Below are 134,508 nucleotides of genomic sequence, written 5' to 3' on the forward strand. Positions count from 1 at the left end.
CTGATTTTAAGCATCGCACCAACCAGTCCCCGTGTCCCAACGATCGCTAGCAGGGTCACTCGTCGCTGGGTTTTTCCATATCCTGGGGCAAGCAATGGGGATCAGCGGCTCCAGCTCTGGCTCCTGGCCCCGTGGGAGGGACTCGGAGCGAGCGTCTCCTGCTCAGGGACACAGCGGGGTGGGAAGCGGCACCCAGGGGCTCAGCAGAGCCGGAGCGGCGTGCGAGAACCTTGTCCCGGCCGCCCGTGAGCGCCCGATGTGTTAATGAGTAACGAGGGAGCAGCCATCCCTCCCGCTGCCCCGGCGAGGGGAAGGAAATGGGGGCAGAGGACGGGCCGAGCACACCCCGACGCAAAAGGCAGGATCTTTGGCGGATGCCGCAGCCGGTGGCCGATGCGTTTTGGCACCCTTAGGCGCCGTTTGGGATCTCGCCTCGCAGCGATCAGGCACGGGGGGGTCTTAGGCACATGGCAGCCCCCCGTCTCTCTGTCTCCCCTCCCGGGTGCCTCTGCCTTGGCCTCGCAGGAGCCGAGCTCCAGCCGGCTGCTCTCCCGGCGAGGCGCCCGGCATCCTTGTGACCATCTTGGCTGAGCAAGCGGAAAACGAGTTACCCAGCTGGGTACCCCGGCACGCTGCCGGCACCGGAGCTCTCTGGGGAAGGGGTAAAGCTTTCTGGGGCTCTGCATGAAGGACTGGTGCTTTAGGGAGCTCCTGGACTTCCCTTTTCCACCAGGACCGGGACTGTAACAGGGGGAAAGCTGAGGATGACCTTCCTCTTTGCCTTCCTCCTCTACTTTACTTGCCCATCTGATGAGAGCTCTCCCCGGAGGGTAACGGATACTCTCCCTCTCGCTGTGATTATTTGGACAATGCTCCATAACTGTGTGCAAATATATTTCTCAAACTGGTTCCGCTTCCATCCGAGGAGGGGCAAGATGTGAAAACCAGGATCTGTTTTTGGAGGCTAATGACTCGGAAGTTAGAGCCGGCGGCGGAAAGTAACACAAACACCCTAATTGGGGATTAGCTTTTCCCCAGCGCAGTTCACCTCGACGTGGGTCACCAAAGCCTCGGAGGGCAGCGGCGTGCTCAGCCCTCACCCTGGGAAGGAGCCGTTCCCCCAGGACCATGGAGGGGCAAGGGGGTGCCAAAAAATCGCTCCCCAGTGGTTGCAGAGCTCATTTAGGTCTCGAGTCTGGGTTCAGGGGGGTAAAGGGGGGGGAATGAGAGGCAGAGACACAAAAGCACAGCGAGCCCCAGCCCTTCTGCAGGCATCACCCAGGATTCAGCGTCACGTCCCCGTCCCTGGTCACTGGTACCACTGAAGAGCAGCAGGATGCTCAGATTTGCACAGCCCACAAGACATGCAGTGCCGGCCCCCAAATCCCACAGGAGCTGGGAACATGCCGGGAAGCCCACAGAAAGGACAGTCTTCTTGTTTTATAAATTCTTCTAGTCATTTCCAGCAGTTGGCAAACTCTTCCGGGCACGCAGCCAGGCACTTGCGAGCCTCCGGGAAGGATGCGGCTTAAATGCAACGCTGCAGCTTTTCACATCAAGAAACTCATCCGCACAGGGACCCAAACTCGACTGAGCCGAGAGCGTGGAAATGTGGCAGAAACCACCTGTTTTCTTACCGGGCTCATGCCCCTGGCTTTGCCATCTATCCTGCCACCGACCCGCTCGCCGCTGGGATGTGTCGCCGCTCCGGCCCAGGCTCTTGTGCATCCTGTTGTCCCCTCGCAGCCGGATCCGCGTGGTCATGCTCCTGAGCAACGTAGGCTTGTAGCAAGCAATGAAACCTTTTATGAGAGCCGCTGCCATTCCCGGGCAAGCTCCCAGGCGCGCTCTTGGCTGCAGGCAGAGGCTGGTAGGGCCACGTCAAGCGGCTGACCCCCCCCCATCCCCATCCCCATCCCCGTGTCATTTCATTTTCAGGAGCTGATTTATTATTAGCAACAAGAAGCAGCGTGGCACAGGGCGTTTCACGGGAGCGTGTCGGTGGCCTCAGGTACACCCAGGTCGGTCGCTGTTTGGGAGCACTGTGTCCCCCCCCGGGACGCTGCCATCGGCGGTGACATGGCAAGCGTCACCCTCGGGCCTGTCAGGTGAGGAACCGGTGGTGATTGCGGGGAGAGGGCAAGGACAGGACACGGCCACCGACCCCGGCTGCTGTCCTGGGGACAGGGACAGCCACCCCTGGGGACCCTCGGGACACCGCTCCGGGGGATGACGGTGCTGTAATTCCTTACCCCGCTCCCGCACAGCCTGTTGTGCTCCGGTTCGCTCCCGCTGATGCTCAGCACCACGGGAACGGGATGGAGATGGAGGGGGGGAAGAGATGGAGGGTCCCAAGGGACCACAGCAGCCCCCAGCTGGCCCCGCACCCCCCGGACAAAAACCGGGAGCCACCGGGGGGGGGGACACACACAGCTCGGAGACCCCCAGCAGCTCCGGGGGGGGACGACTCGCCTTTGCTCCGGACCCCCCCCCCGGTGCCATCCACGGGAGGGTCGGACCCCCACCCGCCCGCAGGTGGCCCCGGTGCCCCGGGGGGGGGGGAAGGCGGGGGCCGGTGCGGGCGGAGCCTCCCCCGCCGCCCGGCCCCGCCCCGCAGAAACTTTCCGTCGGCTCCGGGCGTTCGGCGGGAGCCCCGGGGCCGGAGCCGGGGCTTTAGGTGGCTAAAAAACCGGGCGGGCCCGGTCCTATGGGCAGAGGTTACCGAGGGTGCGGGGCGGTGCGGGACGCTGCCCGGCCCCGCGGCCATGTCCGCCGGGGCTGCACCTGCGGTGGGCGGCGAGAGGGAACCGGAGAGGAACGGCGGCGGTGGCGGTGGCTCCGGTTCGGCGGCGGTCGCCGCTCCCCCTTCCCGGAGGAAAAAGGCCCGAGCGGGCTCGTTGCGCCGGGCCCTGAGCTGGCTCCGCGGCCGGCGGCGGCGGCGGAAGAGCGGCAGCCCCTCGGCCGGGGCGGAGGGACGAGGTGAGGGGGCGAGGGGACGGGGGGGGGGGTGGTGGTGGAGGGGGGGAAGGAGGGGGCGAGGTGGGGGGCGAGGAGGTGGGTGAGGAGGGGTCGGGGGGGTGGCTGCGGAGGGCTCGGGGGGGTGGCAGAGGAGGGGTCACGGCGGCGGGCAAGGAGGAGTGGGAGTGGTGGTCGTGGAGGTGGCTAAGGAGAGCTAAAGGTGGTGGCCGTGGGGGTGGGCGAGGAGGGGTCACCGTGGAAGCCAAGGAGGATTGGGGTGGTGGCCGTGGAGGTGGCTAAAGAGGGGTCTTGGTGGTGGCCAAGGAGTCGGAGTGGTGGCTGTGAAGGTGGCTAAGGAGAGCTAAAGGTGGTGGCCGTGGAGGTGGGCGAGGAGGGGTCACCGTGGAAGCCAAGGAGGATTGGGGTGGTGGCTGTGGAGGTGGCTGAAGAGGGGTCTTGGTGGTGGCCAAGGAGGAGTTGGAGTGGTGGTCGTGGAGGTGGCTAAAGAGGGGTCTTGGTGGTGGCTGGTGAGGGGTGGAGGTGGTGGCCGTGGAGGTGGCCAAGGAGGGGTCACGGTGGTGGCTGAAAAGGAGTCGAGGTGGTAGCCATGGAGGTGGCCAAGGAGGGGTCATGGTGGTGGCCAAAAAGGAGGCAAGGTGGTGGCTGTGAAGGTGGCCAAGGAGGGGTCACGGTGGTGGCCAAAAAGGAGGCGAGGTGGTGGCTGTGGAGGTGGCCAAGGCGGGGTCACGGTGGTGGCCAAGGAGGGGCGGAGGTGCTGGCCGTGGTGGTGGCCAGGAGGGGTGGAGGCGCTGGCCATGGTGGCAGCAGAAGTGGCTGAAGGGGGGTGAAGGTGGTGGTGGCCGCGGTGGTGGTGGCCGTGGGGGCTGCACTGGCCACGGCGGCCGCTGCGGCCGCGGCAGCAGGCCGGATCCGGCAGTCCCTGGCGCAATCTCGCCCCTGCCCCGAGGGCTGGTGCCGGTTCACTGGGTAGGTTCTCTCTCCGCTGAGTCAGAAGGTCACTGGGGCTGAGGGAAACCTGGAGGACCGCCAGCCGCTGCCGCCGCCTTCTCCTCCTCCTCCTCCTCCTGGGCAGGGTGTTTGCGTGCTCCAGGTGTGGCCCTTCCTGTCCTAGATATGGCCCTCGCCCCGGCCGGTTTGCGGGGTGCTGCCTCCGTAGCCCAGCCACGTCCTTGCCACCTTGACCGGGACAATCCTGCAAGCAGAAGGTGCTGTGGGTGCCCTCTCTTTGCTGCCCTGGAGCTGTATTATGGGGACCCGTGGGCTCCGCCTGGCCTCCCGTGGGCTGGTACCTTCAGCAGAGTGATGGGTGGTGGCGTGCCTGGTCATGCTCATCTCCTTGGCACGCTTATTTTGAAGTAGTAGGTGTCCCGGCGAGGCAGCAGTCTCTGGAGGTATCGCCCCGCGCAGCAGAGAAGTGCTCAGCCTCTCCCACCCCGTGCTAGCAGGGACACCGTCTGCGTCATGCCAGTGCCCTCCTGCAGGGCACCTCCGGCGAGGACGTCACCACGCTTTTGCCAAGGGAAAGGCCGCTTCTGCGGCACCCAAATGCAGCAGGATGCCGTCGCCTGGGACTTGTTTCCTCCATTTGCCCCAGGGAGTGAATTTCCAGGCATCCAGGACTGCATGCAGGCACGTTTACTGCTTGGAGAAGCACAGGGAGATCTGTGATAGGAGAGGAGCGGCCGTAGAAAGGCAAAAAGGGGCTTGGGAAGAGGCTGAGCTCTCTGCTTAGCTGGTCCATCGGATGCTGCCGGTGCCTCCCTCCCGGCCTGCCGTGCGTGGACACCGCTGCCACGGCCCAACGCTGAAACCTGAGCAGAAAAAATGAGATGTGCCGGAGCATGTGATGTTCCTCTTTGCAGTGCAGAAACGCCCCCAGCAGCTCTGCCAGCCCTTTTCTTTTTTTTTTTTTTTTTTTCCTTCCCCTAAAGTTGTAACGTTCACCAGCTAATCCTCAAAATGCGAAGTCACTGCCCGTCAGGGTCACAGTTTGGGGACCTCCAGCCCGCTTGCCGCACCATCCCTCGCAAGCATGCCCTGCCAAAGCAGCCTGCCACTCGTGTCAGCCGGGGCTCCGTCACCGCGCTGCCACCACGCCGTTCCATTAGATATCCCTGTGTCCGGGAGAGCTGCCCCGAGTGCCCGCCTGCCCGCGGTCCATGCTGGTGATGGAGGGGCTGTGCGGTGCCACAGCCAGCCCCGAGGCTGCAGGACCTTTTCCCTTCTGGGCTGTGCTTTCGGTTGTGCCGGTAGCTCACGGCATCCCGTTTGGCGCGCGTGGGGGCCGGGAGGTGCCGCGTTCCACCGCGTCGCCGCTTGCTCGGTGGCGTGCAGTGGGGAAGCAGTGCGGATGTGCGATGGTTGCAGCTTGCGTGCATGATTGAATCACCCTCCCCGCTCGCTTCCAGCGTGCGGAGCGTGCCGGGAGCCCCACCCTGCTTAACCACCTCCGGCCCGGCTGCAGCCACGAGCATCCTCAGGACACTGCCGGCACACGCCAGGGTTACCAGCGTCCTTCCCCACGAGATGGGGGATAACGCTTCCCTGTATGACGAGGGTCAGGTTGCCTCGAGCGGCAGTTTGGGCTGAGCTGTGGAAATGGAAGGAGCGTTGGCTCTGGCAGCGCCGAGTGCCGCCTGCTTTCCGTGGGCGGCTGCGGCTGCAGAACTGCGTGCTGGAGCCGCCGGCATCGGCCGCCGCCGCTCGCGGCTCTGACCTGCCCAGAGGCTGCATCGGCCTCGCTGCCAACACCACGAGCCCTCGTGCAGCAGGAGCCGGCCAGGCCCTGCCCCAGCTGGGAATTTTTCCAAACATCAGCTGGGAGCTGTGGGAGGGGGAGAGGGGAGAGCTTCAGTGGGTCCTTGTAGGCTCTGGGTGCCTTCGGCTTTCTCCCTGTGTCTGCGCGGTGCTGGGGGGTGGTCTGGATCAGGACCGTGAGCCGGCAGCTCCCCATCACCCTGCCGTTCCCGCAGTTGGCTTTGGTCATGGAGGGGGGACAGGGCACATCCGATCATCCCCGGTGCATCCCGGCTGTGGGGGAGTGGGGATGGGCCGTGCAGGGTCTTGGGATGGCGCGGGGGCGAGGGAGGGAGGGAAGCCATCCCTGGAGAGACGCGGGTCAGGACTAGTTCCTCAGCCTGGGCATCTGCCCGTTCACGACCTGGGTGTCGGTGAGGTCGGAATTGCTCAGCACTGAAATCATGGGAGCAGGAGGATGAAAGCATTTCCACTTTGGATCAAACCCGTGGGTCCGTCTAATCAGAGATCCCATCTCTGGCTGCTCAAACAGCTGAGCTGTGTAGAGGAAAGACGCAGTAATCCTGCTCATGGGCGAGTTTCAGGCCACCTCTCCGGGTGGGAACACCAGCGGCTTTATGCTGAGTGGGGGGATGGCTCCATCCCAGCTGGAAGCCGAGTCCTCTCCCATTTCCCGACTGGACGCTCTGCCCTGTTTGGGTGAACGGGCCCCGCTGACTGCAGTGTCCCCTTTTTATACTAGTGCAACTCTTTGCCACAAGTTAGTTCCTGCTGCGAGCTGTAACGCCACATCCCAGGGTATGCAGCATCCCAGGATATGCAGCAGCTGCCAGGGTGCTGCCAGCCCCAGGCTGTTTTACCTGTACACAGCCTGACTGCTCTGAGCACCTCCGTGGCCTCATCCCTGTGGTATCTGCGCACCTCGATTCCTAACAAACTGTTTATTTCCACAATAACCTTTGGAGGCAGAGGAGTGATTAACACCTGAGATGGGAACTGAGGCTGGGAGAGCGGCTGGGCTGTACCGAGGGTCTAATACGGAGCAAGGAATTGGGGTGCTCGGCCAGCTCTGGTTTGCTGCCTGTGGCTGCTTTTTCCTGGTGGAAGCCGGGAGCAAGAAAGCTGAAAGCTTTTCCTTCTCCTCTGTGAGCGCTGCCTGCAGCCCCCCGGATGAAAGCAGCCTGTTAACCCTCAGTGGCACGGCAGCAGCGAGCCTGCTCCCGCTCCTCGGGCTCGCCGAGCGCGCGGCGGTGGAGTACTGCTGCCTGCGAGTGGTTTTAGTCCAGTTTTTGGCTACAGCTTTATCCAGGTTTCGCAATATTCTTCTTAATTCCCTGATGAAGTAAAGGAATTGATGTTCCAGAAATATTAAATTAGTTGGTTTTTTTTTTTTTTCCTTTTTGATGCCACTTTAGTCCGGCAGCAACAGATTTCCTGACTGGGGAGGGGGAGGCTGTGATGTTAAAAATAAAGCCTTCAATGCACACAGCTGCTTTGTAACATCAGCAAGTGCTTGTTGAAAAGCCTGCGGGGTGGTTTCGCTGTGTGCGTGGTGAGCCGGCAGCAGCGCGGTGAGCAGCGAGCGGCAGGGGCTGGGCTGCGGTGGGCACCGTGCCGGCGGCATCGGGCTCGACGCTGCGGGGTGGCGGAGGTGCACGTGAATCCTTGAGGCAATTTGGAGCTGGGTTGTTCCTGTGTGTGGCTCGGATAATAACCGAGATGTGAAATCTCCCCGGACACTTGATTTCCTCCGTCCTCTGCTGCCGTGTGGCACGTGGTTTTGTGTAAACACAGGCTTTGTGTTTTAGTCCTGAGCTCCTCAACTCAAAGGAGGGAGGAGAGGTGTAGGCACTGCTGCCCCCGCACCTCCCGCTCCCCGGGATTGTTCCCGTGCGTGTGTGGGAATGAACTTGTTAATCTGCAAAAGGCAAAGAGTGACACTTCAGAAAATGTGAGCAGCAGGAATCCCCTGGCTGGCCTGAACTGGCAACGGTGAGCGGCTCTGCGAACAAAGAGAGGTGTGTCTGCAACCACAGCTATTCCACCTGGAGACAACTGGAAGAATTACTCCTGCGAATAACGTTCCATAAGATCCGATAAAACTATTTCACCGGAGTCATATTTCTCTTTAGAAGGGAGGTCTTATTTCATAAGACAATATCATCATTGACTTTGACTCCAGCAGCGATGGGAACATAAGCCGTTGGAAGGTGAAGAGCTGGGCAGCGATGAAGCGAAAAACCATTTCCCTGCCAAGCAGGAGCTGGAGCCCTGGGCTGGTCCCTGTGGCTCCTGCCGTGCATGGATTAAAAAAATACCTTACCCAGAGCAGGGAGCTGAGTTCCCTGTGCCTCTGCGGGCTGGAGCTGGAGCTGTCATCGGCAGAGCCGGCCTGGACTCCAGCTTGAGCAGGAAATCATTTGAAACCCTCCTGGTTATGTATTTCTGTTAATGATTGGGGATCTCAAGTGGGTTTTTGTGTTACCTTTGCCTCGCTGAGCTTTACTTCCCCGTGAAGGGAACAAGGGCTGAATTCCTTTCTCATTCAGGCAGCTCGGCCTCTGGTCCGTGTTTGCTCAGCAACGGGATCGGGTTTAGAAAACATCAGGAGGGACGGATAAAACACCAGGAGGGACGAATCCTTCCCCCGTGCCAGCGCAGAGAGGTCCCCGCCACCCCGTGCTTGGGCTGGCCTGTCTGACCGAGGGAGCGCGTGACTTTGGGACGATCAGATGTGCTTGAAGCAGTCACGCTGTGATGACAAGATCTGTATCTCATGAGCAGCTTCCCCCTGCCTCCTAGCTCCTTGCTTTTATCAGAGTCCTCTCAATGAATAAAACCAGGGGTTTCGGGGCTGGAGAGTACTGAAGTCAGCATCTCTGGCCCCAGTTCCCCATTCTCGCTGGCTGCTCCACAACTGGGTTTCGTAGCGTGCCTGCTGGGCTGGGAATGGCATGCCAGGGAAGCTGCAAATGCTTCCCCTCCTCTGCCGCGCTTCCCAAGCAGATTTCTGGGTGCAGCAATTTAAACCCACGTCTGGGATGAAGGACGAGAGCAGCCGGCTGGCGGCGCAGCCTGTCCGTGGGTTTCAGAGGGGTTTGTGCCCCCAGGCAGCGATGGGGCAGCGGTGCGGGTTGAAGTGGGGTCTGCGGGGATGCTGGAACTCCCCGCGCTGCTCTCAGCCCCCCAGCTACGGCAAGGACTGCGAACGCGGGATCCAGGAGGAGCCGGAGCTGGGTTGCCACGTGGCTGTGAGTTACCCCATTAGCCCCTTGATATTTATGGCACACGTGGGCTTTGCTGGGTTTCTTGGGGCTCGGCTGTCTCTCGAAGCCCCCTCGGCACCTCCGAGGCTGTGGCTTGCTGCGGCTGGGGGCGGTGAAGCTTCGGTGCCGGCGGTGGCTGCGTTCGCTAGGCAGGTGCTGGCACGGAGGGCATCTGTTTTAGGAGAGGAGGGGGAAGTGTCTTGCCGTTTCTAGGGCAGCGTTGCAGGCTCCAGCCTCTCCTTTTCTTGCAGGGAGAGATATAAAAGTGCTTCACTGGGAAAGCTGTTCTGTGTGGCTGCGGAGGAGCCCCCTGTGTCCCTGGGAGGGGGACTGAGGGGTACGGGGGGGTCCATGCACCTCGTTTTGGAGCGGCTGCGAGGGGATATACATCCCAGGGAGGCCTGGGAGGTGCTGGGCAGTGGGAGGAAGCCCTGTCCTGGGATGGAGATGCCCCCGGCCGACCCAACTCCTGCAGCCCGGGGGAAAAATCATCTCCTCCAGTCACTGGGCAGAGACCTCCGATCTATTGCACTTGTGACCACAACCTTGTTTAATCCCAGCGGCCCCAAGACAGAAAGGTTGTGCCTGGGTACAGCTGGTGATGGGAAACAGGGAATAGTTTCCCCACTGGATCCCCCATTTCCTTAACAGCTCCCACAGCAGATGGGGCAGCAGACACACAGGGATGCTGGTACAGGTGCCCTGATGCCAGGCATAGTCCGTGGCACAAGACAGTCTCTGCCCTGCTGAGTATGCCTTTTCGGCTGCAAACCAAGCCGGTGAGAAACTGAACCATCGATATTTCCATTGTGGAGAAGGAGACTGAAGTCCAAAGATGTATTTATTGCCAATCACCTTGGGAGGTCAGGACAAAGCTGCTGGCTGATTTTTTTTTTTTTTTTTACATCACCTCCCCAGTCTTGTGCCTTTCCCACAAAGTCCTCCTTCCTATTTATTCCAGCCTTTGATGAATCACCTAAGGAACATAAACATTGCCAGCAGGAATTGCCCACTGCCTGGCCGGCTGACCCCTTCCTGCCCTCGCAGCATTTAATTTTCTAATTAAAAATCAGGAGGGAAAGCTGGGCTTCGGAGCAGGCAGGCTGGCGTACGTGTTTCAGAACGGGCAGCGGCAGGGCTTGTCCGTACAGCGTGGGCGAAACCCCATGCAGCTGGAGCAGGGTCTGGAGCGGGGAGAAGCCGGGGTGCACCCGAGGAGGGCATGGGAAAGAGGTGCCGGTGGCATGAACCGACGTGAATCCATATGTCCCCGTGGCTCGCCTGGCTGTGACTTGCCCCAGACACGGGAGTGACCGTAGAGAGGGTGGCAGGGGGTTAAACATCCACCCACGGGCATGTGGGTGCTCGCCCTGAGGTTGGGCAACAGCTGGACCCAGCCCGCGTCCTCGGGCGCTGTGCTCCGACCTTGGAAGTCCTGTTGTAGCCTTGGCCGGTGGTGCCGGGCTCGGCTGGGGTGTCCCCACGGGGCTGGGACCCCCAAGACCCTGGGGGGGTCGTAGCCTCGGTTGTCGGAGCCGTGCTGGGTCAGGGGCAGGCAGAAATGGTGGCGGCTCGGCGGAGCGTGGCAAACTCCAGGGGAGGCGGGAGCGGGGTCAGAGGCGAGCGCTGCGCTCGGCTGTCCCGATCTTTCGGGGACGTTTGGGAACCGGGGGTCTCCCTTTGCCCGCTGAGCCTGGCCGTGGCACCCACGCGTCCCCGCCGGAGGGATGGAGCTGGGAGGGTGCCGTGGGATCCAACGGACGATTCCGGCAGGCCCCTCCTCTCTGCCTGTACCATTGGCTCCGGCACAGCCGCCTGCGAGAGCTGAGCTCTGCCGGAGCCGGAGGGATGGGAGCCGGCGGCTGAGAGCCGTCGTCTCCCACGGCCGCCCGGGCCACGCCGGAGCCCGTTCGGCTCCGCCATGTAGCGTCCCGGCCTCCTCCACCCGGTTGTGGTGGAGGGCGAGAGCGGCCTCATGGGCAACGTGCACCGCAAGAGGAGCCCGGCGGGCGTCAAGGCTGGCTCCTCCTGGCCCTTCGGCCGTGCCGGGAAACCGGGGGCAGGTAGGAGAGATGGGGCTGCCTGGGGAGGGGCCGGGGGTCCCGGCTCGGTGCCTTTTTGGGGGGTGGGAAAGTTGGCTGCCTTTGGCGTGGGGCTGGGCAGGACTTGAGGCACTGTGGCTGGAGGCTTCGCTTCCCCCTGTTCTTCCCCCGTGCTGGGGGTGGAGGGGGGGGCAGGATCAGGCCCCTCTGACCCCGGGTGCCGGTGCTGGGGAGGAACCTCCAGCTGCAGGCTGGGGCTGCGCCGACATGCCGGGGACCAGCCGTCGGCTTGCCTGCGCTATCAGGACGGAGATCGTCCGCTGAATTAGTTACCAACTTGTTTTTCTAAGCGGCGTCCCAGCGGTTAGAGCAGGGACCCGGGGCTGCCGGCGTCGCCTTCCTCCCCGGCCTCCGCTCCCGTCCTCTGCCTCGGTTTCCCTCGCTGTGCCCCGGGGAGCGGCGGATCTGGGAGCGTTTGCAGAGAGCACCGGGCTGCTCCCCCCTGCATCCGTCCTGCGCAGCTTGCCCACCTCGCTCTGCGCCTGTCTGTCTGTCCGTCCGCGCACCCATTGCTCCGCTTCTTTACGCTCCGGCTCCACGGATACAGCTGAAAAGCCCAGGAGGAGGCATGGGGCAGGGAGGGCTCTTTTCTCTGGGGAAGAGGAGCAGGGAAAGGAGTCCCGTGCCAGCCTGGACCCACATATTGAACCATCAGCCCCATGGGGTGCCCGGTCCCGGCGAGCTCCCTCCGCGGTTCCTCCGTCAGAGCGGGGCGATGCAAGCAGGGAAGGTCTCTCGCAGTAATGTCGTCCCCATCCCGGGGTTGCCGATTTCCCTGTTGATGTCATTAAACCGTCCCCATGTCCCCAGCCCAGCCAGAGTCGGGGAGGGGACTTGACGGGCACGTAGGCAGGGGTCCAGGGTTGGTAGGAGCGGGGTTAGTGGGTCTGGGGGGGTGGTAACCAGGTGGTTTTCTCCTGGCAGCCCTGTGGGATCCCTGGCCCTGCTCTCCCTCCTGCCCTTGGCTTCCCTGTTTCCCTCAGTCTTTACAGTCAGCAGCCGCCCAGGTGCGGTGAGCCGAGCTGTCCGCAGCGTAAACAGGGTCTGGAGTCAACCCCTCGCAGGCTTGGGGAGAGACTACGCCAAGCAAAACTGTCCCGGAGAGGCAGGGGCCGGGATGGGGAGACCCCTCAGGCAGATGGGGAGAGGGTGCCGAAATATTCCGGCCACCCGCATCCGCATGGCACCTGGGGAAACTGAGGCAGGAGTGGTTACACCAGTCGCCCGTGGCTGTGCAGGGGTGGCATCTCCTTTGCAGCAGGTTCTCCGCCGTCCACCTCTCCTTGCCGGCTAGCTGCGGCCTCCTCTCCGCCGAAGTCATCCTCTCGTGGTCTCCACGCGGGAAGGGCTTGGTGCCACCGACCAGGCTGTGTCGTAGCCGGGCTCCGGCTCTTCTCTGGCTCTGCCGGACATTGTCCCTTTGCCTCTGCCCTGAACTGCAGCAGTGCAGGTGATGGGGTGAACCGCCTCCCTGGGAGAGGTGGTTTGGGGGCTTGTGTGAGCACCCCCGCTGCAGCCCTCGCCCTTTCCTTATGCCGTCCTTGTCCAGACACCCGTCTCCTCTCCATCCCCCTGCCAGGCTTGGGTGCCCCTTGCCAGTCCCTGAACCAGGACTGTGGGGCTGCTGGGGGATGCGTGCCACCGCTGCTGCCCTTCCCCAGGGCTGGCCGGGAGAAGCCCTGCTCCATTTCGGATGCCCTGAAATGGGTGCAACGTGGGACGGTGCAATACAGCCCGGGCAGATCCTGCGAGGCGAGGGCCGGTGCTGGGGCTGAAGGCCGTGGGGTGGAAGGTGCTGAGAAAACATGGGGCGAGTTGTGTTTGTTCTCTGCGGTGGCTCCATGGCAACGGTGCGGCGGCCACAAAGCGAAAGAATTTGCATTGTGTCGCTTCAGCATTTCGGAGGGCGCAGCCGGGATCACCGGCTGGGGGCAGGGTGCGCCGGCACCCGCCGGACGGGCCCCCACGGTTGCTGTCGTCTCCCCCTTACCCCTCAGCGAGACCCTGGGTGCATCTGGAATTTTGGGTCAAGAGGCTAATGACATATTGCCGGCAACGGGACCGGTATCCCCCAGTTCTCATCTCTCCATCCCCAGCTACTTGTGAGCACCGGTTTGGCCCCGCCGTGCCCACCGCCGGCAGGTCAAGCCCGGGCAGGCATCGGCAGTTCCCTTCGAGCTTCTGCCATGCGCGGGGCGGCGTGGGCACCCACCGCCTTTTGATCCTGAAGGGCCACAGCGGCGGTCCCCGGGGACAGGGGTTGGCCGGGCGGGAGCCTCGGGAGCATGGCTGCCGGGATCGCTCTGCCTGCTGCAGGCAGCTGCCTGCAACCTTTTCCCTGCCACCTTGCTCTCTGCCTGGGCCTCCCCGCTCTGCTTCACCAGCGCCAAACCTGCGCGTCCCCATTCCTGTGCCGGGCGCAGGGCCCGGCTTGCTCTTGGGGGGCATCCCCTGCCTCTCCTCCCAGTCTGTGGCGGGAGCTGCTGGGGAAGGTCCTTGAGCACCAGGGAGACCGAAGTTGCTTATCAACTCCTTATCAGGACCTCCCCGCCGGGCCCTGCTGAGTCAGGGTGGAAGAACGTGGCGGCCGGCCAAGCTGCGCCCCACCGAGTCAGCGGGGATGCGGCCGTAAGCCGGCGCGGGGCTCCCTGGGTCCCCCGACACCCGCGTCCCCGTCGGTGGGCTTTGGGGCAGGTTACAGGGGCAAACGCCCTGGAGGGAGGCAAGTTTGGGATGAGGGGCGACCCGTGGCTGTGAGGTTCCCCGGTAGCGGGCAACAGTGCCTGCCCTAGCCAGGGGGCTGGCGGTGGAGCCCCTCGGCAGCTCCGGGGTGGGCTGAGCAGCTCTGGACGTCTTTTTCCTTCGCAGCAGTTCTTCGTGCCAGACCCACGCTGGGCCGGCTCTGCAAACAGCCGGGGGAGAAGATAAGGGCAGGAACCCGCCCCGGTGGGGGACGTACCGAGATTTACACAGGCGCTTTCTCCAGGCACCGCCGGCCCGGCACGCCGGCCTACCGGACTCGCCTGCCGGTATCCAGCTGCTGGCTGGGAGGGCTGAGCCCTTCCCGGTGCCCTCTCCTGCTCCTGGAGCAGGGGAGGAGGTGATCTGCGGGTGTCCCGGGCAGGCAGCTGCCTCCGGCGCTCGGCTCCGACATGCCGGGCCGTGCCCACTTGGCAGGCACCCCGTCACCAAGAGGCAGGGATGGGACCTGCCGTTCTGCTGCTGGTTATCCCCCCATCCCGAACCCCATTTTGGTGGCAGCCCCAGCCCCATCCGACAGCTCCTCTCCCGTCTCCTCCGCTGATCCCGGCATCGCCGTGCCCGTCTCGGTCCTCGCTGGAGGATCTCCTCGGCGTTTCCTCGCCGTCTCCTGCCAGCGCTGCCGAGCCAGAGACCTGCGGGCGGGAGCAGGGTTGGGTGCTGTTTGCAGGACGGTAGATCCGTGCACGGAAGAACCTGCAAGGTCTTGTCCCTAATCCGTCTCCTGGATTTGCTTCTGCGTGGAGCCAAGTACCTGCTGTGACAGGCACGCCTGCCATTTACCGAGCACCCTCGGTACCCTGCAAACACGCCGGGCATGACGGCACGCGCCGTGGGGACGCAGCCAGCTCCGAGCACCGCGGCGGAGAACCGCACAGGCGCCGTGGCGGCGTTGCGTGGGAAGCGGAGGAGAGGACACTGAGGGAAGGTGAAGCAGGGCTGTAATAAAGCTGTGGACTTTGGCATAGCTCCGGGCAGGGAGGAGGTGCCGGTGGCCCGTCTCCGACCGTGCGTGCCGCCGGCATTGCCTCCGTGGCCCTTCGTCGTTTTCGAGGCTCTACCCGCCGCCCTCTCCCGCCCCACGCTCCCCATCTGGGCCGTTCCCACCCGGATCCGGCTCCTGGCCGGGGAAAGGCTGTTATTTACCTTCAAACCTGTTTGGTGGCTTCTCCGGGGAGGGGACGAGCGCAGGGTGGGGATGTGGTGGGACGGAGGCTCGCTGGGCTGGAACAGGGGCTGGGGATGGGAGTGAGGCGCAATCGGGCATCGGGGTGGTCCTGCCTCCCTCCGCGGTGCTGGGGTCCCCGCCGTGGGCTGCTGCTGCCGGACCCTCGCCGTGGAGTCCGTGATAACGCACGGAACAGGAGACGTTGCGTGTCACCGCAGGGGCTGCCTGTGGGGCACGTGCGGGGCAGCGGCGAGGTCAGGGCTGCGGTGCAGCCCTGTCACACAACCAGGCGTGCTCCTGCCATGACAGCAGCCGTGGCTGGAGGCAAGTGGCCGGGCAATGGCTCTCCTCCGAGTGGGTTTTCACCCTGCGCTGACTCCTTTGCTTTGCGGCCCGTTGGCTGGCGGGGGGGGATGCAGGGCAGTTTTCTGCACTGTGATTTAGAGGAAGAAAAACGATCCAAGTTTGTTTTCCCATTTGAGATTAATTTTATTTCTCCCTCTGCGTGGGATCGTGTTTGAGAGTCAAGCCAGCAGCGCAGATCGGGTCGTGTTTATTTGCTTTGCGGAGATGTTTTCCTGGCTGAAGCAGCAGCCCCCGAGTGAAGCCAAGGGCAGGCTGTAGCCCCTGGGCTGGCAGTGGGGGGCTGCGTGGGCAGAGCCACGGTAAATATTATTGTGCTCTTATCCTGCCTGGAGAGAGCACAGTCCTGCAGCGTGTCCCAGGGCACGGATCCGGTGCAGAGACAACAAGGGTTTGGGGAGCGAGGGTGGCCGGGCTGGTTGCCTTCAGTGGGGCTGTGGCCCTCAGCCTTGCTCGCCAGCCGAAGGTTGGGGTGCAGAGGCAGGGCAGGGTGGCACAGGCGGGTGCCAGGTCCCACCCGGGGCCACGGAGCTGCCCGAACGGAGGTGATGGGCCCAGGGGAAAGATGGACACGCTCAGGCTCGTAAAAAGGCATCATCGCTCCCAAAAGGGAGATGCCGGCAGGGCTGCCTGCACCGTCCCACCGGCTGGGGAACTGGCTGGCTGTGCTGCAAGGGGAGAGGCCGATTCGGAGGGAGCAGAGGGGCTGGATGCTGGAGCAAAGGGGCTGGATGCTGGAGCAGAACCCGGGGGCTCTCACGGCCGTGGCAGGGTCCACGTGCTGACTGCTCCATGGCACTTTTGGGGCTGAGGTTCATGGTGCACCCCATTGGTGTTATCCATCCTTATGGCATCTGCAGGCAACTGCCGCTTTGCCCCTCTCCAGCACGGGGAGCAGAGCGGTCCCCAAGCCTGGGTGCATGCCTGGATGGTGCTGGCCAATGCCTGGGAACAGCGTGGTGGGAAGGAGCCCCAAAGTGGTGGGAGAGCATCGACCCCATGGGGCTGGGAGTCTTCTCGCTCTCTCTGGCCGCTCTCTGCACCGCACTGGCTGCCAGAAGGGAGGCAAGGTCTCCATCCCACCGAGCAGGACACACACACAGAGGCAGGTTCTCCTCCCCTTCCTCCCCTGGGGACCTTGCAGCCCCTTCTCGCCTGCCTGCCAGCTCCCCCCTCATCCCCATTTTTCTCCGGTGAGTCAGTGGTGGTGGAAGGGGCGGGCAGGGAGCTGCGCTGCCTGTTCCCTGCCTCCTGCCGCAGGACCCGCCGCCGTGCAGGGAGAAGGCAAGTCGAGGCAGTGCCGTGCAGGCAGAGAAGGATGTTTGCAGCTGAGTCTGGCCAAACCTGCTGCTTGCAGGAGGCACAGGCCTGGCGAGGAGGGGGGACAGGAGCCAGGGTTTTCTCCTCCGGCTCTCCCTGAGTGAAGAGCAGCATCATGGCTAAGCCAGCTCCGGGAGGGAGCTGGGCTGGCACCGTATCCCACTTGCAGCATCGCTGATCCAGTTGCACGGCCCTGGCCGTGTTCCTTTGGGGTCTCAGCTCTAGTCTCTCACTTGTCCAGCCCTTCCCATGCCCACCCCGGTGCCCTCCAGCCCCTCTCTGCCACCATAGCATGGAGCAGGCAGAGCTGAAGGCAGGGTGCCTGGGCTTCCCCGCCCCTTCCTATCATTTTGCCTTGCTGCAGGGATGCTTTGCTCCCTCTGGATCATCCTGGTAGTGGCAGATAGCAGCTCTGGTTCAGGGAGACCATCCTTGAGAGAGTGCCTGGCCCTGAGAAGCCTCCGGCTCCTTCTCCGGGAGGATCCCGCTGCCACGTGCGGACAAGGCACGTGTGTCAGATCAGCACCACTGAGCCTGGAGGGGACGGGGCGATCCAGGGCACGTCGCAAGGAATGCGCGAGGGACGGGACGCCAGCTCTGACCGGGCGTGTTGCTACCGGCACTGGCTGCAGCTGCGGCGGCTTCCTCAGCCCACCAAGATCTGAAGGCTCTGCCGCAGGATCAGGACTCTCTCCCTCCTGGCTTCCCCCGCTTTTCCTGTCCCCTTTGCAGCAGGTTACGCCATGTATTGACAGAGCCGGGGTGAGGCTGTCCGGGCGAGGAGGACGCGGTAGCGAAGGTTGCAAGGAGTGGGAGGAGAAGCAGAGGCTGCTCTTCACGCGTTGCCATGCTTCCCAGCATCAGCCCTTGGCACGAGGCTCTTCCATGGCCAAGCAGCGCTCCTGCCCCGGCTGGGTGGTGGCCGCGGCGCCCTGCCCGGATTATCCTTTGGGTGATTGCAGCCAGGGATGCTGAGCTCCTCCTGCCCCAAGCCGCAGAGGTGTCGCACTCAGGAGAGGGACGCATGTCTCCGTCAGCAAGGGATGCTCTCGAGGCTCTTTGGGTCCTTGTGGGTGATGGGCCATGCACAGGGAGGAGGAGCAGGGACAGGCTCTCTGCCGGCACCTGGGAACGTCCTTACAGCCCCGAGGCAGCATCTTCCAGTGTGCTGCCATCAGCAGACCCACGGGGCTGAAGCTCAGCCGTGCCTCGGCCCTGGACCAGCAGCAGAGGGGGAACTGTCCCTCTTTACCCACAGGGGCTCCCAGAGCTCCTGGTGCCATGCAGGGGGGGGGTCCCAGGTTCAGCCCCATCCATATGGGCAGAGCTGGACGTGCCATCCTGGAGGGCCAGACCCTTCCCTGCAGAGCTGGGAGCAGCGTCACTCTCAGCTGAGTTTGCCCGCCGTCGGCCGTGGCCCTCGCTGGGGCTCGTGACAGGCTGCCCGGAGAGGAGAGGACAGCGTTCAGCGCAGCACGTGGCTGCCCGCTTTGTGCATCCTCAGCCCTTTAATTATGTCCTTTTTCCACTTGTGCTGTGAAAAGAGCTGGGGAGCGTCTGCCTGCAGCCGCCGGCACCTTCTGGGTGAGCGCGTGGGCAGCGGGGCCGATCCTGCCCGTGCTGGAAGCAGGGTGCTGGGTTATGCACAGCAGGGGCTGCAGGGTGCCGCTTGTATTTGCTGTTGTGGGCACATAGGAGGTGCAGGGGAAGAAACTCTCGCTAAGCTCGGAGCTGCCTGGCCGGAGATGCAGAGGTACCCGTTGCAAGGTCAAACTGTCCCTTGGGCTGCATGTTCCATGCCTGGGATCCGGTGGGACCCTTGCTCTCTGCTGCTCCGTCTGCAGCCCAACCTCTGTCTGGGTGCAATAAACCCTGGGTGCAGCCCGTGGGGAGCTGGCAGGGCAGGGGAAGGAGGGTTTGACATTTCAGCTCCCGGGTGGCATGAGGACAGCCTGGCCGGCTGGGTAAATATTGGAAGCTCTTCACCTTTTGGGGCAAAACACCTGGACATGGGAGGGATGGAGCTCCCTGAGGTGTTGGGCACTCAGGGCTGATGGACAGGGCAAATTCCCTTTCTGCACAGGGCACCGCTGCTGCAGGCAGCCTGCCTGCTGCCTGCCAGACAGCGCGGGGCTCCCCGGCACCCACCGCCCTGGGAGCACGCAGCACCTTGTGCGGTGGGGACGGGCGGCTGTCAGCGCCACGGTCTGTGCCAGTGCGTGACTGCCCGGCTTTTCTGCCCCTGCCTTCACATGCCCCCGTGCCAGCAGCTGGAGCTACTGGTTAGACTGGTCCGAGACCTTGTTTTCCCCCAGCGCCGCCGGCTCTCGTGACCGTGACGTAGCTGTGCTGGACGCCCCGTCCCTAAGGACAAGCGCTCTTTGCCCCATGATGGCTCGTGTCCCCCCGCTACGGGATGAGCCGTGCTGGGAGCGGGGTTCTCCCTGGGGGGGCTGCGGTGGGTGCTGGGTCCCAGGGGGCACTGGGGACAGACAAGGAGGGGGAATGCCGGCACCGTTGGCTGTGCTGTGCCGTATCCCAAGGGCTGGTGCTCGCCAGAGGAAAAGCCTCCCAGCTCCTCCCAGTTGGCTGCACGGTTGTGGAAGCGAGCAACTGGTTTGCAGGGATGCTGAGCCCAGCGGAGGGTCCTGGGGGGCTCGCAGGGGTGCAACAAGGGGGAGTTGGAGAAATCCTGGCCCTGAGCCTGGCAGAATGGATCCCTGCCGGCCATGCCGTGCGTGGGAGGAGGCGGGAGGGCCGGGGGCGAGCGGGGAGGCCAGAGGAGGGGCCCCCGCTCTCCTTCTCCCGTGACCGAGGAGCACGGTGGGTGCAGCTGGGGCTGTTCCCTCCTGCCGCCGTGAAGCCGTCCCCGGGGTCAGGATTGTCCCAGCGCGCAGGCAGCTGCACTGGAGCCTCTTTGCCCAGCCGAGCATCCTCCCGCCGCGCGGATGAGGACGGAGAGAGGGAGCTGGGGGCTGCCGGCATCCGTCTTGCCGGCACACGGCTGGGCAAGAGCTGCCCCGGCACAATAGGCAGAGCCTCCGTGGGGGGCAGCGGAGCCCCTGCCCCTGCGGGGACCAGACCCTCTCCCTGGCCACCATGGTGGTTTTCATGGGCAGGAACCTTTCCTCGCTTCTGGCTTTCTTCAAGAAGAAGGGTGAGTGAGCGGGAGGGAGGGAGCAGCGCCTTGTCCTTACACAACCCCTGTCCGCCAGGACCCCCGCCTGCCCGGCACCGGGTGCTTGCCCACCCGCAGTGGGTAGGGGTGGGGGGCTGCCGTCCCAGGGGGAGAGCAGGGAAGGTGACCCCGACCCTGGCCTCGTCCGCTGGGAAGTTAACGGAATAAATCACTGCGCTCCTCTCGCCGGAAGGCGGCTCTGAGTGTGCCGGGGCGGGGGGTGTCAGGTGAGGGGCTGCCAAAATTGGGGGGACGAAAGGGCTTAGGAAAAGGGGAACATGATGGTTGGGGGGGGCTGTGGGTGTCTTGTGTCCCCTTGCAGGGACCCCGCACCGGCACAGGGGTCCCCTGTGCCGCCACCCGCTCTCCCGGTCTGGCCGTACCCCCCGGTGCCCGCTCGCCGTGCGGCGGATGCCGGCGGAGGCAAAGGCCGGCGAGGCGGCATGGCGCGGCAGGGCGGGCCGGCTCCATTGTTCAGGGCCTGCTCCTTTGTGCGGTGGAGCGCGGCCGCCTCGCTGCCTGGCCAGGCTGGCTGGGAGGACACGGGGGACACGGGGGACACGAGGGACAGGGGATGGGTACGCGGTGCCGGCGATGCTGAGCAGCAGGTGCCCGTGTCCCCAGGGTGCTGCCGCCAGCCCTGCCGGTTTCCTTTGCTCGCCCTTCCCTTCCTTAGCCTGAAATTGTTTTTTTTTCCGGGCAGGAAGAGTTTGAGGCTTCGCAGCAGGCAGCGGCGTGCAGGCAGGAGCGGGCAGGGCTGTGCCCGCTGTGCTGCGGTGCCCTGGCTGGGCGATGCCAGGTGCAGGACCCAGCAAAAGCCCGGAGCCAGTTGTCGGCACCCCAGGGTGCTGGCGATGGTTTGCAGGGAGGGGGCTGTGCCGGCCCTGGCATGGCAGATAGGGTCTCCAGCGTGTGGGGGGCTCAGAGGGGGGATTCGGGTCCTCCGGGGTTTCTGCAGCAGGCTGTGCCTCAGTTTCCCTCGTCAGTGCAGTTCCCAGCCTGCCTGGGCACAGGGTGAGTCCCTGCTCTTGGGGTGCTTTGCAAGGCCTGGGGATGATGCAACCCTACAAAGGGAAAGTCATCGACTTTCTATCCTCGTTTAACCCTCCCCATGCCGCCCCTTCTCTGCTCAGCTGCCCACAGCCCCGCGCAACTTGCTGCCCCGTTTGCTCCTAACGAAGGTGCTGGGGAGGAGGGGGGTGCTGTGCCCCAGCTCTGCTCCGGCCGGTGGGGAGAAAACCCTGCAGCTTCACGCTGGAGACAGCCTGACTCCAGTATATCGACCGGCCGGGCAGAGCCGTGGGAGATGATTTCTCGCACGGCATTTCCAGTGCCCGGTTTGGAGATGAGCGGGATAACGTCATCCCGGGCCGGCTGTCATTGCTCGGCGCTTCTCCCAGCTCGCTGCAGCCACGTCCTACGGGTGGGGGTGCGTCGGTGGGAACGCGGCTGTGTCCCCCCCAGCCAAGCTGACCCCTCTATCTCCACAGGCGCTACCAAGGGCGAGGCTGAGAAGCGGCTGAGCGTGCAGTATACGCCGGGCGAGGAATGCCCCGACAACGTCTTCTTCCCCACCACGCGGCCCCCGCACCTGGAGGAGCTGCACAACCAGGCTCAGCAGGGACTGAAGTCCCTGCAGCACCAGGGTAGGTGTCCCCAGGACTCGGGGTGGCCCCGGGGACGTGGCGGAGGGTGCAGCCGGCCGGCCCCAGCTCCTGGCTGGCCGGGCTACGTGGGCGGCGCGATGGGGCTGACCGGAGTCCAGTGCCCCGGGACTGGTGGTGGTGGCTGGGGTGTGCGGGCAGCATTGCCGGATTCAGCGGCCGTTTGGCTGGCTGGCGGCTCCCCCGGCTCCCCTGGAGGGATTTACCCCCTGCTTTCCCTCCGCAGAGAAGCAGAAGCAGACCAAAAGTGCCTGGGACCACGGGGACACCAGCAGCCTCCAGGTGAGCCCTGCCGAGGAGCTGGCTCTGCCCCGCAGCGCTCTCGGGGTGCCCTGGGGGTGAGGGGACACAGGTTGGCCCCTCTTTCCCCCTCCCCAGGTGGTGTTTGGGGGCTGGAAGCAGATGGGAAACCAGCCGAGGCTGCAGGACCGTGGCCGGGGGGGTTGTGGGAAGGAGTTGTGCGTCCCTCAGCGTTATCCCCTTTGCCCCATGACGAGCTGCTGTCCCCATCCCCGTCCTCAGCCTCAGCACGTCCTGCCCTGCCTTGTGGGGCTCTGCCCGGGGACCCCCACCGTGCCTGCGTCCCTCCGTCCCCCCCACCCCACCTCACTGGTGTCCCCTGGCAGCCCCGAGTGAGGTGGGACGACGGGGCGGCATGACGGGGACCGTTGGCCGTATCCAGCCCCGTGGCCGGGCCCCTCCCTGGCTGCTGACGAGGAGAAACTCCCACTCTCTTGGCCGAGCTAGGCTTCGCCGCTTCCCAGGGCTCTGACCCCGCTGCCAGTGCCTCACCCGCCCGTGTTTGCTCAAGCCGCTGGCTCTTGGCCCCCTTAACCCCTTGGAAGCGGGGGGCCGGGAGCCCCTGAGCAAGCGAGAGCGGTCGGGTGTTGGTTCACGCTGATGTGTCTCATCCCGACCTCCGTCTGTGCCAAGAGATGCTTTGGAGGGATGAAGGGGGCACTGAAAGCTGTACCCGTCACAGGGCTGTCCCTGCGTGTGCTGCGGGTCCCCGGCACGGCCACGTCGCTGCCTGCCTGTCCCCGTCCCCCCCCATCCCTCAGCCCCACGCCCCTCTCCCAGCCGTGGCAGCCCTCCAGCCCCGGGTTCTGGGGCACAGCGGGGCTGGACGCAGCCGTGGGGCCATTTTCAGCTTGGCACGGCGGCGAGGCCGGCGGTTCCATCGGGTGCCCCTCTGGGTAGGCTGCACCCCGGCTCGCTTGCTCTCTGGGGGGCTGCGAAGCCACGCGGGGTCCCTGGGGCTGCTCTCGGCCCCGCTCCTGGTGGGAGGACTCTGGATGCCGGCGTGGCTGACTCAGCCTTTGGCCCTCGGAGAAGCTTTTGTCTCGGCAGCGCTGGGCTGAGGAGTCAGTTTGCGGCGGAGAAGGGGCCTGGCGGGGGCCGGGGCAGCTCCGTCCCCCCAGCCCGGGGTCCACCTGAGCCCACTCTCTGCCCGTACAGTCCTGCGCATCCTCGGAGGATGACAGCGTGTCCTTGCGGAGCCGGACGGCCTCCTGTGCCACTGACAGCACCTCTGAGGACGCCCTCTCCATCCGCTCCGAGATGATCCAGCGGAAAGGTATCCAGCTGGGGGGCTGCGGGGCCGGGGGACGCAAGCCGAAGGGGTGCGAGGGGGGGCCGGGGCGCATGGCAGGAAAGCTGGGCTCTGCGTTGGCGTGGCCATGAGCCAGTCCAGGGATTTGGGGGCCCTTAGAGAGAAGAGAGGAACTCTGGCTGAGTCAGAGCATTGGGGCTGGGCGAGGGGGACAGACGGACAGACAGACACTGTCTCCTCCCTGCTCAGACTGCGCGGCTGTTTGGCAGCTGGTAATACCTCTCCAGGCTGTGCTGAAAGCCTGAACCCTCAGCTCAGCCTGCTCCGGCTTGTCCTGGAGCATCTCCGGCGGTGGGGGGGTGATGGGGATGCCGGGGACACCCTGGCCAGGATCCCCCTCGTGCCAACTGGACCCACTCATGCCTCTCGCAGGTTCCACCTTCCGACCGCATGACTCCTTTCCCAAATCCTCAGAGAGGGCTGGGAAGAAGAGGAAAGAAAGGAGGACGACAGTGCTGGGCATCCCCCAGCATGTCCAGAAGGAGCTGGGTAAGCATCGGGGGCAAGGGGGGATTTTTAGGGTCTGATCTCATTGGCCGGGCTCTGTTTGCCTTGGCTCGGTGCGTCTACCTTGGCATCACACCGGGCTCGTCTCTCCCTGCTCCCAGGTCTCAGGAACAGCCGGGAAGCCAAGGGACACCCCGAGGCTGATGGGCGAGGGCAGGCAAGGCACGGGGGCAGCCAGGTGCCACAGCCCTTGCTGAACGGCGGGCAGGTCTCCGGCGACGCCATCCGCATCCCCACCATCGATGGGAAGCTGCAGCCGCTGGCTGTCTCCGGGGGTGCCCGTGTTCGCCTGGGAGCCTTGGAGGAGGCAGACACGGCCCTGCAGAAGCACATCGACCGGGTTTACTACGACGACACGTTGCTGGGGAGGAAGACGGCGGCCAAGCTGTCGCCCATGGTGAGGCCAAAGTCACTGGCCGTGCCGGGCATGACCACCAACGCCACCCCCCCGGAGCTGCTGAGCCCCGTCATGTCCATCTCGCCCCAGGGCACCTACATGTCCAAGATCATTCCCAACGCCATCCTGCCGCCCATGGTGGACGTGGTGGCCCTGACGCGGAGCAGCGTGCGGACGCTGAGCCGCTGCAGCCTGGTGTCGTCCAGCCCGGCCTCGGTGCGCTCCCTTGCCCGCTTCTCGGAGTGCAGCACCCGCAGCCGCGAGCCCTCCTCCTCCAGCGACAACTGGAGCCACTCACAGTCCACGGAGACCATCGTCTCCAACAGCTCCACCATCTCCTCCCAGGGTGGCTCCGACCGCCGGCAGCCCGAGGCAGGACCGTGCGGCGAGGCGGATGCTGTGGCTCGCTCCGACACCGACCAAGTCAGCATCTACAGCTCCGCCAGCTTTGCCAGCTCCTGCTCCAAGCCTGCCGCCGGCCCCGCACCTACGACCCCCGGGCTCCTGGTCGTGGGGGGCAGCAGCGGCCGGGCGTCCCCCGCCTACAGCATGAGCAGCCAGGCGGAGGGCTCGGACACAGGCAGCCTGGCCAGCGAGCGCTCCTCCGCCCGCAGCGTCTCCCTCAGGAAGATGAAGAAGCCCCCGGCTCCCCCTCGCAGGACCTACTCGCTGCACCAGAAGGCCGAGGGGGAGCCCAAGGTGCTGGGGCTGCCCCCCAAGCCCGACCGGCGGTCCCAGCGGGAGAGCAGCGCGCCCTGGTCCCCGCGCCCCGAGCCCTTCAGCCCCACGGCCGAGGATGAGGTCTTCTCCCCGTCGTCGCTGAGCGAGACCAGCAGCCTCCGCTCCGAGAGCCTGGCCGGCGCCAGCTCCCCCGAGGCCTTGCGGAGCAGCCCTGGGGTGACGGTGGTGCTGAGGGAGCCCCAGGCTCAGCCCAAGTGGAGCTGCCCGGATGGGTCTGACCGCACCATGTCCCCGTCCAGCGGCTACTCCAGCCAGAGCGGGACACCCACGCTGCCCGCCAAGGGGCTGGGACCCCCATCTGTGTCCCCGGGCAGGGCTCAGCCCCAGAAGCCGGACCGGGTGTGCTCCCTGCAGTCGCCTGCGCTGTCTGTGTCCTCCTCCCTCACCTCCATCTCCTCCTCGGCCTCGGACCCAGCCCCCCCAGAGACGCTGCCCTGCCGCTCGGACCGGTTCATCATCCCGCCGCACCCCAAGGTGCCCGCTCCCTTCTCCCCGCCACCCACCAAACCCCAGCAGCCCACAGCCCCCGCCGGCCCCCTCGTCCCCTCGCCAGACCCACCGGTGCCCAGCACTGCCTGCCAGGAGCCCTCGGCCAAGCCCAGCGGCAAGTCTCCACCGCCGTCGCCGCCGCCTGCCTACCACCCGCCTCCTCCGCCGGCCAAAAAGGTGGAGGCGACCCCCCAGGCCGCCAGCGAGCCCCCCGCCGACACCGCCTGGCCCCCGCCACCCCCGCCGGCTCCCGAGGAACACGACCTATCCATGGCGGACTTCCCCCCTCCGGATGAAGCCTATTTCTCCAGCCTGCCCGATGCCGCGCCGGCTCCGGTGGCCGGGCAGAAAGCGGCACCGAGCCCGGGGGCTGCGTCGTCTTCGTTCTCGGCCGCCGTCTCCTCGCGCAGCCAGCAGCAAGGCCCGCCGGTTGGGGCACCGCAGCCGCCTTCCCCCGCCGAGCCCCCTCCCGAGGTCGCCGTGCCCCCGCCACCGCCGCCACCTCTCCCCCCACCCTCGGCTCCGGCTTTGCCGCCCCAAATCAGCCTTAAGAAGGCGGCCAACGGCCCCCGGGCAGACGCCAAGAAGGAGCCGGTGTCGCGGAGCAAGAGCGGTCCCGTGCCCAAGGAGGATGCCAGCCTGCCCATCGTCACGCCCTCGCTGCTGCAGATGGTACGGCTGCGCTCCGTGAGCGTGGAGCCGCCTGCCGGGGCCGGTGCCGGTACCGGTGCCGAGGAGCGGCCGGCACCCCAGAAGCCTGTCCGCCGGTCCCTGTCCACACGGCAGCCCCCTCCTGCCAAAGACGCGGTGCCTTCAAACCAGCTCCACCACGCCGTGCACCTCAAGGCTGCCGCCTTGTCCTCGGGTGAGGCTGCGGAGAAGCCGCCGGGCAGCAGAGCGGCTCTGCCCGGCTCCGAGGGGCCCCCCGGGGATGGCCAGCTCTCCCCCAGGAACAAGTCACCGGCCTCTACCGCCAGCTTCATCTTCGCCAAGAGTTCTAGGAAGCTGGTGATCGAGACGGCCTCGTGTCCCGAGGCGCAGGCTGACCTGAAGAGGAACTTGGTGGCCGAGCTGATGAATTTCTCGGGGCAACGCTCGGCAGCCCCGGCTGCCACCCAGCAGGGCGCCGGCAAGGCACAAGCCCACCGAAAACCTGGCAAGATCCCCCCTCCGGTAGCCAAGAAGCCTTCGCTTGGCCCGGGGCCGGCTCCTTCCCCCCTGAACCCAAAGGCACCGGCGGCAGAGGCACTGGGCTCCCCCGTGCCGGACGGGAAAGCCAAGGCAGTGCCGGCGGACGAGAGCAGGACTAAGAGTGAGCCGGCAGGGATGACGGCCCCGGGGACGGAGGACAGGAACGCCGCAGAGCCGCCGGCTCAGAGCCTCCCTGCACAAGGTACACGGGACGGGGGGCCCGGTTCAGCCCCACCGTGGGATGGTGCCGCTGTAGGTGCTCGGGCTCCTGAGCTGTAGGCTCCCAGCGCGGCACGTGGGCCATGTTGGGGCTGGGGTGGCACCAGGATGGTCGGGAGAGCCCGGCCATGGGGCCAGACCTGGGGCAGGGCCATGGGAAACTGGGACTTTGGGTGGCTGATGGGCTTTTCCCTCCTGCCTTGCAGATGGACGGGGAGAGACGGCCTGAAGGATGAAGCTGCAGGACTGGTGCCCCCATGGACAGGAATCCAAATCTCTCAGGGACCTGGGCAGGTCAACAGACGAGTGTGGAACTGGCAATTAACTTAATACAGGAAGCAAACAGCCTTAGCCTCCACGGCCTTGATGATATTTATGCAAAAATGGTGTTGGTTTCACTTTCCTAAGTACTACAGCTTTATTTTGCCTTTTTTTTTTTTTTTTTTACCTGGACTCAAGGCCCGTGCCCAGAGCCAGCACCTCCTCCCTGCCGGGCTGCCGCTTGGTTTGCGCGTGCGGAGCAGAGCAGCCATGCTGAGCGGAGTGCGGGGGCCGAAGACACTGGAGCTGGAGCCGTTCTGCTCCCGGCCAGCCGGGTCCACAAGGAATCGAAGCACTTTGGACAAGGGAAGGGGAAGGCTTCGGCCACGGCAGTGCCTGGGGGGATGCGGGCAGGAGCAGCAGGACAGGACGGAGGCTGGAGGGACCAGGGCCTTGGCCCTCGATGGAAAGGCAAGAGGGGGCTCTTGGCCAGCACCGATCTCTGCCTGCAGCAGTGCCGTCTCTGGGCACTCGCTGGCTGCCCGGCACAGCCAGCCTGCAGCCGTGCTGGCCCCAGGGTGGAGGGGAAGCCCGGCTGCCCCGCAAGCTGGTCTTCAGGCCCTGGGGTAGAACCTCGATTTCTGTTTCTGTAAACTTGGGTCACATTTTGATTTCTTCGATTGTAAAAAAACCCAACCAAACCAAACCAAACCAAACCAAAAGCAACCACCAACCCTCTGCTGCCGAGTAGCCGCTCAGAGCTCTGTACCTGGCTGGTAAAAATGATGACCGAAGCTTGCTGCCTCCTGTGCTTCCTGGCTTACGGCCACAGTCTTGCCACACGTGGCAGCTGCCCTTCCCGGCAATGTCGAGCTCTGGGGCAGGCACTGACCCCCAGCACTGGCTCCCGCCACCGCTGCCCGCACAGGGAAGGCAGAGGGCTCGGGCAGCACTAAAACACAGGAGCAGGGCTGGCTGCCAGCTCAGCCGCCTCCCCCCTGGAGAGACAGGCACACCCGGGTGCGGTCAGCTTGACATTTTATTTGGGTTTACGACAGATGATGGTTCCCGAGTCAGTATTTAAGGCCCACGCCCCCCCATGGCCTCCCACGGGCTTAGGACGGAGCCAGGAGTGTTGCCTGGGCTCTTGGTCGAAGAGCAGCACCAGCAGCAGCCGCCACAGCCCTGGGCAGGCTGGGCACGGAGCAGGGGGTGCCCAGGCCAAGCAGGGGACAGGGCCTGCCTGCCAGGCAGCTGCCCCCAGCTCTGTTAGCAGCAACAGTTTTGAGCAAGCAGCCCTCACTGCAGCACCCACACATGCCATCCCAAATGGGTCCAGCGGGCAGGGCGTCCAGTCCATGGCACAACTGGGAGCAAGCAGATGGCCCCAGCGGAAAGTCTGAGGCCGCGGGCGCAAGTCACACAGATCCCTTAGGTGTGGTGCCACCACCAGTCCCCAGAGCTGGGCCACAGCCGAGGCACAGACGCTGACTGAGCAGGCCCAGGGCGAGGGGGATGTCAAGAGGCAGCTCTCCAGGTGGGAGGCTGCAAATTCAGTCCCAGAGCTCCCAGATCCCGCAGGGCTGAGCCCCCGGCTCGGGGTGCTGGGGAGGAGATGGCAGAGACCGGGGAGGAGAGCCTGGCTGAGGTGGTGGAGGGGGCCAGGCAGGAGGCGCGAGGAGCAGCTCTGGTGCTTGTTAGCTGATGCTCCCTCCCTTCAGGCTTTTACAGGAGACTCTCCCCAGCTTGGTCAGGAAGTTTCTTTGCTTCCACTGGGCAACACAGTCCTCGGAGACGCGGAAGTCAGCCTGGGGAGCAGAGCAGGGGAGGCAGGGTCAGGGCTGACTCTCCAGTAGGAGAGCGGCGCCTTGTTTAGCCAGTGAGGAGGTTTGTCTCCTCCATGGCTTCACTGATGGTGGTGAACATGGGCACTGAGAGCTAATTTGGGGTCACCCAGAGGTGCGGATAGTGGCATCTACGTGGCCCTAAGCACTGCCCCACTCGATGCCTGGAGTCCCAGCTACTCCGAGCTGTGGCCCAGCCCCCCCGGCACAGCCACTCACCTGCAGCTTCTCAAAGACCTTCTTCTTCGGCTTGAGCTCGTCGTCAGGCTCCCCGCCCTCGTAGCCCTCCACGTAGACACGCTCCCCGGCGCAGCACCCGGCTGGCGGGTCCAGGGGCTCCACCTGCCGTGGTTCCCCCACGCTGTGGAGGGAAGTGGAGGAGGAGAGTCACCCCAAGGCAGTACCCACCCACCCCTCAGCACTACCGGGCTTTAGGGCAGGAGAGGGGGGGTCTGGACTGCACCCCTGGAGGGGTACGGCCCTGATGCCCCCCTCCCTCACCTGGAGGCACACAGCACCATGCCCTGCGACTCCACACCCCTCATCTTCTGGGGCTTGAGGTTGCAAAGCAGCACCACCAGCCTGTCCTGCAGCTGCTCCTTGGGGACAAACTGCACCAGGCCACTGACCACAGTACGGGGCTCAGGCTCGCCCACATCGATCTTCTCCACGTACAGGCTGTCAGCATCTGGGTGCTGCCAAGCAGAAGCAAGGTGAGGAGCAGAGAAGGGGACTGGGGTGGCAAAGAAGAAGGGGGCAGACACCCCCACACACACACACACACTGAGGGCCCATGTCACTATATGGGAAGGTTACTCCCCTCTCCCTGTAGTGCCCGTACCTTTTCCACACTGATCACTTTGCCAACACGGATATCCAGCCTGGATGGGACCACATTCTCTGGCTCTGAGTTCTTGGTACCCTTCTCTGCAGGCTCTGCAGTGCAAAGGGAACAGTTGTGCCACTCAGCATAAACCCAGGGGGCTGGCCAAGCCCTGGGGAGCACACAGTGACCCCCAGATGCTGTCTGGGGCCTGCTGAATTCCCTGCTTGTCTCTATACCAGAAAACACAGTCCCTCCTCTGCTTTGCTGGCCTCTCAAGCACCAGAGAAGGATGCTGGCATCTCTCCTCTCCAGAGCAGGCAAACAGCCCTGACATTGGCCTTTCCTCACCCTTCCTAATGCTCTCCAGGGCTGCTCCTGAGACTGAAATGTCAGAACTTCTCTCTAACCTCAGCCCCTGAGGGACTCTCTCCCACCCAGCTAGGCGTGGCCACAGCCCCACTTCCCTGAGCTCCCAGCACCTCCTTACTGGCTTTGGACGGGTTGGGATATGCTGCGTTGGTCAGCTTCTTCAGTTCCGGACTGTTGAATTTCTCTCTGATGGGGTCAAGCAGTTTGTTCAGGGCCACTTCCACCGAGTTCTTCAGGTCTCCGGGATGCACGACCTGTATCATGACAAACAGGTGGGTTCCTGCATGGTTCCCTCCCAGGCAGGGGGAGCAGAATTTGAGTCACTGATCTGAGGCCAGAGAGGTAGGAACTGGAGACCAAACAGGGTGGGGAGATGAACCCCAACCCTTGGCCTGATTTCCCCCCTCAGTCATCGGAGCCCCTCTTATGGACACTTTTGCTTGCAGCCTCAGCTGGGAACAGCTGAAAACAGTTAAACTGCTGCTCTGTTCCAGGATGTGGCTGACATGGTCGTGCCCTGCTCCAGGACAGCTGGTGCCCCCACATCCTTCACACATTCTCTCACCTTAGGGCTCTCCTGGCTGCGAGCACCCTGCCACCCTACAGCCACTGGGCCACACTCTGCTCCACACCTCTTCCCCGAGTGGATTTCCATCTCCCACTGCTGCTCAGAGCCCTCCCAGAGAAGTCTTGGGAGCCTCAGGGACAGAGAGAGGGTTCAGCCCCTCCCGGCACTCACCTGCTCAGCAAAGTCTTTCTCCAGGGCCTCATAGGCTGTGTAGGTTTTGTTTCCTCCCCATTTTTCTTCTCGCAGAATCACAAACTCTGTGACACACAGATTTTAAGGCTCAGATTAACCCAAGTGGAGACTTGCCCCCACCCCACTTTGCCCAAGAGCTGAGGGGACCGCAGCAGGAGCTGGGAAGGGGGCACTGAGGGGCAGCCTGCTTCAGGGGACACACACTCCCGTCCCCTCCTCTTACCCACAGGAAAAACTAGACCCAGCACCCAAGCGTGGTGAGCCCCTCACCTGACTTGAGGGGAAAGAGGACGTGCTTGATGAAGGAGAGGACACCGTTATTCTCTATGTTCCCAGGCTCGCAGAAAGCCTTCTTCAACTTCTTCTTCACATCCTCCTTGCGGTCCAGAAGGTCAATCTTTGAGTCCTGCAGGAAGAGATTTCCGCAGCCTTTTACCCAACCTCTTGCCCAAAAGAGACAACTCAATGCTGGAGTTGCTGCAGCTTCTTAGACGCCAGTGTGAGCAGAGAGAAATCACCTTCCCTTGGGGTGCAGCCCCTCCATCTCCAGCCATTAACCCATCCCCCCGCAGAACCCCTGACTACAGCCACCATTCAGGGACCAACCTCTTCTGACGAGCTCATTTTGCTGCCTGTCAGACCAGGAACCATCGGGTTCATCAAATGGACGCGCTTGGCATAGCCCAGGGAGGGAAGATACTGGGAAAAAGCAAGGACGCAAGTCATGGACAATCCTCTTCTGCAGATCAGCTTTAACTCACAATCCCTGTTTGCTCCTGGCTCCAGATAACTTGGGGAGCCAGAATAACAGGACCCAGAAAGCTATCAGAGGTTCACAAGGAGCTGACAGCCACAGCCAGGGACGTGTGACTATTTCGCACACCAGAGCCCCACAGACCACGAGAGCAGCAGCAGAAGCTGCAAAGAGCACTGTGGTGCCAACCGAAGTCACAGACACGCTTCTCCCAATGGATTAGCAAGTATGCGAGCCCTGAGCCAGACACCAGCATCGCAGGGAACTCACAAACTCCATTCCTCACCTTCTCTGCGAAGGTGAATATCTTCCTCTGATCGACTCCTCCAAACTGTGCGTCAACCTTGAGGTACTCCTCATCCAGGGCCTGTGGAAAGACACACACAGCCTTGAGACTAGACCCAAGACTCCACACTCCAGCTGTGCTCAGCCTTCAGAGGTCCTGCCCGTCCCCCAGGATCTGCCCAGCCTCTGCCAGGGCACTCCCACCCTGGGAAGGATGGGAGCTCTCTGGACTGCCTGCTCTCCTGCAGCTGGCCAGAGTCACTGTAAAAGCAGCTCTGTGCTTGGGTTGTGCTCTGTGCTGCTGCCAGGTGTAATATTGGGGTGGAGTATAACGACCTTGGCATTCAACCTCACGCGTCCTCGCAGTCCTGACTTCACCCAGCAACTCCCCAGCCGAGAGGCTCTGCTGACCTGCCTCACCACGCACCTGCAGGCCTGGGTAGAGCAAACCGCTCAGCAAGGGGTGCTCCACCTGCTTCACCACCTCCGCTCCTGCCTTCTTCGCGTCATGCTGCGTCACCATGGATGAGAGGCGGTACATGTCCAGCGTGTATTCCCTGAGGAAAGGGACAGCACTGTTAGCACCAGGGAGGGGGACATCTTTTAGAGCTGCTTCACACAAATGCTGGTTCTGGCCACATTGAGAGGAGCCAAGGCCTGGAGGCACCTTCACTTTGTTCCCTGAGTGACAGTGCCTGGGAGCAGGCTCAGGAACAGGGCAAGCTCAGGAACACCGGAGCCCCAGATCAGGCTCTCCCTTCCTGAGAGGACCAGGGGCTACAGGACTCACTTGCTGAGCTGGTAGTCGGTTCCCCGGACAAACTTCAGCTTTTCCAGGGGCACTCCAATGCTCTCCAGCATGGCTTTGATCACGTACTCGTAATAGCGGGTGCGCAAATCCAGCAGCTCCCAGGGGGCCTTCATGTTGTCTAGGTAAGCATGGAGATCAGCAAAGAGTATCGTCACCTAGTACGGAGGGGGACAGAGTCAGTGCCACACGAGTCGGGAACTACACGTTCCTATCCATTGGCACGGTGACAACGTCCTGCAGGGTCTGAGCTCCCAGCCTGGCCCCGTACCTCACACCCTGCCTTCAGGAAGTCTGCGATCTTGGACATGGGCACGAAGTAGGCCACGTGCGGCTTGCCCGTCGTGGCAGTTCCCCAGTAGATCTTCAACTCTCGCTCCTTCAGGATGGCCATGAGCTTATCCTCCCCCAGCACCTCCTGTGGATGGACAAGACACGGACCCTGCATGGCTGAGCCTCCCCGGGAACCCGCTGGGGTGGCTGGGGGAGGACGTGAACAGAACAACCTCCTGCTGTACAGCTGAGCCCCGAGCCGCACCCAGGCTCCGGCCCACCCTGCATGCAGCATATCCCCGGGGCTCCCGCCGGGTCTAGAGGCTGATCCAGGTTCCCTCTGATACACCCAGGGCCTTGCTCCGGCTCCGATCCTCCATCCCCCCGCCCCGGCCTGCCCCGGCCCCGATTCCCCCCCCCCCCCCCAATACCTGCAGGTTCCGGGTAATGAGGTGATACTTCTCCTGCGGGCCGGGCGCAGGCTCCATGGCGGCGGCTGCAGGGAACGAGACAGCGTTACCGGAGGTTCCAACCCCCCGGGATCCCCCCAAGGCCCTGTCCGGTGCCGAGGCCTTGCCCGGTTCCCCCCCCCCGGCCCAGCCCCACCGACCTTCCATGGGTTGCATCAGCTCCGCTCGGCGCTCGCCTACCGCGCCTAGACGTCATTTCCGCCGCTCGCTCGAGCGCCGAGCTGCCGATGAGCGGGAGGGGGGGGCGGGGCCGCGCCCCACCAATGAGGCGGCGCCTCGCGCGCGCGCCGTTAAGATGGCGGCGGGTGAGCGCGGGGCGGCCTGTTCCGCTGCCACGGCCCGGCCCAGGCCCCGGCGGTTAATTTGTCTTTTTGTGTATTAATTTATTTATTTATTTATTTTTAAACTCCAGTCAGGGCTCGGGGGTTGGGGAATAGCCGGTGCTTGGGCGGGCCGGGCCTGGCCGGGAGGAGGAGCCGGGGGCGGCCTCGGCCCCCCGTAGCGTTTGTGGGGGGGGGCGGGTTGGGCGGCCAGGGCGGCCCCCGTGGGAGGGGAAGGTAAAAAGGGGCCGGTGAGGTAGGGGCAGGCCCGTAGCGGGTAGGAGTAGACCCGTGTCTGAGAGAGGGCGAGGTCAGGGAGCTGCGGAGGATAAGAGCTGGTGTTTGCCGGTGTGCTCTCGGGTGAGATGAGAGCAGGATCCCCCCCCGCCTGGGGATTTTGGTTTTTCAGAGAAGATAAGCTCACATGGTGGGCAAATCATGGGGCTAAGGGCACTGTTACCCTGTGGCCTGCGACTGTTTTCTCTAAGCAGGTGGCCCCTGCTCCCCCTTCTCTCTTCAGGAGGGAGCAGATCCCAGAGCAGTGAAGCATTGCAGGCTTGTGAGATCTGTGTCCGCCTGTGGAGAGTGGAGTGAGCAAGGCGGCCAGACCATGAGCCTTGGCAGAGCTGTGTTTCTCAGCAGCTTTGTCTTTTGATCTTGTTATTTACTGAAGCTGTGCTAGAAACCCACATAAAGCATGTGTAACTTTCAAAAAAACCTTCCGTTGGCAGCCCCTAGGAGAATGGCCCATCCATGGTGGGTGCTTTTGCAGTTGGGGGTGAGCTGGCTCCAGCATGGTCTGACCACACAAGCACCAGGGCTGGAATGAGAGACAAGGGTGAGAGGATGGCAGCAGGGAGCCTTGTCTTACATCTGTTTAAGAGCAGTTTAAACTGTTAAGGAGCATTACCCTGGTGTAAATCCTTGAACAGCCCCTGAATTCAACACACTTCTGTGGGGAATGGCAGGGGCCTCTGTGCTCCTGCATCATCAATAACATAGTTACCAGAGTTCTGCTTCCAGAATCAGTTGATGTAGGACTGAAAGTACAGGCCCTGTGTAGGTTGCAGTTAGGTGAATTGGGAAGGTCACAGCAGTAAAGAAAACATTTCCTTGTGTGCAGGCTGAGTGTGTAAACATCTCCAAATGTACTTTTTGTAAGCCAGTTCCAGCAAAAAGGCTTAAAAGATTTGGCTCCCTTTCAAGTCCTTATTGGTTAGGAGCTAGATTATCAGACTGCTACACTCTGCAGGACTAAATCCACGTTTAATTAATTTCTATTTGTCTTTTGTTTTTCTTTGAAGCACTTGAGCACTTGTAGCTAAATTGCAGAACTCTAGGCAAGCACTATCTAGTGAGGACTGCCCATGACTTCATATGTTCTTGTATAGGTTTTGTATGTACATAGCTTATTGCTGAGGTATTTTCTTCCTTCAGTGTGGTTACAGCATTATTCTGAAAGTGCTGATTTTTATTATTTGGACAGAATGACAAGAGGAAGCAGCAGAACTGCCTGGGTTTTATTCCTGGAGTAGGTAATCCCCCTTGCCCTTTTTGAAAGCAGTAAGTAGTCAAAGAAATGGAAAGACAAAAGGTATTCCTTTAAATCTGTTGGTGAAAGAGGACAGGAAATACCTTTCCTTAGTCCAGATTCTCCTGCTGCGTGAGAGTTAAATGCAGGGCTTTCAAGTCAAAAGATTCATGGTAGCATGTGTCCTCACTAAGAGGAAAACAGGTTTTGTTTATGAATACTTCTAAACTATTGAATTTTACGGGAAGGTTCTTTTATCTTCTGATCTTTCATTATAATATGTGTTTTGCATGAGTGTGTTAGTGACTAATATGCTGCTGAATGTCCTCTTAGCTCCCTGACAGAGTTACTCTTCCGTTGCTCAATTTTTCCTAACCCGAAAAAGACTTTTTATTTGTTTAGTGTCTTTGAAGGACAGAGGTGGGGGCTGAGACACTGGCAGTGTCTGTGTGGCTTTATTTAATACCTAAAGTGTGTTCTGTACTTTAAGGTCGTAAAGAATGTAAGTTGTGAATACTGGTGTCTGCTGTTGGAGTGACTGATTTACAGCAGTTTTGGAGGAGATGGTACAGACTGCATTGGTGACTGGGGCTTGTGTTAGTCCTGCTTGATAAAGCCAAACAACCTCGTGTGTGAGAATGCTTGTGGAATGAGGAACTGGTTGTTATTGTATGTTGTTAAGACCAAAAATGGTCAGGAGTAGAGGTAACGGAGATCAAGGAGTTAAAATCGTTGTGCCTCATCTAGTGTTTTTTGCCCTCCCTGTTATATTACTGCATCTTTGGAAAACAGCTGAGTTTCTTTTATTTAGGATGTTGTTTTTGCTGGCAGGGTGGAGTGGGTTCCTGCTGATTTCTTTTCTGAAAGGCCTGATCAAAGGGCACCAGGATCTGATGAACTTCAGAATAGGCTTCTAGAGCTGTAAGCAGAAGGCGCAGGGTCGCTGAGATACAGGAACCGACAGCAACATGGATGACCATACCCCTCATGCCTCTGGGCTTTGTCTTTGTCATGAATTTAAACCTACTGTTCATAATGCAGTTCCTAGGGCCAAAAGGCTGTTGGATTCCACAGAGCAGGTTCAGGCCTTGCAGTCAGCTAAGAAAGCTTGTGTGTTGAGTCATCACTGTAGCACTCCAGATCCATCAGAGAAACTACTGCTCTGTTCCCCAGATTCTGTCTGCTTTCAAGGATCCTCTCTGGATGATACTGGCCATGACGACCTTGTTGCCAGTTCTTCTGCGTCAAAATACAATGATGTAGTCATTTCTCTAGATACAACCAGATGTTTTGATGATAGTGAGCCAAATGACTCCTTGTTGGAACTGTCAGACAGAGAAGAAGGGAATTCTCCTTTCAGTTACACTGAGGAAGAGATCCAGGAAATCTTGGCAGATGATTGCGTGGAATCTGAGTGGTACCTAACTAGAAAAAGCACTCTGAGCCAAAATGTAAATGGAGAGAGTGAGAAGGATGAGCGCAGCAGCTGCAATGGGGCATCAGTCATCAGCGAAGATGCAAATGAAGCCTCAGAGAATGCAGAGAAACCAAATGTACGTCTGTCCAGCGAGTGTTCTTCAGTCAGTCCTGAATGTTACCCTAGCCTTTTGAATGAAAGAAGTGTTGGTTTGGATGAGAACCATCTGCAGTCAGCCCAAGTAACTCGCATGCTGTTTGACCTTGACATTCAGGAGCTTCTGAGTCTTAGCCCAATTGATGCTGACTATGTAGATCAGCCTCTGGAGGACGATTGTTTGGAGGGAGCCAAAAGAGAAGCTTCAGAAGCAATCATAAATTATTGCCTAGAGTATGATAAAACTGTTGGGAGCTGTGTTCTTGAAGAAACCTCAGAGGGGCTGATGTCTAATGGCTGGCAAAGCCTGGGTGTGGATTGCCTGGGAAAGACTCCCTTTACAAGCAGAGATGTGTCTAACTTCTGTGGTGATCATGTGGAAGGATCCATGTCTTCTTCTGACCTTGCCTGTGGCCAGAGCGCAGCTGATGAGAGTTCAGCACCTGTGTTGCTGAGGTGTCCCACGCCATCTTCTGGGTCCAAAAATGAAGAACTTTCCAAAGCAACAAAGAGCTGTTTTTCGAGGAAATTAGACTCTCCAGAGGATGATGAGGGGGAATCTACAGAAGCTGAACAGCCATCAAACAGCATTAAAGTAAACACACATCTTAATTCTTGTAATGAAAATGTTTTTAATTCCATTTCTTTTGATTTGTACTTGCGGTAATATCCATATGTACACAAGTGTGCATTTTTATGCAGTAAGGGAAGGTTTTTCAAGTGGAAGAAAGTGTGATTTTTGTATAACTGTATAAGCAAAACTTACAGGGAATGATTTTCTATTAGGTGTTAATCCCCTTTTTCCTTATCTTTCTAGTTAAGTGATACAGCTGTAGGCCAGATTGGGCAGGAAGAGACAACCAGTGGGAAGAAGCCTGGCAAAGTTATTCCTGTGCCACAGGAGGTGGAAAGGTAGTTTCTCAGGACCCTCTAAATGCCTTTGCACTCTGAAAAATGCCCCAGCAGTTTCCCAGACCAGTTTGTTTGGTCATGTGTTGCTGGTTTTATCTTTTTTTTTTTTTTAAGATGCACTGCAATAGGGGGGGAAGTACTTAATATTTTACCCTGTAAGATACTGTAGAAGGGGAAGAATATAGGGCTGGTTCAAATAGGAAAGAAGGTTGCTAGGATAGTCCTGGGCATTGGTCTGCAGGGCAGAAGAGGAGATGATTGTGTTGGTTTGGCTTGGTGGTTGCTTTTCTTCTGGAGTGATTGCCAGCAGATGGCAGCAGCAGAGCAGCTCCAGGCGCTGCACAGGGATGGTTGTCTTCTGCTCTCCAGTGCTCCTGGGCCTGGAGTTGTCAGTTCGGTTCTTCTTCCCTGTGGCCGCTGCAGACCTGCTGCACTCAGATGTTCTGTGCGTTGCCATTCCCAGTGTGGCCTTGAGTAACATGAAAAATCTGCTTTTGAGGACTCACTGCAGGTTCTTGGCTTATTAATCAGGACAGTGACTTGCTGATTCACTCAGCTGACACTCTCCTGCTTTGCTCTCAGTATGTTATCTCTGCAGCTTTATTCAAATAAATACTTTTATTTTTGCAACTGTAGAATAGTGCTACTAGAAGTTCATGTCTGTACTAGTTCTATAGGACAGTTTGTCTCCTCTGTCTTCTGTAACCTAATTTGACAAACTGTCTAAAAAAATTAATGCTGTCTTTTATTTTAAAGACTGAATCAAGGGACATGCATTTTGGAAGCGGAGCTTAAGCAGAAGAAGCATTTATTTCCAGAGTGTGTACATCCATATCAAGAAAACTGTAGCTCCTACACCAGGTAACCCCCAGATGGGATGAGGTGAGGCTGTACTGGTGGGGTGGGCAGAGTGGAGGATAGATATCCTAGCAGGAGGCCTGGCATGCTGAATTTGTATTCTTTGACGTTTTCAGAGGAAAATAAAAAGTGCCTGCTACACTTGCTAGCACTGCCATGCACAGAGTTCCCGTACGGCAATCAGTCTTGTTCCAGGACTGGTGCAGATGAGTTTCATAGTTTGGGATACCTGGGAAACATTATCTGGGGGCTTGCTGCGGTAAATCAGGCATGCTCCCAAAACAGGCCCACATTACCTGGGAAGAGCAGAGCTGAGCTTGTTGTGTTGGGAAGTAACTTATTCTTGTCAGGGCACAGCTATGAACCCAGACTCAGAGAATCTTTAGCTTAAGTGCTGAGATCTGGATTTACTACTGACACCTTCTACACATTGCCCCTCTCAATGGTGTCATCCAAGAGCTATCAACTGTGGAGGTTTAAAGGAAGGTGTCTGTGAAGAGCAGGTATGGATATTATCTGAAGAGCAGTATCTGATGGGTTGATGAGTAGAACTGGGATGTTCTGAAGGGCAAAGCATGTTCTGGTAGCTTCCAGAGATGGCCTCCCACTGTGGTTATTCTGAGTGTTCATGGATGCAATAATTGTCATTTCTTGAGAGTTATAAGAAACTGACAGTTTTGTGGCTCGTTGCATGGAGCCTGCACTTATCTGGGCAGCACAAACAGCTGCATAGCCACAGGGCTGCTTTCCAGTGTATGAATACAGCATAAGTAATGCAGAGGGGACTATGCAAGGAAAGCTAAAATGGCCTGTTTTCTCTTCCTTTCAAATTAAAAATGCAAGACGTATGTTCTGAGTCACAGAAAATCAGGCAGGAGCTCCAAATGAACAAGGCTGGTGGGTGAAAGAGAGATCTATTTTGCTGGGGAAGAACATTGTCTGTGATGCACACAATTTGATTTTCTTATTAGTGCAAACTTCTTATTCCAAATAGCTGTAGGCTTGGAATTCAGCCCAACAGACAGCGTGGGCTTTCCCAGTTGTCACAGAAAAACCTTCTTGGTGGGCTGACTTTGACCCTCTATGGTACTTCTGTGCACATGGATCTGCAGCAATGTCTTGTGTATCATTTGTGTAGGAGATGCAGAAATTCAGAATGATCCTAAGAAATTCCTAAAGGAAAATTAGCAGGTTTCAGAGCCAGCAAGGGAATTCCCTTTGGGAAGCAATGACTAATATATTGCTGCTACAAATCTTTAGCTCTGTTTTGTATTGCAAATCTCCTGGCATTTGTCTTAAAGTAGTGTTTGACTTTACTATCCCCTCTTCTATATGATCTGTCTGCTTTTCCTTGTATCCTGTCTCTTGCTTCTTGTTCGTATGTTGTCTGGGTGAATTACAGGCTGGCTACAGCAGAGGCTTTATCTTTTCGCTTATCTGCATGGTATCTTGCACTTGCAGGTTCTTTGTAAATACAGCTTTCTTATATCTGTGTTGGGTGATTGTGTGCTAAAAGTTGCACTGGCTACCACACGTGCAATCTGAATATCAACTAGTTGGAAGAAATCCTTTTGTATTCAGAGTAAACTTTTCGCATCTAGCCATCTCAAGTAAGTTGGGAGATAACCCGTGGTTCTGGTCGTTCTTTCTCTCATTCTAGTTTCTAGATAGATTCTAGAAACTCTAGATTATCTCATTCTAGTTTCTGAATAGATAAATTCATTTGCAGCTTCCCGTAGGAATCTAAATGCTGCTGAGACTGCGTTGTAGCAGATGCAAAAATGAGATGTGGTTTGAACATCTGCTTGGAAATGGGTGACTGAAACTGATAATTGACCACAAAAGATTTCTGCCAGCTGACCATTTGTTAGCATTCACACTTCATTATTGCCCTTTATCCAACAGTAAATAGAATCATATCCTTCTTGATGAGATCCCACTCGGCAATTCTGGTTGATTCTGTATCAGTCTACAGAAGTAATAAGGCGCCTGCTTTTATAACTGTGACTCTTGGCACTGAATGTTGGCACTCTGCTGCTTAGTCTTGTCCTCAGCAATGTACGTAGCTGGATAGGCCTGTTTTTAAATGGGCAGGGGAAGGACAAACTTAACAGAAAAAGCATTTCCCTCTCTAAACATAGCCTTCTCTTGGTTTCCACTCAAACATCTGTACTTCAGGAGATCTGCTTTCACAGGTCATTAACATTGCAGTTGTGCATATGGGATAGTGCTTGCACCACCTGCTGCTCAGACAAGTATTCTCATGTTTGTCTGGAGTGGGATCATTCTCGGGCAGAGTCATCCACACCCGGGTACGTGGGAAGCTGAGCTAGCTCCTGTCTGACCTCCAACAACTGCTTTCTCTGAGTTCCCCTTGAGACTTGGTTTGTTTGGTAGAGGTTTATGATGCTTAGCAATCTTATCGGACTTCTTACAACTTGGGAGAAACCTGATGAATTATTTTCTTGGATCCCTCTTGAATCAAAAGGGAAAGAAGGAGGGGAACACCTTATAAAGAGCCACAGACCATCTGGTCTTACTGTAATAACAAAGATCAATATCTTTTAAAAAACAGACACACTAGGTTTAAGGTGATGGAAAGGGAGAATAGTATAAGGGAACAAATGGAGAAACAAATCTGTGAAATACAAATGAACGCTGTGCTAGCAGACTCTACCTTGACAGTCTAGTCTGTTGATTGGCGCTGAGCTGGCTGAGGAAAAAACTTTAATCTTGAAACAGTTCTTACCTGCCCAAACTAATTTTGCTTGAATGGAAAGCATGCAGGGAAGATACAGGACATGGGCTGTGCAGACATAAAGGAGGAATTACATTTATGGCTGAGCCTAGGAGGGAGATTTCACTTCAAAGCAAATGAAATCCACCTACAAACCCTAAATTTCAAGGGCGATGTGAGATGGGGTTTGGAGTAGGGGATGGGGTAGGAACTGATAAAGCAGATTGCAGGGAGGCTTCTGGTGAGGGGAGTGGTGGGAGGAATTAGCTGTTCTTAGCAGAGTGTGATGCTCTTTAGTGTACATGACTGGTCCAGGGGCTTCTCTAGTGGCAAACCACATGCCTTTGGTTTGCAGGTACTTTTGCTGAGATAATCAGAGCTCCTGGTTTCTAAATGAGAGTGGAATTTGCCTGAAAAATCTCATCCTAAATCTGCAGCTTGGTTTTAACTGTTGTGGAACGATGGGGGATGGACTATGCCTTAGGAGAAGGAAATCAAAATGTTTTAAGTTCTGTTCCATGGCAGTTCAGTTTATCTAGGGTGTCGTTGTCCCCTTTCCTCATGCGTAATGGCCATAAGGTTTCTTATTCTCAGAGCCCTGGGTGAGATAGTTATGTGAGGCACTGAGATAACAGCTCTCTCAAATACTGGATGGTGTTAGTCTCCTCCTGCTACTTTGCCTTTTGTAGAGGAGCTCAAACCTCTTACTGGTGTGAAGTACTTACTAGTCATGGTGATAGTTTACACAACTTCTTGTCTTCCCTTAGGTGCAGGGGTGAAGGGTGCACCCTTGACAGTGGGAAATGACCCCCCTGTTTCTGTGACCCATTTTGACTGTGACTCAGAGTGGCGAGGGAGGGGAACTTACATGTAGGAAGGCTAAGAATTTGTGAAAAGCTGTGGTTTCTTCTAGTCAGGTACACATCTTGCACCAGCTTATTGCAGACAATGTGAACTGTTGTGTGATGGTGAGACTTTGCCTTTTCTTAGCTGTCTTGGAGTGCCTCCCTTCTTCCTAAACAACGCAGCCCAAAAACATGGGTTTTTCAAGAATACTTCTGAAATCTTTTCTAGAAGTATCTTTTGACAAGAAGTTATGCCTTTGGGTAAATAAAAGCTCATACTGCAGTTTATGAGGGAGACCTGGATTTGCTCAAGAGACACTATGTTCCCTGGAAAGGAGGAAGTGTTATGCAGAACCGTGATTCACATTAATCACATGACTGCAGCAGCAGGATGGAAAAACCTTTGAGTTTCGACTGGGCAAGGACACGCTGTTCTGTACTGAGAGCACCTTGAAACAGTGGACTTCAGCAAGGGCAGTATTCCAGGGAAGTTGCCTTTCTGAATGAGCAGAAGGGCAAATGCTACAGCAAGGTTGGAATTACTGGTTGGTTTGTATTTTGTGACATGAATTCAAGGATTCTTGCATTCTGCTGAACCATCTCTTGCCAAAGATTTGCTATGTGAGGCCTTTGGATCTGTTCTTTTGAATAGAGGTGCTTGTTCTGTGTACACAGATAGCACTGGCTGTAAGATCAGTAGTATTGGAGCACTCGTGTAGTGAGTAAAAGTTTGGTGCTCTGTGACCCATGTAATTCTGACCTAGAAAGACCTCTTGAGAGCAGCCTGTATGATCCAGTCACCACACAGCTTTTCTAAACTTTACGATAAAAATATGTTGAGCGTAACACAGGTATCTCTCCCCAGCTGTTGGCATGAACAAATTGCTTTGCTGGCTTGAGACCTATCTGGTCACTGGCTGCTCTGGCTGAGCAACTGGTGTAGAAATGAAACTCTCCATGTTGTGGATGTGATGACCCTGGGCCAGCCAGATGCTCCTTTTCCAAACCAACTGTTTTGATAGTGGTTTTGCAGGAGTGACCCCTGTGGTGGTTTGTACTCCTTCAGATGGGTCTGCAGTTTATAAATGCTATTTTCTGAGTTATGCTGATGCCTCTGCACAAATGAGAAAAAAAAAAAAAAAAAGATAGCAGAGTTGGCTTTTTTCAAAATGCAGAAGGGGCAAAGCAGCCTCTAATGATGTGGAAAAGCTTTCTAACACTCTGAGGCCTGGAGATAACCAAGCTCATTGAAATATAATTTGTTTTTTAATCTTGCTCCTGTAAGACTGCTTAAAGTTTGTGGGGTTTTGTCTTGTTATTTCAGAATGCGCTTAGATGTAGCAAATGAGAGTATTTAACGTGTGTACAGCACTTTGTGAGGAAAATTTGCTTCTTGTTTAAACTGCTATGTAGTTGAGCCTCCAGTCTTCTCTGCTGGGCCAGGCAGAAAGAGCTTTGCAAAGAAGGTAATAAAGCACAATGTACTGTTCCTGAAAGGACAGTCTTTAAAATTCCGTGTTGTTACTTACCAAGGTGCCTACTTAGAATATGGTTTCCCTTTTAAAACCTCATAACAAGAAAATTAGGTACCAGCTGTGAGCCTTAAGGAATGGGGAAGGCTTTTTCAGAAAAGGTGCTGTTCCAGCCTCTCATACATATGCTTCTCTTGTGTTTAACTATTTTACTTACTTTTGCAGAAATTACCCAAGGTCCAACAAGAAACCTACCCAAAGGTACAGCCTTACACAGTGGGTGAGCAAGAACTTGGCCAAACACCACTATTTCCAGAGCATTCTTGACCGCTTCCAGCATAGCCCTGTCACAGCCTTTTCTGAGGTTTGATTTTGCTGCTGAGGAACTGTGCTGGTTTTTGTTCTGCATTTAGAGTTGTTCTTAGTTGTTCTGGTTTTGACTGGTTTGTATTTTGATAAGTTGTTTTATGATCTGTTTTTAATAAGGCCAATGGAAGTTTCTATGTTTTAGAAACATTTGGAACTGGTTTTGAAATGCAGTTTAAATGTGATCTGTTTTGTGTAGGTAACCTCTATGTTTTGCATCAGTGTTATACTTTGAACTGAAAACAACCTCCTTACAGAGTAGATAACGTAGTTGGTGTTCAAGAGGGAAGATCGTATGTTGGATGCAAGGATCTGGTATTTCAATGATGGAAACTGAAGAATGTGCTTTGAAGTGGAAAAACTTTTCTTTTAAAGCTTGGTCCTAAACCTTGGCATTAAATCTCCTACAGTGACTGGGCTCCCTTTGAGTAGCATTAAGGTTTTAAATTGTAAGAACAGCTTGTGGCTGCTGTCCCCCTCCATTTGACAAAGTTGTGTTAGTTTACAGTAAACTCAGGAGCAGCTGTTGATTTACCTGGTTTGGTTATGTCTTGCCTTGTTCTGTTGTTCTTTCTGTGCTGGAAGTTTGCCTTTTTTGATTGTTTTTACTTGTTCCATTTGCAACTTTTCTTGTAAAAATGTCTCATGAGGTTTGCACTTTGGTTTATAAATATTTTGCACCTGTTAGATGTAGTTTTCTTTTCTGCTGTATTATTGTGAGGATCTCCCCTTTCACTTGCCTGCTTTCTGGACTGTCCAGAAGAGCATGACCTCGTGTGCATTTAAGCTACACGGTCCGACAGCAGCTGCTGGTCTCCATGCTGCCTCCATCTCCTTCCCTAACAGAGCATAGAAACTCCAAATTATTTGGAGGATTTGTAAAACAGAGAGATAGATTGATCTTCTGCAAAATTCTCTTCCCAGGGCTGCTAGCAGGGCCTGCACAGGCCTTATGAACCCTTTAGGCATTTATAGGTGGTGTTCAGAGAGCAAATTAGGTTTATTCATGGAGAAAATTGTACTCTATTTTTGTTATAGTAATTTGAATTTTTCTGTGACACTTGCACAGTGATTTTAAAGAAATAAAATTTAGGTACAGTACTAATGTTTTTCAATGTTGTGGTTCATATATTTTATTGTTTTGCCCTTCCGTAGCACCTTTCAAATCCGGAGCAGGACAGGAGGAAGTGGCTTTAAAAAGTGGGCAAAATTTGTCACTGTCCTAGATGTGCAGTGACTGAGGCACAGAGAATCGAAGTAATTTGTCCAAAGGATAAGCAGTGAAGCTTGGAACAGAGCCTGGTATTGCCTGACTGCACTAACTCCTAGATAATGCTGCCTCCATTAACAAAGTAATCCGTATACAGCAATTTTGTGGTTAGGGGTTGTCTTTTTCTTCTGATGGGTTGTACAGGCATGGGTGGTGCATGCCCAGTGTTAGGGCTTTGTGTCAATAACTGATCTTCTCCAGTTAATAACACGTTCTTAATGCCAGCATAGCCTCTCATGACTTTTACCTCTGTAGATTTTGCTTGCAGAGAGCCTTGCATAGAAAGAGAAGGTGACATCCCTTGGCAGCCATTGATTGGGTGGTGTGGGGCTTATTAGCACATGGTGGCTGTTGTCTTTTAAACCAGTGAATCCCACATATTAAATTGAAGAGACTTCTCTGAAAAAAAAAATAATTTACTTGTGGTCCTGAAGGCAGTTTCACATGCCGTCCAGATTGTTGTCATGTCTGTAAAGTCCACCTCCTCCTAACACACATAATAAAGGAAAGAAGTTTGCTTCAAATCTCCTTGTTTCAGGCATTTTGAAAAGGCAAGTGGGATAGCAGGAGCCTGACTGCGGAGTCTATTCCCCCGCTCCCCTTGCGAAAGCAGACTAGCGTGCCTGCTGGAGGGTTTATCTGATATTAAACTGCTAACAGACTGGCTCTTTGAAGGCCCAGAAGTAATGCAGGCCTGGCGGCAGCTGTTCCAGTCACATACTGCTGGGATGGTGAAGCTCTGTCTCAAGCAGTGATCGATGGTGGCTGCTGATCAGCAATGATATAACAGAGCAGGAACACAGCAGTAGGAAGACCACAGGCAATCTGCTCCCTTTGCTGTGCATGCTGAGGTGTTGCCTTTTATGTGTTCAGAGATTTCCATGCTAGCTGTCTTGATTTGTTTTATATCTCTTTATGAGATTATTATTAAATGATGCATAGCAGTCAGGATGTTATTTATATTAGCCTTCTCTTAAAACAGGCATTCTGTTGCCAGTTCAGCCATGCTGAGAAAATGAAATTATTCTGAACAGGCAGCACCTTACCATGACAGCAAGGTGATGGTGTCTGTACGTGTGCTGTGTCTAAGACCAGCTTCCCTGTGCTGGAGGACCTCAGGCAGAAGCGGGTGCCTCTTCCTGAACGTGTGTTTTGTGGTCTTTGTGAATCTAAATCTCTCACATGAATGAACACTGCCATGGAGCAGCTCTGCACTTTGTAAAAGGCTTTAGGCTTCTGGGCAGCCTTATTGTTGAAGATTTTATTCTTTGACATTGCAACCGTGATTCATATATGCTGAACGGTAGAGATACTGCAAGGGGAGGGAGGGATTGTGTATTAAGCCTTCATGGAAGGACATACTGCGTGTTTGCTGCTAGAGTGTAGCCAAGGGCTCTGTTTATGATTTTTGCTATAGTAGAATCCAGCAACATCAGATATAACTGGACGAGACTGTTTTGTGCAAGCCCTGCGTGAGCTCTGTGATGAAATGTCTTACAATTAAAAATTTAATAACATTCATCAATGTATTGCAGTCTAACAACAGCAGCTAGAAAACAATAAGACTGAAATTAAACCACTGTGTGGCTTTTTCTGCTGTCCTCTCAAAAGCTAACCAACTCTTCCCTACTTTTGTGCTGTAAGGTAATTCTAAACAAGAGGAAGAAGTTACATCCTGAAATGTGAAATAGTGGAAGCTGATAATATTCCCCCTTTGGTTTGAGAGGATGTCTAGTACCATGCTGGTTGCATCCTCTGCAAAACAGGTCTGGATGGTATAAATAGGTTATATTTAGCAGTTGGTGGCACTAAGTGTGGGGGGTTTTGTCAGCTAAAAAGGACAGCGATGTGCTGTAAAGTGTCAAATGGCATCGTGGGGCTATGTCATTATTGCCACTCAGTGACTCCGTGTCCAATGTGTTCAGATTGCGAGCAAAAAGATGGCTTTTCTGGCTGCCAACTTTGCTGACTCCATCTGGGATCTAAAATTCAAGCTGTGTCTTTCCTGGCTCTGTCGCTAATAATAAAGATTCTTCATTTGGAACTTAGTTAACAAAATTGATGCTGATGCATGAGCTGAGAGAGAATCCAGCTCGCTTTCCTCGAGATGTGTGGGCTAAAGCACTAACGAGTAGGAACATAATAATTTTAATCTATAAGATCATCAGACAATTTAATAGACACCAGATTTGTAGAGGAAACAGAAGATATTTTAGCATAACAAGCATGTTGATCATACAGTTTTTTAACAAATGCTAGAAAGCTGATTGAATTTGGTCAGCTAGGCTTTTGCTTCCAGACTAGCCAGTAATAGCTCATTACATGTCATTAGGAAGCTTTTCTGCAAATCTGAGGAAATTACATTTGGTATAACATATGGTATAATCTTCAACTCTCTCCTTGGGAAGTGAAGTCTGACTACTCAGTCAATGAATTGCCATATTTTTGTCAGCAAAATGGATGTGCAGCTGTGTCATACACTTTTGAGTGATGTAACCTTTAATGTCTTTGGCAAATACTGGCATTAGCAGTCTGTTCCTCTCCATTTACATCTCCTCCAGAAAGTCATTACCAGCTGAGATTATACTAACACTTTCTGTCGTGTAGGTGTTTCCTCCTCTGATGCTATTGAACTGTCAGGGAATAAAATGCCTAATGTTCTCATTTTCCTCTGAGGAGACAGAGAACAGAGCTTGTGCTGCTGCTTGTTGTACAGAGGGAGGTGGTGAGAAGTGTATGGTGCTGTGTGTTGTGAATTGGAAGGACATGCTGTGCAGGATTGTTTGCTCCACACCGCCTCCTGCGGCTCCATTTTACTAAACTCGTGGGGGAGGAATATGTTGGCTAAATTGTACTTGTAGGCATAATATTACAGTGCTTGAAAGGATGAAGGCAAGTGGTGCTTAACTTCAAACACGCACTGCGTATATTGGCAAAGGGTTCTGTTTTCAGCTTCTTGCTCTTTATTGTGCCCATAGTCTTTGCTTAGTTGATTCTCGGAAATCAACAGGATAGTACGCAGGGCTGCATGGCATTGGCAGAGCCGCCTGGAGGGCTGCTTTCCTTTGCTGTTGAGATCAACAGGGAATCGGTTCTTGCAGGGCTCTCTGGGATCCCTGTCATGGCAGCCCACTCCCACTTGCTGCTTTTTAGTATTTATTGAAACCTCTCTTTCTTAGCTCCTGCTTCCAGCAACCAGTCAAAATCAGCAGCCAGGCAAAAACATGCGGGAAATGTGGGTGGCCTTTAAGGGTGCATTCTTCTGTGGTCCAACATGACTTTCCTCAGCGCTGTCTTGATTTGTTTTTTTTTCTCGATATCTTCCCTTTATTGACTGTAAAACACCTCAGGAGTATCTTTTGGCAACTGTTGATGAGAATGAGGTATCTCTTCTAAAGATGGACTTAGGCTTGAAGTCATACAGGCCCAGAGCCTTAATTGTGTCTGGCTCTCATGGGTTACAGTGGAAGTGGATACTGAAACAGCAGTTAAAGCTTTCATGTTTATGACCCTCAGAAAAGTAGGATCTTAAGTAACTTTCTTCTCTTATGATGGCAAACACCTTTTCCTAAAGTGTGGACTTATTACATCACTTCAGAGTTGCTGAAAACATTTCGTTTAAGAGAATCACTGGAACTGGATAGCTTGGAGTCCCTCTCTGATGACTTGAGTTGCTGCCAGACTACATTTGTTTCTTCTCACTATTAGCATTATTACCTTACTTTTAAAGCCTGCAGTAATGGAACATAATGATAACCCTTTTTACCTCCTGCCCCATTATGGTGCAAATACTTAACTCTGCCTGAACACTGACGCTTTATATTTTAATTCTTTTCTACCAAACAAGGAGTGAGCATGTCTCTGTTAGGAAAGAAATAGTTTAAACCTGTCACTAGGGAACAACAACAGTTACTGTAAAGAAGGGGATATGGTCTGAATTCCCAGAGGGACAACTGTCTTTAAAAACAGACACACACATCCCCCCACCCCAAACCTGCCAAATCACCAGGCTGAATTTCCTCACTAGCAGGCTTCTGAGGGCTGCTTGCTTGGCTGTCTGCTCTAGGATTATGAGAGAGCATCTCCCTTATCATTTGCACATGCTGTACCATCTGTCCTAAATCTCCCTTTATAGGGGTATGGATTCCAAATGACATTTCTTTCTTAGGAGATAACAGACATGTCTGAGGAATCTTGCTAGGTATGGCTGTAGTGCTATTTGTGTTGCAAGTTTTTTTTCTCCTCATCCTGCAGCCAGAGTGAACTCTGGTGAACCTCTCTGGTTTTCTATACCCAGACATTGGGAAAACATGTTATGCTGTAGTCCCTGGGAAATACAGAGGAAGTCCCCCTGTGCTATTTTGTGTATTCTACTTGAAACAGGCGAAGATGAAATATTACTAAATTCAGATGTTACAAGGACACAAGAGATGCCTTTAATCTTTTATTGTATATTATAAAATGTTTATTGCTCTATCTGTATCAGAGGTGTTGACCTCTCTCTCTTGGTGATGGAGGAGTATGTTCTGGCAAAGGATCCACTGAAGAGACCTTTGAGGTTGGCCTGTCTTCTGAAACCAGCACAAGGGAAGCCTTTGCTTCTTCACCAACACATCTGCAAGCAGACTTCCTAGTGCCTTTCTCTCAAATCAACTGTTTTGGAAAGGCTGGTGACAGTGGAAGAGGAGAGGTGGCTGAACTTTGTTACTGCCAGCCTGTTTCTTTGCAGGGACTTTTGAACCAGGCTCATCTGAGTGCAGCTTTGTTGTAATGAGATTCAAACCCTACTCAGGCCAACCTGTCTTGGTATTTGATGGAACAAGTAGGATCTTGTCTCATCCCCTAGTGCATATGGAGTGGTCTTGTGGAGTAATTAAATAAATACAGATACCCCATGGCACACTACAAAGAGTAAATCTTTTCCATGTGATGGATTTGCATCTACCAGCTTCCAGAGCACCAGCAATCCCAGGGATCCTGTCAGCTTACAAACATCAAGCACTTAAGAGAGAGGAGAACCCCAGCCCCTTTCCCATTCATTGTCATCCTTTTTGTGGAGGACTGCCTCCAGGAGATACCTGGCATTACAACGTCACAAAAATAGTGCAGACAGGACGTGTAAGGAGAACCAGACCTTCCCACAGGACCCCTACTAAAAGAAGCAATTTAAGAACTTAAGCCCTCAGAAAAAGGTCCCTTAGGCAAGAGCGTTTTGCAATAAATAGCTATTGCCACTGGAAGACCTTGCATAGCAACCGGTATCATGAGTTTGTTTTTTTTTTTTCTTTTTTTCTTTTTTTGCTGACTGGCTACATTTTTATGGACCTTTTATCACACTGGTGGTGGACTCAGGCCCAGCTGAAAATACTGTGAGGAAATGGTTGAAATTATCCTGGAAGCTAAATAACGGCTTCTGGTGTCCCCTCATGTTGGTCTGTGCCTCAGTGTTCGGCATGCCCCGATTATCTGAGATGAAGAGCACCAGTGTAGTGTGAGATAGGAGAGACAGCAACGGTGGAGACATGTGCTGCAGCCTAACTGGAGAACAACCAGGGAAGTTCTCACAGTGGGAATGGAAACTAGGGTATGCCTTTTTTAAGTTTTTTTTGTTTTAAAAACCCACCTGCAGGTCGTGTTACACAACACACATCAATGGAACAAAGCAAGCCGAGAGCACACAGCAGCCAAAATCTGGTTGCTAGTCATGTCTGCCGTGAGCTTTCCTCCTTTCTTGCTTGGAGACGAGTGACAGTGACTGATGCCTGAGCTCACCTTAATACTGTCAAGATGTAGTGACAGTGAGACAAAATAAAGATACAACAAACCCTTGTACGTTTCCGGAGACAGGAAAATTGTTCCAGAAGACAGAGTGTGAGGGTGGAGAGGAGTGCGTGAGAAGTTGCTCCAGCCCAGGTGATTCATGAGTCCAGTACAGGATCACCAGCAGCAGTCTCACTGATGCTTTTCCATTGTAATTGTTTGTTTGGGTTTCAGGGTTTTTTTTCAGGATTTTTCTTTCTGGCCAGATGTTTTGCAGAACGCAGACAAGGAGGTGTGTGCCAGCAAGTGACAATCACTAGGTCTCTTTCCAGATTGCTCCAACAATATTTCACCTCCCTAGTCATCAAGGCTCAGAGGCAGAAAGTGAGAGTGAGGAATGGAGTCCATCTATCAGATGGCAGGCTGTCACGCTTCAATGATATTCACTGAGGGCTTGTTTTTTGGAAACTAGAAGAGAAGAGGAGACAAAGGGAGAAAGGATGTATAGGAATTGCTAGGGAGAAAAAAAAAACACATCAGAGATGAGTGCAGTGTGCTGGTCAGTTTTTGTTTTTCTGAAAGTTCTTGTTCCCATCCCCTCAGGATAATGAAAAAGGGCCAGAGTTGAGGTTTTAGGGTTGCATGGTTCATCACTGTCTGTTTCTGAATGAGCATGAATTAGTGGACTATTTCAAATAATAAGTAAATATGAAGTGGTGGGGGTGTGCCAGAGTGCAAGTTGTGAATAGAAACATAAGAAAGTTAAATTAATTGAAATAAGTTGGTATAAATTATAGTCCTGAGTCTGCTTACATTATGGATATGGCATACCTTAACATCATGTGTATTGCCAGCCATGCTCCTGTTGATCAGCTCTTCAGTTAATTGCAAGAGCAATATCCCCTTTACCACATGCCACCTAAGGGCTGCTGTGGGGGTAAGGACCCAAGCAGCTCAGGGACTGCAGCATTGCTCAGTGCATTCTTCTTCCAGAAATGTTCAGATATTTCAGAAATAATGGATTGAAATCTGTTTTACTGATAGACATGTAAGATAATCTGGAGGTAGGAGCAAAGTGCTGGTGTCCTGATGTGTCTAGGAGGCTCGGACCACTAACGAAGCCATGGTACTGGCATGGGTGGATGTGAAGGGGTGTTTCCTTCTGCATCCCAGCTGGAGGGAGGAGGCTGGACTGAGGATGTTTAACAGAGGCTGCTTTTTGGATAATTTAGCTGAGGCCCAGCTGGAAGTTGATTGTCTGCCCTGTCCCCCACTGCGTGCCAGCAGCATCTCACCTTGCTGCGGAGGAGCCCTCCGCTCTGGTGTTCGGGAGTGCTGTTCTCCGAGGCGCTCTTGACTTTCTCCTTGCTGTTATTTGGCTCATTATCTTTGATGATATCGTACTGTCTGCAAAACAGGGCGATCACCCCTAACAGGAAAAAGCATTAGTGATCACACAAATGAGCTCAGCCCCTGGAGCCTGCAGAGATCAGAGATCCCTTGCTTGCCAGCCAGCTTTGTGCTTTCTGGTAGAGATCTCAGCAGCATTCACAATTGCTCCTAAGGATCATTTTCTAACACAGCTAGTCAGCCGTCTGGCTGTTTCCTTCTCAATGCCTAATTCCATGCTAAACTAGTTAGACAGAAGGACAGAAGATTAATTATATTCCAACTTCCCTGTCATTAAATGGGACAAGTGTTTTAAGCCCTACATTTGGATAGCAATCAACACAAACCGTGTGGTTAAATGGGATCTTTGCTTTGCAAACCCAGGAGCTCCTGGAATTTCTGGTTAGTGAAAATATGTCCTCTGATCTTTCTCCTCTGGGGTGAAGAGAAGGAGCTGGAGCTGGCAGATGAGAGGCAGGTACCATACCTGCCTGCATGTGATACAAGCCAGGGCCTTTTGAGCAGCAGGACAACATCTGCAAATATGCAACAGTGACGGCAGCAAAAGCTGCTGGTGGAAATTTCCTCCCACACACGCAGGCACATGAAGCGAAAAGCAGGCAGCCATGACGCGTAAGAAGACTGCAAATGTCTGTCTTGGAAGCTTTTATGTGACATTTTGACCAAATAACTTCTCTGCCTGCAGATTCCAAACATGGAGGTTAAGTAGACCCAGGCAGATGCTGCTTCTCCCTTACTGAAAAATATTCCAGGTCCCCTAATAGCAAAACATATGTAAAGCTTTCACCAGATCATCACAAACTGCTTTATAAAGTGAGGTGTTGTTATGGCAGCTGCCCCCAGGTGTTACTGATAAACACAGTGGTCCAAATTCTTTCTTGCGTATGTGAACAAATGGCTGATCCTAGGAGGATAGGTTAACATCTGCCACAGTCACACCGTCTGTCATTTCTGATGGTAAAACTGAGGCACAAAGAAGCAAAGTGCTATGAACAATACCGGAAAGACAGACAGCGCAAGAGCTTGGGTCTCGTCTCGGTTCAGAGCCCTGGGCACAGACAGGTTCCAGTTCGCATTTGCTAAAACGTCGTCATACATTCAGGTTATGGCCAGGCCAGGTTAAGAGCTGGAAAGAGGTTTTTGTATAGTGAAAGTTTGTAAAAAACCCACTAGATGTAGAGAGATTTTCCCCCCATCCACTTTCGTTTTTAAATGTAAGTCATCTGTCTAGAAGGGAAATTGTGGTATTAGCGAATTCTTTGTTCCGATGCTGATCTGAGTTTTATATTATACTACAGTTGGAGATGAATCAGTTGTTCAGTTGTTTCATTTAACTATTCATGATTGTTTTTACTGGCAGGGCATTTAAATTTGAATGTGCACAACTAAAACTTGACATAAATGCTGAAAAGATCATGGACTAGAGGTTTTGGAAACATTTTGATTTAGTTTAGGTTTTCATTTGGTTATCATCTTTAGCAATAATTGCTGTCCAGTCTTTGGAAATGCAAATAATGCATGGTAAACTCAGGACTTTCCAGGACAAAAAAAAATACTATACACGGATCTGATTCTTTGTCACCTGGACTCACTTGTAAGAAACCTTGCAAAACTGTACAGGACACAGTTAATGCCTCCATCCTCCTCTTTTGTGATGGATCTCAGATCATTGACTGGTTTCCTATTCACATCTTTCCCTGGAGGTATCTCCTCTTGGCAGAATCTAGTATAAATGGGCCAAATCTTCTGTTGGAGTAGACTGATGCAACCCCTATCAATTCAGGATTGTTACAGTTTACAGCAGTAGAGGTGACAGACCAGCACCTTTAGAGGACATAACGTTATGCTCACCACTGAAACTACAAGTTGTCAAGTCATCAGCTGCTCAGTACTGTTGTGGTGAGTTTCTCTTCTGACCTGGGAAAATTCTGCGTGTGACTGTTTACGTGCTCTGTGTGTGGAAAAGTGGTTTGACTGGGACAAGAGGACTAAATACTGAGTGGCAAAGGTTGTCTTTTATGGATCATAGATTTACCATAGTGCTAATTTCCCTTCCTGCCAATTTCCTTGGGTCACCTGAACCATTCCCCCCTTGGGCAATGTGCTCTGTGACTCGCAGGGAGCAAATGTTGTTTCATTAATGTTTTACGTTGCAGCAGGAGCAGCAGCTGACTGGCAGCCAGGGGAGGCTGGGGCTCTAAATAGAAAACAAACATGTGCAAACTTTATTTCCCATTAACTCATGCATGTAATTTCAAAACTGAACAAGCTGAAGGGCTGGTTACAGCCACTTCAGACATGCTAAGCTGATGGAGCAGGAGTCAGAGGCTTTTTTCTCTCCCCATTTGCTAGCTTAAAACATATGAGTGAGATCTGTCCTAGGTACAATTTCCTGTAAGCTCTATTGAAATGTGGTCCCAAACTCATGTCGGAAAACTCTTGGTTCTCTTTGGAAATTTAATTTATATATTTGTACACATTACAGAAAGTCATAGTAAGGGATCTTCATCTTGAAGGAGCACATTTATCTGATGCTCTGTTAGAGGCTGTGTTAACGTATATGCCTAGCTATGCCTATCGCATCCCATAGCAAAGTGGCCTTAGGATGGTTTTACTGCACCTTCCACAGCACTGGGTGCTCCCAACTACAGCTGGACATGTGGTTTTGCTTACAAAATCATATACTACAGTAGCCGTCTTGTAACAGAGGCTCTGCTTGGATTAAAAGGATTAATGGCTGCAAAGTTTAAGGAGGACTAGGGTGGAATTTCAAAAGACTGCCAAAAGCGTGGCTCCAAAGCACCCTTCGGGATAGCAGCTTTCAGCTAATGCTAGTCCTTCCTCCCCTCACCATCCCAAGCTCATGTAGACTTTTCCTTCCTTTTGGTTAATATGTTTCTGCTGATGTCCATCCTCTTCCTATTATTTTAATAGGGAATGTTGAGAGGGTCTGGTTTTATTGGTGTTTTGATGTTTGGGGCCATTTGTTCTTTCAGTGCTTCCATTATTTTAATTGATTTTGAAGTGGGTTTTAGTGTATATATAATAGTGTGTGTTGAGAGCGAGACTCTTAAATTTGTTTTGCATGAGAGTTGGAGTCATATAATAGCCAGATAATTACAGTGATCTGTATCATTTGAAGGGCTTGAGGTATCCTGTTGGATGGCTGAGGGCATTATCATCAGTGCATTCTGGAAGAATTGAGATTACAGGATTAGCCATGGGGAATTAGGCAATTGGTTCATCAAGTCCATCACCTGCTTCCTGCTGGACCAGATCAGACCACTGATTCACCTGCTTTTGGCACTGCCCAACTTGTGATGCTGCAGAGGGAACAGAAGTGCCCTCACAGCTGAATATGCAGTACTCTTTATGGGAGAAAGGGTTTCTTTTCAGGTCTTACATGATGACACATGCAAACCAAGCAATCCAGCAGGCTCTAGGGATATTACATGCTTTTGACAGAAAGATTGAACTGACCTGCCCACATAAACAACACGACAACAATGATGAGAATTTCCCCTGCTCGCAGCTGTTGGTTTTTCTTCGCCATCTCCTTCATTGTCACCTCATCTGCACAAGGGGAAAGAGAGATCATGAAACCTAACGGCATGGCTCAGGCTGTGCTAGACACTGGTTTAACAGTGCCCTTGACTCAAATCATCAGTGTGTCAGGGTCAAAGCTAGCAGGGAGAGAGTCCTTGCCCGTCAGTAATGCCAGCAGCACGAGCTGTGCTTTGAACTTGCAGAGCATCAGTTGCTCTGCAGCAACTGCCCCTGACAACCTGCAGGAGATGGGTCGAGGGAGGAGCAGTGAGACGGGATCAACAATTACCCCAGAGGAGCTGCCATGGGGTAAGTCCACATGTTATCTGGCCCCGTGGCGGCTCACTCTGCTCTGTCTCTGCTGTTAGTGCCGTCTGTGCCTGTCACAAAGCCTTGCATGCTTCAGTAGTTCCTCTCCCAGCTCAGGAGTGTGGAGCCGGGCATGATATTTTTCAGTGGAGCCATGGGATTCAGAAATGAGTAGAGCCTTTTTGCAGGGCGTAATGCGCCTCCTCGGCTTCAAAGCTCTAAGAAGATTACGGTTCAGGCCTCCAGGGAGGGAAGCAGTGCTCCTCTTAGTGTTTTCAGATGAACAGCAATTCAGTATTTACAGACACCAAATCATTTTAGCAGAAAGAGTCAAGAACTCACACCATCCTAGGAACCATGGCCAAAAGCCCTGCAACAGGCTGGGTCCTCAGTAGGCAGGCAGTAACCCTTTAGATCCCAGACCCCTGTACTCCCTAGCCCTTTTTGTAGCAGAGATTCTTGCTAACAGAAAATCTTCAACTATCTGCTTTGGCTTTAGAGGAACAAGTGAAGGAGCTGCCAACGAGGAAGTGCCTGATTTCCTCCATGGAGATATTCAAAACCCAAATGGACATGATCCTGGAAAGCCTGCTCTAGTTGACCCTGCTTGAGCAGAGGTTTGGAGTAGGTGATCTCAAGAGGTGCCTTCCAACCTCAACTTTCTGTGATTTGGCAGAAATATTGGAAATGTAAGAAAAGTGGGAGTCTCTGGGTACTTTTTTCCCCTGCTGTCCTGGAATCCAAGCACAGGAGGCTCAGCAAATCTCCCCAAGTGCCCTGTGAGCACAGTGGTGGTGTGCCCAGTGCCATCCAAGGGTCTAGTTCCACATGAATTCACAGGCTGCTCAGGAATTTCCCCTGGCATTCTCCACTTGCAAGGATGCTGGACGCACAGCTCCCAGTCTGGAAACCTTCTCCTCATTTTGCCAGTTAAACCTCATCTGAAACGGGAGAAATGAACAGCCAACCTTTGGCACCATCTCCCTATCGCTTTGTGCACCCGTCAGCCTTGTCTGCTGGGTATACTCAGGGCATCCCGCTTGTCCACATGGGGCTGTGAGAGGGCACTCAGTCCTGCGTGTGTTTAACCCAGCTGTTCTCATTGCACAGGATACTGCTTTCCTCTCTGCAGAGCCCTACGCTGCCTGGGTGTCCCAGGGGCCACATAGGAACTCACCCACACTTGCCTTTATTTTTAGAGGCTAGTTTCTCAGCTTCCCTGGGGGTCTTGAAGAGGACTGGCTCACTGGCAGGGCTCTGGCCTTGGATGCTGATGGACTGGACATGCACAATGTACTCAGTGTCCTCCTCTAGGTCCCAGAGGGCACAGGAGCGGGTGGTGGTGTTCACCTCCTGGATGAAGCGCAGCATCCGCACGTCCTTCTTCTGGAAGCCGAGAGAGGAGAGCACAGAGTGGTGGAGAGGCCTCCCGTGTGCACTGCTGTCATCTAAGACCACTGCTTCCTGCCCTGTCCACCACGGACGTGGAGACCGTCGGACCCTTTCCTCTCTGCAGCTACCAATAAATGAAGCGCTGCTGCAAAGAGGATGGGAAGCCAAGTCCCCTCCCAGACCACAAGGGACAGGACGAGAAGGAATGGGCTTAAACTGCAGCAAGAGAATTTGGAAACTGAGGGGACCTGGGGTGAAGATGAGTGTGACCGAAACTGGGTAACTGTAGGCACCATACCTGCTGGGAAATTGCAAATCCAATGACAACTTCATCTTCCAGAACATCCCAAGTCACAACAGCTGAGTTGGCTTTCAGGTGTTTGACTGTGACATTTACTGGAGCCGACGGGCTGTCTGCAAGGAGGGAGAGCAGAGCCTTTACGGAGGCAAAGTCACAGCTGCAGGCAGGAAACAGAGCAAGGGCAAGGAAGGGAGTGGGAAAGGACCTTGCTCAGGGTCCTGCCTGTGTATGGTTCTGGGTTCGGGACCTGGAAATTACAGGTACTCTATGTCTTAATTACCAGTGAGGTTCTAGGAGGTCTTTGCTGAGCATATGAGTTGCATTAGACATGTGCGAAATAACAGACCCTTGGAAAGAGTTTCTTTTGACAACACAGCAGACCACCGAATAGCTCATTCATCTCATCTTTCCCAGCCACACACCACATTTTCTCTTTTGTTTCCTATTACGGTCTGACAGTGACAGCTGGGAGGAAATGCAAAATCTGCCTTGGAAGTATGAAAACTGAATTCTTTGATGAGCACTCTGGAGGTTTGAAATTTAGGAGCAGTAAATGAGTGTTTCTTTTGCTTTTCCCTGTTAGTTTGACAGAAAATTTTTTATACACATTTTGTGGCTGATGGGCTGTCTCTCAGATGGTCGGAGGACATCCAGCAACCATACGCTTACAGCTAACAGGACAGAACATGCTGTAACAGCACTGATGGACCATTGTAATGTGAAAAGGGCAAGGCGTGAAAGCAGTAGCCCGAGGGTCCATGTTTAGTGTTTGTTTCCAACTCCAGAGCACACGGGAGTTTCCAACTGCAGGGTGGATCTGCGTAGCTGCCAGCCTTGCCAAAGTGACCTGGGCTCTGATGTGCCAGCTGAGCTGCTGGCCTCCTGCACACCCTCACCAGGAGCCTCTTCCCAAGGGAGCTGCATAGTGCAAAGCCCTTATTGGCATCTCAAGGGGAAGGTTTTACCTTGTAGCCTTGGCACAGTCCTTCCAGTGCTCTGTGCAGCAGGTTGGACTCCTGTTCCCTCTGGTCAAATTTAATTCACAATCTCACACAGTTTGTGCCCTGAACCCAAAGGCAGTAAAGGCTAATGAGACTGCTAGGACTCCGACTACACCCAGGAGGTCAGTAGGGTGTGAGGAGTCATTTTTTCTGACTCTCGTCAAAGAATAATACTTTTATTGCTCTGTAACCGTTGCACAACACTGCCCTTCTGGGGCCGGGGCTGAGGTCGACAGTAAAAGAAGGATGCATGTGTGCACGTCTCCAGTAACACTTGTTGGATTTATAGTCAGTCCCAGCCGCTTGAATGTGACCGAAAATATTCTAGCTGTAGTGTCAGTGTCTCCTAACAACTGACTTCACTCCTGGTGAATGTTTCCCCAGGAACAGAGGAAATAACGGGAACACAAAATTCCCCAGCTGAATGTCAGTGCTGTTCTACACTTAGCAGAGTGATGACCTTATTCCTTTCTCTTCTCCCCAAATAACACCCAGAGTCCAGCCTTCAGATCTCCCCTTCCCAGCAGTCGGGAGACCCACACCCACCAGTGAGATCCTTAGGAATAAGATGTCTGGACAAGCCGTTGGGACCCAGACTGATTCTAGTGAGTCCTTCAGTGAGCAGAAAGGTTGCTGAAAGGTGCATGGCTAAGTTCACACAAATTTGGGACTTCAGAAAGAGGAGCAGCAAACAGTCATGGTCTCCAGGATTTCATAGCGTGAGATGTCCTTCCTCACTGGAGTAAATGACAAGTCGGTATAGACCCAGAGCATTCTTGTCTCTCAGGGGCTGGCTTTCATGAAATGAGGCAGTGGTCTCCAGCCAGCTCTTGGAGAAGAGAAACATTTATCATCCTCACTCTCCACTGCAGCAGCAGGGCCAAGGACAAGCCGAGACGGATCGTCCTCCTCAGCCTGAACACCAGTCCCTTCTGGACTCAGCTCCCTGCTGTGACACAAGGAAGGGACGTGGGTCTGCAGCTCCTCACCTTCCCCCGTGACTGAACCCGTGTGCCAACAAGAGTAGGGTCTAATTTTAGGAAGGGGCAGTCAGCAGATGGGAATGCGTACAGGGAAGGTCTGTGAGTCATGCCTGATGAATTTGCTAGAACATACGGAGGACATGACGGAGTTGAGAGATGGGAGACAAAACAGTCTCCAGCTGCAGCCAGGCACTTCGCCCTTCTCAAAGTACAGCTGTACAGTTAAATCCCGGCATGATTGTCTTTCCTGGATATTTTTAGGAGCTAAATTTTTTTTAGGAGCTACCACTGATTTACCCAGCTTAGGTTGAGGAGGCTTTTGAAAAGAGATGAATTAACCTCACAGACACAGAGAGCAGAGTATCAGGAAAAAAGCTTTAGGCTGGGGAGAGGGTACGTACAGCACACCGCACTTGATGCCCGAGTCTCCTTTGAAATTTGTGACCTTGAGGGAGGCATAGCATTAAAAGCGTCTAAGTTTCCTGATGACATAAAATGTGGGGGAGTTGGGAAGACCTAGCAGAGCTGGAGAAGAGCAAACAACCTCTCTGGGAATTGGTGAGAGAGGGTGGAGGGCTGCGAGGCAGAAGGGAAGCACTTGGCAAAGCTGCAACTCAGTGCTTGAAGCCTGCAGAACAGGACTCTGAATGTAGTCAGGGGAGAAATCAGGTGGTGTGAACAGTCAAGAGCACTCCAGAAAACCCCCTTCATAGTAATACCTGGGAGAGAGACGGGGTAGTTGAAGTCAGCAGATAATACAGTGAAATATGGGACAGCAGATCAGAGCATGCCTTTCCTTTCACTACCACAGATTAGGAGTAACTAAACGTAAATCAATGGTGTCAAACCAGTATAAAAGCAATATGAAAAGAGAATTAAGCACAGCGTTTGACAGAAATACAAAGCCAGGAAAATTAGTTTCCTGCTCCCAGAGCTGAGTGAATAATTTGGAACCAAAATTTTAATCCATGAGGATGCTTTTCTCCTCACTCCCAGGAGATGCATGATGAGATCATGACTTTCTAAAAATCTAATCACTGTTCCAAGATACTCCACACCGCTTTTGGCTCCGTGGGCCAGTTGCGGCTCTTTGTAGTGCCAGCCTAGCTGAGGTCACGTGGAGGAGATGTAATTTCTGTTCCCCAGCTGGCTGTAGGGGGTCAGCATCTCTAGCAGGGCCTTGAGGTGCCAAATCCAAATATTTGGTTCCTTCTAGAGTCCTATGCAACTCCTGGAAACTTTGGTTCTGTGCCTGTAACAGCCAGGGAAGCTGCTGGTGTGCTGGGAGGGGGCACCGAGAGGGGGATGGCCCTGGGGGCTATTCCTTTCCTGCTGCAGGTGAGATAGCAGGGAACATGCTGTGCATCAAATCTTTCTCATGCATGTTTACTCCAGAGACGCTGAGGACAGCACATCGCCCTGTCTGGTCTGTAAGGGACCCATACAGTACAAGATTTCTGGTTTAGCGGTTTAGCTTCATCCCAGCACAGAGGCTGTGATGCCTGCAGGAGCAAATCACACATTGCAAACTGGCAGAGGATCTGTTTGGCCAAATTTGAATTAGAGCTGTGTGCTCGGATGAAAAGATGCTCTCATGTCAGCAGAAATTGCAGCCCCCTCTTTAAGGGGAAGCCCTGATTAATTCAGATGAAATAATGATTTTTAAACGTGAATGGCTGCTTCAAAACTGATCGTGCTTAACCTGTGTCTTGTTTCCTTCCTGCAGGGACCCCTCATCAGGTGAGTTGCAGTCCTACATTCCCCAGGGCTGTGTCCCAGCCCTACCTCGCTTCTAGCCACCTTTGGCCCTTTTGGCAAGAGCAGGTCAGAACCGCCTCCAAGCAGCAAGGAGGCATAAGCGATGAAGATTACCCTTAATCCCCTCTTAATGCTGAGAACTCCTTCTAGCCTCTCATTAAATGCTTTGCTGATTATTAATGGACTTTTATTTGAGAGAGAGGAAAAAACCCCCCACACTTTACAGCTTTGGGCTGGTTTCTCCCTGGCTTTTCATTGTCGACACAGCAGCTGCTGGCACAAGGAAGACAAAACCACCTGCCTGCCCCTTATATTGACTTCACGACTGTAGCTGTAGTGTGAAGGGGATGGGGAGGGAGAAAGAGAGGAGCTCAGGTTTGTCTCCATCCCACTGCTGCTGTCACCTGTGAAGGTGGGGCTGCTGATCAGGGGTGGTGGGGTGAGCAAAGGGGCTGTCCAAGACACCAGCGTGGCTGGCCTGGCACCTCTAGATCAGAGAGGTACCTAGGCCACAAAGACATCAGTGGGAGATGCTCAAAGCTCCTGGCTCCTCTGCTGCAGTCCCTCTCCTTACTGTTGTGTCTCCCTCTTTCGAAGCCACTCTCAATTTGCACCTTCTGCCGTGAGCTCTTACGGTGGGGCTGGGAGTGAGAGCCAGCTTGCTGCCTTTAGCCATGCAAGCTGCTGGGGGAATCATTGCTTAGAGTAAAAGGAAGAATCTGTGGAAATATCACACCCTTGGAGGTCACCTCTGCCAGCCGAGTCCTGTGATCAGGCTATAGGTTTGGAATTGGAGTGTATTCCTGGATTTATGTACCCAGACAAGGGGCTCAGCCTCCCCCCCCAAATCTGCTCCTTCTGAATTCAACTGTCCTGGAAACACCAGCCACTTGGAAGTAGCTGAAGTGAAATGCAGTTGTTTCCTACATGGTGAAGCCTATGCCGTAGTCACAGCATTTTCCAATTCGGTTAGCTCCTCTCCCACAAGCAGCTCCTTTCCTGCTGTGAAAGGCTCAGCTGCTTCAGAGCCCCTAGGACATGGTCCAGCGAGCAGAGTGCCTGCCGAGGCTCTGAAGCGGCTTGTTCGGTGGTATCCACCTGCAAGCTGCGTGCCCTTTCCTGTGGGAAGCGGTGAAATGTCAGCCTTAAATCCCAGTAGCTCTTTATTCCTGCACACCACAACCTTCCCTGAGGACACAGGAGAGGGAAGGACATGACCTGCAAGGGGAAGGAGCATCCTGTAAGGTCTCGTGTGATGTTCTCCACGAAGCACTGCTGCCTGCTCCGAGCGTGGGTACAAAAAGACCTGCTTTCACTGCCTTCCTAAGCCTTTCTTTGCTGTCCCAGCACGGCTCCCTTCAGTGGATATAATTGCTTGTCAGCTTTATGGGGTATGTAGGAAGGGCTGGCATTCTGTTCAGCTTCCCCGAGTGTTTTAATGAAGGGAGCCTGCAGGGAGTGGGAGGGAGCAGGGCCCACTGCTGCCATCCCGCTCCCGGCCGCATGGGAAGCGGGGCTATTTGCTAAGCTCTGACAATTTCAAAGAGCACAAAGACCAACTGGTGGTTCTTCAGTTTAGGAAAGAGGCAATTATTTCCTGCTGACCGCCCACTCCTCTGTACAAATGGGATATTAACAGGCCAGCCCCCTCTTACCTTCCCCCAGCCCTATTGCCGATTCCCCAGGGAGAGGGTGCCCAAACATGCAGGTGGAAATGCTGTCAGGGAGGATGGAGCCTTTTCAGGGAGCACAGAGATGCTTGCTGTGTCCAACCCTGCCATTGGGAATTCCTTAGGGCAGAAGGAAGGGGTATTTCTACTTTGGAGAATGTCCTGTGCTGCCAAACCTCGGATTCTCTGAGTCCTGAAACCAGGCAGGATTCGCTCGGGTCTCGCCAACGCCATGACTTGGGTTTTAACGCTGCTAACCCAGAGCAGAGTTGTTGCTGTGGTATGTTTTATCCAGGACCCGAATGTCCGGGGAGGACTGGGTACCATGGTCTTTTCTAGCTCTTCTCAGCCCACACCTATTTCTCTAAAATTACATTAGAGAAATATTCTATTTCTCTAATATTACCTATTTCTCTAATATTACATTAGAGAAATGAGAGAAATTTGTCAGAGGCAGAGAGGATGAGCAAGCCCTGGAGTTTCCTGGACAGCCGCTGGATGCCGGTACCCAGAGCTCTCCCAGGAGTTTGCTGGCTGGTGCTGACCCAGCTCTGTTCTTGTATTTTTGTCAACACTCTGGTTTTTACTGCACACATAAAGATTTGCATGCTTTGCTGCTCAATACATTTCTGCTTTTAACTGAATTATACTTGAGTCAGGCCTTCATTTGGCCTCTGGGTACTATATAAACCAGGAGGGGTTTATTTAACAATAAATGCCAAAAGGATGAGGCCATATTCAGTACCAGTGCATGGATACCACTCCATGAGGGCTGCTTTTGGATCCCTCCATGGTGTGCATGGTTAATGTGTGCGAGTGCATCCCTTTCTGGGAGGGTTCTCTGTTTTCTGCATGTATGTTCCCAGCAGGAGAGAGTGTTTGGAAGAGGATGGCACAACCTTGGCTGCTTTGCACAGCAACATCCCTGCTGAGAGGCTGACACTGAGGTTAGAAACCTCCATATTTCAATTAAATCTCTCCTGCACTGAATGCAGAAATCAATAAAGTGCTTATGCCATCCGTCAGCTGGCCAAGGAATCTCCGTGGCCTCCATGAGATGGGAAGGGTTCGGAGTGGGTCGGTTTGCCATCTCCAAATAGCTGCCAGACCCATCGCTGCCTTCTCGCACGTGCCGAGCCTATTGCTCGCTTCTGGTTTTGCTCCTACCAGGCTATGGGTGAGCGCAGTTCCCCTGGTGAGGAGGAGGAGGTGAGCGTTCCCGGCGAGATACAGGTCAGGAAACGGCATCCGCGGTCTGGCTGTCACCTTCACCTTCATCTCCTCCTGCAGCTGGTGTGGCTGCCTGGGGAGGAGGTGAAGATGGAGACCCACCTCAGCAGAGGAAGAAGAGCCTGGTTTGCAGAGTAGCTCAGGGTATGAGAACACACTTTAAAGCTGAGCAGCGACCAGAATTCAGCCAGGTGGGTTTGGTTCCTTTTTGGGCAGCAGAGGTGAAGGAGCTGTTAAGGAGCAACTTGGATTGGAGGCCAGTCCAGGTCCTGTGAAGGCTGAGAGCTGGACGGGGCCCCGAGCTGTGCTGAAGGGTGAATTTTTACCTCTGCCTGGGCAGTGTGTTGCAATTCCCCTCCATCTCACAGAAATAAACCTGACTTGAGTTGCTCTATGGGCAGGGACGTTGTTTGCCCTAGCAAGTTGCAGGGGCCGTGGCCTATTTTGGAGTCTTTCATCATCATTGCGCAGCATCGCCCTGCTGCTCTTACAGCCCTTAACAGCAGCCCTGCGCCACCGAGCCCGGCACAGCTCACCTCCCTCCTCATTACCGCTGCCTAACGAGGAGGGGGCTGCTGGCAGCTCGGACCATGCAGGCTGGGCAGGATGGGCCAGCCTGCTTCCAGAGCAAGCGCTGCGGCAAAATTAAATTGTACTTCTGAGTTGCCGACCATCCCGAATGTTTTCTCAGGGACCCTCTCGAGCAGGCAGCAGTAGGAATGAGTCAGAAGGCTTCACCCACGCGGCACTGGTGGGATGCTGAGGGCTATCAGAGCGTTAGCGTGGAGGTTATTTCGCAGCTACCTTGTCCTCCCGGTCCTGCACCCTCTTCTTGCTCACCTTGGCATCACCTTGCCAAAAAATGGTCCTGACTGGCCAAACCCCTGTTTCAGAGCAGGGTCCATGCTCTGCCACTCACTCGCCAGCCCTCGCCGCTGCATCGGCAGGGGGGAATTTGCACCATTCCTCTCCCGGGGACAGCAGCTTTAACTTTCACAACAGTCATGGTTTTAAACCCACATGCATGAGCTCTGGGTCCAAAGGGGAGGGACTGCTGAGCCTCCATCCCTGCGTGACCCTGCTGGGGACAGTTTCCTCTCCACGGGCTTTTCCAGTGACTCTTGGCTTGCACGCCTTGGTGGCCTCATGGCCACATCGTCAGGTAGAGCTGGGGACACAGAGCTGGTGGTGATGCTGCCGCTACCTCTGTGTGACCTTGGGAAAAGCACTCCATACCCTCGTTCCTCTTTTCCCTCTCTGAAAAACAGAGCCAGCACAAGTTCGCTGCCTCACCGGGAGAGCACATCACAACCTTTGGCAAAGGAGACCACAGAAAAAGGAGGCAGCGGGGGGTGCGTGGCACAACGCCAAGGTCACGCAGCTTCGTCAGAGCCCAGAACCGAGTCTCCTGCCTCCCCACCGCACGCCGTAGTCGCGAGGCAGGGCGGCTATCCGTGTTTACAGAGCTGCCCGGCTCATAACGTGGCACGGACACCTTACGGCACACAAACGCTGCCTGTAAGACAGGAGCAGAAGGCGGTTATGGGCAGGGACACAACTCCATGTTTACTCTCAATTGCTGACTGAGGTGATTCAAGGATAAGGAAGAGCAGGGGAAGTGGCCTAGTTTACAGAAAATCAGGAGGGCTGTTACAATTGCAGACGCCTCCATTGTGCCGCGGTGTTTTCCCCATTGCTCTCTCCGTTTGGAAATGTTTCATTAATCTCCCCGGGTCTGTCAGTTGTGAAACGGCAACTTCAGAGTGCCGATGTCTGGCCAAGGACGCGTGTGTCGGAGCCGAAGGCATTTGGGGGGTTGCTGCAGCCCCGGTGCAGGCAGGATGAGGGTGAATGTAACTCCAGCAACTCCCGGGGCTGGCTCGGGCACAGGAATTTCCACTCCCCGGTAGCTCTGCATCCCTAATAGTCACCCCCAGCCTCCTGGAATGCAAGATATTCTGGCAATCAGCGTTTTGCAAATCAAAGCAGCTGTTCCACCAACATCTTGCAGCCAGCGAGGGAGACAGCCCTCCGGCTGACTACACAGAGCCGGGGAGGGCGTCTGGCTTGGGCTGGTGCTGCATGGTGGGGCGAAGGCTCGTGTGGAGCACCCACCAGCACCCGCTGAGACGTGGCATCCACGCACAGGGTGCTCGGGTGAAGGTTCAGCCCAGCTGATGCAGAGGAGCACGTCCTGGTCTCTCCAAAATTAGAGCCAGCTCATGGGGACCTTCGCCTTCCCAAAAGATCCCCTGCTTCAGAGAACCCGCTCAGCTCGAAGGGGCCTGGTTTTACGTGGCCGGGATGCGCTGTGCCCAAGGAGAGACCTTCCTCTGGGCTCATTGGTGCTTCCTCAGGAGCTCCCAGGGCTCCCAGCACTGCCTGGCTGGGCCACGGAGAGCCTGGGGCGAGCAGGAGTTGGGGAGGGGGATTGCCAAGGCTAACGCACCACGGCGTCGGCAGAGCAGATCTGGTTTTGCCTCCTCTGCTCTAGTTCATCCCCGTGACACGAGCAGGCGCTGGGCGAGGGTCTCTCTTTGCCCTCCCCGAGCCCCTGTTTTCACGCCACATCGCTACGAGGGTCCCACCAGGGACCACCGGCTGTAAGCACCCACGCTGGGACACGGCTGTGGAGGCGAAAGCTCGACGCTTCCCAAAACCGGTGCCCCCCGGGGGGGGGGGGGGGCTGCGTGTCCGAAATCACCCGTCTCTTCTTGAACCCAATTACCCACAAAGTCCCGGCCGCCGATACCCCCAAACTCCATCCCCTCGGCGCAGCCCTGCCCGCGCTCCACGCAGCCCCCCCCCCCCCCCACGCTTCACCCACCCGTGCTCACCGGGGTCTCCCCCCACCACCACCTCGCCGAAACCTCTCCCCCACCCCGGACAAGCCTCTCCCCGGGCCCCGGCGGCCCTTACCTGCCTCCACCGGGCGCAGACCGGCGTAGCTGAAGCAGAGCAGGAGCGCGGCGCCGGTACAACCGAGAAAGGGCTCCATCCCCCGCGGCCGCCGCGCCGAGCCGGGCCGAGCCGCTCCGGGCCGGGCCGGGCCGGGCAGGGCCCCGCCGGTGGCGGGTCCTGCGGGCGCGGCGGCTCCGTTCAGCACCGCGGAGAGCTCCGCGGCCCGGTACCGTCCGGGGCCGCCCGGTACCGCCCGGTGCGGTTGGATTTCGATAAGGTTCGGTTGGGTTCGGCACAGCCCGGTAAGCTCCCGGTAAGGCTCGGTTCGCTACGGTATACGGTACGGTATACGGTATACGGTACGGTATACGGTACGGTACGGCTGGGTTCGACCGGGAGGCGGGGGCGGGCGCGGCCCCGCCGAGCCCCGGCTCCGCCCGCTGCAGCGCCGGGCAGCCCCGCTCCGGTCCCTCCCCCGGCCCCGGGGGCGGTGGGACGGGGGCGGCTCGGTTCCCCCCCCCCCCCCCCCATCCCCGCCAAGCTCAGCCCGGCGCCGTTGCCTGCCTCAGTTTCCCCATCTCTCCCTTCCCGCCCCCGCCGGGGTCCCGGCACAGCCCACCCCCCCGGGGGGCTTGCTCCCCGCCGGGTCCCCCGGGCTACCGGGGAAAGGAGATGGGGTCTTACACCGAGACGAGACCTCCCCCCCGTGCACAGCAGCGGGGATATTTTACCGCCGGGGTTTCACGCAGCCCCTGCGAAACGCCCGGCTCTAAATTCCGAGGTAATGAGGATTAGATGAGCTTCTGGAATTAGCCGTGCCTCCAGGTTAATTAAGCCGGCAGAGCTCTGATTTATGGTAACTAGTCGAAGGGAATAGAAGCCGTTTCCCCAGTTCAGCCACCAGCCGCCAAACCCTGTGACGCTGGATGGGGGGGACGCAGCTCCGGCCACAGCAACCTCTGCCGACCCCTCCGCTGCACCCCACCAGCCATGAGGTGTCCTGCCCCTGCGAGGGTCCGGCTGCGATGGCCCGGGCCACGCTGCGGTGGCCGCAGGGTGCCAGCAAGCAGGGACTTACAGGTCCCAGTATGTACGGACAGGTCTGGGAGCACCCGGCCACGCTGCGGGTGGGAGCCAGTGGGGTCTGGGCCGTGTGTCTGGGCAGCATCGCTCGCTCGCTGTCTGTCTGTCTGGCCTGGGTATTTATTTGCCTAGAGGGAGTTTGGCGTGGCCTGCGGGCTGCCGGGAGCATCAATGGAGTCTTCTCGCTTACGCCAAGCCCGGTCCTTATGGTTTGGTTTATGGACTGGCGCTTTCTCTCCGCTTTGCACCAGTGGTGTCAATAGAGCCACGCTGGATGAAGTGGGGAGTGAATCGGGCATGAGGGGCTTGGCCTGGTCAGCCTCCGCCACCTTCCCCTTCCCGTCCGCCCACAGCGGTGCTGGGGACCCTCCGACCGTGCACAGACCGCAGTCGTGCTTGTGGATCACGGTGAGAGATGCCCCAGCTGAGGGGTCTCCTCATGTACGGGAGATCCTGCAGAGCTCCCAGCATCTCCCGATGAACCGAAGCTCCTTCCTGGAGAAGCGATAGGCACCCATCGCCCAAGAGAGACCCAAAAAACCTCCACCAGAGCCGGGAGACTGCTCTCTCCTGCCAAATCCTAGCCCTGTGCCATTCCACCACTCTCTTTCCTCAGCCCGAGATGATGATAATTCCCAGTGCCGTCTCTGTGTCGTGGTGCCGGGGCTGTGCCCGCGCTGCGCTCCATCGCAGTGCCGGGGCGCTCGGCTGCAGTCGACTGCTTCCCGGGGAAGCGCCTGTGGTGCCTCTCTTTCATCTCCTGCCTGGAAGCAGATTAAAATTTCATCACTTCAGTGGTGGAGAAGGTGCAGGGGAGGAGCGGGAGCCCCGGGCTGGCGGAGGGGGGGGGGCTCAGCCCCTCGCCAGAGCAGCCTGCGCTGAGCTCGGTGCCCACTCCAAATCCAGCTGCACGTGGCTGGGCTGGGTGAGCTCAGCTGATGGAGCTGGAATTTGGGCACAGCCATGCAGGGGTGGCTGCGGGCCGGGTTCCTGCTTCCCCTGGGCTTTCCCTCGCTGGAGCACGAGGCTGGGCAGGAGAGCCTGCCAAGCTCTGGGCTCCTGCCGGTTCTTCCTCCGTGGGCTGCGCACCCAGAGCAGGATCAGGAGCCCCCAACTCCGAGGCAGATGCAGCCAAACCGGCTCCAGCTGCCGGCAGAAACACAAAGCTGAGATCGCAGCAGGATGTGACTCCACGCTGCCGGCAGCGGCGTTTCCTCGCCTCCATACAGGGAGCCCCAAATCTCCCGGCAGCCACGAGATGGAGGGATTGTCACACAAAACCAGTTACTCCCTGCAGCCGGGCTGCTCGGCTGGCCCCAGGAAGGTGCTGCCTGGGCTGGATCCCGTCCTGGGCCGACAGTGAGCCGAGGTTGGGCCCCGGAACGTGGGAAGACTGATGTCTTGCCCTTGGTTGCTCCTGGCAGATGCAAGAGGACTGCTCCCTGTCACCCCGCTACCTCCCAGGCTCCCACAAGAGGGTTTTTGATGTGTTCTGGTATTTTTCCAGAGGCTGAACACTCTTAACACCATAATTCCCTGGTTTTTCCTATCCCCCTTTCCAAATAAAGGGGTAACATTTGCTCTTTTCCAGCCCTGTGACGTCTGCCATCCTCAGCAGGTTCCCTGGGACATCACCACCACACTGAAGTCCCCTCCGGGGGGCTCAGTCCCAGCTGCCCCTGGGGTGCACAGGGTGGCCCGTGCTGTGCTTGTCCTTTCTCTGTCCCCTCTACTTTCTCACCACCGGGCAAGGGGTTTTGAGGTGTCCTGGCCCCCCTTCCCGGTCCCCCCCGGGCTCCCATTGCATCCCTGTGCGGTGCAGACCCTCCTCCACCTCCCCAGCCCGTGCCAGCACATCACCATTCAAGTCACGCAACGCCCATCGCGTGTCCCACGTGTGCCAATTAAGTCACAGCTCTAATTACGCACTTAGACTTCGCCAGTCGTTCCTCTTCCCTCTCGCATCACCAGACGGACACCTGGGACGCCGCCAGCCATCCCCCTCCTCGCACCCAGTCCCTGTCCTGTCCCACCTCACCTTAACTATGCTGGGTCGGGCTCTGGCAGGAGCCGAGCATTGACACCACGTCCCCATGACAAGGAAAACTGTCCCTAAATCAGCGCTGTGGGGTAGGACCATTGCCGGGGGCCCTTTTTGGCCCGGGCTGCCTCCCTTGCAGCCCATGAGGGAAATGGATGCGGTGTGCGGAGATGCTCTGGGTGTCCCCCAAGAGGGACTGTCCCAGCCCTGGAGTCCCCAGGGGATGACGATGGGACAGAACGATGTTGGCAGATCCAGGGGACCCTGTGCTGCTGCTCCCCAGGAGACCCTGGCCCCCAGAGCCACGGTCGTGCCCCAAGAGCAGCTTGGTCACCCCCAACCATCACCTGCACCTCTCCCTGTGGCACCCCAAGCCCTTGAGGTGAAGGTGCCCTGCACCCCATCGCAGAGTTCAACCCTGCATGGCCACTCATTGGGAACCACTCTGGGGGTCTCTGCCCCCCCCCCCCGGCCCCCAGGAGCTCCTGCCTGGCTGCGGATACCCACGGGGGGATGCTGGGTGTGGGGGGGGGACTCTGTGCTCTGGCGTGACTCTGCGTGTCGGAGGGGACGCTGCAGGGATCACGCACGAAAGGGAACAGGGCTGCAGGGAGGGCTGGGGGAGAGCTACACAGGGTGCTGCATGGGGAGCTGGGTGTGGGGGGCTGCAGGGGGGGTGCCAGGGTGCAGTGCTGGGCAGAGATGGGTGCTGCAGGGTGCAGTGGGTGGTGTCGGGGTGCAGGGGGTGCTGGGTGCCACGCTGGCAGGGTGCTGCGGGGTGCAGGGGGTGCTGTCAGGGTGCTGTCGGGGTGCAGGGTGCCAGGTCCCCAGGGTGCTGCAGGTTGCAGGGGGTGCTGGGTGCCAGGCTGGCAGGGTGCCGTGGGGTGCAGTGGGTGGTGTTGGGGTGCTGGGTGCCAGGCAGGCAGGGTGCAGGGAGTGCTGCGGGGTGCAGTGGGTGGTGTTGGGGTGCCAGGCTGGCAGAGTGCCATGGGGTGCAGGGGGTGGTGTTGGGGTACAAGGTCCCAGTCCCCCAGGGTGCCGCAGGGTGCAGTGGGTGCTGTTGAGGTGCTGTTGGGGTGCGGGGTGCTGTTGGGGTGCAGGGTGCCAGGTCCCCAGGGTGCTGCGGGTTGCAGGGTGTGCTGGGTGCCAGGCTGGCAGGGTGTCGTGGGGTGCAGTGGCTGGTGTTGGGGTGCTGGGTGCCAGGCTGGCAGGGTGTCGTGGGGTGCAGTGGCTGGTGTTGGGGTGCTGGATGCCAGGCTGGCAGGGTGCAGGGGGTGCAGTGGGTGCTGTCGGGGTGCTGTCGTGGTGCAGGGTGCCAGGCTGGCAGGATGCTGTGGGGTGCAGTGGGTGGTATCTGAGTGCAGGGGGTGCTGGGTACCAGGCTGGCAGGGTGCTGCGGGGTGCAGGGAGTGGTGTTGGGGTGCAGGGGGTGCTGGGCATCAGGCTGGGAGGGTGCAGGGGGTGCAGTGGGTGCCGTTGGGGTGCTGTCGGGGTGCAGGGTGCCAGGCTGGCAGGGTGCCGTGGGGTGCAGTGGGTGCTGTCGGGGTGCAGGGTGCCAGGCTGGCAGGGTGCAGGGGGTGCAGGGGGTGCAGTGGGTGCCGTCGGGGTGCTGTCGGGGTGCAGGGTGCCAGTCCCCCCGGGGGCCTCCCGCAGACCGGCGCTGCCGAAGGCCGCTGCTGCCACCTGCCGACACCCCGCGGCAGACCGGGGGGGCCGCAACCGGGACCCCCCCCCATCCCCATCCCTCCGTGCCCCCCTGCGAGGGGACCCCCCCCACACACACCCCGACCCCACGCCCAGACGCGTCCCGCGGGATCCTGCCGCAAGGGGCTGGGGGCCCTGCGGGGATGCCCCCCCCCCCAGCTCGGGGTCCCCCCCCCGGCTGGGTGCCCCCCAGCCAGCCCCCTCCCGGACCCGCTGTCCTGGTTGTTGCTGCCCCCCCCAAACCCCCCCCGGGTCCCCGTGGCTCCTCGGTCACCCCACGAAACGGGGGAGATGCCACGAGAGGGAGCCCGGGACTCGCGGGTGGCGATGGCACTGGTGGCACTGGTGACAGTGGCGTTTAACCCCTCCGGCCCGGGGTTGACAAGGGGCAAGGCTGGGTCCGGACCCCTCTGGGCACCCTCCCCCTGGCCCCAGTGCCAGATGACCCCCCCCCATGCCCACCTCAACGAGGAGGTGACCTCCCTGGGATGGTGGTGTCACCTCCGCATCCCTTGAGGACCATGGTGGGACACAGCCGGGATGAGCTGCAGCCCCCCCCCCCCCAACCCCCAGCCAGCCCTGGGCACATCCAGCAGCCCCCAAACCCAGGACGAGCTGGGGCAGAGCCCAGCCGTGGGCTGTCCCCACCACGGCTCGTGGAGACCCTCCGGACACGGTGACAAACTGCCTCCATAGCGGGGAAGTCCCTCGGGGTTTTGTACTTCTTGCCAGGGAAGGTGGCGCAGAAAATTGGGCACCAAGATGCCCACAGCGCGCCTTCCTCCCCTCAACTCTTTTTCAGCCCCCCCCCCGTGGCTATTTATAGAGCTGGGGACCCGCTTGTGCCCAAACTGCCCCAAAACACATCCCAGCTCCGTGTCACGGCGCTGCTGACCGCACGTGTCCAGGTGCCAACACGCGTGTGCCCCACGGGGACCGGGCTACGTGTCCCCAGGAGCCCCGACCTTGGCTGTCTGGGCAAGGCGAGCTGTACGTGCTTCGGGGCGGCAGCGTGGGCATCGCGGGGACGTGGGGACGCGGGATGGAGCCACTCCGTTATGAAACGGCCCTGCGGCCCCGCGGTGCTCAGTCAAGATTTAGCGAGCGAGCGGCTCCTGATCCAGATGAGATCGGGCATCACAAAGGGTTTTGTATTCCAGGAAGCCTATTAGAGATTTAAATTATACAAATGGGCTTTTTACCAAAGATCCTTATTATCTGGGCATTTGCTTTTAATCCCCAGCTAGTCCTGCAGCCCCTGCCCCGCGCCCCCACCGCAGCTCCGCTTACCTTCACCGCGTCCTCCATGGGGCTGTGCGTGCCGTGGGGATGGGGACGAGCCCTGGGGTCGGTGTGGGCCCGTGCGGAGGGGTCTGCAGGGTATTGGGGAGACCCTGCTTGGGTTTGTTGGTGCAGCCGGGGGCTGAGCCCCTCTTGCTTTGCCCTCTGCCCTCCCAGCTCGTCCCAGTACCCCAGCAGGGATGGTGCCTGTTTGTCTGCACTAACCTTCCTTAGGGCACGGTCCCAGGGCACCCACAACCGCCCTGGCCATGCCTGGGCTCCTCCTGTGCCCCCCCCAGCTGCGTGGGTGCACATAAGGATGCTCCCGTGGGCACATGAGACCAGTGAGGCTGAAGGGAGGGCGATGCTGGAGCCCAAATCACCAAAACCCCTGAGTGTGCCACCGTGGCGTGCCGAGCCCTGGGCACCATCGAGTCCCGGTTGGCTTTGGGGATGGCAGCCGGGGCAACGACAAAGCTGACACCAACACACGCTGCCCTGCGTGCACGTGTGCGTGTGCAGAGCTGTGCACCCCTGTGCTGGGACAGTGATGTCCCCCACCCCGGGGGTGGGTGGGGGTCTCCCCTGCAACCCCATCCCACTCTGCCCTGCTGCAGCGAAGCCAGAGGCGGGGGGGGGGGCAGGAGTTTCACGGCTGCTATGACAACGCAGGAAATTCCCACAGAAATCCCTGCGAGGAGGAGGAGGAGAAGGAGAAGAAGGAGAAGAAGAAGAAGGAGGTGGAAGAGGAAGGGGAATCTCCCAGCGAGGGCATCGCCAACACCCCACATCTCTCCTCACCGGCGGTGGGGAAGGCATCGCAGCGGCACCCGCGGCCATTTCAGCATCCTCCTGGCAGCATCTCTGCTGCGGGCTCCGCTCGGCCACAAGGCTGAGGCCAGTGGAAGCCAGCCCCGAGCCAGCCCCGCTCCCTGCCCTGGCTGTTCTTGGGGCCCGGCACCCCCAAGACATGGTCCTGTTCCCCATGATGTGGCTGATTTCCCCCAAATCAGTGGGTGGGAGCGTGGAGCCGGTGTGGCCGGTGCCGCTGCAAAGAGCAAGGGGTGATGGAGGGGGCCGTGAGCTGACAAAACACAAGGCTTTGGGGTGGAGGGTGGGGGACCCCGAGGGGGTGGGCTGGGGGGTCGTTTGCCCCCAAGCCCAGGGACCCTGTAAATCACTTGGTGTTTGATGGCAGAGTGTGGCCCTGCTGTGCCCCCCGCGCCCCGTATTATCCTCTCTCTCCCTCCTGCAATCCATTCCAGCGCGGGGGATTAGGTGGGTTTAGGGCCGGGTTTGAGTCAGAAATGGGATGCTTTCAAATCAGCCTGCGTCAGTTGTGCCCTCTGTCACTCATGCGGAGGGGGATTAAAATAGATATGAAGATTATCGGAGGGGAAATGGCACCCCCCACCTTGAGGGCCCGACTTTCCCCCCCCCCAGCCTCAGCACTGCGGCATGTGGGGGCATCACCCAGCGCAGAGGGTGCCTGGCTCAGGCCCCCCGCGATACCTTCAGCCCCAAGGGCACAAATCTCTCCTTTTTCCTTGCCTTTCTGCTCACGCCGAGGCCCCAGTTCCAACCCCCATCCCATACAGCTCTCCAAACATCTTTCTTACATGGGATGGGGGGGGAGACACCACCACAGCAGCTCTCGTCACCAGTTCCCTTGTTTCCAGCCCAATCCCATTCCCAAAACACCCCTCGGGATCAATGCCGGTTCTGCGTGGGATCCTTGCCCGGATCCCACGGAGGGCTCCCGGCCCCACGGAGCCACCAGCCCCTCGGCAGGGCTGGGGTGCGGACACGGCTGCTGCAACGTGGAGGGTGAGAAGGAATTGATGGGGAGACGGCAGCACCGAGGAGATGGCTCAGCGCCGAAAGGTGCAGGTGAAGGGCAGGAAGGATCTTGTGCTGGTCTCTGGTCCTCCAGAGTCCTCCAGCAACAGGCAGGGACATGGTACCATCACGAGGCTATTAAAAAAGGGGAAAAAAACCCACAATGAGACCAATATTGCCTTTATTATTAATAACTGCTTGTTCCTGCAGGTCCTCACGGGCCAGCACCGCTGTCTGGGCTGGGTCTTCTCGCCGGCCCAGCAGCAGTTCAGGCAAGCGCTGCCCATCGGTGTTTCAAAACACGCCTGTGGATTTTGGCCGCTTTATCAGGGCTGGTCCCCGTCTCTTGCCCCGCTTCAGGTTGGTGTTTTAGGCCTGGAGGTGCCAGGTCTCCCTCGATGGGTCCCTGCAGCCCCTCAGCCTCGCTGATCTCAGTGCCCAGCAGATTTTGGGGTGAATTAGCCCCAGCCTGGGTCTCTCCTTCCCCCCAGCTCCCTGTTCCGCAGCAGCCACCCCGGCCCCTTCCCTGTTCCCCCCAGACCAGGGATAGGGCTGTGGGTTTAATCACTTTATGCATGTTTATTTGTGTAATTTGGAGAGTGCATGCCTCTTCCTCCCATCTGCCCCTGCCATCTGCTCCCCATGGTATTGCTGAACAATCCCGGGCTTTGCAAATGGATGGAGCTGGTGCAGGAACACAGGAAAACCTGCCGGGAAAAGCACCTCCTTATAGCGAGCATCTGTCTCTGCTGGAGCCTTTTGCCGGTGCTCGGAGCAGCTACTGAAAGCTGCTTTGCTCCAGCCCCTGGAACGACCGAGGGTGCTGTGATGCTACACTGCATCGGCCCCCGGCTGCATGCTGGGGACACTCAAACCCAAAATGTCCCCTTCTAGCCCCAAAACACCTGGCTTGGCACCTTCTTTGGGCCAGCGGGAAGGTGATGGCTAAGCCTGTGCCCGGGAGCTGGGGGTGCCCGTGGGGTGGCAAATGGGGTGGAGAGACTGGTCCCCAGTTTGGTGCATGCACAGGGAGGGGGGGGATGTGTGTTTACACACCCTTGTGCTTCGCCATCCCACCCACCCTCCCAGCAGCCTGGGGCAGGATGGCACCCTACGGAAGGGACAAGTGACATTTTTAGCAGAGTACTTGAAGACACGACCAGGGGACACGTCGCAGCGCGGGGCGTCTGCCTGGGTCTGCAGGCGGCTCGGGACCCCGGCTCCTATGTCTGGTGTGCCAATGCAGCAATGCTGGCATGCTCCCAGTGCTTCCAGTGCCCCAAAATCTCCCAGTGTCCTCAGTGCCCCAAAAATTCCCAGTGCCCCAAAACCTCCCAGTGCTCCCAGTGCCCCCAAACCTCCCAGTGTCCCCACTGCTGCAAAACCTCCCAGTGCTCCAAAACCTCCCAGTGCCCCAAAACCTCCCAGAGCTCCCAGTGCCCCAAAACCTCTCAGTGCCCCCACACCTCCCAGTGCCCCCATAACCTCCCAGTGCCCCCACTGCTGCAAAACCTCCCAGTGCCCCAAAACTTCCCAGTGCCCCAAAACCTCTCAGTGCCCCCATAACCTCCCAGTGCCCCCACTGCTCCAAAACCTCCCAGTGCTTCCAGTGCCCCAAAACTCCCCAGTGTCCCAAAACCTCTCAGTGCTCCCAGTGCCCCAAAACCTCCTAGTGCCCCAAAACCTCCCAGAGCTCCCAGTGCCCCAAAACCTCCCAGTGCCCCAAAACCTCTCAGTGCTTCCAATGCCCCAAAACCTCTCAATGCCCCCAGTGCTCCAAAACCTTCCAGTGCCCCAAAACCTCCCAGTGCTTCCAGTGCCCCAAAACCTGCAGTGCTCCCAGTGCCCCAAAACCTCCCAGTGCCCCAAAACCTCTCAGTGCCCCCAAACCTCCCAGTGCCCCCAGTGCCCCAAAACCTCCCAGTGCTCCCAGTGTCCCCAAACCTCCCAGTGCCCCAAAACTTCCCAGTGCTCCCAGTGTCCCCAAAACCTCCCAGTGCCCCAACCCCCCCCAGTGCCCCCAGTGCCCCCAAAACCTCCCAGTGCTCCCAGTGTCCCCAAACCTCCCAGTGTCCCCAAACCTCCCAGTGCCCCAAAACCTCCCAGTGCCCCCACCCCCCCCAGTGCCCCCAGTGCCCCCAAAACCTCCCAGTGCTCCCAGTGCCCCCAAAACCCCCCAGTGCTCCCAGACCTGCCCCAACCCTTGCCAGTACAATAGTGGTCTCCCCCCCCACCCCAGCCCCCGGCTGTGGGGGGGACCGGGGGGCTGCACCCCGAGGCGGGGGGGTGGGTGAGCGTGCGTGGAGCCCCGTGGCGAGTGGGAGATCCCGGTGGGGGCTGCTGCCAGTGCTCCCACTTACCGATGCCCCCCCCCCCCCGGTGCCGGTGCCCCCCCCCCGCAGCCCTCCGCTGCGGCGGGCACTACCGGCGGCCGCTCCCGGGCTGCGTTGGCTGCACAGCGGCGGCGGCGGCTGGTCCCCGGGCAGGTACGAGGCGACGGGGATGGGAGGACCTGGGGGGGGGGGGGGGGGCACACTGGGAGGCACTGGGTAACCGAGGATACCAGGGCACACGTCCCTCCCTGCCGGCGGCTGCAGAGGTTTCCCCCCCCCACACCCCACCGTGTCTTGCCGGGGGTGTCTTTTTGCCCCCCCCTTCTGCCCCACTATATCTTGCTGGGGGGGAGGATTGGGAAACCAACCCCCCCGGGGAGATTTTTGCTTGGGGTGTGTCTCCAGCAAACCCCCTTTCTCTGGGGGTGCCAGGTTTGGGGGGAATCCCCTGTACCCCCCCCCAGGAGCATCTCCCCTGGGGGTGCCCAACCACCCTTCTGGAGGTGCCCGCTTTGGGGGGATCCTTGCAAACTCTTCTCGGGGTGCTGAGCCCCCCCACCCCCGCCCCGTGGGCTTCCCTCCCAGCAGCGGGAGCTGCCCCGGATAGTGGGGAGGGGGCACAGCCCCCCCCAGGCAGTGGGGCTGGGGGTCGTGCCAGCCCTGGGGGGGTCCCAGCTGGGGACACATGAGTCGGGGGGGGCATGTAGGTCCTCCCCTGGGCTGCCAGATCGGGGATGGAGGCGGGGGGGGGGGGGGTGATGGAGAGATATTGGGGGGTCCCAGCCCCCCTTGACTGGGGGGTCCAGCTCTACCGGGCTGCTCCTCTTGGGGAGTCCTGTTTGTCCTGCGACCTCAAGGTATAGGGGGTTTGGGGGGTGCTGGGCCCCCTCCCTACTTTGGGTAAGACAGCGGGTGCTCCAGCCGCTGAAGCCCCCCATGCACCCATGAAGCCCCCCTCGAGTCCATCCTCTCCTCACACAGAGCCCATGAGGCAGCCTGGGGTGGGGGCAGTGGGTCAAGGTCCCCCCAGACCCCCCAGTTTGGGGACCTGGGGTGGGAGGCCAGATGCTGGGCACCCACCCCGACCTCCTCCCGGCCCCTCTGTGTTTGTTGGGGTGACCCCAGCGGGATGCCCTGGGTCTCCCAGAGGCGTGGGCACCCTGAAGCAAGGAGGGGGCTCCGAGCCGAGACCTGTGGCCCCCAGCGCTCCCCAGTGCTCCAGTACCAGCCAGAACATCAAATATTAACGGAAGCAGCGGAGGAGCCGAAAATAACCCTCCCTCCAAGGGAGCTGACCCAGATCCGGCCAGCCCCAAAGCTGGGCTGGACCCAGACCCCCAGCCAGCATGTTGCGGGGGCCGAATCCAGCCCCTTCTCCTCTTCCAGGCTGCTCTGCCCTCCTGACGCCAGCTAGATATCGCCTATATATTATGCAAATGAGCTATAAGGGCTTATTACGCAAACGCAAGGGGGCTGGCGCTGCCTGGTGCTGGGTGGTCCCCGGGGCTGGTCCCGACGGCTCAGAGAAGACAGCGGGGATGGAGGGGGCCGTGTCGGCGTCCACCCGGGTGTCCGGGGGCTGCCAGGGAGCGCTGCCCTGTCCCTCTCCCCTCCTGTAACACAGACGGACCCCCCCTCCCCGAGCCAGGCCAGCCGTCTGCCCCCCTGCAGCGCTCATCCCCTGGGGGACGGCCAGCACGTCCCAGCGGCATGGGGAAGCAGAACAGCAAACTGCGCCCTGAGATGCTCCAAGACCTGCGGGAAAACACCGAGTTCTCCGACCTGGAGCTGCAGGGCTGGTACAAGGGTTTCCTGAAGGACTGTCCCTCGGGCATCCTCAACGTGGAGGAGTTCAAGAAGATCTACGCCAACTTCTTCCCCTACGGTGATGCCTCCAAGTTCGCCGAGCACGTCTTCCGCACCTTCGACACCAACGGCGACGGCACCATCGACTTCCGAGAGTTCATCATCGCCCTGAGCGTCACCTCCCGCGGGAAGCTGGAGCAGAAGCTCATGTGGGCCTTCAGCATGTACGACTTGGATGGCAACGGCTACATCAGTCGGGAGGAGATGCTGGAAATTGTGCAGGTACCGGGTTCCCTCGCCCCGCCGTGGCTCCCAGTGTGTGGTCCTGCCTGTCACCCGGGCGTGATGGTGGCCATCTCCCCCCAGAATGTGGACGGGTTGGGGACGTGCACCCTACGTTTACCCCCGGTACAGGGCTTGACAGTGCCTGTTGCTGTCTGCAGAGAGCTGCCCGCTGAGCTCTGCGGCTGCGGGGATCAGTCTACCCTGGGGCATCCCCTGGTCCTTGCCTCTCCTGGGGACATCCCTTCGTCACCCCCTCCCGGGGCTTTTCCCACTGGCCCCACTCACAGTGCACGCAGCCATCCCCGAGCACCCCGGGGCAGATGGATGCGTGGTCGGCAGACTGACAGGAGATGCTCTCCTCGCCCAAACCCCAGCCCAGTAGATTCGGCATCGGAAGGTGACTCGTGAGACCGTTGCGGTGGCATCTCGATGGGCATCTCGTCCCTGCAGGAGCAGTTCCCATCTGCCTCCTGCAGCCGGAATGTTTCCTTGGGGCTGCTGCTTGCACCCACCCTGGCTGTGCTGGGAGCTAAAGGTCCCCATAGCCTGATCGCACGGGGAGGGTGTTAAAAGCCAGCCCCATTCTCAGGGCAGCGAAGCCCAAAGCTCTGTCCCCCGTCTCGGGTGGGTGACGGCAGGCACCCACCTTACACCCACCCTCACCCCCGTCTCCCTCTCCCAGGCCATCTACAAAATGGTTTCCTCTGTGATGAACATGCCTGAAGATGAATCGACTCCAGAGAAAAGAACGGAAAAAATCTTCCGACAGATGGATACTAATAACGATGGTAAATGAGAGGAGATGGAAGGGATTAAGGGAAAGGTCTCATGGCTAAATCCAGGGGTCTTAGAAGGAGCCGCACGCACGCTGATTAAATGGCTCATGTCCGCCGGGATGGCCGGGGGGAGCCCCGGCAGCCGGAGGGGCTCGGCGTGCTCCCAAAACCCATGGAGCGGACCCCAAGGGTGTTCATCCCGAGCGGGTGGGTGCCGGGAGGTCTCCGGTCCTGCGTGTGCACCCGGGATGGGGTGGTGGCCGCCGGGCTGAGCCGTGTCCCCCTCCCGCAGGCAAGCTCTCGCTGGAGGAGTTCATCAAAGGTGCCAAGAGCGACCCGTCCATCGTGCGCCTGCTGCAGTGTGACCCCAGCGGCGCCGCGCAGCTCTGAGCCCCACGGACCCCCACATCCCCCCCCTCCAGTCCCCACGGCCCCACGTCACCCCTTCACCCTGCAGCTGGTCACTGCCTCTATCCCCTGCCCGGCCCCCGCGGTCCCCAGCGCCCGTGTCCCCACGGCCCCTCGTGGGGAGAGAGCTGGAGCCTGGCTGAGGCGGGGGGGACGGTCTCCATCACTGGGGGGGGGGGTCCTGCACTGGCTCGACTCAGGGAAGGATGGAGGTAGGGTCTGCCCCGAGCGAGGACGGTCCCCCCCCAGCACCGGGGGCTCAGAGCAGGGGGACAACCCAGCCCGGTGGGAAAGGCTGGTGGTGAAGCCACCGCTGCATCTCCAGCAGGTGCGGGGATATGGCCCGGGGGACAAAGACCCAGTGGCTCGGGGACCCCCCAGCACCCCCCACGCATGCACACACTGCCACGGGCCGTGGGGGCCAGGCCGGCCCCTTCCCCACAGCCCCACGGCCGGCGCACGGGTGGGGGCCGTGGGGAGGGGGATGCGGTTCTGGTCTTTTAATACCTGCAGAATAAAGTTTGTGTCAGTGCAGTCAGTGGTGGGAAAGGGGTCATCGACGCCGAGGGGAAAGTTCCTCCCCGCAGGGTCCGGATCCAGCCCAGTCGCCTTCCTCGCTGCAGCCCCAGGCGACCTGAGGCCATGGGGATGGGCTCACGTGTCTTGGCTTGTGGTGTCCAGGGGACGCGTCTGCCCCATAGCCGGGCTGGGGAGCAGCCAGATCCCAATGTGGGGCTGTGCGGGTGCTGGGATGGGGCAGGGCTGGCCCGGGCACATCCACGGCATCAGCCCTTGGGCCCTGCTCAGAGCCGGGCAGTTTCCACGCTGTCCAACCTCAGCAAGCCCACGCACTGCCCGGGGTCGGGGTTCTCCGCAGGATCTGCCCGCAAGGAGACCTGCAAGCCAGAGAGACTGCTGAGAGCAGGACTGGGGGGCCGAGAGCTTTGGGTCAGCAAGTCCTACCCTGGTCCCAGAGTCCCCAAGCCCAGACGGGTCCGTCCCAGTCCTGCACGGGAACGGGTCAGTGCCGAGCCCCGGGACCAGGCGTCACCTTTCTCCGGTGCGCCCTGCCGCAGCAGCGGCCGAGGCGAAGGAGGTTGAGGGTGAGCAGGAGGCAGCGGATGCCAAAGATGATCTCCATCAAGTCGAGCAGGAGGGAGATAGCCCAGAGGGACAGCGTGGAGCTCTGCGGGGGCACGAGGCGTCAGGTCCCCACGCATCCTCCCCATCCCCTCTGCAGGCATCCACAGCCCACAACCCACTGGGGACTCACGTAGACGCGGGTGGGATCGAAGGGGCATTGGCGTGAGACCGGGGCGAGGGCGACGTCGGCGACGGTGCAGGGGGCCAGCAATGCCCGGCCCTGGCTGCCCAGCGTCAGCCCGATGGAGACGGCCAGCCCCAGCAGGCAGGACAGGCAGCCCAGGCTGCTGCTGGCACTCAGGGCAAAAACCGCCCATTTCTGCAGGAGGGGAGAGAAAAGACAGCGCGGTCAGCCTGTGCACACTCCAGGGGATGGCTGCATCCTGCTGGGTGCTGGGCGAGGGGCTACGGGTGCTTACGAGGGTGGCGGGGGCGAGGCAGCGGGACAGCACGAGGGCAGCTATTCCGCAGGAGATGGTCTGCGAGGAAGCGTGGGGGGGTCAGCGATGCACGGCGCCCACCGTGCTCCGGGGACGTTGGTCCCCTTTCCCTGTTGACATTGCTCCTGAAAGCTCATCCGAATAATTCAGCATCGCGGTGGGCACTGCTTCGTCTTCCCCAGCCTCCACCCAAGTAAGAAGTCCCTGTGCATTTGATCCCCCTGGTTTTGTGCTGGAAAGGCTTATTTAGAGCAGGGAAGAGAAGACAGAGCAGCGTCCATCCTGCATCCCACCTCCTGCCCGCTCCGCATCCACACCACATCCATCCCACCCCCTCCCGCATCCCACCTCCTGCCCACCCCGCATCCACCCCAGATGCCCCCCCCACACCCACCGGTGTCCCCCCCCTGCACCCCACGGTACCAGCAGCGCGGAGATGACGGAGGCGGCGTTGGCGACGGCGTACTGCAGGGAGATGGCGTCCCGGGGGTTGACCACGAAGCGGAGGACGGTGCCGTGGACGAGGGCGCCGGTGATGAAGTTGAGGTGCCCGATGATGAGGAGGATGAGGCCCGTTTTCATGAGGACCCTTTGGTGGCTGCCGGGATCGAGGTGGCCTGAGACAGAGGGGAGAGGAGGGCTGGGCGAGGAGGCTGCGCGCTGTGGGGTGGCCGGCACCGAGCCGTCCCTCCTGGTCTTGCACCGTGTTCAGCACAGGTGGGGACATTTGGGGACAGCCCCAGAGGACGAGCCCCACGCTGCTGGGCGGACAAGGCAGGAGGTGATGTGGTCGCAGCCGCTGGCAGCCCCGGTATGCAAACCACCGCTCCGACCGGCTCTCCTGAGACTGGGACGGTGGTGTGGGGACCAGCAGCCATAAGGACAGGAGTTCTTGACGGGGCTGGGAAGGGCTGGGGCTCCCCACAGGAATGAAGAAGCTCCCGGGAGAGGAGCTGCCCAAAACGACAGCTCCAGCGCTGGCTCTCGGCACCCGGCGCTTTGAGGACTGACGGCGGCAGGGCTGTTCCCCCGTCGGGACCCACTGCGGGGCCGCTGTCCTTGCACACTCGTCGTCACCCTGTCCTCGACCCCGTCTGAGCCCCTCGGCTCCCCTCCCTCCCTGCCTCAGTTTCCCCTGCAGGAGGGCAGCGCTGGAGCCGCAGGCAGGGCTGCGGCACCCTCCCATCACAATCACCGTGCCGGACCCAGACTCACCCTCTTGACACATCTTCACCGGGCCAGGATTAGACCATCAGATCCCCTCGATGCCCCCGGCCCAGCCCTGCCCTCAGCCCCAAGGTTGGCAGCTGGATCCATCAGGGTCCCCACATGAGTGGGCACGACCGGGACCAGGACCGGGACCAGGCCACCGGAGCCGCTTGCCTGCTGCACCCCACTGCTCCTCCAATTCCTGTCTGACCAGCTCTCCAGGACGAACAAAGGGATAACTCCACCTTCGCCTGCCTCCACCAAGGGGAAGCACAGCCCTGTCCCCACCCCTGCGCTCCCCTTGCTGCCAAACCAGGGGCCATGCCGTGGCACGCTGTGCCACGCCACGCCGATACACCACACCGTGCCGATACACCACGCCATGCCGATACGCCACGCTACGCCGCCTCATCTTCTTCCCCATCCGTCCCCGCCATCTCCGCCTCCCTGACGCGCGCGGGTCGCTCCACTCTAAAGCGATGGTGGCAGGTTGGGATCCAGCCAGGCAGGTCCGCGGCCGCGGGGGTCTGGGAAGGAGCAGCCCTCCGGGGTGGGATGCTGCCAGACCACAGGGCAGAGACGAGCACCGTCGGGTAATGGGGATCGACCTGCAGAGAGAAGGAAAAGCAGAGGGGTCAGGGCTGGTGCCGATTTCTCAGAAGGGGACTCAGAGAAGCCCCTTTGGTGGCAATCACCCTAAAAAAGTTTCCAGGGAAGTTACGGATAGCAAGAGACTGATGAGAGGGGCCGAGGACAAGAGCTTGCCAGGGTGGCTGCAGAAAAAGCAACCCAGCTCTGCTTGTACCAGGGGTGCTTTGGGGAGCCCTCCCTTGCTCACGGGAGATCCTTGCTAAGCGATGCTCTCTGCAAAGCTCGTTGCAGACACGAGGCGCCGACAATTTAATTACAGGGACAGCAATGCAGCCCTGGCTCCTGGGACTGGTCTGGGGAAGGGCTTGGTCCAGGCAGAAGCTCAAAGACACTTGTCCCTAATATCCCACCTGAGCTGCCAGCCCAGCCCTCAGCCTCCTCAGATCCCTTACACCCAGCAGCGCTGGGAATTTGGCTCAGCACAGCCTTAGTCCCCATCCTTCCCCCCTTTTAACCTGTACACAGCCCTACTGCACAGGGAGCAGGGAGAAGAGAGACCTCTCCTTACTACAGCTTCAGGACAAAGCAGGTCCAGCCACTGCAGCCACACATGGCCCATGCACCGTCCCCACGGCTGACACAGACAGAACAAAGCTGTCACACCCCACTTTCTAGAGGCAGAAGAGGAGATGTCCCCATTTTCCCCATGCCTTGGGCTAGGGAAGTGTCTACAAACGCTTGAGCAAAGGGCAAAGGAGCCAGAGGATTTCACAGGACATCTTTGCAAAGGATGAGCTGAATGCAAGTCGAATGACAACCAGAGTCTTTATTCAAATAGTCCCTTAGGATGTTTGCAGACATACAGACACACGTACATATTTACACTCTTACACACCTCACAGAGCTTGAACCAATAAATTAAAACAAAAAGAGGGCGGGGGATTTTTTTTTTTTATCCTTTTTCTTTTTAGTCACGTAAGAAACAGGAACTCCCAAGGCGAGGCTGGGGAGCCAGCTGGAGAATCACAAACAGAAGCCAACACGGACACAACCCTGCCCCAAAAGATGCAATGACAGCGAGTGTGCTTTTCAGCAGGAGGCCACTTCATACTCTGGCTTCGATGCACTCCAGTTTGACTATTTCATCCAGCCTGCAGCCCTCGGCTTGGGCACAGTGGCTCAGGTGGGCACTTGGGCTCTCGGCACCTCTAGCTTTGGGGGTCTGTGGGCAGGCTGCTGCAGTCTGAGAGTGGGGGGAGTCACATTCGTCCGAGGTAATGTCTGGCACGTCATCCGACTGACTGTCGGAGCTCTCCAGGTCACTCCGTATGCTCTCAGGCTGGGCCAGGGTGATGTCCCAGGTTTTGCTGGCAATGCAGTCCTTTTGCTCACAGCTTTGGTGTTTGCACGTCTGCTCCTGCTCACCATCCTCTTCCTCTTCCTCCTCCTCTTCCTCTTCCTCATTCTCTGCCATCTGGGTGTGGACATGCAGAGAGTCCTCTGTACTGCTGCCGCTGGCCAGCTGGTAGTGACTTGGTTTGGCTTCAATGTCCACCTGGATCTCCATGTTATTGCACTCCCTGCGGAAACAAGCACCCTTGCGTTACTGGGTACAGTTGCTGGGTTCGACTGGGTCAACACTGGGCACTGCATCGCTGTACCAGGAGGATCTCATTTCCCAAACGTGAGCAAGATGCTGCTCATCACCCCACGGCATCTGGGAAACAGCAGCACTCGCTGCTCCCCTTGAGTCCTCCAAACAGCAGCCAAGATCGGCCCCAGGCTGTAAGCCATGAACTGAACTGGGAAGGCACCAGAGTCCCTGCAAGCTGCCAGGAACAGACCTTGAGGGTCCTGGGCTGCAGATCCCCTCCTCAGCCTCTACACTACACACGGAGGCTGCTCCCAAATTGTGCCCAGTCCTCCGTCTGGGCGAGTAAAAGGATCAATCCACTTGCCAGCTACAGAAGAGCTGACTGGTGCCACTACAGTCATCGTGCCACCCACAGCAGCACCTCGCAGAGCACGGATTTTTGCAGGACACCCACTACCAACACTCTTTGCACCATTGCATGTCTTCCTACCTGTCCTGGGGGTTGTAGGAGCTGATGATGGAACCAGCCATGGCTCGAGTGCTGGCATTGTCACTGATAGCCCCCAAGCTGACCGAATCTTTGGGGAAAATCTCCTTCTGGACATCTGCCTGAACTTCCAGCCTGCAGGAAAGAAGAGGATTCCTCAGAAATGCCTTAGATGGTCCCCAAGGGGCACCAAACAATTGCTGTTTGTCATGGGAAAGAAAAAGGCCCTCTGTGCTGGTGCGTCTCGGCATGACAGTTTAAGCCCAACGGTTCATTTAGTCTCATTTTTGGTTCCATTTAGGTAAACCCATTCTGTTTTCCATGACGAAGGTAAAGTTGTGTTTATATCAATGACTCACACAATTCCTGTGAAGAACCAATTTCCACAGATCTAGCACACAGTCACAATTATATCCTGGCTGCCGTATCAACACGTGTCTCCAATTAGCCAGCAAACTGATTCACAGGCAAGTTTAGAGGAAAACTGTGGTGTAACCTCCTGACTTGGAAAGCAGTGACCCTGCTTGCTATAGGCCAGTGGAGAATAGGAAGCATCAAAGCCTCTAGGCTGGGATAAGAGGACTGGAAGATCTTTAACAGGCCATGCACGCATCTCTGCGCTGTCCCCAATTAACCTGAAGCATCAGCTCTGCAGTTTCAAGGAGCTCAGCAGGGACAAAAACTTATCTTTTGTCCTCCTTGCAAGAACCAGCCTAGCACTGACTCCAGAAGTAGCCTGGTCTGCTGGGACTGGTTATTCTACAATAGACCAAGAAGTAAAAAATACTAGGACACGGCTCCCAGGTCAAAAGAAGGACCACCCACAGTCCTGGAGAGCTCCCCAAAAGAAGCCTACTCAACCAACACGGGCCTCGGGAGCCTCTACCCTTTTCTTGCTGTGCCCATCAGTTCAGTTACCTGCTGTATTTCCCCTTGCCTCCCGAGAGGACACCTCCACTCAGGGTGCCGCCTGAGAGGGCGGCGAAGCTGGCCGTCTCGCTGTAGTTGCCCTGCATCACGCTGAGCCCATCGGTGGGGCTGCCGCTGGTGCTCAGCACACTGGTCAACCCCTCAATGCTGCTTTCGCCAATGCTGGGGTTCTTCAGGGCTCGCCAGGCATCAGCCACTGCGGGGAAGAAGAGCACAGGAATCGGAATCAGCAAGGGAACCGTTTGGCTGCGACGGTGCTGGCAGAGCCGGGGGTCAGACAGCAGGCAGCATTCGTCTCGTCTCAGACTGCCTCCCTGCCTTGTCCAGGGCAAGGAAGAGCTGAGATTCTGCTTCGAGAGCTACACAGCTGATCACCAGAAGACTGAAGCAAATAACTGCTTCCAGCCAAACCCAGGTAAAGACTGATACTCAGATTTGGGAAATGTTAAGACCCCCTACCATTTCATTACAAGAGGCAATGACAGGGTCTTGCTTCACCCCCTTCCCTTCACCAGTTATCACCGTACCTGTGATTGGTCCATCATCTTCATCAAACTCAATTTTCACACCCTTTCCATTGGCGGTGCTAACTCCACAGCCACCGCCTCGGCACAGCGAGATCGGCACAACCCCATAGACGTAAGCCAGCATGATAGGGACGCCAATACCTGGAGGGTAGGATGCGCTGAGTTAAGAGAAGTTTAGGACTGAGCTGCGTTGGGCAGACAGAAAGGACTCTTTGGGGTAGGGACTCTTTCAGTTGTGTTTACGCTGCTTTTAAAGGTCCTAGTTCACAACTTTGCAGATAAGACAGTGGAGGAGCCCTTCGTTTGTGCTGCTGCAGTGGAGAATGAGGGAACCCCAAGAGCACAGACGGCCTCGGCTGAACCCCCAAAACATCAGCCACCAAACCAGACTATGGGTAAGAGACAGATCTGCGTGCCGAGGGACTCCGCTGTGGGCTGTGGCACAGGCAACTGGTGCCCCAGACAAGCCCCACGCTGGCTCCAGGCCGACTCAAGCACATGAGGACACGCAGCCGGGACGCGAAACAGAGGGATGTGCCCAGAAGAGCACGCAGCAGCGGTCCGCAAACTGCCCTTTGGCCACCCCCATCTCACAGGCTGGGCTACCCACTTGTCTCGGTGACTACCGGCCCACCAGAAGGGAAAGGGACTGTGCCCGCTTACCAACACTGACAGCAGCGATGACTGGAGAGGCAATGACAGACAAGGTGACCCCACCAGTAATGGCCAAGTTCCTCTTGTGCTTAGAGGTTTTCTTTCCCTCATACCTGCTGTGGATCTGACGGAAAGAGAAGCACCAGGTGAGAACAGAGCCTGGCCATGAGCAAATACCAGCAAAAGACATTAATAAACTTGTCATTTTACAGCCTTGTCAGCTGCATTGGTCCTTAAAGAATCTCATCTTGACTACAGATCTCCTCACAGATCAGATCTAGCAGGTGGGGCTGTGTTTAAGAAAAAGAATCAGCTACAAGTCCAGTGCTGACATGCCATTTCTTCCCTCTCAACACCTCCTTATCAGCACAGACACACAACAGTATCACACAGATTGGGGCAGCAGGTCAGCATCAAAACACACGAGTGACTTATGCAAGCCAAAGTGTGATGCTCAGGGTCCAGCCACTGTCTCATAAAGCCCATCATCACAGGATGTGTTAAAAAAGGGACCAGGTTTTTCCCTGGGTGCTCCTGATTCAAGGCAGAGGCACAAGAGCAATGCAAAATGCATCTGAGAGGACTTCAGCCTGAAGGGCTGTCAGCCACCACCTTCCCTCTCCCCACATGAAGCCCAAAAGATAAGACAAGGTTTAGAAAAGACAACTAAATTTTGGTTCTATGAAAAGATTCACCCTTCATAACAACACTAAGCTTCTGGTCAGATGCCTTAAGTACAGAGAATGGCCCAAAAGCCCCAGATCCCTCAGCTCCAACCTTGTACTCTCCACACTTACCTTCCTCCCGACATACACAGGGATGCCAATGACCATAGCAGGAATGGCAATGCCAGCAATGAGGGAAATGCCTACGGGAGCACCGATCAATGTGCCCAGCTGCCAGAGAATCTTCTTTTTACGACTCCATGGCTTTTTGCCCCAGAATGTACAGCCAGAGGGGCTTAATGGAAGGAAAAAAAGAAAAGTAAATTACATTAACACCACAGCAATTCCTATGCATTCCCGAGAAACCCAAGTTCAACTTCTGCACGAACCCAAAACCCAAAACTTAGGAAGCAGACAGACAACACAAAAAAGGTTTCCCTCTTTCTCCCCATCAAGATTAATTTGCTCATCGAGGTGATTATCACACTACCGGGACTATGTTTAAGATCCAGTACGCTAAGAGCTCTCAAATGCAATTGTATCAGGAGGAGCTTTTCTTGGTGGGGATGAGCATCCTCCTGCTGTAACGTAGGGAGAAAGTTCAGATCTTTGGGTCAGAAAGAAGAAAATTTTACCGACTGATGGGAGAGGCAGGAGGATGAAAGGCCAACACGCGATATGAATTCCTCCAAGCAGCTTCAGAGAAGCACGTGCTACCCCACCGGCAGCAACCCAGGCGTGCTGCTCCCCTTTCTCACCTGAGGTAATGCAGATCCGAGATCTCCTTCATACACAGCCAGCAGAACTCGCAGCCACACACGGCACAGGTCATATGGTTACAGCTCCCATCGTTCATCTTGATGATGTAAGCGCTGCAACGTGGACACGGCTTGATGTCATCAGCTACGGGGAGGAAGCACGGGATTGAGTTGGACACTCTGTGCTGCAAGTATGAAGAATCAACGAGGGGGTTCTCGTTATGGATTGAAACCCTTGTTTTCTGTGCGGGCAGAACACCTTTGCTAATCACAGATAAACTGGGGAGGGTTGTGTCTTTAGTTTATCTTCAGAGTGAGAAGATAATATCGGTGAGACAGATCCCACCAAAGCCATTTGCCTGGACAGCAGGGACTGCAAACAACAGTCACTTTAAAAGCTTATTCTAGCCTTGAACAGGATGTATTCCAGAACATGCTTAAATGCTGGGAACAAGTCATACCTGCCCTGTGCTAGCCAAGGCAACAGCGTAAGAACAAACCATTACTAAATCGCTCCACTGAGGTGACTCATGGGCCAAGAACGACAGAACAGTCGGGAGAACAAGGCATCAGAGAAACTCCAAACCTGGCCTTCAAAAGTAGCCAGAAGGGGGAATGGGGTCTGCAGCCACACATGGGGGTCCGGTGCAGAGGCTGTCCAGTCCCCAGTTTGTTGCTGGCAGAGCAGGATAAGGGTCCTTCATCTCTTCCTTAATTCAAGTGTCATCTGATCGCAGTTATGCAATGGCTGCACAGTGGTTCAGGGCTTTGCTGGCAGCCTCTGCAACACTCGACAATATGAAATCCAGCTGCTGAGACCAGCTCGCACCTTATTAATCACTATATTGAATCCAGCAAGAACAGGGTGGGGAAAAACCACTGTCTCAAGAACCTCCCTTTCAGTGGCTGAGTGCTAAGCTCTTCCTGGCAGGGATCTCCTCTAAAAGGATGAAAAAACTCAGAAACTATTTTTTGCTTGCTGGCTTGTACCACAGGCTGTGGTAGTATCTATGCTGTCCATTATCAGGGCCCTCTAACTGGGGCATGTTGAATCTTGACATACCACTAAGCCACCTCTGAACCACCCACGACAGCTCCATTCTAAGTAAGCGTATTAACATTTAAACTCCTGACATAGAAGGAAAAGCAGGGTGTTTTGTTTGGGGGTAGAGCGAGACTTTCTGAAATGGCCTTACTGCCCACTTCCAGAGTCAATACAGTTATTTTTAACGAACACTAACTCAGGAGACACAGCAGCTCCTACCAGGCAGCACAGGAGTCTGTGGGTTGGCTTTTTTTTTTTCTGTACCCGACATTACTAACACCTAACAGTGCATGGAGCGAGGCTCCCCACACTCAACTAGACACGAATGCTACGCTTTACTACCGCAGCAGGCAAATTTGAAGCTGCAAGGGTAAAAAGTGCGTATTTGTTCAGGGTTTAGATCAGCAAGAAGCGAGAACATCCAAGATCAAAAGAGCCACAAGCCTAGCTGGGGTGGATGAGGGGAGCTGCCGTGATGCGGAAGGACCGAAAGCACATCGTCACCTACTGATGTGTTTTGCATTCTTGGAGGAGCCCACCAGACTCGTTCTAACACACATGAGAAGGGGAAATGACTCGGAGTTTCACAGCTGCTCTCACCCGCGGCTGCCGGAGACCCTCAGCTGTGCCACGCAGCAGCGTTCCCCGCAGGGCACTAACACCCCCCTCGCTTTGCCTGGAAGGGGTTTTTTTTTGTTTTTTTTGCACACAGGTGGCTCTTTCTCAGCTTCACAGGCATGACTGCAGCACTGAGTAACCAAAAAACCATGTGAATCCATACCCGGGCCGGATTCCTGTCCGTAACTGAGGCCTGACGTGTGCTTGGTCCGTACTCGGAGCGTCTGCGCCCTTTGCTGGCGGGCCATGTCGCAGGTTTGGTTGGGATGCCATATCTGTTTGCAGTGATAGCAGAACTCCGTCTGGCAGCCGTCCCTCTCGCAGGTCAGCTTGGGGCAGCTGGCACAGCCGTAGGCAATAACGGCGTAACTGGAGAAGGAAGACACCGGGTGAATTAGTAAAAGACAAAGTTATCAAGCGACGGTCCAGCGATCCTTTTAATTCAGCCTGCCCAGGGTGGCACAGAAGGCTGTCGCTGCCTGAGCCGCTCTGCTCAAAGCGGCTGGTTGAAAAACCGCGGCAGTGAGCTCGAGCGACGCGTGCTTTTACCCCTGGAGCCTGCGGGGCAGGTCAGCCAGTGCAGACAGTCAGCCCACCTCTCCCATCTCATTTCTTTCGTCTTATTTCTGACCACCGTCCGTACAGCAGCCTGCACGCTAGACAAATTCCTGCTTTCTCCAGTCCTGTGAATTGCGCTGCAGGGCCCGAAATTACGTAGTGCTAATTGGGTTACTTGGGGCAGATACCTTTTATATAGACAGCTTACAGTATTGAATTCTCTCCTCGATAACTGCTGGCAGTTCTCACTGTCAATTCACACAGACCAGATTTGTCTTGCCCGGTGTGCCTGGCTAACAGCTTGCTGTTTTTGCCGATTTGGGCTCCTACAACGGGCTCATGCTGCTCTTTCCAGGCACCTGTGGCTAAACACACATACCCCAGTTCCTTAGCACAGGCATACGGCTGGATGCTATATGGCCCGGAGCGGTCTAGGAAAGCCGAGGTTGGCCTGGGCACTTCTATCAACTGAATAATCCTAAAAAAGTGGAACAAGAGGGGTTTCCACGTATAGCTATCTCAAGAAGCAAGCTCTTGTTGATCTCCACAGAATTTCCTTTTTTAAAGAGCAGTGAAGAACAACGCTCTGCCTCCGGAATAAGCCAAAACTTGAGTAAAACCAACTGAACGTGCAAGAGAGGGAGGCCAGGTTCAAGCAGCTCACTTCTTCTGATAGTAGGGTGACGCTTCCAGAAGGAAGCATGCTGTCTACACAAAAGTCTAAGCGGCATCACCAAACACCGCCATAGGAAAGCTGGCTTAGTCGTCTAGGATGAGGCAGTTTCCACTGGCACAGGCTGAACTGAGCAATTCCAGAAGCGCCTTCCAGTTCTGCGACACCAGTATGGCAAAGGGTATTTTTGTGGTTCATCCTCAGTATTTTTGTTCGCGGTCAGAGGAAAATAACTCCTATTTAAGGTTTTATATTTGGAGCTTGTGTAGCTCGAGTTGTATTGCCTCTTCTCAGAAGCAGCAGCGTGAGAACCGCTGAATGTGTCACACCACAATGATTCATATCCCGTGGGAGTTTGAGCAACTTCATCCTGCCAGGCTACGACATAATCACCAAAGAAACAACATCTCTGCGCCGAACGCAGGGCCGGGAGGCACGACTACAGGGTCTCCACGTGCATCAACAGCTGAGCGCTTCTGCACGTGAAGCCAATATTCGAGGAGAGACAGGATACAGATGGCCTGGGGGTTTGGGAGGGACAAACTTGACCCACATTGACTCCTACGCATCTTGTCTAGGGAAGATCCCGCTAAGCATCCTTACCCTGCCACTACGATACAGCCAAAGACCTACCCCAAGACAAAAAAAAAAAGAAAAAAAAAGAAAAAAAAAAGCTTCATCTGACCAGCTGTGTTATGACACACTGCTGTATCAAATCATAACAGTGGGCTAGGAAAGCTCAGTGTAATATATCAAGCAACCCCATGCTCCAAATTAACCCCTCATTCAAAATGTAGGGTTTTTCGAAACACTCGAGCAAATCCTATGAGAAATTAAAGTTGCCATCATTTATATTTTCTTCTTAAAGCTGAAACGACAAATATTGTGAACACGCCCACAGCTGCGGGGAAACAAACTACATGGCTGTCTATTAGGGAAAGAAATAACACATCTCTGAATTCAAGGTCAACTAGAAAAAGGCAATTGAAGCGATGTGCCTAGGATTAGCCACAGCAGGAGCTGGACGGCCAGTACACGCCCCCTCTTCACCTGACCTCGGACATATCGCTGTGTTAAACAGCTGCTTCCAGGCTCAACCCTAGCAGATGAAAAGGGAAAATCTGACTTTTCCCCATGCAGCAACAACAGCGAGTTGTCTCTCCTCTTCCCAAGACCCCAGGAACCGCACATCTCCACTTCCAGCCCACTCCTTGGATGGCCACGAGTTGCCTCCATCCCTCCTCCTGCTGTTCCACGGGAGTCAGAGCCTCACCAGTTGCCTCCAGCCTCATTCACAGAGCTCAGCCTACACAGCTCCGTTTCTTTAAAGGTTCTGTTATTCTTCCAAGCTTCTATGAGAGATGCAGTGTGACGAACACTAGACAGCGATGCCACCTGATTGTAGCAAGGGGGGGGGAAAAAAAAAAAAAAGAGCTGCAAACATAGAAAATGATTTGTATTGCGATTGATGGCGCATCAATTGACCAGCGTTTCCATGGCAACATGCACCGGTGTTGTGTTGGTCCTCCTCCTCCTCCTCCTCCTCCCTGGCAGCACAGCTCAGGCTCTTTCATTTACGAAAGACTGCGGTACGCGTGGAAGGCAGAGGATGCTGCGTGCCACACGCCCAGCGTTTTGTCCGCCATCGCGCAGCAGCAGCCCCTCGCTGCCGTCACCTCGGTGGTGGGTGACACCCAGCGCGGAGCATCGCCGTGCCCCCAGCCCGACGCTCCCGCTCTTGGCTCCGTACACCGGCGCTACTACGGTGGGAAAGCCCGCTGTAAATAATTCATACCCTGACTTTACATAAGCGCAGCGAGACAAGCTCGCTGGGAAGAATGAATAGGGCGATTAATTCCCCTCCCTGCCGGAGGGCTGATTCCAACAGCCTTTGTTCGAGTGCTACTCTGAGACACACTAGCAGCATCGGTCCACGAGAGCCGCCTGGTCTCCAACAGCCCCCGGGTCGCTTCTTGTTTCTGCTGGGCAGCTCAGAGGAGGATGCCCACGCACGTCGCCTGGCTCACTCTGCTCACTGGCTAGCCAGGGAGGAGGCTTTCGCTTACACGGAGAGCTGTGCGTAACACCGGTCTGCCCAAACCTCCCGAAAGCAACGGTCGGATCAGACTCATGCTGGGTCACTGTCAAAGAGGCACCACCCTCCAGGCCGTGCTGGGGCTGGCTCCTTCCAACCAGACAGCATGGGTGACTTACGTTGCATTTACACCTTATCCTGAGCACAGATAAATATCACAGCAGCTAAAGAGCCAAGATTTGGTGAGCAGGAGCTGGATTTTCTCTGGCTGGTTAACTAACAGCAGGGGCATTCCCTCTGGTACCGCTCTGTGGGCAGCATAACCTGCTCTATCTCCCTATTCTTATCCCCAGCGCTGCTGAAATATCAAGATCTAGCACTCGATTTTGCTTCAGAAAGGAGCAAAGTTGTTGTTCACTATTAACGTCACCCTCTGAAAAAAACAAGCCCTTATATACAGATGCTCAGAGGCTGTGAAATAGGTAACCTGAGCCAGGTTAACCGATTTGCATAGGAAGGCTATTACAATGCTCTGATTAAATCTTCACAACCCTCCCACCACACTTTCCATTCTACTAGGTCAGACTTTCCTTTCATGTTCTTCCTACCCAGAATTGCAATCCAAGCTGAGTTCTAGGTAAACTTCGCAACACTTCTCTAAGTTTCCTGAACAAAGCTCTTTTCCAGGCAGCTTTGGCTTACATTCAAATAGTAACCTAACAGAGTTCATTTAAAGGAAAGGAGAACAGAAAATGAAAGCAACACGCAGATAACTACAAAGTCATCAAGCCTGGCTGGTCTGACTTCTGGACAGACAGACATTTCCTCATTTAGGCAACGGACAGTGAGTCAACATCACTCCTCTGTGCCATGCATTCGCATCCTCACTGGGAAAAAGTGACCGTTTACGGTTCCTTCTTCCCCACCATGGAAGCTGCAGGGTGTCCTCACACACCATCCCCATAGCTCGCAGCGATACACACGCCCGGGAAACTCCACGCTTCCCATTTGTGCGGAAAAAAGCTTTCTTTTAAATTAGGGAAACAATGGCTCAGCTAAAACCCCCTTCAAGTCCTATCACTTGTATCCGATTTGTCTGTATTTCCACAATCCCCAAGGTCAAATCCTGGTGCTCTAGCAAGGTAGCAGGGACAGCTGGAGCGGCATTTTGGTACCCAAGGCCCACCAACTCTCCTGAAGGGACTGCTGACAAGCAAGCAAAGAACACCTGCAACGAGGGCTCTTCATGGGGCTCGGTAGGACCAGAACCGTGTATCAGCAGCAGCACCCCACTGGGGGTGAGCCACCCCTCCCTGTGCTGTCCTGGGACCCAGGTGGGGACAGACAGCACCCCAGCAGGACAGCAGGTGGGATACCATCCCCAGGACCTGCTGGGGATGAGGACCATCCCACTGGGACAGTGGATCCAGGAGGGATGCCATCCCCAGCTGTCCCAGCACCAGCTGGGGACAAGCAGCACCCCAGCAGAGCGCGGGTCTCCCTTCCCTGAGCCGTCCCAGGATGGAGAGATGGAGTAGCACCCTATGGGGACAGCACCCTATGGGGACAGCGGGTCCCACCCCTCCCCTGAGCTGTCCCAGGACGGACAGATGGGGCAGCACCCCATGGGGACAGCACCCTACGGGGACAGGGGTCCCCCCCCATTCCCCGAGCTGTCCCAGGATGGATGGATGGCACAGCACCCTATGGGAACAGGGGGTCCCCCCCCATTCCCCGAGCTGTCCCACGATGGATGGATGGCACAGCACCCTATGGGAACAGGGGGTCCCCCCCCTCCCCTGAGCTGTCCCAGGACGGACAGATGGGGCAGCACCCTATGGGGACAGCACCCTATGGGGACAGGGGTTGCCCCCCCTCCCCTGACCTGTCCCAGGATGGATGGATGGGCCAGCACCCTATGGGAACAGGGGTCCCCCCCCTCCCCTGAGCTGTCCCAGGATGGACAGATGGGGCAGCACCCTATAGGGACAGCACCCTATGGGGACAGGGGGTCCTCCCCCCTCCCCTGACCTGTCCCAGGACAGACAGATGGGGCAGCACCCTATGGGGACAGCACCCTATGGGGACAGCACCCTATGGGGACAGGGGTCCCCCCCCTCCCCAGGCTGTCCCAGGACGGACAGGGCAGCACCCCACCGGTCCACCGTGTGGTGTCGTGTCCCCGTCCCCCCCCCGGCACTCACCCGCAGTCGGGGGCCGGGCACCAGCGGCAGTCGGGGTCGGCGGCGAGGCAGCGTCGCAGCATGAACTCCTCGTACTTGGCGACGAGGTGCGGGGAGTCGCGGAGGAGGCGGCGGATGTCGGCGGGGTTGAGGCGCTCGCTGCATTCGGGGCAGCAGATATTGACGCGGGACTCGGTGATCTCGATGCGCAGGTATTGCCGCAGGCAGGCCCCGCACGACCGGTGCGGGCACGACAGCAACCGCGGGGCGTTCTCCGCCGGTTGCCGCACCAGGCACAGCGGGCATTCCAACTCCTCTTCGCCGCCGCTCTCCGGGACCGCCGGCGTTTCCTCGGGGGGCGGCGGTGGAGGGGGCGGCGGGGGCGGCGGCGGGGGGGGCGGCGGCGGCGGCGGGGCGGCGGGAGGCGGCGGCGGGGCGGCGGGAGGCGGCTCGGCCTTGGCGCGGCGGCGGCCGCCCGCGGCGGAGGCGGCGGCGGCGGAGAAGACGCTCTGGAAGGAAAGGCGGCGGCGGCGACCGGGCTTGGGGCACTTGGCGGCGGCCGAGTGGATAGAGGAAGAACGCGGCGACTCGGAATCCCGCTCGGAGCCCATGGCTACCGGGCACCGGGGCTGTAGTTGCCAATCGATGGGGTCCGTCCGGGCGAGGATCAGTTCCAGGGGAACGAAGCGGGGCGGGGGGAAGTGTCCGGGTACCGCGTCCCTCCCCGGGCGCTGCCTCCGCCGGGCTGCAACGATCGGCGGCCCCGGAGCCGAGTGAGTGCGGCACCGCGCCCGCCCCGCCCCGCCCACTGCGCAGGCGCCCCGCCCCGCCCCGCCCCGCCCCTCTCTCGTCAGCGGGCGCTGGCGCCGCCATTTTGGTTGCGGGCAAGATCCCCCCCCCCCCTCAGGGCAGCAGCGCCCCGAGTGGTTTCAGGTTTTTTTCCTCCCCGCCTCCCCTCAGAATCCCGCCCTCGGCGCTGACGGGGTTTGCCTGGAGCATCGCTGCCCGCCCCGGGGTGGGCCACCGCGGGCCTCATCCAGCCGAGGGATTTCCCCCTCCCGTCCCAGGCCTGGGGCTAACGGTGGGTTGTGAAGGAGCCTGGGGGCGAGTGGAAGGCTGTCACCCCCCAGGCGGTTTGCTTTTTCACGTGTCTCTTGTTGGAGAGGAGGGTCTGTAACCGCAGGAGTCCCCTCCAAATTAACTCATCCCGCTGGGGCATCTTGCCCCTGGCTGCGTGGCCCCCCTTTGTAATATTTGTGAAGAGTCGTGTGGAGATTTACTCACCCGGGAACTCTTCCCCGAGTGCAGGGTTTAGCCTCGTTCATACAGAGGCATTGAAACTACAACCCACGTTCTTAACTGCAGTCATGCAGAAATTTAAAAGCCTCCTGTTTCCTTCCAGGGTTCCCCCGTGCCCACGGGGGTCTGCCAACCTCGTCTCCCGTTCAAAGGCAGATAAGCTAATGGGAAGGACGCTGTCTCTTATTATGCAGGGGAGGCGAAGCAGAAAGATCTGCTGTGTCTGTGAAGTGCACCTTAAATCGGCACAGGAGGGGCTGCTTTCCCGGTAGACTGTCAGCTTCTGACTGGACAGACTGTAGTTACACATGTGACAAGACAAGTGTGGCTTCATCACTGAATTCCAGCTATCACCATTCCTGAAATAATTTCTCTCAGCAAAGCCTATTTGCAGAGTTATTACCAGGCTCCTTCCCAGCTATGGAGGGCCCCGTTCGGTGCCTCTGGAATGGAGAACATGGTTTAGCAAACCGAATGCAGGCTGACAGTTGAAAGCACCTGGGTTTCAGTGCTCACGCTGCCTGACTTGCTGTAGGCAAAGACCCCGTGCCTGTCTGTACAGCAGAGATAATGATGACGCTTCCCCATTTGATGGACAGATGAATGAAGGCACAGAGGGAGTAAATCATCTGTCTAAGAGCACACAAATGAAGCTTCCTCCTCCCCTAATACCCTTCAGCTCTCCTGTTACCTTCACTGTGCTTTTCTTCATTAATTCTATGCCTGCCATACACCCTTACTTAGTGCTTTTATCCCAAGATGCCTGCTGCACCCAAGTCCTTCCCTAGAGCTTATGATCCCCAGACATTTGTCAGCTCTCCCTCACCTCTGCTGCACTCCTGCATTCCAGCCACAATACACATGGCTTTGGCCCAGCTGGAAGTTTTGGACCACACTTAGGATTGGCCTCGAGAGTATTAAATTCCCGCCTGGGATCAAGAACCCTGTTATTAGCAAGCTAGTTTAGCAAGGGAGCCAAACAGTTCTGCTCCAAGAGAGGCAGGGATGCTACAAGGGCGTCTGTGGAGCTCGTTGCCCCTGAGCAGTGCGAGTTGCTGAGCTCCGGTCCCTGGCAGGTCATGGGCAGGCATGAGGTTGCTTAGCATATCTCTGACACTTGTGATATGGAGCTCCCAGAGTGAAAGGATCCCCTCCCCATTTCACTGACAGGAAAGGAAGGCCAGAGAAAGAAAGGAGAGGTGTTGTACTGGTGTAAAACAAGATTATATTGAAATTAGCTATTCCTGTCTGAGACGAGCCAGGTATGAGGCATCTTTAAATGGCTGTCGCTACCCATCTGTAGCAGAGACTGTCTTGGTTTGATGATTTCACTAGAAAAATCACACTCCTGACTGAAATAGAGAAACCTGAGCAGGGCCTGTGTGTGGGACGGATCTCCCAGACAGCGCTCTGACAGCTCAGCCCTACGTCCTTTGCAGCGCAAGAGCACAGACTGTAACTAATTGTGGGAAGGTTTCATCTCAAAAGCTAATGTGAGACAGGCCTGAATTACCAGTAGTGCAGACACAAACAGAGAGACAGAGAGCAAAACCATCTGGAGTCCCTGGGAAAGGCATCAGCTCACAACGTGCTGATGGGGCAGAAATGACTCTTCATTCCCTTATATGAGGAATCATGATACAAACAGGGCTGGGGGAGGCCAGGGTAAATCCGAGGGGCTCATGCTGACTTCAGAGCCATCTTGCCTGCTCCCCAGCTGTGCAGTCTTTCTATGTTTGAGGGAATTCAGTGCTTTTATGGAGCTCAGAGATACAGGCTCCTAACTGTCCTGATCCTGCCATGTTCCAGACATACCATCTAGTTGAAAACAAGTTCTCCATGGCTGAGGTGTTTCTCAGTGGCGAGTTTCCATAGCCCTTGCCAGGAGCAGAGGCTCCTGCTCAGCATGTTCCTGACTAGTGAGCAGTTTGAACTCAGTAGTTTGTTTTGATTCAAACTGAAAAAAACCCACCCAACCAGGCTGAGGCTGGGAAGGAGAGGGCACGGAAGCTGGCTGCCACACAGGAGAGGAAAGAGGCTGATTGGAAAGTCACCGGATTGGGAGTGAGATCAGATCAGCCCCTCCCTGGGGCTGCAGGGAAACCATCAGCAGTCTGACCGTTTAAGTGAGGGATATTTGAAAAGATAAACAAAAACAAAAAAAAAAAGAAAGGGGGGAATTCAAACACTTCAGTGAACCACTCTGCAAATCCCAGCTCTGATAGGCAAATTTGCTCTTGCTTACGCTGGCAGAAAGCTGGAAGACTGCTGACTTCTGACCCCGCTGCTTAAATCAGGGCAGGATTTGGCACAGGCGACTTTTAAAGCCGCCTGAAAATGCTGTATCTCTGAGGAAGGCTTCCAGCAGCAGTGCGGGGCATGCTTTGTCCAGGTACCAGTTGGAGCCAACCCGCGCTGCCCAGTGCCATTCCCAGCCTGGACAGAGCAGCTGGGGAGGCTGGGCTGGGCTGAATTTGCTTTCAGGAGGCACATGGCCACTTTCCAGAGAAATACCCCGGCCACCCACACCCCAAAAACCCCCTGCAAAGCAGAGTGACAGCTCTGTCACTGTCTTCAAGAAGGAAGAGCCTCTGGTGATGTAATGAAAACTCCCCTTTGTAATTCAGAGAGTGAAAGCAGAGGCTGGCTGCCGGGAAGGGATTGCGAAACTCTGCGCTCAGACTGGGAGTATTTGCATGGAGGGACTGGGGTGCACTATGCACGGGGATATTGCTGCGGTGGGGTGCTGGCAGGCAGGCACACCAGCCTTGGTTTGCCGCCGATAAAATAGAAACTCCAGCTCCTACCACGTTCTCTTTGCCCGCCCCCCCTTTCCTGGTTACCCAGATATCACAGCTATGGTAAATAACTGCCTGTTGCTCTCCTCCCTGGCCCACAGGACACAGGGGATGTTGAAACAGCTAATTCGGGACATACAGAGATTCAATCAGCCTGAAACCTCCAGGTTATTCTGGCACCGAGGTGTGAACCCCTCCCTGGAACAGACTGTTTTCTCTAGAAGTACATAGGTCTCCTCAGGGTTTCTCCCTCTTTACCCAGGCAGGCATGGGCAGTTATTCATGGGTCACAGGCTGTGTTTCAGAGCAGATGGAGTCTAGAGGAAATCCAGCTCATGTTGCTGCTTTCTGAAATAGCCACAGACACAATGAAATGGGGGAAGGAGGGGAACAGCTTTAGACCAAGAATTCTTCCTTGTTGCCAGACAGGGGCACTCTGGAATGACTCAGCTCTGGTCTTGCTGGGCAGGTTGAGACCTCTGGACCTGCTGGAATGGGACAGCCAGGGCTATTAAAGGGATCCAGGTGCGTCAGGATTTACCAGTGCCAAAATGCGGATGACAGTTTCAAGGGTCTGTCTCCTGAGGACCCACCACAGAGCACAGCCAGGTATGTGCTGTAACACCTTGCAGACAAACCCGAGAGGTTGCTATAGTCACAGCATCTAGATGAAGGTGAGAGGGACAGACAGACCCGAGCAGCACAAAGGTAGTTTTAAACATCTCAGAGGTGCAGTGGGGGCTCTCGTCCCAGCTCCCTGTCCTGAAGAGTCATGCCAGGAGCATGTGAAGCTTCCTTAATTCCTCCTCTCAAGGCCCCAGCTCCCCTGCGTGCAGAGAAGGGATGGCAGTCTTGGTCTGTCGGAGGGGTTCAGTGAAGCTTAACCCTGAGAGCTTTGAGATCTGTGGTGAGGAATGCTTTGCATTCACGAGGTAACAGCTGTGATTTCAAGAACTGAAGCTCATTGGGGTCATTTTCTGCCACGGCCCTGGGGAAACACTGGTTTGTAATGACATGCACTCTGATGGTTTCTCAGATGGAGATGTTATTAACGGCTGTTTATGTCTCTCCAGAGAAGACACCAATGGCTGGGGAGGACCCTCCCCAGTGTGCAAATCTGCACACACTTTCTGGCTTGATCTAGTTAGTTCATGTTCTGTTTGCCTCTCGTGGTCCCCTGAGATGTGTTCAGCGAAGGAAGAGATGATTCTGCTTGACTCCCTTTTTCTCTGCTGGACTTAACAAGAATTGACATTCTTTTAAATGAAGAGCAAAAGGCAGGAGATGGGACCCCTGGGATCAGAAATTCAAGGCTCTTCCAAGAAGATTGTTCTGGTTTACTCTGTGGTTGCACCTCCTTTCCCCTCCATCTCCCCATCCCACTCTGCTCCCTCCTAACACCCACATGCACAGCAGAGCAATCTTCCACTCCCTGCTGTGACTTTCCGGGGAAGATGCTGTCATGTGAAATCCTGGGAGAGAGTTACCACATGGATCTCTCTGAAAGCATCGCGCGTGCCTTGCAGAGCAGGCCTGCAGACAGAGGAACGCTGCGCTCCCCCTCCTCGAAATCCTGAACACGCTTATGGATGGAGGTGGGGGGAGCGGGGAATCATCTTGTAAGCTTGGGAGCTGCCTACACACATGGCAAGTCTTGTCAGCAGCTGATAAAAGAGGTGGGAGGTGGGGAGATTTTGCGGGGGAAGAAATTGGAGGCTCGCGTGCCCACACAGCTCACCATCCTGTCTCCTCCAGGGCTCAGCCATGGGCTTGGCCCTGTTGCTGACACGCGTGCATTGAAAGGAGACCCCGAACAGGGATGCGGAGATCACTACCGTCTACTTCAGCAATGACGTAAAGGTAGGGAGTGTTAAGCAATTACTTCTAATAGTAATCTGACATGCTTTCCCCTCTACAAAAGAAGCATTTCCTTTTGTAATAAAAGCACAGGCTGCTCTGATTTCTTTATACACCTGCAGTCCTGCACACTCACTGCACAGCTTTGGGGATAGAAGTAACAATGATCCCCACTCTCGATTCACTCTTACTGGTGACCTGCTATCCTTAATGATAGGGGATTTGTAACTGAGAAGGTTTAGCACAGTAGGGTGCTGCCATCAGGAAAGTGCTGGTCTGATCCCTACAGTACAAGGAAGCAGCCAGACTTCCCTCCTCACCCAAGTTGTTAAACAGACAATTATGTGTTTGGTGTTGGCATAAACACAGGCAAATTAGTCACTGGAGAAAACCCCAGTGCCTGTGGCAGCTGGTTATGGCTAGAAAAAGGTGGGGGGTGACAAACACCTCTGGTAGCAGCAGGCAGTTGCCTGTCCGGGGCACACTGTACCAGGGTGGCAGTGGCTGGGCACTCAGTGGGGAGAGCAAGGTGCCACCAGCAAGAGGCACGGAGATGGTGTGACAGGGCAGGAACCTAGCACTGACTCTGGAGGCTCTCCTCTCTCCTTACTCCCTGATGGCAGCTGTTTTTCGGGGTGCTCAGCATCTTGCAGGATGTGAGCAAACCTGGCCGCAACAGAGGCAGCAAGGATCAAGGTGAAATCTTCTGGAGGATCATTCGCGGAGGACTGAGGAAGGGTTTGTTCTACCCTCAAGAGAGCAGATGCAGAGAAGTTAGAGCACTGGCATGGGGCTTGATTTCTGCAAGGAGAACGGAGTGAGGCACTGGCCTGGTTTCCAGGAAAGGAGAACAGTGTGTCACAGAGAAGGCATTGAAAAGACCTGAGGCTTCTGCCTCAGCTTTCTCTCTCACTCCTGCAGACACGTGGGTGCTTGGGAGTTCAAAAGGTTGAACTGGAGGCTGTCCTGCAGCTGGTGCAGGACAGGAAGCTGTGGGCTTCTCCTACAGAGCCGTTGTTGGTGCATAGACCACAAATGGTGTCCCTGTCTCTGCTGGAGATCCCTGCATGGCTCAGCATCTTTCTCCCTACAGCGCTGACTTTTGCAGTGGGACTGTGGGAACCGGAGCTGGAGGGGAAGGCTTTGTAGAAGGCACTAGTGCCTAGACACCCAAAGAGACACTGGCAGCCCTTCAGCAGCATCTCAAAACCTCACGGCATCTCTGACATCCTTTCCAGCTGGTGCATCCTACAAACACAGGTAGGGCTGGGCACACCACACGTTTCCTCCACCCAACCCACCCATTTCCTATTTTCTGCAGACATGAAAACTGGTGAGTTAATCCTACAGGCCATAAACTAAGCTGTATTAGCAGACACCATCTGTCCTTTTTCATTTGCTGATGCACGACCTATTTTGCTGTGTAGTGGAGCAGGCACTGCAGTTTCGGGGCTTGCATGTTGCAGTGTCCCTGTTGCCAGGGTATAATCCACTGCTCGCAGTGACCTGCTAATGGGAGAAGGCTCCACTGAACTGAGCACCAGGGGGACCTGCTGTCATGGGCAGGTGGTGACTGAAGCCTGTCCCTACAGCTGCTTGGCCTCAAAGGAGGTTTGAGCCCCAGTCCCACAAAGCACCACTTACTATCTGGGAAGAGAAAGGTCTCAGCAGAACTTCCAAAGACAAGAGCACGACTGCCCTCAGCAGGGCCTCTCCTTACCTGGAGCCCCTTCAGCAATGGCCATGGGAAGGTCACTGTGAAATAACACCCTCTTAGAGCCACTACCCAACCTTCACAGCCCTTCATTGGAGCTGGGGACAGTAAGAGCAAAATAAGAAAAGTGAAAGGGACTGTGTTCATCTTGGCAGGGGAAGAGACACATCCACACTCCCTCACTTGCCAGGAGGTCACAGAGAGACCTGAACATCTCAGGTCTCTTCAGCACCATCTGGGAGAATATTAGCATGGGGCTCAAACCCTGCCATCTGCTCCTGAGGACACAGATGTGGTACTTCTTTCCCCTGAGTAACAACTCTGCACTTATTTGCCTTGGAAGCAAAGTTTCCAAAACACATACCACCTTGGCACCTCCAGAAGTGCCATAACATAACACAGAGATCATTCTCATACTGAAGTGTTGTTCATGGGAACAGGCCATGTGGTGTGCTCAGCACTCTGGCCATGCTGCTCTGGCCTGGGGTAATTCCTGTGCTTTACAGAAACTGAGCAACGGCAGTCACAACAGGACAAGGAAAGACGGGAAGAGAATTCTTTCTCTAGCCCTCTAAGAGGATCTGGTCATGTCTTGGAGCAGTTTGGTGACCCTTGTCTGGGTACAGAAGTACAGACGTTATTAAAGGTCATAAAACCATCAGGATATTTCCAAGCCAGTTATCATATTTGACTTAACCAACTCTCAGAGCAATTCCAAAGGTTAGTACCTTGCTGCATGAAGCCTCGTTTCCTCCTGAATTTACCAACTTTTTATTTAACTCAGTGCTGGTGGCAGAAATTTTCCCTGACCTCTGAAATAAAGAGCAAGGAAATTCTGTCGTTGTGTGCTGTTAGGAGTCAGGGAGGGGAGGGAACTGAGTGCAGGGGGGTTGGTGCTAACACACTCATCTGTTACTCAGAACCAGGGTGGCCACTGACCTCTGCCTGGGGTCCCAAAATCAGCCAGGGAGTTTTCAGATTCCTGCCTCACCGCACAATGAAAGTGGAAGAGAGAGTGGAAGGAGTTATTCAGACTGACCTTGGCATTAGCCAGGCAACTTCTTTCTGAATTAGCTCAGTTGCACCATTTGGGCTTTCTGAGAAACTCTCAACCTGCTGGGTAGGATGTGGCCTGAATCCACCCACTTCTGTGCCATCAGTGTCCTCTGAGTAGCCAACGCTGGCTGCTACAAGGACAGTGCAAGTAAGCTGGCCTGGAGTCACTTCCCTTTCCTGCAAGTCCTGCTCTTTTCTCTTAGAAACTGGCTTAAGCTCGGAAATCCGGGTTTTCCTACCCTGCTGCAACTGTAATCGGTGGTAACTTCTGCATAGTCTCGTTGCCTACAGAGATGCTTGACCCCTCCGCAAATCTTGCTAAGCTTTAGATACCCACAGCTTCCAGTAGCAATAAGCCCTGCCGTTTCCTTCCTGTCTTTGCTAAGCTTTGCCCAGTGTTCCCTTGTCCACGCTGTGGACACTCACTTGGCCTTTGCCTCAGATTTGACAAGAAATTATGACTTTCCTGCAAGATGCCGTGATGTCCCTACCACTCTCCTGCAAGGTGTGATCTCCATCCTGCACTGCAGGGAGAGGGGACGGTAGCTGGTGTCAGGATCTCTGTGCTAGGAACGAGGTTTACTTGCAGACTGACAGCTTGGGGTATAAATCCCTATGGCGGGACTGGGCCCAGCGTTTCTTATTTCTTTCACTGTGCTTTGGGGAAGAGAAATGGCTCAAGAATTTTATTGATCTGAGGCCAAGGAACAAACATCCCCCCTTCACAGGCCACAGCCACGGGCCTCTCCTGTGCGCCATGTGAGGAACTGGAGCAGGGAAGGGCAGTGCTTTGCCAAGACTAGAACGTACCCAAATCTGCGACTACTGTCAGGAGGTGGGAAGAGGAAGAAACAGCCCATGCGGTCAGCCCTGGAAAGGGCAGTTCCTGCCGAGAACTGGCTGGGGGACATTCCCATTTTCATAACCAGCAACAGCTGTCAAAAGGGGAAAGAAGAGTGATTCTGGATCCTGCCAGCAGCACCTCCCGTCTGCAGCCGGGACAGGGCAGCAGCAGAGTGCTCCCAGCACAGCCCTCTGGCCCCGCAGCAAGGAAAACGTGTGTCATTTTCCAGAGGGCTGAGCCAGCACTATCCAGGTGGGAAACGTATGAGTGTCTCACTTTGAAAATCAGCTTGATCAGGGTTCCCTTGTCTCAGATGAGATCTTTCCCCAGCCTGACCCTTGGTTGCCAAGCCCCTGCCTTCAGCCTGGTTCAGTCTAGGGCTGCTCCCCCAGTGCTCTGTTCTCTCTGCAGCAGAACAAGGTGGGCAAGGGGAGAGGGGTGCTGTAGTTTGGTGCGTCCTTCATTCCTGGGCCAGCGTGGAAAGGTAAACAGGGTTTGTTCTGCCAGGGTTTGCTGCTGACCCACCCCTTCCTTCCCCCAGTTTGATGCCACGACCATAAGCCCATTCTCTCTAACTTCTCCTCAAGCAGAGCCCACCTTTACCGCAGCCAGGAAATTCCTCTTCTTCCTCCGTCCTCTCCCTCACCTCTTCACCACCATGAGAAACCCCCTTCCCTCTCTGGGGCTGATGCCATCTGTAGGTTGCCTTAGCCAGTGTTTAAGCAAATGAGCCCCTGTGCTGTCTGAGGAGGCTGGACTGTGCACAGCAGAAAATTGAGTAGGAGGTTTCTGGGATGATCAGCGTGCACTGAGACCTCAAATGCTTCTCTGAAATCGGGCCCTGCTGTTGCTCCATAGCATCCTTCTAACAGAGAGGCAGCAATGACCGTCTCCTATCTGCCCAGCCCTGCCCTCTCTGATCCAGGCTGCCATCCCAGTTCCCCTGAGCACCAGGAAAAGTCCAGTGGCTGCCACTGAAACAGCAGTAGCTGCCAAGTGCCTCTCAGCTGTCTCCAAGTTATAGGCTCCCTCCCCAGCGTAAGCCCTGCAGTCTCTCAGGGGGCAACTGTTGGCAATAACAGCCCTATTTAAACAAAGCAGAGACGGCCTGACTTCACATGGCCTCCCTCTGCCTTTCCCTGCCCCCCTGCCGTCATGGATATTTGGGGAAAAGCCTCTCAAGGCAGCGCTGACTCCTGCACCTCCCACTGTACGTGCAGCTCAGCCACAGCAACATGCTGGGGTTCACGTAGCTCTGGGTCCTGCTCCAGCTATTCCCACCCACTTTCTGTGGATCTCCTGCAGGATTCACAGCCCAGCACCCAGGGGTGCTGCCCATCCCCAAACACGTAAGAACAGTGCTCTCAGCATGGGACGAGCACCAAAATTGCAGCTGGAGAACCTGGCAGCAGACATGGAGCAGAGCCCTGTCCCTGGGCTGAGGACCAAGAATGCCTCTTTCCCATCCGACAAGCCAAGGCTTTGAGCCCTGCCAAACCCCAGTGTTTGTTCCTGCATTTGGCAAGCAAGAGATGGCAACAAAAGCATGTGCGAGGCAGAAAGAGGAGTTCCAGTGAAGGAGGGAAGTGGGTTTCTCTTGGGTCTCTGTGACCTTTTCTGGTTTGGAAATACCAGAGATGTGCAGAGATGCTAACAATGCACAGCGAGGGTGTTTCAACTGCCCCAGCAGCAGAACAAACCCTGTGGTCTCCTTCAGTCAGAGGAAACTGGAGCCCAGAGCCATAGCCCAGCCTTTGGCTGCTGGGATGGAACCAGTGGAAATCCAGCTCCAGGGAGTCGGTGCCTTCGCCTGTTTGCAAGGAAGATTTATTTGCAGCTATGGAGCCTTACTATGGGCACCTTGTCTTCCAGCCCTGGTTCTCTGGGATACAGGTCCTGCTGTGCGATGGGAACAGTTTTTCTTCTGCTGACAGCAGCTGAGCCAAGTTCTCCCAGAGCCCGTGGACTGGGACTTATATCAGCAATGCCCTTGGCCATGAGGATCCCGTTGACTCTGTCCTCATCACCGTCCTTAGAGAAGCAAGCACAGGGGATGAGCTGTTGGGGCAGAGCCAAGCGAGGGGCTGAGACCGAAGAGAGTCAAATGGCTCCAGCAATTCCTCCATGTGCTTCCAGCCCTTCTTGCTTAACCTCAGAAAGAAAAAGCAACGCTGGCAGGAGGAAAGAAAAGGAGCGGGGTTCTGCACAGGTAGGTCAGGAATGCACCTCGATCCCCTCAGAGCTGAGAGTTAAGACCAGGTTTATAGCAAAGATGGAAATGCTGGTTTGGCCAAAGGGTTAATACTTCCGTTGGGAACCAGAGAACTATTGATTACTCAAGTAACCTCAGCTATTAAACAAATGGCTACCTCAGCAGAAGGGAATTTCAGCCTGGGTTTAGGGAGAGGATAGAATGGACTCCAGGCAGTAGTGGGAACACACCAACCTGCTCTCTTTGACTCAGCTGCTGTGCTGCCTGCCCTGCCTGCTCTCAAGGGTACCAGATAAGGACTGAAAACAAACACAAAGTAGGCGCCTATGAGTGCTCCTGCAAAAGGAACTGGAAAACATTCACTGCAGTGGACTCATGGCCAAGATAGACTGTGGAATAGGAAGGACTAAAATGTCTCACAGGAGCTGGCTCAGCTCCCAGGGCCCTCTCTGGATGCTGGCACAAGGGCAGCTCCTACAGTGCCCCAGGGCTCTGCAGAGGCTTGCAGGTCCACAAGCCCTCTTTTCCCAGGAGGGTGTGTGTGGCAGGCTGGGTACCGACACCCAGCAGAGCACAAGTTCCCATTTACTGTATTTGTATATTATTGTATATCTAGCAGTGATTGCCTATGATAGGGACCAAACGCACAGGTAATACAGCACGGCTGTGGAACAGGATTACATGAAGGCACTAGGAGCATGTCAGAGACTCAGCTGATGTGCAGATGCCAGGCTGTGTAATATTCACATGATCATCCCTTTCGCAGTGTAGGCAAGCTGTAGGGGGCACAGCAAGGAGAGCCAGCTGAACAGTGAAGAAGGTCAAGGACTAGGAGGGTTGACTTGACCTTTCTGCTTGTAGGAGGTCCTGGTGCCATTCCCCCACTAAAATTTGAATCACCTTGAAAAAATCAAGTTGAAACATGACTTAGAAGCAGTCATAGCTGCATTAGCTGCTGGACATGCAGAACTGCAACCTCAGGGACTGAAACTGCAGAAAAGCAGCATTAACTCCTCCCTGCACCCTTCCCAAACTGCTCCTGGGAGCCTGATTCAGGCCATACCCAGCAAGGTCTCATTTGGGAGCGCCTGGCCCCATCCAGAACTGGCTCCCTCCCACCACAGCTGCCCTGTGCAGCACTGAGGGCTGGCACAGAGAGCTGCTAGCAGGTCCTCTCCTCCCCTGCCTGCCCACATCAGAGGCCTGAAACACAGCTGGCCACACAGCCACCTGGGTGACACCACCACAGCTTGTTCCTAAAAGCCTCCAAGCATGGAGCCTCCGATCCATTGCTCCCACAGAAGTCCCACACAGCAGCACAAGCTGTTGCTGTTTGCAGAGTTACCATGAAATAAGCAGCACTATGGCCACCCTGGGCCACTCCCAAACGCTCCCTATAGACCCAGCGTCTGTGCCTTCATAGGGGAGGACTGTGCATCTCACAGCAATAGCCTTCCCCAATTAAAGCATATTTATGCTCCTTATTGCAATTCTGCTTTCTCATGTACTCTCAAGCATTCCTGGCTGCATCTCTCCCTGGCCCCACTGCTGCCCCCAGCCCTTTAAATGACATGTGAAACATGGGAAACGGGTGAACGTTATTTCAACAAAATGGTTGCGACAGGAGCATTGGCCTCTCCCTGTTCTTGGATTTCAGACAAGGTTTCTTCAGCCCTACTGAGTTTCTGCTTTGTGCCTCTTCCATCTCCACCCCAGTACTGGTTTCTGACACCCACAGGAGAGACCAGCAATGGACTTCTGACCCCAGATGTACTTTTCTCAGTCAGATACACATTGAGGATCCTGACAGGCAAAAGTCAAGTTAGCACAGATTGAGCAAGAGCTAATGAATTCACTTTATAGTTTGCCAACATGCTGCAGCGCACTGCTGCCCAGCCTGCACGTAGGTGTAGAGTCCATAGGCCCCCCTGCCGTGGAACTGGAGCTGTAAAGCCACCAGCTTTTACAAGTGTTAGAGAGTGAGCCCAGCTTTTGGATTAGGAAGAGATGAGGTTCACCCCAAGGCCATGGGCCAGCACAGCGCATAGGTACTGCTGGGATGCTGCAGGGCACAGAGGTGACCGTCACCCCTTGTTCTCTCCGCTAGCAGATCAGATCCCGTTATGCAACTGTTATGCTAAAAGACCATACGACATCCAGAGCAGTTTCAAGGACTTTGTTATTTTGCCTTCCAGATCTGCAGATCCCCAGGATCCACATCCAGAGAGCTCCCGGCAATAATTGTGCGCCTGGCTGCCTTCCCCAGAACTTTGCTTTCTGCACTGGCAGGGTAAGCATTGAGGCTGCTGGAGATGTGCAGCTTAGCATTCCTACCCCAAACACACGCTGCTGGGCTCAGTCCCAGTGCACCAGCTCTGCTTACAGCCTCCTATTAGCTAGATGCAACTTAGGGGACTGGGTGTCCAAACTTCTGATTCATTTCATCAATGATTTGTGCTCTAATCCCAAGAGACAACTCTGGTCCCCATCTCCAGAGAGGGACCAGGGCTGGTCCCCAGTCCCTTCAGCCCATCCTGGAGGTGCAGGTACTCCTGGCTCTTCCCATCAGTGTCAGTGACACACTGGTATCCTGGGGGGATGCATTTGCAGCTTCTGCACCAGCCAGCCAGGCTCTGACCCAGTGTTGCTGTCCAAGAACCAAGCCCTGCTGTGTGCCAGGCTCTTAGGGCATTGTATAATATTGCTGCTGCCCAAGAGCCATCCCACATCAGCACGTTAGCCAGAAAGATGCCGAGGCACGCTGTCATCCCGCAGTCGCTCGTGGAGCCCACCCTGACCCGCTGCCCCCCACCCCCACCCCGAGCATCTCTTACCTCTCCCTGGAGCCCACTCCCGATGCAGCTCTCTTCCCTCCGCAGTCTCCCTGGCTCTCCCTTTCCCACTCCCCTTCCCTCTGCGCCACCTCCCCGGCGTGATGTCAGCGCAGCCCTGCCTCCGCAGCCTCCCCATCACACCCCTCCACGGCCACGCACAGCCGCCCATCGCACCCCATCGCTGCTTCCCTTCCCAACGGTTGCCACAGCGACAGGAGGGGGAATCCCATCCTCTGGTCCTCCACCTCCCAGGCCCTCGCTTGGTATCACCCACTGCAGCTCATCCTAAAGAGCCTGGAGACCACGGGAAGGACAAGGTGACAACAGGGAACGGCGGCAGGCAAAGGCCAGCGATGGCCTTGGGGGAAGCCGTGGCTCAACATACCTGGAAGGGAAGGGAGAGCAGAGGCAGTCACGGGAAGCAGGCTCGGACAAAACATGCACTCACCTTCTCCGCAGCAGTTAACACCCCTGTCCCCAGCGCTCTTCCCACCTTTCCACCCCCTCCATTCATTGCTCTCAGCCAGTTCTTTGTTCCTCAGCCCCACGTGCTCTTTCCGTTTCAGGGCTGTGCCCGTGTGTACCCTGAATTGTACGAGCTCTCTACAGACGAGGGATTTGTGCTACTCGCCCACAGCAGGCAATCTTTGCAGTGACTTCTCCTCACTCCCAGGTCAAGGTCAGAAATCAGGTGTCAATCAGAAACTTAAGACCAGCTCCAAACCAGACCATCAGGAGTCAGTGGACTCATTATTACTAACCGCAAATCCACAGTGAAAGGTTTCTCTGCAATCTCTTTTGCAGATGGTTTCATCAGGAAGGGAGAAGGGCAGATCCTGTATTTTTAGGACTGCAGCACATTTTTAATGGAAAGAGATGGCCCAGGGCTTTTCAGCCCTCCCCCTGCATCCAAGATGCTATTTCTTTTCAGCAGAAATACTGCTGCATTAGAGAACAGGTCACTTCCTCTATCAGTGAGAATTCAGTGTCCTATTTGATGCTGGTCCTTGTGCTATAAATAGGAATTTTCCCCTTTTATAGTTGCTGAATAATTGTGTGTATGAAATATGAACACAGTTTTCAGAAGAGTGCCTGATAAGCAGCTTGCTGGAGTGAAATCGTTGAACAGAAGGAATTTACAGCACCTGCAGAGCATCGCATGCTGTGGAAAACATTCAAGGTCAATGTGACGGAGACAGGTCACAGAACAGATCCAACTACTGAGGATGCAGGCTTGAGCTAAACAGCCTCCCCACAGCAGCCTTTCCCACAGCACCCCAACAATTCATTTCACGCTCCACACTTAAGTAAGGATCAAACGGAAGAAGCCCAGCTCAGAGGAGCCAAGGCTTCTCCATCCCACGTACTAGAAAGCCAGGAGGAGCAAGCAGAACAAGTTTTTAAAACAACAGCAGGCAAGTAGTACAGGACACAATCCTAAACAACGAGGAAGAGCATAGTTTAACATCCATCATCAAAAGAAAGAAGGGAAGAACACCGCAAATGCCGGAGCGGCACAAGCTAGCCTTCAAAAGAGCGAGAATGCTCATCGGAGGTACAGAGAGGTAATAAAAACACCAGAGCACAGAGAGACTGAATAGCAGAGGAGCAAGAAAGCCCAATTATGCTGAAGAAACCAATCATTTCTGGAGGAAATGGGCGTATGCAGCCTGACCCTTTCTGATGCTGGTCCAAAGTGCCTAAACCAAAGCCCTGACCACAAGCAGGGCTGCAAGGGTGGTACCAAAGGCACTGCGGAAAAATAATGACCCTCCATCAGCACACCTAGAACAACCTTCCTCTGAGACACCTCAGAGCACCAGAGTCAGGGTCCCTGTGGAGGCAGGATAAAGGGAGGCCAGGAAATGCTCTCATTCCCTGTGTTAGAACAGATTTTGCCCTCTGTATTTAGGGAGAGGCACTGGCAGAGGGGGAGGGAGGGATGCAACAAGGTATGAAAGGCAAAAAGCAAATGAGCAGAAACAGAAGACACAGTGTGTGGCTTCCAGTTGCTGCAGGAGGAAAAAAGGAAATAACATCATCTCCTCCACACACTGGTGATGCAAAGGGAGGAAAAAGGCTAGGAATTACATCAGTTAAGAATACCTGAAAGGAACTCTGGCCAGAAAGGGTCAGGATACACAAGGGCTCAGTGCTTTCAGCGTCACGCATGAAGAAACAGGAGAAAACCAGCAAAAGACACCATTGCTATGGTGATATAAAGCATTGGAACACACTCAGTAAGGAAGAGATAAAAAGAATTACAAGCCACATTTTCAACTGCACAGAACATCATCCTTGAGATAGGATCAGGCCCGAGGATCCACCCAGCTCAATTGTTAGTCGGCTATGCTGTCATCTGCCTCCTCGTCTTCCACGCTGTCTGCAGGTCAAAGAGGACACAGCAACAGATATAAAATGTAAAGGGGTTATTTTATTATTGATTTAGAGGTTAGACAAGGCACCATTTGGTCTAAAAAGAAATGCAAAAAAAAAAATTAAGTGTTATTTTTGCAGTCAATTAAGAAAGTCTTTTTTGCATTTCTTCAGCATTGTGTGAATTCCAGCTTGGTCAAGATCACAGAAAAGCCACCCCATTGCCAAGTAAGGCAGGCTTGGACTAGAGCCGCAGCCCCTTTGTTCAGCAGCAGAGAAACCTTGAGAAGTCTCTATGCCGGGGTTTAGGAATGCAGCAGAACAAGAAAAACAAAGCTTCCAGGAAAAGACCATGGTATCTTTTTTTCCTTTCCATTTCAGAAATGATGAGTCATTTGTTCATTTTGGTCCTTGCTGACAGGAAGCAACTTTAGAAAAATCACAGCAAACCTTGCAGTGGCCTCAGAGCACTAACAGCCCATGAGACAAGCCCTGAAAGTCCTGGAGAAGCCTGCAATGGCATCTAGCCCTACCCTCCTAACAGGTCAAGGACCTGCATCTGATCACTGGCAGAGATGTTTCACTCTGTACAATTGTTTTGCCTCCCCAAACAGTGATTTCTAAGGAGAAGGCCATCTCCTCTTCACAATGATTCTGCTGAATAAGAAATCCAAACAAAACCCAACCAAATCAGCCCCCAAGCCCCTTGTCTACCACCTCCTTTTTCCCCCTCCCATCAGTCATAACCCCCTCCCAGCTGCCCTCCCTGCCTCCCCTGCACCCAGGGGAGGGCTGTAATGGGTGATGTAGCAGAGTGTGCAGCATTTGGTGGTGTCTCATCTGGTTCACGGAGTCACTCAGCTGGAATAAATGGGAACAAAAAAAAAATAGGTTTAGGGAAAAAAACCCAGAATTAATCATGGTTTATGGCAGAAAAAGGCTGGCAAGCTGGATGCAAAGTGAGCACAAAGGGGAAAAGGAACGGAGAGTGGAAGAACACATTGTTCTTTCTGTGGAGTAAACTCTTGACCAAATCCAGGAGCACCAGCTGGCCGGGAACCCTTCCTGCCATTATGACAGTGTGTAGGGGGCTAGAGCTCTCTCTCTAACTCTCTCAAGATGCCAAGATAAAAGCTGCTTCCACTCAGAATTTCTTTACAGTCACTGAGACGCCGGGGCAGCTCTAACACACACTTTCCTCTCCACTACCCTGGAGCACAGCATTCCTACGCTAAATGCTATCCTGACTTCCCAGCATGCTGATGCCACGCGCCAGGGCTGCCCTTTCACAGGAAAGCCAGAAACGATTGACAAGGCAACAGCCATCTGGGGGATCTCAGGGGACTGTAGGCTGCTGACGAAACCAGCACCGTTTACTTTCAAAACCTCTGTCCCTGCAGTCACATGCTTTCAAGAGCAACAAGTCAACTGCTTTCAGTTCCTGGTGTTGTTTCCAGTTTGCTGGAAGGGAAGAGGTTGTTTCCCTGGAAAGGATGTATGAGGACAGAGAGCAATTTTCCAACAAAAGAAAAATTATTAAGAAAAAGACCAAGGGATTCCTAAGGATTAGGCATCCGCTCTGGACACACAGCCCACAGCAGCTCAGTGCACAGGAGAGAGGGGCCATCTCCTTGAAAGAGGAGGGTATTCAGTAACACTGAATCAGTAAACATACATGGAAGGCCAAAGTTTAATCTGGGCCAATCTGCATTTACAGCGGGGTCCTCTAGGAAGGGCTAAAATCCCGCATGGGCAAAGGTCATTACCAGCCTTGCAGGGTCACCATATAGCAGCGTAATGGCCCCAAGAAGCTGGGTCACTAACCACACCACACATGGTGTTCTCAAATGGACGGCCTGATGGAGCTGTTTGATTTGCTCAAGAAACAAGTACATTTCCATGATCTCATAATGAAGGTCATTGGCTCAAGGGCACATGAAGCCAGTGTTTAATAACGCTGTCTCTCAGGCCTTGAAAAATCACTTGTTTTGCAGTAAGGCTTTATTTAGACTTTGGGATGAGGAGCTCAACTCCTTGGCCAAAGCAAAGGCAAGAGTGAAGAGATGAAACATAAGTCCTTTTCTTGTCCTCAGGAGATCCCAACTTGCTATGCACAGCGCCTGTCAGACTCTGACCAGAGACTTCATGTTGTTAAAAAAACCAACAAACCCACAAAAAGTATCTCACTAATATATTTGCTATATTGGGGCCCACAAATGAGGAGAGGCTGAAAACCCCCAGCTCTCACCCATCCTCTTTCTGCCCCACAAGCATCATCAGAATGGGAGGAAGACAGGCCATGCTCTCAGGTAACCTGCCATCCCACAGAGAATAAAACACATACAATGAGAACAAGTTCTCACTCAGCCCCGAGCAGCAGCAGGCTGCACTCATGCGCACAGCCAAGCTGTCCCTCCCATGGCTGCTCCCCCAGCTGACACACAGCCCTTCACATGCTTCCCACAAGAAACCCCGCATTTCATTTCCTGCAGCCGACAGGCAGCATCACCTATCTGGCACCCTGTGAAGGTCCTTCCCCCCTGATCTCTAACCTTCTGCTAGTCCCCTGTGGAGCAGCCAGGAGGAGCTGAAAGTACAGCTCCTTCCAAAGAGCTACAGCTCTAGAATGAAACAAAAGCCTTTTAACTCAAAGGGATGCAAACCCCATCTCTGGCAGCAGGCAGCTGGTGCTTGGGCTCGCTGCGACCTCTAGGGACCAAATCTCCAGCATCCGCAAACAGACTGACGTTCACATATACTGAGATACAGACCGTTAACAGCTTGTTTAATAAAGAATTAGCACAGCCCTGCCTTGGGCTGAACCGCCTTGTCCCCTCCTCTTCTACTCTGCTTAGCTCTTCACCCTCCCTCGCCCCAGAGAGACAGAGACAGAGGTGGAGAGACAGAGAGAGAGAAAAGGGAGAGCTCCGTCCTGGGACAGAACTCTAAATGAACATAACCAGGTCTTTACATGTTGCTCTTGAGAATGCTGCCAGGATGCTAGCAAACACCACATCGGGAGACTGGGAGGCATCCACCGCCGTATGGATCCCTCGCTTGCTGTAGTAGGAGACCAGGGGAGAGGTCTGCGTGTGATAGGCCTTCAGGCGGGTTTTCAAGGCTGTTTCATTATCATCCGAACGGCGGATCAGGGGCTCTCCAGTGACCTGGGAGAAGCAAGGGGACAGTCTCCAGCTAGCTGCAGCCTGGCACGCTCCCCCCTTCTCTCCACAGTTATGACAACCCCTGCTCCCCTCCTCTAAGACAAGCTACGATGCAGAGCTGCAGAGGCGATCCCCAGGTCCGCAGGGGAGAGCGCGGCGAACCCAGGGCAGCCGAAACAAGTCCCAGAGCAGTCACTGAAGAGAGAAGGATTCAGCATCGTAGTCTTTCCCCCACACACCACTCTGCTTGCTAAAAGGAGCCCAAGGAGTCTCACGAGCAGACACCAGCTACAGTTGCTTCCCAGGAGGGAAAACAGTCACAACCCACTGCAACTTCAGCTATGGACAGAGTCCAACAAGTTCTGAGGCTGGCAGAGCCCGAGCCGGCTCTACAGAATGGCCGTGCCCTTCACTTAGCCCTCCAGGCCTCGCTCCCCGCAGTGCCGTTGGCTCAGGCTGCCCAGGCAGTTCCCCACACTCCCCAGAAAGCCAGGAGAGAAGGTATGAGAGAAAGAAAGAAATGAGTTTTTCCAGGGATGCTGCAAAGCATCAGCTAAACCCAAAGCAACGTAAGCTGCAGCCTTGGGAGCTCACATACATCATCCTTCATGTGCTCTTTTGGGGGTCTGAACTCCTCGTGATAAGAGCGGCCGCTCGCTGGGTGAATCAGCCTAAGACAGAAAGCAAGTGTCAGCAAAGTAGCCAGGTGCCAGGACAAGGTCTCCTAAACTTGTCACTCATCAGCACAGAAACATCCGCAATAGCAACCCGATTAGCCTCTCTCTATTAAGAAAAATCTCTTCTAGCTATTTCTGTACCAAGGGCCTCTTTAGGCACTTGAAAAAATAGCAGCTGCGCTAGGAGATGGAGAAGGGATTTTTACTTTATGCTTTACTGGGGAAGGGGGCTAGCTCCTGGAGGTGTGAGGGTGATACAATCCAAGAGCAAACAGTGGGAGACATCTGCGTGCCTGCACGGCCACAACTGACCCTGGACAGGACGTTCAGCAATGCCCAAACATGTACGCAACATCTTGTGTTAAGGAGCAGTAATAGCTCCAGAGAAGCAAGAGCACAAAGACATTAGTTGTCGGACACTGGGCTTAAAGGCTGAGCTGGGTCACCAAGGACACTGATTCATATCAGCAACCCCTATTTATAGGGCAATGAAGGGGCTCTGTTCAAGGCTGGCCCAGGCACAGGAGAGCGGGCGAGGGATCAGGGCAGGAAAGCTCAAACAGAGCAGAAATCTAATACAGACCAGCACCGCAGCTAGCCCTAAACACTGCAAGAATGACACAAGGATCCAAAATTAGGATGCTCTCCCCTAATCTAGGAAACCCCATCCCATGCGCCGAGCATTTGGGAGAAAAGGATTACCGTCCAGTGATTCTCCGGATGAGCAAGGAGTCGGGGATGCTGAACTCAATGACAGAGTCTAGCTTCTCTCTCCTCTTCTCCAGGAGCTCATCCAGCTGCAACAGAAAACACCCAGCTCAGAGGGGCAGAGGTACAGCCAAGGGACCCCTGTCTCCATGGAAGGAGGAGATGCCAGAGCAGACCCCAAACAGGAGCTCACGTACCATTTCGGCCTGCTTCACCGTGCGCGGGAAGCCGTCCAAGAGGAAGCCATTCTTGCAGGGAGGGGAGTCAAGGTTGTTCTCAATCAGCTCCACCACCATTTCATCGCTCACCTGCAGAGAGGAGAGATGGGTGCATGGTCAGGAGGGGACACCCTGATTTTTACACAGCTGCCTGCAGAGCTGCTGAACTCATGCCAGTGCCCAGGCTGCATCAGACCCTTTTTACAGCCGTTCCTGGTCCCACAGGCAGCAGCCACAGCACAGGGCACTGCTCTTAACAGGGTGAAAGCTGCATGTTCAGACCTGCCCACATCAGGGAAGCACTCCCTGCCATGGGTGTCAACACTAAGACGTGGCTAACGAGACATTTCATGCCAGGGACACTCCAGCCCGTGCAGGGACTTGGGCCAGCGCTGTAACCTCACTGTTACAAAGGTTGCTGTATTTCAAGGGAGACCATCAGCTTGAAGACAAACTCCCTAGATTATTTTTTTTAAACCAATTCACAATACGGAATATCAACGTAACCTTTATTTCCTGTTACTTTGTACCTTCAGCCACACGTCCCCCCTTAGTAGGCAGGCCTGGCCAGGAAGGGCAAAGCAGGTGAGTTGCTCATTGACTCTCATAAACCTTGTGGGAAGGTAAATGCCCAGTAGTTGCTGACAGGCTCTGACCTTGCTGGATAGTTTTTCTCATATCATGATCTCAGCATACTGCTGGGATTAGTGCCTTTTCTACACTGCAGCATTTGCAAAGTACTAACAGATGCTGCAGCCCCAACAATGGCTGTTTATTCAACAGTAGCTCTCCTCAGCAGCGCAGTTTTCTCCAGTGCACACAGCTGGGACCCAGCAGGACTGGGGACCTGACTGTGACAGCACACAAACAAGATCCCTGGAGCGGGAAGCATACAGGCAGGGGGCAGTTTGGGCAAAGCAACAAGTCACTTCTGTGCTTGCCTGATTACCCCTTTCAGAGAAAGAGGTCCTGCTTCGTCATTGAGCATAAAACCCCCTCCTGAACGCTGCTGTGCTCCCAGCTGAGTTATCGCAGAGCCAGAGTACGCTGCTAGGATATACCTGCAGAGCAGCTGGGTGCTGCCTGCCACACACACACGTGGCAGATACCACCAGCCTTGCGAGATAACGTCCCTATCTTTCATAACCAGCTGGGATATTGCAGGCTTGGTGTTGCAATGCAAGCTTTGAGCGAGAGCTGGAGATAAGCCACATCGCTCTTCCCACCTGGGGCCTGCAGATTCTCTGTGGGGTGTTAGGAGCCCACAACAGCCAGCGGCAATACCCAAGATCTGCCCCACACCGTTTACCTTTGGGGCGAGTTGCTGCCATTTGCTGTTCCTCAAGTTTCCCCCAGATATTTCAGTCATTTTGGCAAGATAATTAGACCCTCAGAAAATAAATGTGTCAGAGATCGTAACTCTTGCCTCTTGGGGATCCAAAGCGTCTCTCACACAGCATTACGCAGCACTCACTGTAACTACCACAGCAACACCCCTAAGTCTATTTTCACCTTACAGTTACAGGCAAATGGCATTTATGCAAGAGCTGGGATACAGATGAACCCTCCGAACAAAGTCTTCCACCCCACAGGAGTCCAGGCATCATGTGAAGAGAGACATGAGCCGCAAAGCATGGCTGTAACATCCTGCAGCTCCAAGGATAAACGTTCACCTCAAACCGTTCAGGAGCCACAAAACATCCAGACTGTACCCCCTGAACATAAAAGCACTGTGGCAGAAAGAACCAATGCAGGGACGCAGGCTGCTGGTAAGCAAGAAACAATTTAGAAGAGAAAGGATGGTTTTACAGGATGTTTTTCCTGCAGGATAATGAGAAAGAAAACCCCCACCCCACCCCTGCCTTCACCCTGCAATCTACCTTCCTCCACTAATTGGGTTTTGTCACTAAGGCTTCTAATTACAAGGTGGATTTTGACTGCTCTCATTCCAGGTGCTGCCAGACCATCTCCCCTCTAAGCACGTCTCCCCACTACCCACCAGCTTCCCCGAATCCATCGTCTCTTTGAGCCGCTTGCCCAGCTCGGACCCTGAGGCCACCATGGCCCGCAGCATGTCCCCGGTTGCCAGGTGGCAGACGCAGTAGGTCTCGGCCAACTTTGGAGCCTGCGGGAGAGGACAGACGTGAGGTGAGTTTACCGTGAGGGTTTCGGAGCCAGGACCTCGGGGGCTGAGGCCCAACCGGGGTGTGGACAGCCCCCCCCCACCCCCGTGGGGCCTTGTCCCCACTCGCAACAACGGGACGGGTCTGCGACCGGCCAGCACGTGGCAGGGCCCGGCACGCAGCCCTGAAGGCCGGGTGCTCCGGGAACGGGGCCAGGGCACCGGAATCCCCGCGGCCGACTCTAGGGAGGAGAACCGGGACAAAGTGCCCCGGCACCCGGGTCCCTACGGGCGGTGGGTCCGTATGCCGGAGCCCCCGGGGAAGAGGAGGCCCGGGCCCCCTCCGGAACGGGGGCAGGCCGCACGCCCCAGTCCCTGGCCGGGGGAAGGGAGGCCCGGACACCCGCGTCCCTCCAGGCTGGGGCTCAGACGCCAGGCCCGGGGGGGAGGGTGAGGAAAGCCGGACGGCCCGGTCCCACCGGCCGCTCAACCGGGAGACGACCCGGGAACGCCTGCGCCCCTTCTGGGAAGACACCCACGTTGCACCCCCGGTGTCCCCTCACCTGCGTGCCCTTGCCGGCACCGGGCGGCCCCAGCAGGACGGCGCGGATGCCCTGCCGGACCCCCGGGCCCGGGGCCTGCCCGCCGCCGCCGCCCCCCGCCTGCGCGCTCGGAGCCATGGCCGCCGCCGACTGCGCGCCCGCCCCGCCCGGCGGCCAATGGGCGGTGACGCCGGGGCCGCGTGCCTCGTGGGCGGGGCCGCGCTGCTGGGGGGCGGGGTTTCGCGGGGAGAAGGCGGGGTTTCGCGGGGAGCGGGCGGGGTAACCCAGGTAGAGGGCGGGGGTTCTCAGGGAGTGGGTGGGGTTTCACCGGGGCGGGCGGGGTTACTCCGGTGGTGGGCGGGGTTATTCCGGTGGTGGGCGGGGTTTCGCGGGGAGCGGGCGGGGTTTCGCAGGTGGTGGGCGGGGTTTCGCGGGGAGCGGGCGGGGTTTCGCAGGTGGTGGGCGGGGTTAGGCGGCACTGCGTGGGTTGAAGCGCGCCCTGCGTGGGCCGCCGGCCTCTGCGCGGGATGGGTTCACCAGGCTGCACTGCGTGGGCTGTGCATCACGGCACTGCTCGGCACACCCAGAAGCGAGTGGCACTGTGGTGCTCTGCACCACGCTGCCGAGGTCTGGCATGTCTCTGCCCTCCTGCTGCCGTGGTGCTCTCTGCGTGGCTCCCCCCATCCTGCACGGCACAGTCCAGGGCTGGGTCCTGGGCCAGAGCACCGGGAAAACAGGCCAGGATCTCACAGGAGACAGGAGCTCCCTTCGCCCTGGTTGCCAGGAGTATCCACGGCAAAGCCAAGACCACAGTGTTGAATACAAGAACCCAGGATAAGTCGGTCCCTCTCTCTTCCTCTCCCCTCCATGCACAGAACGTTGTCTCCTCAGCAACAACAGAGAGGGAATTGCAAATTAACAAGATGAAGAAAAAAATCCCCTGCTCAGCCTGTGGTGTTTGTGGGATGGAGCAGTGGAACCATTTCCAAGTGCACAAACGCAGGCAAAGACAGGACCGATCGACCAGACAGGGCATCTGCACGTACGGCAGAGCTGGATCTGCTGCCAGGGAACCCACCAAAACTGGCAGCAGCACAACAAGGGCAGAATCAGTCCCTGACGTCTTCCCAGCTACCTCCTCCAGCCAACGTCCCAGCCAAACAGGCACCGCTCAGCCTTTAATCTGCAGGAAACCTCGTTTCCCTGGCAGCAGTATTTCAGAGGTATTTTTGGCACTCTTCTCCCCAAGGGTCCCTGCGCACACGATGCACGCGCAGCCACGAGCGCCCTTGCACCAGGGCCGGGCTGCAGGCAGGCTCGCAGTGCTCTGCACCATCAAGCTGGGAATGAGCTGCCGGCACGGCAGGGACTCGGTGAGAACCCAGGGTGTCTGCTGGGAGCAGCCCCAGTCCTGGGACAGGGTGGGCGAGGAGGGGGTGCCTTCTTCGAAAGGGATGAAGGATGCTCGGAGGCAGCTCAGCCAATGGGGTGGCTGGGTTTGGTTGCCATGGCTACGGTTGTGAGGCAAAGCAGGGAGGGGGGGTGCTGGGATACAAGGGGTGCAGAGCCTCCCCCCCCCTCTGCAGGGTTACCTGGTCCAGGGGCTCGGGGCAGGCAGGGAACCGGGGCAGGACGAACAGCCGCTGCTGGGGCCAGTTCATTCTCTTGGGAGACCCATGGGCATAATCTGTTTAAATGCTTTCTAAGGTAATGGGGGGGGGGGGATGGTGTGGGGCTGCTGGGGAAGCTGGTTTGCCTGGCACAGTGAGGAGGGGGCTGGTGAGGGATGCCTGCGGATGCTGAGTTTTGGAAATGGTGGGTGGAGGGCATCCTGCCATCGGTGCCTCTCTCCCTCGCTAACCCCTTGCACTGCTTCTCCCCAGAGACCTCAGACCCCCAAAACCAGCTACGCCTCGGGGTGCTGCGAGAGCTCGGTGTTCCTCGGGGGGCCCCCCTGGCAGCACTCCTAGTCACCCGGGAGGAAGGCGTTGGACCTTGGTAAGGAGGGGATGTCCAAGGCGGGGGCATGTTTGCCCAGGGCTGACGGGAATGACCCACTTAATTGCTCATCGTTTCTGTGCCCAACCAGCGTGGGCTGGGTGCTGGTTAGTGATGTCTTTGGGGAGTGAAGGGTAAGGCTGGAGGAGTTGCTTTCCTTTCCCAAGTATGAAGCTCTAAGAGCTCCAAACCCCGTTTTTTCTCCCCATTCCCCATCTCTGGAGTTCGCTGGTGGTGCTTGCTCAATGCATTACAACACCCTGCTGCTCCGGGGCCAGCGTGGTCTTTCTCCTAGTGCCCATCCAAAATGTCATAAGTAGATCTCTGCAGAGGAGGAGGTGGAGTGCAGTTCTGGGAAATGAAACCTCTGTCTCCCACTCACTTCAAATCAGAGAGACCATGTTCCTGTAAAAGCCCTGGAGCTAGACCTGGATTATTGGAGTGGAAATGTTTCCTGCAAGCTTGCGCTAGGTCATCAGCTCCCTGGGTTATGGGATGGACTGGGTCCAGGGGAGGAGATTGTTAAAGCTAAGTGTGCGAGCTTAAAGCTAAAGCTCCGCCAAGTGTGTGAGCCAGGAAACACCATGCAGCTTAACTTGTCCCCTTGTTCCACACACTGTGTCATGGGAGAGAGGTGAAACTGGAACGACAGCACGGATCCAGACCATCCTCAGGTCGGCCGGTGTCAGTGAGTGGCCTGTGCTGTGCTCTTTAAAGATGCTTCCCTTTTCATGGGGCTTGTGTACCTGCGAAGGCAGGTCCATGAGACTTCAGCTATTTGAAAACCACAAGAGAACTTCACCCCATGCAATGTGCAGCAGATCTAGCTACATGCCGGAGCGTGAAGGGACGCATTCTGGCATATATAGGCCACCTTCTTTGCAGTGAAGTTGGCTTTATTGTTAACTGTGTTGGTGCCTGAACTGCTGCTGAAGAAGACAGGGCTGCTGTGTGCCAAAGGAAAGCTCTGAGCTGCAGAGAAATGTGTCTCCTCCCCTTGGAGAAGATGCTTTAACCCACAGTAGGGGTCTCAGCAGAGGCGCTGGTTTGGAGAGCAGCAGGGAGCTCTACCCAGGGCAGCGCTGCCATGTACGGCCCATGGGAGGGATGGGGTGCAGGCTGGGTGATGCATGCTGGCGGAGCTTCTGGAGCCCTGCTTCTAATATTCCCTTTCTTTTTCCAGTCTGTTGCGTACTTAGAAGCTACAGCCTACTCGAGGAGGCTTTAAACTAGCATTATCACACCTTGACCATGAATGGGTACTTGAAGGAATCCAATTTCATGATGGTGGAGGAGGGCTTCACCACCAGAGACCTCCTGGAGAACCTCCTCGTGGAGCTGGGCCAGGTGGTAAGGGCTGGCAGCTCTGCTGCTCCCCGGCAGCCAGCACCCCCTTGGCAGAGGCGGTCGTGGGGAGGCAACTACTGCTCACTCCGACTTTCTCCTAGACCGACCAGCAAGCCTTCTTCGTGGCAGACCTTGGGGACATTGTGAAGAAACACCTGCGTTTCCTGAAGGCTTTGCCCCGTGTGAAACCCTACTTCCCGGTTAAGTGCAATGGCAGTGAAGGAGTGATTCGGCTGCTGGCTGAGCTGGGGGCAGGCTTTGCCTGTACCAACAAGGTAGGGTCGTGGAAGGACAGCTCGGGGTAAGCATCCTTTGGGTATTTGTGGGAGAGTGGCAGAACTCACCCACCTTTCCTAAGTTTCCACTCATTAGATGGCATTTAGAGGGGCAGGAGTCTCCCCCTGCTGTCAAAACCCTCCTGACACAGCCCAGAAATCCCTGTCCTCTGTCTGGTGACTCAGGCTTGTTCCCCTTGACCGACATTCCTGTCTCTGGAACTGGTGTCCTGGCTGGCAGGCTTGGCTGGTGGCAAGGCACATTCCTGGGGTGCCACTGACACAGCCGTCCAATTCTTGGTGGCTTTAAAGCTGAGCCTAAAGCTCCCGCTCCCTCCTGCTTGTCATTTGCAATAGCCAGATTTCTAGGGAGGAACCGAAGTTAAGCCACTTACTTGTACGTAATTAAATAGGACGCGTTACCGGGAGGAGAAAGTGCAAAGAGTCATGACAGCTCAGACCAGCACTGCAGCTGTCACCCTCATTGCAGCTCACCGGGGACACATGCACCAAACCCATGCCTGCTAAACCCACTTGTTTTCTCTCCTCCTGGTCTCATGCCGCTTGTAAACATCTTGCCGCAAACTGCCCCTGCCAGGACAAAGTCCACTGTCATTCCTTTGAGCTCTTGCGGATTTTCCGTGGAAAAGCCCAGGCTGCAATGCTGGCGGTTTGCCCTCCGCAATGCTGCAAGCTGGCCGAGCCCCAGGGCTGATCGTGGCCAGGCATGGGCAGCGCTGGTCCCGAGGACCTGCCTACATGCATGCTGTGTCCCTGCAGGCAGAGATTGCATGTGTGCAAAGCATCGGGGTCCCGGCTGACAAGATCTTCTACAGCAGCCCCTGCAAGCAGGTTGCCCATATCAAATATGCAGCCAGCCATGGTGTGCAGCTGATGACCTTCGACAACGAGGTGGAGCTGAGCAAGGTGGCCAGGAGCCACCCTCATGCCAGGTAGGTGTCTGGCAGCATCGTTGGAGTGGGGGGCTGGAGTAGGAGCTGGGGAGATGGCTGTGAGGTGACAGAGGGCCTGAAGACTCCTCAACACAGTGTGGCTTTGCTCTGCAGGTTGTTGTTGGGTATTACTGCTGACTCCAGCCCCTCTACCCATTCGAACATGATGTTCGGGACCACGCTCGAGTCCTGCCGGCACCTGCTAGAGACAGCGAAGGAGCAGGCTGTGGAGGTTGTTGGCATCAGGTACAGCACATGGTCCTTCTTTCATAGGGGTGCTCAGCCCATGTTGGAGGGGACTGTGGGAAGCTCTGCCTTGCCAGAACAACACGGGGGTCCACAGAGTCGCCGGCTGCTCTGGTTGGGAGTGAGGTGGAGGCTGGACCTGGGGAGGTTGACCCTTGTTGGGACTAATTTGGGGCAGATTTGGACCTTAGAGAGGATCTGGGGGCCTCTGCGGGACTGGCCAGGCAGTCTGGCTTGGGATGGTGTGTGGGAAACACAGAGCTGCCCCCAGTGAATGATAATCCCAGTGCCATGTCCCCTCGCTGCTCTCTGGGGACGGGCGAGCCCTGCTGAAACAGGGACTGTGCCCTCAGCTTTCACCTTGGGAGCCACGGTCTGGAGCCCCAGGCCTTCGCTCAGTCTGTGGCTGCGGCACAGCTGGCCTTTGAGATTGGCACAGAGCTGGGCTACCAGATGCACCTCCTGGACATCGGAGGAGGATTCCCTGGCACCGAGGACACCAGAACCCGGTTCGAAGAGGTACGCAGCTCCCGATGCCTGCACTCAGCAGGCAGAGAGCGAGGCTGGAGGGTCTCCCCGGGTCTGGCTCCCTGCAGAGGGGCTGAGCTAACTGAGGGGGAACATCTTCTTCCCATCCAGATCGCTGCCGTGATAAACTCTGCCTTGGACTTGTATTTCCCAGACGGCTGCGGGGTGGAGATCATTGCGACACCCGGCCGATACTACATCACCTCTGCCTTCACCTTCGCTGCCAGCATCACTGCCAGGGAAGAGGTTCCTGTGGAACAGCCTGGCTCCGATGGTATGTGGGATGGTGGAATGGGGCCGCCTGTGTGCCCGAGCCCCACCTTCAGCCCTCTCCTTGCTCCCCTCCAGAGGAAGAGTCTGGCAGCAAGAAGAGCCTCGTGTATCACCTCAGCGATGGCATCTACAGCGCCTTCAGCTGCCTCCTGTTTGACACCCCCTGCCCAAGACCTGAGCTGCACAAGGTGAGGGTCTGGCCCAGCTTGAGGAGAGCCCGGCGGGTCCTTCATGCTGTGTCGCATTGCCTCAGCCGACCCCGCTCTTCCTTGCGTCGTGGCTGGCCCCAGGCTCCATGCCAGAGGAGAGCAGAGGCCATGGGGAAGAGGTTGTGGTGATGTACCAGGAGACCTTTAGACAGTCCCTGAGCTCCCAGGGTCGGATCTTCAGGGCAGGTGGAGATGAGACAGATCTCTGTGACACTGGGGCATCCTCATCCCCTGCGGCTGCTCCATCTCTCCCTCGCAGAGACCCTGCCCAGACCACCCCTCACACAGCAGCAGCCTCCGGGGTCCCCCAGAAGACGCAGAGGACCACATTGCCGACGGCCTGGAACTGCCCGAGCTGCAGGTCGGGGACTGGCTGATTTTTGAGGACATGGGTGCCTACACCATCGCAACCTCATCGCTGCTTGGGGAGTGTCCCCAGCCACAGATCACCTATGCCATGTCCCGCGTGGCCTGGTAAGAGACGGTCCTGTGTGAGCAGGGCTGAATCCTCTGGGAGATGCTGTCTTTCCCTCCACCTGGGCTCTTTGCCCAAGGGAGACAATCAAATCTGAGTCCCAGAACCTGAAGATTTAGGGTAAAAACCTGGTCTCAGAGGCAAAACTCGTATTTTTTTAAACATTGACAGACTCGAGCCAGTTTTTCACTGGGGAAGCCACAGGCAGCTCATTTCTCTCTGTGCAGATGGGGCCGTTGCTCTGGGGGATGTGAGACCCCCTAAGCTCCCTCTTCCTACAGCATTTCACGAGGGGATGCTCCCCCTTGCTCCCCCTCGGGTGTCTCTCCCTTGCAGGAAAGCCGTCCAGTTCTTCCAGGGAAAGCCACCGCAAACAGAAGACGACCGCGAAAGCGTCTGCGCCCCGCTGTCCTGCGGCTGGGAGATGGCGGAGACGCTCTGCGTCACCCCGGTTTTCACTCCAGCCAGCATCATCTGAGCAGCACCGGTACCGGGGAAGGGGATGAAGGTCTCATGGCAGCTGGGTTGCGGCGGCACCTCCCGCCCTGCCTGCCGCTGGCATCACCCCGCTCGGCTCTCACGGGGTATCCGCGGTGAGGACTTTGAAGTATACACCATAAATCCCGTTCCTCCCGCTCGTGCGGTGTTGTGTGCCTGCTAAAGGGGTGGGTGGATGGCGCTGAGCAGGTTTGGGTTCGTTTTTTAAGAGTTATGGTAATAAAACGGTTATCCGGTGCGGCTCGGGGTTTCATGTGAGGAAGCCCACGGCTCTTCCTCCCCACCCTGCACCGGAGGCAGCGGAGAAACAGTCTGCAATAAGCAGTTAGCTGTGTAACGAGGCTTTGCTCGTTAGGGAAGGTAGGGCCGTTCCTCCAAACCTTGGACACTGTCCAGGCATCTGGGAGGGACCCCTGGATTTTTGAGGGTGGGGGGAGGTATGAAAATAGGGGGGTGGGTTCCAGGATGTGGGTGTTACTGGGGGGAAGACCCAGACCTGGTGGCATCTCCCCAGTCCCCGAGCTCTCGTTAACCCTAACGAAGCCCCCTGCCCCTGGGATGTATGTGCGGGGGTCCCGCACAGGTACAGTACTGCGGCGGAGGGAGATGGGAACTGGGAGCCCATAAAAGCCAAAGAACGGGGACACTGCAAGACCCTGAAAGCCAGGGACTGGGGAAACTGGGGGAACTGGGGGGTACTGGGAGGACCCTGAAGCATGGGGGTGGGGTGCGCTGGGAGCAATGGGCCACCGGGGGGAAACTGGGGGACAGCGGGGCACTGGGGTGGGAGGCGGTGGGAGCACGGGGGGGGGTTGGTCGGGGGAGCACTGGGAGGGGTTGGTCGGGGGAGCACTGGGAGGACACTGGGAGGACACTGGGAGGACACTGGGAGTCCTGGGGGAGCCTCGGCGGCTGCCGCAGCGGCCGGCAGGGGGCGCTGGGGCGCGGCGGGCGGCCTCCTCTTCCGGTCCGCCAGGGGGCGCTGCAGGGGGGGGGAAGGCCGCTCGTGCCGCTCGTCTCGCTGGCTCCGCCGAAGCCGCCAAGCCGTAAAGCGCGACGTGATTGTCGCGGCTGCGCTTACGCTTGACGGCGGGCAGCGTCGTGAAAGGCCCGTGAAGGACGACGGCGGCGGCGGTTGCGGGTCCGTGAGGCGCGGCCGGTCGGCTGGTGTTCGTATCGCGACAGCGTCCTTTGTCGCGATAAGGGCGGAGCCATGCCGTTCTGGGACCTGCAGCGGCAGCTGGGTATCGATGTAGACCAGTGGCTGTTGCGGCAGAGCATGCCGCAGCCCTACGGCAAGGCCGGGGCCTGTCACGCCTTCGAGCGGGAGTGGGTGGAATGCGGACACGGCCTGGGCCAGACCCGCGCCCGCCGCGAGTGTCAGCTCGAGTACGAGGACTTTATGGAGTGCATGCACCGCACCAAGCTGGTGAGCGTCGCCGGGCCGGGGTTGGGGAGCAGGGGGCTCTGGAGGGTCCAGGCCAAGCTGTGGGGGGGAGCACTGGGGCACCAGGGCCGGGCTGGGAACGCTTGAGGTGCTGGGTCAGGCTGGGGAGAGGGTGGTGAGGGTGCACGCCAAGCTCTTGAGGAGGTTTGGGGGCTCTGGCGCAGGCTGGGGAGGGGGATCGGGGTGGGGAGCGCTGCCCAGGGGTGTTCCTGCTCACCGGGCACCCTGCCTTGGTGGTGCCTGGAGCCATCGGGCACTACCTCCCGGCTGGCAGCGGGTAGGCAGCGTGCCTTAGACAGCGTGAGCGGGGGGTCTGGCCCTGCAGCAGCCCCTTTCCCAAGGGGTGGTGTGGGCTGTGGTAGCAGCAGGGCTCTGTCGTCTGCAGTCCCTTCCTCCCTGCCTGCGTGGCTCTCCTCTTCTCCAGCAGCAGTTACAATCAATCCTCAGCTGCAGTAGCGATGGGAGAAGATACTGCTGGGTCAGCTGTGGGTTGAAAACCCCATTATCATTAGTAGTAAAATGTGTTGCAACAGCCTGAAAGCCCAAAAATCTTTGGCAGGAGGCTCAAACCCATGAGAGGAGCCCCAAGGGCAGGGTTAGTGTGGGTTCCACGTGCACGCGGCTTCTGGGAGGCTGCTGGGACCTGTGCTAGGGACCGCGCAAGTGCTTCCCTGACTGCTGCGACCCTGTTGCGTGTCTGCCCCGACCCTCTCGTGTGCGCTTTGCCAGGCTATGCGTCTGAGAACCATCCTCGAGCAGAGGGACAAGATGATCAAGGAAGGGAAGTACACGATGCCCGACTACCACAAGGGCAAAGAGGAGCCGCGGCCTTGATTCGCGGGGGATGGGGCCGTCGGTCACCTGTAGAGCCGTTGACGTGGAACTCCTCTGGGAAGAAAACCTGTGGCACAACCGGGTCACGCTGTAGTGGTGGGGTGGGGTCTGCGTGGGGGCCCTGCCCCTGCTGAAGGGGAATGACACCACATTGGACATCGCTTGGACTAGTAAATGTCTCCTTCGGAACAGCGTTTGGCTCTGTCTTGTCTTTTTTTCCTGAGTAAAGCACAGCTTGAGGGTCTCTCTCTGTAGCAGTGCTGCCAGGGGAGCTTTTGAGACATCCTAAAGCATCTCAGTGGTGCTGGGGACGTGCCTCTGAGGAGGTCAAATGCTCCTGGAGCCAGAGGGAGCTGGTGCCATGGGCTGTCGTGAGTTCTTCCTTTGTGCTCGCAGCCCATCCCTCCTGCTGGCCTGTGGGCAGGCCTCCCAGGCAGCAATTGCTACTGGAAACGAGAGGAATAACCTGAAAGAGTTCAAAAAACCCAAACCCAAACCTGTCCAAGCTTATCCTGCAAAATTTCATCTTAACTTACAGCCAGCATATGGGACTGGTGTGTGCTGGGCTGTTCCCAGTCGCTCTCCAGCTGGTGGTAGCAGTGTATGAGGTGAAAACCTGGTTAAAACAACTTGTTTGCACCTGGATTCAGAGCAGTAGTGGGTGGATTCGGTTTCTCTCCTGCTCTTTCAGAGTGTTGGAGGCAGATCTCCTCTCTGGGGGCTTTGCTTCAAAATCCCATGTGTCAGCGGGATCCATTGAGTGCCGCGGCGGGTGCTGGGCCCTGCTGACGGCAGCTGGCGGGCAGCTCTGGCACGGCCAGGGCAGTTTGTCCCTCCGTGCTGTGTCCTGGCAGTGGGACCTGCCTGCACAGCTGGTGTTCCTCCCTTCCCAAGGCGGGTATTTCCCCCTGTTCCCTCCAAATCCAGCACGGTTTTGTAACGGCATTAAATCAGGTGAGTACCTGGAAGTGGAGAGGGGACAGATATGTGCTTTAATCCACGTTTTTAATACTGGTGATTGTGGGTTTAATGCTTAATCTTTGATGCAGGTGGAGTCTACAAGTTTCCTGATCCTCGCAAATCCCCATACTGGGATGATAAACGCTGACCCGAGTGTGGTGTAACCTCCGGCAGGCAGAGACAGCCGCTGCGTCTCGCCGAGGGGCTACACGGGGCTGTCACTCCTGCTCGCAGATGCAGATCTCTAACTCCTGCCCTGCTGATGCCTTTGTCTGTGGATCATCAGGGCTTTGGACGCCCACCTCTACATTTGTCTCCAGCTGAGAAGAGATGTCCTCTCTCGAGGGCTGAAGGTGGCCATGGCAGACCGCCTCTTCAAACACCTTGTGAATGAGTAACCAGGTGGGGGAGAACAGCTGGTTTGATAAGCGGTCTGTGTTTAGGTAGCACGTGCCTGAAATTTGAGGGTTTGAAGTTAAAGTATCGCCTGACGTGGACTATGACAGGAGCAAAAAACCCAAACTCTCGTGGCTGGGACCCAAAGAGAGGGAGCGCTGCTGCTTTGAGCTTCCAAGGGCCCACGTCCTGTGGTGAGTGCACAAATCCTTCCTGGGGATGAGAGGAGGCTCGCAGAGCCCTGACTCCACGCAGACCCTGGAAGATCTGCGCCCTCAGATACAGGGGGGGTCACAGCTGGGTACTGTGTTTTTGGGGCTCTCTGCCCTCTCCCTGTGCCATCCCGGGGTGCCCGGGGCAGGGACCCGAACCATGAGAGTTTCATTACTTGCACATGGTTGAACCAAAGCGCACTGACAGAAACACTTTCCCGGGTTTCACCCTGGTTCCACGCAGGCTGTGGCAGCGACGGTCCCACAAGTGCCGTCCCTGCTGGGGTTTGGCCTTTTTGGGATTTCTGCTGCTCCTTGTCGAGCTCCTCTCCCACAGCTCCCTCCGAACTGGCCTTCCTGAGCGCTGCTGGGAGGTTTCTCCCTTCCCTCAGGCCCAAATGGATTCCCTGCGCTCAGGCTGAATCATGGCTGCAGTCATCCTGGCATGTGGGACAGAGCCATGGTTCTCCCTGGCAGGGGCAGGTGGTGGGAGATGACAGCATCAGGGAGCCCCAAAATTTGGGTCTGGATCTGATGAGGCCCTGGGCTGCTGGAGATGGGGGGGCTGCTCTCCTTGCGTGCAATAGGCTGATAATCCTCAGGGATTTTGTTTGGCTTTTTAAAATATGAAAACTGTTTGGTGGTGATTAGTTTCAGCAGAGGAAAACTTACGTAACGGTGCCGACGCTCAGGTGGATTACAGCGTTTCAGCTCTAAAAGCAGGCGAGGGGAAGCTCCCCAGGCAGCAGTGGAGGAAAACGCCGGAATGATGCGAGAGCAGTGTGGAAAAAATGGGCAGAAATGTGAACGGTTTCAGGTGAAAACGCCCTGGGAGGCTCCTGGCATGAGGACTGTGGGCTCTGCGGGGTGGGGGGCTGCCAGAGCTGCCAGCCACCAGCCGTCAGAACTAATAAACGATGAACGGAGAGGGAAAACTGCGCCTGGGGATAGAAATCGAATGGTGCCACGTGAGCCATTGGCCGCAGAGTATTTTATCTGCAGCAGAGAGCTGTCCGGGGAGGCTTTGGGGAGAAGGAGAGGGGCTGGGGCTGCGCAGGTGGGGGACGCGGGGACCAACATCGCACCTCCAGAAAGCAGTGAGCGGGGTTGAGCTGTGCCAGCGCAGCAATTGCTCGTTATGGATGACAATTAATTACCCTCCCCTTTCCTGAAGAGGCATTATGCACCATGGAGGTGGCTTTGGAGGGGCAGCAGGTTCCCAGGGCCGGCAGTCGGCCCCACGAACGACTCTTCTGGTGGCAGCTCGACTGCGACAGTCGTGAACTTGGTGGCGTTGCAAACCCCTCATGAGCAGGCTGCGAAGGCTGGTAGCACCAGGAGCTGTGCGGCAGCACGAGCTGGCGCGCTCCTGGGAATTGCTGGTTTGCAAAAAAAAAAAAAAAAAAAAAAAAGGCTGTGAAAGGGAAGAGTTGCTTTTCCAGGGAGAGGGGAAAAAAAAAAAAAGGGCTCAGCAAAAAGCAAAAAGCCCAGCAACTTGCTTGTGTCGAGGGTGACTCATCTCGTCAAGCTGTCCAGATGTCGGAGGAAATATTGAAATGTATCTAAATGCTCCTGCCTCCCGAGAGCCTCTTTAGATCCATCCAAAATCTAATTGTTCTAGCGATAGATGTTAACACAGCCAAGGGCAAGTGGTGAATAGCAGGGACTGGGAGGAGCAGATCTGTTTGTCATAGTTAAAAGCTCTATTAGAAATTTTGGCCAATAAAGCAAATAACCAAAGGCCTGATGAAAACAATTGAATTCATGGAGAGATAAAAAAAACACCTCCCAGCTCTGACGGGAGGAGACAGTGGCCGAGGCTCTGGCTGAGCGGCAGCAATCGAAAATGGGTCTGATCATCCCGACCGAGTTCCTCCAGGCAAAAGGGATTTGGAGCATCCTCAGCTTCTGAATGCAGCTCACCACGCAGCCCTGCACAAGATTCACTTCCAGTGCATAGTAGATCCAAATTTATATTTCACTGTTTGCTTTTTTGTCATTTTTTTGGCACAGGGTGAAGCCACATCCCGGCTGGGTGGGAAGCACTGAGGCTGGGATGGGGTGGGACGTCTCCACCGGGCATGAGCCAGCGAGAGCAGCGCTCGCATCACTCATCGGCTGCTTTCCCAGTGGTTTCCCTCCCCTCAGCTCCCCCATTCCCATTTTCCTATAACCCTCAGCCACCCGGGAGCAGGAGCTGGGGTCTGGGGAGCTGGTGAGCCCCCACCTCCTGCAGCTCCCACAGCCCCGGATGTGCCAGGA

At 56.3% G+C, this 134,508-nt stretch overlaps 10 protein-coding genes and 1 long non-coding RNA gene across 18 annotated transcripts; 6 read left to right on the forward strand and 5 right to left on the reverse strand.

Annotated features, from left to right (window-relative positions):
* Positions 1-2,616: 2,616 nt before the first annotated feature.
* Positions 2,617-27,893, forward strand: NHSL3 (NHS like 3). Of its 2 annotated transcripts, none has more exons than XM_075047342.1 (7): positions 2,617-2,979; positions 21,384-21,539; positions 21,784-21,839; positions 23,016-23,133; positions 23,542-23,658; positions 23,778-26,696; positions 26,920-27,893. In XM_075047342.1, the coding sequence occupies exons 1-7, from the start codon at positions 2,766-2,768 to the stop codon at positions 26,940-26,942; spliced, it is 3,603 nt and encodes a 1,200-aa protein (XP_074903443.1). In that variant the 5' UTR covers positions 2,617-2,765; the 3' UTR covers positions 26,943-27,893. The 2 variants fall into 2 exon arrangements, with proteins under 2 accessions (XP_074903443.1, XP_074903444.1); XM_075047343.1 differs by lacking the exon at positions 2,617-2,979 and adding an exon at positions 19,742-19,872.
* Positions 27,894-27,993: 100 nt separating this feature from the next.
* YARS1 (tyrosyl-tRNA synthetase 1) lies at positions 27,994-33,574 on the reverse strand. The gene is made up of 14 exons (XM_075047344.1): positions 33,504-33,574; positions 33,325-33,389; positions 32,892-33,038; positions 32,603-32,778; positions 32,240-32,369; positions 31,814-31,894; positions 31,380-31,472; positions 31,044-31,179; positions 30,753-30,838; positions 30,132-30,267; positions 29,660-29,754; positions 29,320-29,513; positions 29,038-29,179; positions 27,994-28,782 (listed from the first exon to the last, which is right to left on the reverse strand). Exons 1-14 carry the CDS (start codon positions 33,517-33,519, stop codon positions 28,672-28,674), a joined length of 1,608 nt encoding a protein of 535 aa, XP_074903445.1. The 5' UTR covers positions 33,520-33,574; the 3' UTR covers positions 27,994-28,671.
* An 84-nt stretch (positions 33,575-33,658) lies between these two features.
* S100PBP (S100P binding protein) lies at positions 33,659-61,873 on the forward strand. 2 transcript variants are annotated; one of them, XM_075047348.1, is made up of 6 exons: positions 33,659-33,738; positions 35,170-35,246; positions 36,046-37,382; positions 37,605-37,699; positions 38,456-38,560; positions 61,676-61,873. In XM_075047348.1, exons 3-6 carry the CDS (start codon positions 36,183-36,185, stop codon positions 61,743-61,745), a joined length of 1,470 nt encoding a protein of 489 aa, XP_074903449.1. In that variant the 5' UTR covers positions 33,659-33,738; positions 35,170-35,246; positions 36,046-36,182; the 3' UTR covers positions 61,746-61,873. The 2 variants fall into 2 exon arrangements, with proteins under 2 accessions (XP_074903449.1, XP_074903448.1); XM_075047347.1 differs by lacking the exon at positions 61,676-61,873 and adding an exon at positions 43,837-45,059.
* On the reverse strand, positions 47,264-67,915 carry FNDC5 (fibronectin type III domain containing 5). Of its 2 annotated transcripts, XM_075047350.1 has the most exons (6): positions 67,527-67,915; positions 57,963-58,078; positions 57,460-57,658; positions 55,898-55,990; positions 52,303-52,436; positions 47,264-51,475 (listed from the first exon to the last, which is right to left on the reverse strand). In XM_075047350.1, exons 1-6 carry the CDS (start codon positions 67,603-67,605, stop codon positions 51,434-51,436), a joined length of 663 nt encoding a protein of 220 aa, XP_074903451.1. In that variant the 5' UTR covers positions 67,606-67,915; the 3' UTR covers positions 47,264-51,433. The 2 variants fall into 2 exon arrangements, with proteins under 2 accessions (XP_074903451.1, XP_074903452.1); XM_075047351.1 differs by lacking the exons at positions 47,264-51,475; positions 52,303-52,436 and adding an exon at positions 55,540-55,608.
* Positions 67,916-79,499: 11,584 nt separating this feature from the next.
* HPCA (hippocalcin) lies at positions 79,500-81,046 on the forward strand. Its single transcript, XM_075048714.1, has 3 exons — positions 79,500-79,877; positions 80,563-80,668; positions 80,949-81,046. Exons 1-3 carry the CDS (start codon positions 79,500-79,502, stop codon positions 81,044-81,046), a joined length of 582 nt encoding a protein of 193 aa, XP_074904815.1.
* Positions 81,047-81,303: 257 nt separating this feature from the next.
* TMEM54 (transmembrane protein 54) lies at positions 81,304-84,458 on the reverse strand. The gene is made up of 6 exons (XM_075048716.1): positions 83,863-84,458; positions 83,071-83,264; positions 82,627-82,686; positions 82,338-82,526; positions 82,116-82,250; positions 81,304-81,960 (listed from the first exon to the last, which is right to left on the reverse strand). The coding sequence occupies exons 1-6, from the start codon at positions 83,873-83,875 to the stop codon at positions 81,868-81,870; spliced, it is 684 nt and encodes a 227-aa protein (XP_074904817.1). The 5' UTR covers positions 83,876-84,458; the 3' UTR covers positions 81,304-81,867.
* A 795-nt stretch (positions 84,459-85,253) lies between these two features.
* Positions 85,254-97,941, reverse strand: RNF19B (ring finger protein 19B). Its single transcript, XM_075047352.1, has 9 exons — positions 97,196-97,941; positions 91,889-92,094; positions 90,063-90,207; positions 89,437-89,599; positions 88,649-88,763; positions 87,986-88,126; positions 87,447-87,654; positions 86,532-86,663; positions 85,254-86,027 (listed from the first exon to the last, which is right to left on the reverse strand). Exons 1-9 carry the CDS (start codon positions 97,783-97,785, stop codon positions 85,553-85,555), a joined length of 2,175 nt encoding a protein of 724 aa, XP_074903453.1. The 5' UTR covers positions 97,786-97,941; the 3' UTR covers positions 85,254-85,552.
* A 4,678-nt stretch (positions 97,942-102,619) lies between these two features.
* Positions 102,620-112,428, forward strand: LOC142040095 (uncharacterized). 2 transcript variants are annotated; one of them, XR_012653111.1, is made up of 3 exons: positions 102,620-103,131; positions 111,150-111,244; positions 112,355-112,428. It is a non-coding gene; the product is annotated as an uncharacterized LOC142040095 (long non-coding RNA). The 2 variants fall into 2 exon arrangements; XR_012653110.1 differs by lacking the exon at positions 102,620-103,131 and adding an exon at positions 108,726-108,951.
* A 275-nt stretch (positions 112,429-112,703) lies between these two features.
* AK2 (adenylate kinase 2) lies at positions 112,704-121,774 on the reverse strand. Of its 2 annotated transcripts, none has more exons than XM_075047356.1 (7): positions 121,617-121,774; positions 120,931-121,056; positions 118,911-119,021; positions 118,708-118,802; positions 117,927-117,999; positions 117,136-117,331; positions 112,704-114,171 (listed from the first exon to the last, which is right to left on the reverse strand). In XM_075047356.1, exons 1-7 carry the CDS (start codon positions 121,731-121,733, stop codon positions 114,128-114,130), a joined length of 762 nt encoding a protein of 253 aa, XP_074903457.1. In that variant the 5' UTR covers positions 121,734-121,774; the 3' UTR covers positions 112,704-114,127. The 2 variants fall into 2 exon arrangements, with proteins under 2 accessions (XP_074903457.1, XP_074903458.1); XM_075047357.1 differs by lacking the exon at positions 112,704-114,171 and adding an exon at positions 114,203-115,025.
* On the forward strand, positions 120,892-129,148 carry AZIN2 (antizyme inhibitor 2). Of its 3 annotated transcripts, none has more exons than XM_075047353.1 (12): positions 120,892-121,079; positions 122,471-122,968; positions 123,479-123,593; positions 124,777-124,943; positions 125,042-125,215; positions 125,996-126,168; positions 126,283-126,414; positions 126,768-126,933; positions 127,054-127,216; positions 127,291-127,403; positions 127,684-127,898; positions 128,236-129,148. In XM_075047353.1, exons 4-12 carry the CDS (start codon positions 124,845-124,847, stop codon positions 128,375-128,377), a joined length of 1,377 nt encoding a protein of 458 aa, XP_074903454.1. In that variant the 5' UTR covers positions 120,892-121,079; positions 122,471-122,968; positions 123,479-123,593; positions 124,777-124,844; the 3' UTR covers positions 128,378-129,148. The 3 variants fall into 3 exon arrangements, with proteins under 3 accessions (XP_074903454.1, XP_074903455.1, XP_074903456.1); XM_075047354.1 differs by having other exon boundaries at positions 124,777-124,940; XM_075047355.1 differs by lacking the exon at positions 126,768-126,933 and having other exon boundaries at positions 127,097-127,403.
* A 328-nt stretch (positions 129,149-129,476) lies between these two features.
* On the forward strand, positions 129,477-130,869 carry NDUFS5 (NADH:ubiquinone oxidoreductase subunit S5). Its single transcript, XM_075047358.1, has 2 exons — positions 129,477-129,826; positions 130,574-130,869. Exons 1-2 carry the CDS (start codon positions 129,611-129,613, stop codon positions 130,676-130,678), a joined length of 321 nt encoding a protein of 106 aa, XP_074903459.1. The 5' UTR covers positions 129,477-129,610; the 3' UTR covers positions 130,679-130,869.
* The last annotated feature ends 3,639 nt before the right edge of the window (positions 130,870-134,508 follow it).

The sequence above is a fragment of the Buteo buteo genome, chromosome 16 (assembly GCF_964188355.1).
Source record: "Buteo buteo chromosome 16, bButBut1.hap1.1, whole genome shotgun sequence".
Taxonomy (NCBI): domain Eukaryota; kingdom Metazoa; phylum Chordata; class Aves; order Accipitriformes; family Accipitridae; genus Buteo; species Buteo buteo.

Excerpts from the sequence above, each read along its gene's own strand:
- NHSL3 (XM_075047342.1), top strand. The coding sequence starts at position 2,766 with ATGTCCGCCGGGGCTGCACCTGCGGTGGGCGGCGAGAGGGAACCGGAG. Across the intron at positions 21,840-23,015 it reads GGGACACCAGCAGCCTCCAG|TCCTGCGCATCCTCGGAGGA; the intron begins GTGAGCCCTGCC and ends CTGCCCGTACAG. Across the intron at positions 26,697-26,919 it reads TCAGAGCCTCCCTGCACAAG|ATGGACGGGGAGAGACGGCC; the intron begins GTACACGGGACG and ends CCTGCCTTGCAG.
- YARS1 (XM_075047344.1), bottom strand. Across the intron at positions 33,039-33,324 it reads TCATTACCCGGAACCTGCAG|GAGGTGCTGGGGGAGGATAA; the intron begins GTATTGGGGGGG and ends GTCCATCCACAG. Across the intron at positions 28,783-29,037 it reads AGGTCTTTGAGAAGCTGCAG|GCTGACTTCCGCGTCTCCGA; the intron begins GTGAGTGGCTGT and ends TCTGCTCCCCAG.
- S100PBP (XM_075047347.1), top strand. The coding sequence starts at position 36,183 with ATGGATGACCATACCCCTCATGCCTCTGGGCTTTGTCTTTGTCATGAA. Across the intron at positions 37,383-37,604 it reads AGCCATCAAACAGCATTAAA|TTAAGTGATACAGCTGTAGG; the intron begins GTAAACACACAT and ends TTATCTTTCTAG. Across the intron at positions 37,700-38,455 it reads GTGCCACAGGAGGTGGAAAG|ACTGAATCAAGGGACATGCA; the intron begins GTAGTTTCTCAG and ends TTTATTTTAAAG.
- FNDC5 (XM_075047350.1), bottom strand. The coding sequence starts at position 67,605 with ATGGAGCCCTTTCTCGGTTGTACCGGCGCCGCGCTCCTGCTCTGCTTC. Across the intron at positions 52,437-55,897 it reads CGTGTTGTTTATGTGGGCAG|GGGTGATCGCCCTGTTTTGC; the intron begins GTCAGTTCAATC and ends TTTTCCTGTTAG. Across the intron at positions 51,476-52,302 it reads GAGGGCTCCTCCGCAGCAAG|TTTCCAAAAAACAAGCCCTC; the intron begins GTGAGATGCTGC and ends CTTCTCTTCTAG.
- HPCA (XM_075048714.1), top strand. The coding sequence starts at position 79,500 with ATGGGGAAGCAGAACAGCAAACTGCGCCCTGAGATGCTCCAAGACCTG. Across the intron at positions 79,878-80,562 it reads AGATGCTGGAAATTGTGCAG|GCCATCTACAAAATGGTTTC; the intron begins GTACCGGGTTCC and ends TCCCTCTCCCAG. Across the intron at positions 80,669-80,948 it reads GATGGATACTAATAACGATG|GCAAGCTCTCGCTGGAGGAG; the intron begins GTAAATGAGAGG and ends CCCCTCCCGCAG.
- TMEM54 (XM_075048716.1), bottom strand. Across the intron at positions 82,251-82,337 it reads TCGATCCCACCCGCGTCTAC|AGCTCCACGCTGTCCCTCTG; the intron begins GTGAGTCCCCAG and ends GTGCCCCCGCAG. Across the intron at positions 81,961-82,115 it reads GCAGGGCGCACCGGAGAAAG|GTCTCCTTGCGGGCAGATCC; the intron begins GTGACGCCTGGT and ends TCTGGCTTGCAG.
- RNF19B (XM_075047352.1), bottom strand. The coding sequence starts at position 97,785 with ATGGGCTCCGAGCGGGATTCCGAGTCGCCGCGTTCTTCCTCTATCCAC. Across the intron at positions 92,095-97,195 it reads TGCCCGGCCCCCGACTGCGG|TTACGCCGTTATTGCCTACG; the intron begins GTGAGTGCCGGG and ends TTCCTTCTCCAG. Across the intron at positions 86,028-86,531 it reads TCCTACAACCCCCAGGACAG|GGAGTGCAATAACATGGAGA; the intron begins GTAGGAAGACAT and ends TTGTTTCCGCAG.
- AK2 (XM_075047356.1), bottom strand. The coding sequence starts at position 121,733 with ATGGCTCCGAGCGCGCAGGCGGGGGGCGGCGGCGGCGGGCAGGCCCCG. Across the intron at positions 119,022-120,930 it reads CGATGGATTCGGGGAAGCTG|GTGAGCGATGAAATGGTGGT; the intron begins GTGGGTAGTGGG and ends TCCTCTCTGCAG. Across the intron at positions 114,172-117,135 it reads AGCATTCTCAAGAGCAACAT|ACAGCGTGGAAGACGAGGAG; the intron begins GTAAAGACCTGG and ends TTTGACCTGCAG.
- AZIN2 (XM_075047353.1), top strand. The coding sequence starts at position 124,845 with ATGAATGGGTACTTGAAGGAATCCAATTTCATGATGGTGGAGGAGGGC. Across the intron at positions 124,944-125,041 it reads TCGTGGAGCTGGGCCAGGTG|ACCGACCAGCAAGCCTTCTT; the intron begins GTAAGGGCTGGC and ends ACTTTCTCCTAG. Across the intron at positions 127,404-127,683 it reads CAAGACCTGAGCTGCACAAG|AGACCCTGCCCAGACCACCC; the intron begins GTGAGGGTCTGG and ends TCTCCCTCGCAG.
- NDUFS5 (XM_075047358.1), top strand. The coding sequence starts at position 129,611 with ATGCCGTTCTGGGACCTGCAGCGGCAGCTGGGTATCGATGTAGACCAG. Across the intron at positions 129,827-130,573 it reads GCATGCACCGCACCAAGCTG|GCTATGCGTCTGAGAACCAT; the intron begins GTGAGCGTCGCC and ends GCGCTTTGCCAG.